Genomic DNA, 144,179 nt, shown 5'->3' with positions numbered 1-144,179 from the left:
CACTTACTGGAATGATTAAAAAAAAAAGATGGATAGCACATTCTTGTTTCTTGGCTCACAAGAGAATAGTATGATAAGGACTAGTGCAGCCTACAAGAAGCTAATGTTGAATTTGTAACAGTAAAATAGCTGCAGCTTCAACCTTGTGAGGATAAGCAACCCTGTAAAAAGATCGTAACAGCTGCAGAACAGCAGAGCTACCCTGACTAGGAACCATCCTGCTCAAACTAAATCCTGCTCATGGAAAATTGAGTGTTGCATTGAATGCAATTAGCTGTCTCTTGATACTGGTTTTAATGAAAAAATGACAGCTGCTAATCCATAGAGTAAATCTTCACGTTTTCAGCTTTCAAAGACACGGGACTTTGTCAAGCTTGAACTCACAGTCTTTCCTCCCCACCTCCACATCACCCCCAGCAGTGACAGATTTGAGAATCTGTCTTTACAACTTTCCTGAATAATAACTAGCAGGGCTGGGTTCAAGAGCAGAGTATGTTTTTGACCAAAGAGCCAAAACAGAGAGAAATAAATAATTTTCTGTGCCTGCACCTTCCAGGGACACATCTTGCTATCATTGCAAGTTGGGTGTGTTCTTATTTTATTCAACATTAAAAGATCCTTTGTTGGTTGTAATTGATACAGTTCTCAAGATACTGCACAAACCCTGTCAGGTTAAAATTGTTTAAAAAATCCCACCATAAAATAAGAGTAGATATCCAGTCCAACCTCTGTTAAAGTCAGGGAAAGTCCCCTGCTCACATCAATAATTTTAGAAATAGTTCCTACTGTGAAGAGAGCAAGGAGATTAAGCAGAGTACAGTGAGGGAGTGTTCAAGTGTAGGATCTAAGTTCAACAGATTTTGAACACAAGTTTAAACGAGTTTACTTGTCATAAACACCACACATCAAACCCTTTGCTAAAGAACCTCTGCCTGGATTTGCAGCTCTGCGATGCTGGAGCCCTGCTCTGCTCTGTGCAGCCCCGTGGTCTGTGGCCCTGTGCTTCCAGCTACGTGCTCCCAGGCAGCTTTCCTGAGCACAGCTCACTGCTGCTGTCCTGCATAATGCACTCCTGGGAGGGAATACTGCTGCAGCTTGATGTTGTTTTTTATTGACACACAGATCTCAACTGAGAATTGAGTGACACAGGACTAACTCGTTACTGATTAAAAGTTAGGAAACAAATTATGAGATCAAAGTAAGTTATTAAGAAATAAAACCTCACTAAACCTGATATCACATCCTAGAGTGTTAGAAACTCTTAGCTGGAGATGCTGAAAAGTATCCGACGTTGAGAAAACAAACAAAGCATTTTCCACCTTCAAAGCCCTTATGTCATTAGTGAAGAGACTTTTCAGCTGCTCAAGCAGATAAGATGCTAGATAAACTTGTATTTTAGGAAATTGAAATTTTTTTACTCCAGGATTTTTCACAGTACTGGACTAAAAGAGGAAATTAGTTCCCTTATGCTTTCTATTTTTCTTAGCATATCCAAGGCCTAAGGTTGTGTATTTAATCAGACATTATGAGACCTGCACCCTCCTAGAACAGAAGCTAGAGACAAAGCAGAAATCACTGGAGTGCCTTATGGTGTTTGAATTATCTTATGTCATCAGGCAAATGAATTGAGGACTTTCTGTCAAGATTATCTAATGAGGCAAAAAAAATCCACAACAAAACTTTATTTCTGTAGGAGCTCCACAGCTATCTGAAATGGATTCCTACAAAAGGGACTATTTCCTGCTGTACAGACTATTCTTACACAGCTGCTTTCAAGGATGTAGTCAGGATTTCCAGGTTTATCAAGGCAATGCTCAAAAATCTGATGGGTACCAGATGCAGAGGATACACTACAGTACATATGGACTCCTCGTGGTGAATTATTGGTACCTAAAGGTTTTATCTCACTGATTCCCATAGCCTCAGCCATTTTTAAAATACATCCTGTGTTGCTAGAGCTGGCCTGCAGTTTGGCATTGGTGAAAAAACAATACACACCCTCTGACAAACACGTACTAAATTAGTTAATATCATGACTGTTTATACAAGCCTGTATTTGTGCTGGTGTATGTGCTAGCACTCAGACTGTGAATAACCCTAATCTGTTTCAAATTCAATTACTTAGAGACTTGCAAAATGCTGCTTATCAGGCATTAATACTTCCCTATTCTTGCTTTACCACCTGCGTCACAGCTCAGAAAAGAGCAAGCTGAGCCAGAGAAAGTGAGGGTCACGTGGGCTTGCAAAAGTCCCACGGGACTGCCTCGCAAGTCTTCAGTCTCCATCCCAAATCCTGGTTTGTTCAGCCTTAGGAGATCCCTCAAACATTTGAAATACCACAGGGGCTTTCCTAATTAACCCTTGGTTATATGATTATACATAATAAGCACCTGAAGGCTGCATTTCTCTTAATTCAGACACCTTCAGGGAGACCCAAATTCCATTTCTCTCTTCCAGAAGTTGCTGGCAGATACTAGATAATGACTCCTCTCTCTCATCTAGCTCTTGCAGGACCTGCCAAGAGCAAACTGCTGCTTTGCAATCCAAACAGGTCTCTCACAAGGGCAGAACAGGCCCATGAGAGGAAAGAAAAAAGATCTAGAAAGAACTATATATGAAGTCCTTTTGTTTGGGTGTTTGGTTGGGGCTTGGGGTTTTTTTGGAAGAAGTAAGATCTCCTTACCACTCCTGTGACTTTACCTTTCTGAGAAAGGAATGCATAGGAAATAAGAAGTCCTAGAGCTAGCTGTGCTGTGGACTAAACCAGCTAATTAAACCTTATAAACACTTAGAACTGCTCTAAACACACTATCTGATAGGATTTTACCTATTGTACTTGCAGCAACCTTTCCTGACCAAAAAAGAAAACAAAGCCATTTTTAAAAGGAGCATCAGAGGTACTTTGGAGACGCTACTGATGGATCAATGGCCTCCAGAACAAGTTGGTATCCCCACATTCAGTGAGCTGAGTCTCAATGAGACAATGCCAGCAGAAAAAGAAACCTGATTCTTTCAGATAAAAATAGCTCTGCTCCTTGCTAAGAAAACTTCCTAACTAAAGACAAAGTCTTGGGTAGTCAATCAAACATATTCAGAATCAACTGTCAGAAGCAAAAGTTACTTTTCTTGTCAGGATTAGGAAAAGCATTGGTAAAATCAAGGTCATTCATTAGGGTAGTAAAACAGCAGCAGTATCATGAACATGGGATATGACTGCTTGAAGAGCAGTGAAAACTCATTCTTCCCCACTGGAGTAATCCCTGAGAGGAAAAGAATTGGGTTGTATGTCAGCAGCATGAGCAGCTGGAAATTATGAGGTACATCCCTAACAGTTACATTTTACATCAATTAAACACCTTTCATCCAAACCATTTACAAAAGGATGAAAGAATTATCATCATTTTACAGAGAAGAACTGAGGAATGCAGGCTTGGTGTATAACTCACTTGGATGGCAGACAGGCATCTGTTTGCACTGTATACTGCAGGCTTCTGCCAAGCAGATGAGAGTTTCTTCAGTTCATGTGCCATGCTGGAGAAGAAGTGCCTGCATGAGCATGTCAGGACAGCACCAAGCCCAGCCCAGCAGAGAAAGCCTCTCACCATGACTTTGTAGCCTCAGGCATGGCCCTACCTCAGCTAACATGGTCACCTGGCCTCAAACCAGAAAGTTTGTGCTCATATGTGCCTTTGTGTCAGATGCTGGAGGAGGAAGGGAACAAGAGATTTACAAGCCTGACTCTATAGAAATTAGAAATTAATGAGAGCATGACTACTAAGTCAGTAAAAGCCAGATGTTCACCACAGAGCTGTGACTCACATCAACAGCACCCAAAGTGACTTTGTGCTGTAACATGCAATGGGCAGAGACAAATCTTGCATTGCACAACCTCAGCCACACCAGAGCCCAAGAACAGCTTAGGTGTGAGTCCTCTAGCATAAAAAACTGCAAGTGGCAAGGGTTCTTCTCAGTTTTGTTCCAGTGCACCTGCACTGTTATACCAGCAAGGCTATTTTAATTTAGAAAGTCAACCGGTGCTCAAATAGACTGACCCACTTAGAATGCAAAAGGCAGATCAAATTTATTGAGTAAAGAATGTGCTGTAAGAAAAAAAAAGCAAGCTTTCTAGAGCCTTCTGAGAGAAACTCCTGGGTAAAAACTCAAGGGAGGTAGATGTTCTGCTGCTCAGGAAGCTGAGCCCATTATAAAGGAAAAAAAGTCCACTAAACATAATAAAAGGCTATTGTTAAAAGTCTCTGTGTAAAAACAAAATGAAAGCATCAGGTCACAGGGTAAGAGGAGTGGCTCAAGCACCTGGTCCCTACTAGGAATGCTATTTCCTAAGAATTTGCAACTATATACTCAAAATGAAGGCACTCTGATGAACTATCCTTTTTAGATAATGTTCTATTATAGCCTGGATAATTCCAATTAATTTTTCCCTACAACTCCCTTCACATCATTAGCTTAATTTTTTTTTTGTTACATTGAATTGTGTCACTAAAATATCTAATTTTTAAAAAACCCCCCACCACTGGTCAAAGAATAGATGTGAGATTTTGGCATCAGTGCTCAACCTTGATTTGCACAGACACCAGGAAAGAGTTCAAAGCTGCTCTAATGCAATTTACAAACAAGAACTCCGTTGTGGTTAACCCACTGTGGGAAAAGAGGCTGCTGTCCTCAAAAGAATAATGTTATCTGAGAGAGGTATGGTGACACAGCCAAAAACTAACACAGACAAACATTGTTAATTGTATCAACTTTCAGCTAGACTGCAACAATCTGGAAAATATGTCCCCACTGGCCCAAATATTTTTGAGCCATACTAAACTTCCCCCACTATGAACATGAGCAAAAGATATTTCTATCCCAATAAAGGGGGGAATTAGATTATTATTTGCTGACAGAATCTTTCATATCCCAAACTAGTTGCAGACCATAAAAACAAGCCCACATTTTCAGAAGGCAAAGACAAAACACATCACTGCTGCCATGTACCCCTGCCAGGGAGAAGAGTGTTTGTGATTCTGAGGGCAACAAAGGCTTTTTGTCTGGGCACCCTGTGCATTTTGCCACGTGTGCTATTGGGAACGACACATTTCAGAGCAGTTCAGAGATGCCACGGTCCATCACATCATCCTGAGTCACCTTGACATTTCTGATTATGCATTGAGATGATAGCCTCAGGGCTATAAACCTGCTTTTGAATACATTATTAATGATAATGGCTGTTAGAGACTGCAGTGTCCTAATGCCTTGCTTTCCTCTCTGAAATCTAACCAAAGTATTGTGCACACATAACACAATTATATCCTTTATATTAGGTGCGTCAGAGACTCGAGTGTCTCAGCACTACCTGGTGCCTGCACAGCAAAGTGTGCTTCAGGTTCCCAATTCCCCTTGCTCTATGAACCAAAGGACAAGGCAACTACAAAGACACCAGAACTACATCATTAATACACATCTTGGCTGTGTTTGTTGCTTCAGTTAGCCCTGCAGTTGCAGAAATAATCTAGGCAATGTACCTATCAATCACCTAGAAAAATATGTTTGCCCATCTCTCAAATTGTACACAGAATGGAAAAGACATATTAATAGACAACAAGGAAGTTTAGTTATGTTAAAAAGAAAATCAAAATCAAAAATGCTCAGTCTGAAGATTGCCACCATTCATGGGTGGTTTGCAAAGACAGCAGACTGTGCTGGAGCTTCATTGTCTTTGCATGAACAGCAAGCTCTGAACATATCCTCTGATCTTTCCACTAACCTTAAAAAGATGTCCTTCTCAAGGGCTGCATCCACCCAAAGAGCAGAAGGCTGTGTAGTTAATCCTAAAATTTTAGGGCACTGTTCCTACTCCCACCTGACATCCTGACATTGTGCCCACACACCTCACCCTAATTCTATTGATGAAAAAAAGCTTGAAAATAACCTCTTCCCTGTAAGAAAATCAACAGTATTGCTGTTTATCCTTCTGAGTCTTTTCTAGCCCACCACGTTTTCCTCAGCTCCCCTGCTCATGAGGTGGAGCAGGGAGGCAGTCCTGGGCGTGCTTTGCTGAGCTGAGGACAGTGATACGCATCTGTCTGATGTGGAACTTCCTCTAATTACCTGCCTAATTACGTACAGAAGCCTACATACAGCTGAGTTTGGGTTGGTTCTGGCTGTCTTAAGGACTACACTAAATCAAGGTCAGAAATTTCATATCCATCCCTTTTTCTCAGCACGTTAGTCCAGCCTACTTGTTACAGGCTGAAAGTCTGAAAGTCTTCCATGATCTCCTGGAAGGCGGTGCTATGTGAATATGAACAGCGTTACACGGACATTCATCTCAGGCTCCGATAACATTGTTATCTCCCGAGCTCCTCGCTGCAGAAACAGGCGCTGCCCTCCCGCTCAGCTTTGCACATCAAAGGCGAAGCGACAATAGCGCAGCTTTGAAGGAATGCCCGAGCTGGCCGAGGTTCAGAGCTGTGAGCAGGCAGACAGACAGAGCGTTCTGTTGTTCTGTTTATCCGTGCGGGGCCGCTCTGACTCAGCGCGGTGGGAAAGGAAACGCGCTCCCACCTCCGAACCCCACCGAGGCCACGCTTGGAGCCTGCCCTGCTCCATGCTGTCACAGCACAGGAGGAAAGGGGCACTGCCAGGATGAGAAAAAAATAATAAAAATTTAGACAAGGTCAGGGAGGAGGAAGGAAAAAAAAAAAAAACCAAACCACTTGGAAGAAAAACATTATATAGCATCTTTCTTTGACCTCATGCTGACGCTCGTCTTGCACAATTCAGAGGAGCGAACGGAGGCACACACCGTCCCTCCTCCTGCAGGGAGCTCGGCAGAGCCACAGGAGCACAGCCAGCCCCGGGACCCGCCCTGCCCTGAGCAGCTCTGCAGGCAAGGATCGAGGGAAGGGCAGCCTCAGGACACCGCACATTCCCCCAAATACTCGTGTGTGAGTGAGTGAGTGTGTGTGTGTGTGTGTGCGTGCATATGCAGGTGGGCCAAACAACCGACACCACGAGTTCATTCCTTCAGTGTGCTTTAAACAGATGCCAGAGGTCAGGAATATGAAGTTGAAATATGAAGTTCTCCCATGCTATTTCAGAAAGTCTCATTTCACTTTTAGACAGGTTTTCAGATATTCAGCTATGTTTTCTTCACACTGAAGTACAGTATTTTTTTACATATGTTATGCAAGCAGACACAGAGACATGACTTTGAAAGCAAGAAAAAGAAATCCAAAACAAAATGGAAACATTAAATGAGAGCATAACCACACATTTCCTGCTGCCTGCATGTGTTTTACTGAGAACACCACTTCTCAGGTCCGGCTAATCAGCATTCATCAGTAAAACAAGATATCTGGGAGCAGTGAGAGCCCTAGAGGTGTTTATCTTCCTCTTCTCTGAACCATGAAGCTTTTCAGAGAGTGTTTTGACAAGACAAGAGAATTGTTCATGAGTATCTTGTAGATCAGCAGTGTGATTTGGGAGCGACTGCCAAAAAGCACAAAGGACAACAGAAATGCTGCATCTCTCAGGATTCTCTAGCCTTTCCCTATCTGTCCACTTGAGATCATTGTGACTTTTTATTTTGTCCCATATCAAAAAAGAACGGCCTGTTAATAGGTAACAAGAATCTGGAAAGATTTTTGCAGTGCTATAAATAGCCAGAGCCCTTCTCCGGCCAGCAAAAGCAGTCCTGTGTTTATCCCCAGAGAATGTAGACAGAGGAAGATAATGGTTTGTTTTGTTTAAGGTGGAATGGCTTTGGCAGTGAGCAGTTGCATTGTTACTAATTTTATACACTTAAATATGACAATAAAATCTTCAGAGTACATTTCAAGGGAGTTACAACACAGACTTGAACACATCTGAAATAGAGCTTGTATATGCAATCATCAACAAGCACACGTATAGCCACAGTGGCTAACACTGACAGGGTGCTTCTTTTATTTGCTTGGTTCTGCTGGGGCACACCACGGAATGGCAATGCTCTGAACCTTGTGTTCGTACAAGAATCTCACAGAGCTGGGTTGGATTAGCACGTTGCACATATTTACACTGGAGTAACGTTACCTGCTTGTAAGTCTGCTTCTGCATAAGGCCCAGCTTCCTCTACTTCAAACAACTCTTGTTCTAGTCCATTCACCCCTCCATAAATGCTTGGCACAGTTTCAGTTCTCCTCCCTCTCCCCCCCTTTTTTTTTTTTTTTAATAGGCTTTGTCAAGTCTGCTCCTAAATCTTCCTGATTCACTTTGTTTCAGGGTCATAGCTGAGGTGGTTTAAATTAAACAAAAGAAAACCCAGCAGTTACAGGCCAGTTGCTTTTAGGTAAGACTCATGAGCTCAGAAACAAGGAGCTGCAGCTCAGATAACAGCACACTTCACCATGTAAACTGTGCTGGCTTCCTGAAAGGAAGGGGACACACAGTACTCTCCCTGCAGCTCCAGCACTTCTTGCCATAGTCCCAGCTTTGACAAGCTTTCTCTCTCTCCCCAGAGATCCAAACTGGCCAGCTCTGCAGCGTGCAGCATGCCTAAGGCCTGTAAAAATGATTATATAATACTGCAGTACAATACTCTAGAGAAGGCAAGAAAAACACCACCAGCCACACCAGAAGTCTGTTGCCAGAAACAGCCCATAGTGAAATACCACTCAGTAATTTGCCGCCAAACTGCTGCTGTTGGGAGACAGCCCCTGAGTGCCTTGCCTGCCCCAGAGGGGCTGTGTGAGCCTCCTGCTTCCCAGCCCAATCCAGGCACATACTGTGAATCCAGACCTGGACATCATCTATCCCGTCCTCACTTCCATCTGCCAAGCCACACACACTAATCTCCTACACAACCAGAGTACAGTGGCATCAGACCAACATCATTTGGGGGCTAATCTAAAGCAATGTTACAACAATTTAACATATAAATTCAATTATCTTAATCCATTTTATACACGAACATAAGCTATACCCTTGTCCTGATACGTTTGTGTACACTCACTCATCAGTGTGTGCAGCTCTTGAAATGTACATTCAGGAAGGTATACCCTGATTACTTAGAGTACCCCTAGTTAGAAACCTCACTGGCTAACTCTGCAGGAAGACATGCACGTTAGTTGAGGAGCAGCATTGGGTCAATGCTGCTACACGGTTTCTCCCCAGAGCTGACGTGACCTGTACTGCACCATGTGGACATCAGCCACCACACAGCTGAACAGAAACTCTGAGCTTCACTCCCAAGACTGGGCACACCCATGTGTTGGCAGGTTGATGAGGGCAAAGTACATGCAGATAAATTCTCCATAAAAAGGCTCTCCTACTGGGGGGTGTAAACTTCAAGGGCACTTGGCAAAAATCAGTAAAATAAAGTCACAGAACTAAAAAAAAATCTTTAACTTCATAAAGAGTAGTGTTCATTAAATCTTACTCTGGAACAGTTTAAGGCAGCTATTGCTTGTACACATGGCACCACATATTCAAATCCATTTCCCACAACTCAGAAGTACAGTGGTCAGAAGTACAATAGATAAAAAGCATCTTTTGCTTTTGTTACTCTGGCTGAGATGCCACTATGAAAATAAAAAGATAGGAAAAAGAAAAATCAAAAATCACAGTTGGTGACAAAAATTTAATTTATATTTCCAAATGGAGGTCCAGAATATTACCTAGGTTTGAAGAAAAAAAATTAAAAAGAAGGTGGGAAAAAAAGCTCTGGACAATACATTTCCTTTTTGAGGAATCCTTGATCAAGCATTTTTCTTTGGTTTTGACTGCTCACAGTGTTGAGCCCGAAATTACTCCTTCACTAAGCATTACACCATCAGCAATTTGTACTCTTACTCTACGATTTCTAGTTTGTTACCCTACTAGGGATGACAAAGCAGGTCAGCAGGCATGACTAAGGGCAGCAGATACTAGGCATAATACACTCCTGGCTAGAAACTGCCATAAATGTAACAGGCACACACCAATGTTTAATAAAAAAGTTGCTTCAACATTGGAAAGTGCAACACTAAGCTAACATGACTCCAATAACAAAGCCATACGCTGCAGACGCTGCCACTGCAGCTCATATGACATGGGTAAAGTTCTCATGAACTTTTTCAGTGGTTTCATCCATTCTGTGTTGAAGTAACATCTCTTTGAAAGCAGGTTAATTATAGCAGGATTTGACAAGATTTTAAAAAGGACAGAAGAAAACTGTGTGGGCATAAAGCAATTTAAACCAAACACCACCCACCTACACACTGCAGGGAGACCTGTGCAGACAAGAACTCATGGAACCAGATCTCAAGTACCAGTCCAGGGCAATAGGCCAGTTTAAAACAAATCTGACTCCATCCACTTATTTTAGCTCCAAACTAACATTGTGTGTGACCAGTTAATTACTGCATGCTGGTTTTATTTCACTGTTTTTCAGAATTAATGTGAAATGGAAAGATTCTCCCACAAGCCCAGTAGCCATCTGGTGCTATTGCTGTACTTCATGAAAAATTCATTGCCTTTTTATCATAGTCAGCTATTTCAGCAATTGTAGAGATTTATGTTTTTAAGCAGAATATTTTATTCACTATTGATGTTTGCAAATCTGCTTCAGCATCACAGTTCAACAGATTATGTTCTTTCTGGCTTCATCCTGGGGATTTCTAGCAGCCTTGAAGGCAGCAGAAGCTGTAAAAAAAGTCAGTTTTAGTAATAGATTTATAAAATGGACGTCACCGTGTTGTCTGTTTTCCCAGGCTAAATAAAGCTAAACTCAGTGCCAGTGAAACATGCTCAAGCACTAAGAGCCTCATTACATCTCCAAGCTCTCATTCAGCCATTCATCTCCAACAGAGCTATCTGTCAAGTAACACACAGCTGAGTTTGATACTCATTCTAGCTCAGAGAAATTTTATTTTTTCTTCCTTCATGCTCTACTTGCAGGAGATTCTGCAGCCAGAAGTGTTTCAGCAGGCTGTACAGAGACCAAAACCAAGGCAGTGGGTTAAGGAGTGCACAGGCTAAACCTCTCCTCCCGAGTGCTGAGAGGAGTCAGCAGGGCAGTCATTGCTTCCTGGGCTTGGAACCAGTCGTGGGGAGCTTGGCTGTAACACCCTACCATGATCCTGCCCTGCACCACACCAGCAGGAGCTGCCTGTGCTGTGGCTTCTGAGGCCCTTAAAATTGGGCTTTTTCTTCCCTCCTCCTTCAGGCTGACAGGAATAAGGCCAAAAGAATTCAGATAATGTAGCCCAACAATTCCTTTAATCAGAACAAATCCTTGTGAGAGTTGGCAACACCTGAAGAGTGGGCGTAGAATACACCCCCAGCAATTCAATGCACAACAGGCTGCAATAGGAAATAGCTACTAAAACTGAAAAGGAAGTGAGTGAATATTCATAAGTTCTCATCAAAAATAAGATTACCTTTAGCAGTCCCTTTACATACCCACAAATCCCACACAATACTTCTGTCTCCAGCACTGCAAGTTACCTCACCCCTGGGTATTCATATATGCTGTCAGGGTATTATTTCTGAGTTTTAATCTTAAAAACATTTCTTTTACTGAAGCAAAGTCCCAAGCAGGTATTTTACTTTGTTAGCTTTGAAAAAAACTAAACTCATTCCTGAATGAGTCAATGAGATGTCACAAAAGCACACCAAAAGCAGAAGGTTTAAGGAAACATGAACAATGCCAGAGTACATGGAGGGTCCTAGAGAAGCTGCCTCAGAGCCAAAATTAATAAAAAAGTGTAAGAGGAAGCAACAAGGTGTTCCCCTGGCACAGAGTCATAAAAAGCAATTTTATAGAAAATGTGGGTCTGTTGCTGAGTGGGCTGGGGGAACTTAGTGCTAACAGAAGCAGAAAAGGCCTTTGCTGGTGAGGTTTGATTTCTGGCCTTTCTGGTTCCTCTGCCCAATGCAAGTGCCTGGGAGAGGCTCATTTGTCACACGAGGCCAGTGAGACTGCTGGCCAGCACCACTGAGATGCCATCCTCAATTGCCTTTAAAGGCCATGGCACTTTCAGGAGGGCCCAATTACTTTAGAAATGCAAAAAGGTCAGATTCCTCTTCAAGAAGGGTTATATTGGGAAATCACAGACTTCATCACAGTCCCTGAAAGACTGTGGAGCAAGTCTTCAAAGCCATTTCTAAGCACAATAAAAATGAGAAGATCACAGAGAACTGGCAACTGGGGAGCTACCAGAAGGAAATAGTGCTCAACCGATATGATCTCTTTCTGTGAGGAAAAAGGTGCCTTTGAACAAGGAGTAGTAGATATCATTTAGCTTGGCTCTCCCAAAGCTTTCTCAACAGTATCCCTCAGTATCTACACCAGCCAGGTCAGACCTATGGGATGAATGGTTGGCAAATAAGGGAACTAGAGAACTGCAGGACCCATTAATTGGGCTGAAAGAGTCATCAGAAGCCCTTGAGTCTCATGGGGAGGGGGCAAAGCAAAGATGACCAAATACCAGCCCAGGCTGCCCTTTGTATTATCTCAACCCTTGGGATTACAAAATAGTTGGGATTACAAAATAGTTGGGATTAGAAGGGATGTCTGGAGATCATTTGTCCAAACCCCCTGCCAAGGCATGGTCATCTGGAAAAGGTTAAAAGGGAATGTATCCAGGTGAGGTATGAATATCTCCAGAAAGGGAGACTCCATAACCCCCCTGGGCAGCCTTTTCTAGGGCTCTGCCATCCTCTATGTAATGCAGCTCTTTCTCATGTTATGGTGGAACTTCTTGTGTTTTATTGGTTTTGTATTTTAGAGGTATTCACAACTTGACTGGGTAAGGCTCTGAGCAGCTGTACCCAACTTCAGAGCTGGCTATGCTTTTGGGAGCTGGACCATGCATCCTGCAAGAGTTTGATTCAAGGATCATGAATGCCAAGATCTTGGCCTTTTTTGTCCAAAGATCAAGAAGATACCCCAGCACAACCTCACGTGAAGTTTCTTTCACCTAAAGAAGGGAAGAAATAACTTGAAGTAACTTTCAGAGACACTCTGTTCTCCCTACTTCTCATTTACTTTTTGAGATAAACTCCAGTGTGTTGGAGCATTTAAGCAGAATCCACAAACATGCAGAAGAGATTATACTGCCAAGTTCAAAAGAGTAAACTATGCAAACTGCAGAACAGCTTGAACTTTTAGCTTTCCTGCACTACAGATGATTGCACAGCCAGGCCCTAGCTGCTCTGTTGAGCTGGCTTTGCAGGAAATACCTACACGCCTAAACAAAGTGTAATAGTAGAGACGTAAGAGCTCTCCTGCCTGTCATTCCAATAAGATCACCTGACAATGCACTTACAGGCAAGCCAGCCAGCCAAACAAATCATTAACTTGAAGTTTCGAGTAGCATGGAAGAGACTTTCTGCTTTCAGCACAGTTCTTTCCTGGTCAGGGCAGAAAGAGACCATGGCCTCTCTACACACACAGCAACCTTCACACAATAACATTACTGCCAACTGCAATGGCATAAGGCAGGTGGCTGCTTTAGTTATTGCTTTAGGCTGCTGATAAATCATTTCCCAGGGGAGGGACTGCAGACACTGCACCTGCATGAATTCTCACAGACTACTAACACCTCTTTCCAAAGTCAAAAGCATTAGCACGGAAGTGAACATCAACAGAAGTGAATAAAATCTCTTATTTTCTTCCTGTACATCCTCTGAAACTGCCTTACCCACTCCAGTCTCCAAGAAAAAACCTAAGAGTAAAGAGGCTTCAGCATGGTTGTCTAAGGCAGTTTAATTTTATGGCAAAAAAAAAAAAAAAAAACAACCCCAAAAAAACAATATAATATTCAAATCACTTTATTCCCATTAGGATGGGTCTCATTTAGATGTCAGCAGTAGGAAACCTCAGAGGCAGAGTAGCCCCCACATTTTGTTCCATTACCAGTATGGTGCAGTTCCATCCCACTCCTGAAGGATGGGTGTCTTACATGAGTCCATACAGCACACCAGCATCTGCTCACTGCTCTCTTCTTCCCATTTTCTATCGTCCTGTATTCCTCTAATTCCTACTCACCTTATTGAAATTACAAGGCTGAGTATTGACATTTTGGTCTGTGTTTGCATAGCCCATGCACAATTATGTGCAGATCCCTAAATAGGTTTTAAGTACAATGTTTATACAAATTAGACCATTTACATCAACTAACAGGGAAAACACTGGTCCTGTTTCAAGCTCTAATATCCTTGCAGTCTCAATTCTAAGAACAAAGACACTGGTGAATAAATGAATTACAATAAAATCATATTCCAACACTCTGCACCTGAACTTCTGTCTCATAAAAAGGCAAATAGTCTAGCTTCAAAAAGTGAAACTAAATACAGTCAGTGGCCAACCAAGGACAAGCGATTTCAGTCAAAAACTCCTCCAAAGGAAAACTACCCCTAGCTCTCATGAGCCTGAGTGTGCTGTCTCCATCAGTGCCAACCATGGTTGCTCATTAGTATTCCCAGTGCTCAACAAGTTTGGTTAATGGCCTAAAGCTCCATCTGTGATAGGCAGTATTTACTTAACGAGGAGATAGCCCACAGGCTTCAGTGGATTGCTTATTTCTGCTCATGCTGTAGCAGGCCCACAGACTTAATACAGATGGAAGGAAGGAGATAGGATGTGGTTCTCCTTAGCTTACACAAGAGATTCTTTCTGCTAAGAGGGCATAGAATAAGAATCTGAGTCAACATTTGCTGAAAGGGGTGGAAAGGCTCCCATCCTTTTCTGCTCACTGTTTTTCTCCTTGTCTCCATTTCTAATTCAAGGCTTAGTGCAAGCATATGCAAGTGAGCAAAATACATATTTTTGGCCACTTACATTAAATCAGACCAGAAGTTCAGTTTTAGCTTCTTCAGTTTAGTTCAATCTGTTACCATATTGCTCTGGTTGGGAAAATCAGTTAAATAGTTTTTTGCTTGCTGTAGGTAGATATTTCAAGCATCTAGCTCATTTTTAAAAAGAACATTTTTTAGAAAACACCCCCTCTGCACACACAATTTGCTCGTAATATATTTTTAAGTTTGTCACAAGAAAGCATCTTCCAGTGCAATAAATTTAAACTTTCACTTTGAAAGGGTCTTAGCTAAATTGAGACTGTTCACAAAAAGATAAATATAGGTTTTAAGATAAACACTTTCCTACTAGAACATTCAGTCACAGTGTTACTGTAGTAACAGTCATACATACTTGCACCTCCTCACAGCTAAGGAAAAATAAGAGATGGATGACTGTCAGGCAAGTGCTGAAGCAGAGATCTCGGATCACATCCAAAAAGTGGTCACATCAGCTGAGGTGGCACTAAGAAGTGTGACTGATATTTCAATAACTCACTTTGGTTTTCATTAAGCAAGGAATGCTGATTAACATAATTCAGCTGCCAGGTTTAGTGAGCTAAGCTACTCCAGAATCATTTCCTCAACCTAGAGCTGCCCCTGCACACAGTGCTGGACACCATTCGTAGTCATTTGCACCAGACAGAGCAATTAGGAGCCCAAGACTCCTGCTACAAGGAATCCCAAGCTTACTGCACTTTCAGATATAAAGACAGATTTCCTCAGAATTCAATTTAATTTCAGCAACAAAGGCTATATACTATTACCTGTCTGTCTAGAGCAAAATAACCAGAATTAACTATTTCAAGTACACTGACCAAGGAAGAGTGCAAAGGCCACAATTTTGCTAGAAGTCCAGCTTCATTATTGAGGTTTGTTCAGGCTCCTTACAGGCGCCATTTGCCTTTACATGCAGTGCTTGGCCTGTGTAAAGCAGACCTGGGCTGTTAGAGCTGCCTGACCTAGTGCTGCGATGCTGATGAAAGGACTTTGCCTCTGCTGTACCCTGGCGTGTGCCATAACATACACTTTATGGGGGCAAAGTGTCCATCATTTCCTCCCAGGTGTGCCAGAGTCACCCCAAGCACAATCCAGAGGGTGATAACAGACTTGGGCAACAAGTGAGTCCTGAGGCAAGCCCCAAGCCCACTGCACACAGCCAGGAAGGCCTGTGGTGATGGTAGAGCAGTGACAGCAAGGCAGTAACACATCAAGGGAGCAAGTCTTTGTAGTCACCATGGCAGATGACAGGCTAAGGATGTTGGAAGGAAAGAGATAACTTTTAAGGCACTGACAAAGGCTCCTCCATACATGCAAGTGGCTATAGCAGTGCTAACAGATGCATCAGCATTGGCCCCATATGCCTTCACAAACCTTGGAAGGAAAGAGACTTCCAGATAAACATCTAGTTTCAAGCATAAGTGACAATCTTCCCTTTGAAATTAATCTTTTCTAACTGATCATCCCCATTAGTTTATATGATCACATTCAGATTAGGTAGGATGAGAAAGACCCACTAAGATCACAGACATACATCCCCAAGATAGACTAGTAAAACTGGAAGATCCTTCCTTATCTGCAACTTCATGTTATGAGTAAAGGTTTTTTTATTGTGGTATAATGCTTTAACTTCACTTACCTCCCCAGCAAAATTATACCAGCACAAGCATTTTTGTCTGTTGTGATCACATCCACAACCCAGCACACGTAAAAACAACGCCAAAGTGTCATTCTGCATCAATGCTTTGCCAGCTGGAATTTCAAAGATGGAAGCACAAAGTCCAGCACGTAAGAGATATAACTACATCCTTGTTGGATCTTCCTTTTTAATACCCATTACCCCCATCAGAGAATCATTGCTGGAGAAAAGATTACAAAAAGAACAGGTGTATGAAATACTAACAGTGCAACGATAAGACTACAGCTGGGGACAGCAAGCAGGCAAGTCTCCCACGAGAAGGAGAGAGGGAGATGTTCCCAAAGGCACTACTGATCCCTTACATTTGATCTTATCCCCCACATCACAATCTACGCATTGTTTTTGGCAAGATGACAGGTAGATGGGGAACAATTTAACTTCTCTATCAGTGGGATGGTTTGGCATGGTACAAGAGGCACGTATCCTCACAAGTACAAAGCTGGAGGGCTTAGCAGAACCATCCTGTTTGCTTAACAAAGTGACGTAAGCCACACAACCACGCAAGCACAGCCTTTGTTCTTTCCTCCAGCTATCCCTGTTTTGCCTCAATGCCCTCCTACTAATTTCAAGTCTAGCCCAGTAGTCTGCAAACCTTAAAGCAAGTACTGCATCTTTTTAATGCCCAGGTGTGTTCTGACTAGGCACCAAGGGTAGCTAATCATAATAAACCTGAATTTAATTGCTGACAGCTAGAATGTCCCTAGAAATGCCATGTGTAACATATATATGGTTTTCCATTAATAAATTCTGCTTTAGGAGGCTGAGCATATTAAAGAAATGATCATGCCCTACAAAGTATATATGAACATCTATTTATACCAAACCATTAACAGATGGTATTGTACTACCATAAGTTCAATTCCTAATGGAGATGGTTTATAGATAAAAATGATGAAGCCTCCTATTGAAGTGCTGAGGACATGCTACTCTTGTAACAGGATTATGGCATCTATTAGTCAATTCCATTGAGGATAAATTCCTGATTTCTGAAGTGTGACAGAAAAAACAATTACCTCATACAAAACAGACTAAGCAGAACATAACAGATATTTACCTGTACATCACAAAACACACAATTAAGGTAAGGAAAATCATACCAGTTCTTTTTTTTATTATTATATATCTCAGCAGGCTTGTTTTCAGAAATTTCAAGATCTTTTGTCATTCTGCTATGCAAACAGACACAGAAATCACAGCAAAGTCAGCCAGATATAAAGGCAATCCACATTCCTCAGCTAAGACTGTTTTCTCTTTAGATAATACAGCAGAACATCACTATTTTTTTTTTTTTGGTCTAAATAAATTTAGAAAAGGCAAGACTAGGTGAAAGTCTATGAGGGACCAAATATGAGTTGTGATTGTTTGTATTTATAAGACAATGAATACATCACTACTGTTTTCTTTTATTAGTCCAGGTCTGGCCTGATACAGGCAGCACCACAGAAGGCAAGTGGGTGAGCCCCAAGCTGACTGGGCAGGACACAGAGGGATGCTATGGGTGGTAGAAAATTTCCCAGGGAATTCCTTAGCCAGGGGAGGCTAAGGAACATGCAGCATCCGATGGGGACAGCCCAAGCTCCTAGTGCTGTCACAACAAGTTGTTAATTTAGAAGGGAATGAAGAAGCTGAAACTTCCTGAAGTACACACCCACACATCTTTAAACCCTAATAAATCCACACACAGGAAGCGAGCCGATGGTTTACCGCAACAGAGGGAGCGCCTCTGCGTCAGGCCCAGTTTACACCGTCACCAGAGATAGAGAGGCCTCAACAGTGAGTCACCAGTTCCCATGGGTCAGATGTGACCAGCAGGACACACAGACGCTCTCTGCCAGCCAGAGCACCTCCTCATGCTGGAGTGAGAGCACCCAAGGCGCTCAAAGCAGTTGGAGGTGGCATCTCACAGGCCAGACCTGCCCAGATGCAGCAGCCTTGCAGCACACGGCTCTTTTCCAGCCCCAAGGAGCAGCCCCTGGCTCATGGGCTGCCCCTCTGCTGGGGAAGGAAGAGATGGCAAAGCTCTGGTGCCAGGGGAGATCAATTGCACCCTCCTCTCCTGGATTACTAGGTGATCTAATTACTAATCAATAAATTTGACAGAGGAACAGTAGCCAACACTGTCATTAGTGCATCTTTTAAAGAGTTATTTATATCCATCTCAAAAGAAGGTACAGCTCACCTCCATCTGAAAGGAAAATAAACACCATCTGAGCCAAACAAATAATGTCTCACTTCAAACATTCAATTCAAAAACTTTAGGAAACTGGAAGTAAAAGTGACATTTTGCTTTGTTATCACCATAAGCATTCATACACATCTAAAATTCTCTAGCCAAGACCTGAGTTGAAGCTGCCAGTAGACAATATCTACCAGATTCTATAAATATCACTTCAGAAACTGAATGTGAAACTTGAAGAAAAATAATTTCACATCAGAATTTAAATTGCAACATTACTTAATTTTTCCAGAAACTTAGAGTATTTACTTTGAGAATGAAAAAATGCCACCAGTAACTGCAGTGATATAACAGAAAAAAAATCTCAAAACAATATTTATAAGAAACTTTTTTAGATTAAGGCAGACACTGTTAAGAACTAAGGTTCGTCTCTTACTTCTGCCTAAAACAATTCCAGCTCATTACTTCCATGATGGCAGCCAGTGAGACCAATGATACCTGTCTAGGAATACTTTCAAATCAGTAACATTTTTTTTCAGTTTTTACAAAAAAACAAAGTACCATTTCATAGAATTATGTTTTGTGCACATTGTTACTGCTTAGCAAACATCAAGGCCCTGATTTCATGACCCAGAATTCTTCAGCAGTGCTAGTTTAAGGTACTCCCACTATTCAGCCCTATCTTCTCCACATGACTCCCTCCCTCCCTCCAGTTGTGCTGGCATGGAGTCCAGCCAGCTGCAGTCTGAATTGAGAAACTGGAAGATAACCCAGGAATTTCACTGAAGCCAGATCAGCTCACTGTGAGGGCCACAATACAGCTGCACAGGTAACTGTGCCAGCATGCAAATCAACATTTTTATTGAATGCTTCACACCAAAGAGCCAAAGAATCTAGTTGTTTACATTTCTGAAAAACTTTTAAACTCCTCTGCTTCATCCTACACATATTCACAAGTCAGAAATTCCATTTACAAAACAAAATCTAGCCTTAGTACTGAGCTTAAGAAATAAATACACCATAATCTAAAGACTGAATAAACCTCCCTAGTTACTTTTTAAGACCATTAAAACCATTGATAAGGAAATGCTAATACTGGAAATAACACCCTTAAAAGACAGCAAACTTTGGTTACAGGAAGGCCTTGATCCAGACACTATTTCCTAGGAGAAGCAGCACTCCATTGGATTATATCCCTTTTTCTTTATCAGGGAGAAGAAATTTAGAGATTGTTAATACTTGGAAGCCACAGACAAGTTTGTAAGAAGAGACACTGAAGTAGATTGCCACAAAAGGACCATGCACACGTGACAAACTACAGAATGGGCACTGTGTTGTGTTGAAGCACTAGGAAAAGGTGTCAAGTCCACACTGCCCAGACCGGACCTCTCCACATGCCTCGGATAAGCAGTGGGTAAGAACAGATCCATCTCCTGCTCTTACAGAGAATGCGGAGCTCGCAGATAAGATCTGTAAATGTTTCAGCCAGAAGCTGCAACAGGACCCACTGTTCAGGGCAAGGCTTGGCACTGCTTTTCCAAAGGAAGTGCTTTGCTCCCGATTGATTATCAGAAGGGCAAAGGGACGGGGAGGGGGAAGGGAAGGCTGGCTTGTCCCTGCCAGATATCTCTATCTGAACACCTTCCAAAGTGAGAAAAGCTTATTGTCAGTTGCAAATACGCCCCAAACAACAGAGTAAGATCCTCAGGGAGCTGGTCTCCAGCCCTGCCTGCTGAGGAACTGGGCAGAAGCATCACACCAAATACCCCATCCCAGCTCCTTGTAGCACCTCGAACACCTCAGACTCCTGAGTTCTCTCAAGGTGTGGCTGTTCCACGGGAGCAGAGGACTCTGGACCGCCGGGTTTCCTGCAGCACGGGCTGCGGCCGCACATGGAGCGCTGCACTCCAGGCTCACACGGGGCTGCCAGGAGAAAGGGCCATGCTGGGGAAAGGCAGGACAGCCTGGTGTTACCTGGTGTCGGAGCCCAGGACATTCCTCTGACTGCCCTGGAGGACTCGAGACCCTGGCAGGGGGCTGAGAGACCTTGGCACGGAGTCACAGACACCTATGCCTTCGATTTTAACCCATGGAAGCAATTACCAACTTTGTGCGAGGAGTTACAAGCCACAAGGGTTTGAGTAGAATGATAGTGAATTTATCACAGGGTGAAAAAGTAGAATTTTGGGGTTTTAGAATGGTGGTTCAGGAGGCAAGATGGAGGGATTTGGGCATGTCCTGTCCTCCTCCTGCTTCTTCTTAGCCTCCATCTTCTGCTGTGATGGTGGCGCTTTTGGATTGTTTTAGAGTAGAGACAAACTGTCTAACATAGGTGATAGGTACTGGAAAACTATTGTAAATAAAGCACACGTGGGTTTTAGTATAACATAACACCACCCTGAGGGTGGTTAGTGTGCCACAAACTGACCTGCTGGACAGACCTCAGCAGGTCTGAAAAAGAATGTTATAGATAAGGAAAAATAAACAACCTTGAAAAGCTGAACAGACACATCTCAGCTTCTTCTTCTTCAGTCACTAGGCTGGGAAAAGAGAGACTTTCTAACACCTCGGGGTCATCTCAACCTCAGAGACCCCACCAACCTGGGTTTACCCTGGGAAAGGGCAGCACTGCCAGCCCAGAGGGACTTCCTGAGGATCCCTACTCCCCCCATTTTCCCTGGAGGAAAGCACACATCTTTTTGTAACCAAAGCCTGCCCAAACACCTACCAGCCAAAGAGTCACCAGTGAAAGTATCCAAAAGGGAATCACAAGGAATAGCCACTGCTTTTTTCCATATAAACTTCAGCAAAAAATAGATCATTTCACCAAACCAGCACAAACAGAAAGCGAGCACCATGGTGCCCGGAAAAGCCCTAATCAGCTCAAATCACCAGCAGTGATGCCACCCTACCAATAGTTCATGCCAGAGTGGCTCTAATCCCTTTGCCCAGGAGAGACTGTGAGCAGCACGGCACATTTTGGAGCTCACAGGTCGGATGAAGCCTCTGTGTGCTCAGTCAGAGGGGAGCATTGCTCTGCAGGCCAGAGACACCCACACTGACAGCCTCTAGCTCTAGACTCCCCGACAGCTGACCAAAGAAATGCAGCAAAAGGCTCTTTAAACACAGTAACAACAAATTAATCACTAAACTCCCCACCAAAATATTTCTCAAGAGATCCCACCCTGGTTTTCCATTCCTTATGGAAGAGTAGCAAGGTCACTGCAATACTCTCAGTGTTCTCTTTGAGCTTTAAAAGGCAAGAAAGAAGGAGAAAATTCAGGGTTCTGCTTGGATATGGCATTAGGGTTTAAATCAAGCTTTTCACAGTCGCAGTACAGTACATGGATGGAAATGCATTAGAGGCCAACACCATCCCTGCAGGGGACAGGACTCTGAGACACAAGGGGGAATACAGAATTGGACCCTCACTCACAGGTGACCTGCTGCTGGCACTGCAAGGGCTTTTAATTGCTCAGAACACACTGTCTGGGGCAGTCCCCAGAGAGGGGTAAGGCAGGCTCACAGAACTCAAGCCATGCCAGAGTTTGTTACAAGGAGGGGTTCTGGCTGCCAGAAAGGAGCTCTGGCTTTGCAACAAAAGTAACCTAACAGCTCCATCAGCTCAGCAGGCTGGAATAAAGCAGCTCTCCTGAGCTTGCCACCAAGCTCACCACCAGCCCTGCTCCAGACGGCATCCACGGAGCTTCACTGCTGAACTAAAGGGCTTGATGGAACGGGTGCAATTGTAGTTCACTTTGAGCAATGAACAAACCCCCACAAAAACAAAAAAAACACCACACAAAAAACCCCAAAAACAAACCAAACCACAGACCAAAAAAAAAACCAAAACCCAAAAAAAAAAAAAAAAAAACAATGTCCCATCACAACCCACACCCCTCACTCTACAAAATATTACTATTACCAAACAAAACTTAGTCACTTGTTAGGTGAAGGGTTTTTCAGGCTTTTAGGGTGGTTTTTTTTGGTGGGGGTTTATTTTTTTTTTTTGGTTGCTTGGCTTTGGATTTTTAAAATTTTTTTTTTATTTCTTTTTCTTTTTTTTTGGGGGGGGGGAGGAGGAAAGGTTGTTGTTTTTTTGTTTTAACAATAACTCCGAAAAATTGTCACATCTTTTTGCAGACTGTATTTTTTTGAACTGGGTTAAGTCTTTGCTCCCATATCTCTACTTTCATTTTGCAACAATTAAAACATGCCCCAAAAAAACCCAAAAAAACCAATGGCCCAACAATCTCTATTTTATGAAATGGGATGAACGCTTGCTGGGTTCAAGTCCTAAGAAAAAAACAGCTCCTAACCACTCTATTCAAAACATCCAAGTGCAGCCTTGTTGATCCTCTAGTTCTCTGCAGGGGTGTAACCCCTGCACCACTCTTCTTCAGAACTGAAAACTCTTTGAATGCCGGTGCAAACACTTACTAGTGCTGAATTTGCTATGCTATGCATTATTAATTCACTGCCCCAGGCCTGAGAAGCAATAGATAAAGGTTTTCTAAGCACATCTGCAGTGGAAGAGAGAAGGAGAGCTAAGAGGAACAATGCAGGTTTCCAGCAGGAGTCTCAGTTCAGTTTCGATGTCTTCACAACCCAGTTTAATGCACACAATACACAGAGTGAACAGGATGTTTAGGGAAGCAGATAATATCTGCTTTGGAGACTATGTACAGTTATTTTCTCACTAGAGATAACTGATAGGGTGTCATAGCACCTGGTCTCACATCAGAGATAAGCCCCGGGAGGTACACCCTCACTGTGCTTTCGCATGATGATAGGATGATTTAGGGGAGGCAGAAATCCCCACAAGCCTGCACAACAGCTTTCTTTTGAGATCAAGCAATCACTTCAACAAAACAAAGTCTCACGCTTTCCCCAAGCCTACAGGAATACACAATATGCTCCATTTAGTCCTTTGCTAAACCTCATAACACTATACCCTAAAATCTCTACTTTCAAGGCATCCTTGTCCCTCTACCCCAGCTTCCAGCATTCTAGCTGAGTTTCCTAAAGAAATGAATTGTATGTAATTCCAGAGTATTATGTGTAGTGGATTTTGAACCTCATAGGCAACAAGAAGTTTGACCATTATGGATACATTAGAAAATATTAAACCAGCACAACTTTCACAACACAGGGACAAGGAAACCCCCTTTTCACACCCCCTCCAAAGTTAGGGGTTTCTCATCAGAAAGGTTTTCAGTTACTCATACCTTATTAGACAGAAGAAAACCTGGAGGCACCACAGCAGGCTATGGAGCTCATAGAGCTCTCTACTCAAATCCTGTTTCTCTGCTCAGGTCAGCCCTAAAGACCAGCTAACAAACTTTAATGATTTCGGGCTGATTGCCAGTGGCCTTTCTGTGGTCACAGCAGAGCAATTGCAACTCCCAACACGTGCAGAAGCAGGTGCAGATGCTGCTAGACTCAATTACAGTATCAATGAGTAGGTGGGGATCCACTTGCATTTGCAAAAAAAAAAAAAAAAAAAAAAAAAAGAAGAAAGTTTAATACTTAAATTTTTTCTAGATGATTTTCCAGACAACAGTTTTGTTGCACAATTATTCAGCCTTCCCACTGAATTTGATGGAAAATCTACCTTTGCATGTACAAGTAGCTTTACAGAGACACTGTAAGAGGAAGTAATTTGGTTTATAATTTCTCTAACAAGGATATCTGGACTGTGAAATGTAGTGTTCATGGTAAATAAAACGTTTCACTGCACTTTGTAAAATAGATATTATTTCATATCCTGGTCTTTGTATTTTCCTCTACAAAGAGTGTTGCCATTGTCCAACACCTAGAAGCACTGGGGTGGGTTTGCTAAGCTCAGCTGCCCTAGATTGACACAGATTTCAAATGGCAGACACCTGCATTTTCCAGCAGAGGAGCTGGCCCAGATTTGGGGCCATCATTTCAGATATAAATATAGACAGTTGGTGTAAAAGGCAGGTGTCTATATTTGAGTTAATCAGTTTATGCTCTCTGTAGAGCAGAGAGAGAAACAAGCCACAGCACAGGGTGATTTATCTGACCTCCCTCAGCACTCCTGAACTAATATGAATCACACCCTAGATAAACATGTTTCTTTCCATTAATTGTAAAAAGACCTAGAGATGCCTCAACTGAAAAAGAATGCCTCATTTTTATAGCTCTAATATTAAGTATTTTGCATCCTGACTGCTGTGCCTGTGTTACACAAAAAACACATAGCATTTCTTCAGCAAGGATATTATAGATGTGGTAAGCTTCCCATAGGTAAATAAGAGAAAGAAATCAAGTTGAGTGGAACAATACTGTAAAACTGACCCTAAATGCTTGAAGTGAGCAAGGATTTTCCAACACAAAGTAGATAATTACAGCCATCCCACTGAAAATGGGATTTGAATGGAAGGACTAAAAAAAAGTGGCTTTTTTTTTTTTTTTTCAACACTGGAGGTTTTGTACCCTTTATAAAATTGGCTGGGCAAAGAAAGGCTGAAGAGTGTGTCTAGTCTTCTGAGCAGATCAAGGCTCCTTGGTGAGGAAGAGTGCTCTGTGCAGGCATGCACGTGCAGATGAAATGGATGCAGAGGAGGAATAAAGCATTGCAGATTCAAACACTTGGATCCTTCACCCCCTGTGCAGAGGCTTAAGTGAATCCATAAGGAAAGAGCCAGAAGTGATTTAGGTCAGACTAAAGCTATCATTAATACAGGATTTCTGTACTAGCTCTGCCTTCAAGAAAAAATAGACATCTATGCTAGGTACCATACCCAGGCAAGCTATGCCCTTAGTAACCCTCAGGATAATTCTAGAAGGAGTGAGCAAACATCAAAAGATTCAATACTTCTATTGAGACTAGAGCCTGCTCCAATTTTTTTTAATTGTTTAGAAAACAGCCTGGAAATTTTACAATCATGGGGGGTTTTTTTCCACAAGATGGAGAAAAACCTGCATTTGATTTACTTCAACATCACCACTGTAAATGTCCTTTGTAAAGGAGAGGGCTTGAAATAATTAATTAAAAAAAAACTAAGGAAAAGCGTGTTCATCTTTTTGTTCTCTGTACATGTTCAGTTTTACAACTGCACAGAAATAGCTCTGCTGACACTGATGAGAGAATTTCACTTGCTGTGAGTGAGCTCTGCAAGTTTGTATGATGTGTGTAGGCCTGATTTGCAAATGCTAACTATTGTGACTTAAAAAAAAATTTCAAAGGTTTCCATTTGGAGCTGCAAGTTCAAACCATTTCATTTCATAAACAAAACTAACTTTGAGATAGAAGAAGTAGCAAAACACAAACTTCTTTTTTGTTTATTTACATTCCTCTCTAATATATATATTATTTTTTTTATTTAATGTGGTAAAAGGCAAAATGAGTACTCTGTGCCAAGTTTCAGACACGTATGAAATTTCAAGGCTTATTATCTTATTAAGCGTCTGAAATAAGGACTTGTATTTTTAAAAAATAAAAATTTTTGCTGACACAACCTGCACTCTGAGCAGTGGTAATGCCACCACCAAGAGCACGGCTCCCATGCAATGTGAACAGCCCCAGATCTCCTTAGCCTAATACAATGAAAGATTTAAAACAGAGGAAATAATTTCCAAGAATCATATTTCTGCTGTCATGTTTGCAGTCACATTTGGGTTTAAAAGATGGGAAAACACTAATCTATTTATATGTTCTCAAGTTACACCCACAAAACAGGATCCCAGAGAAATTCTCACAAACAGGGTTTGCAAGAATACAGCAGAAGTGTGTGTAGGTAGATGTGGGTGACTGGATGGATTATGTATGTAATCAACATGTGAAGCTCTGTAATACTGGAAATAATAAATTGTTGTGAAGGGGTAAGGGTGGAAAGTGCATTTTACATGGATTATCTGCCCTAGTTCCTGTTCTTATTTTTGGAAAGCAATCAGCTCTTCGTGAGAACTCAGCACCACGCTGAGCCACCCTGGGGCTTTTCATGGCCCAGCCCTTCACTTTGCATTATCATCTGTTAGCAGCCACATCCTGTGCAGACTGATTCATTACAGCCAAGAAGGCTGAGAGAACAGGAGACCCTCTGAACCCTGAGGTCTGAAATCACACTATCACACTTCTCTCAGTGCACTATATAAAATAAAGCTGCTTTTTCAAAGGCATTGCCACTCATTTTGGTAATTATTCCAAAGAAAAGCTTATTTTAAGACAATATGTTATTTTAACTCAAGATCCTTGCAAATCACTGTTAACTCATATGCCTGATTTGGAAGACCATATGTTCATCCCAATTTAATTTAGGCATAAAACCAAATAATTCTGACCACTTTTGCTTAATAGCTATGGTCAAACTGAAATAAAAATGAGGTAATCATAAACTGATCATAAACTGAACTCATATACTGATACTGATAGCACATTCATACTGCTTATGAATATTTATTCATTGATGTATATGAAGTACATTATTTTTTTCAACTATGGTAATATTTTTGTTTTCTGTGAAGCTGAAGTGCATGCAGTCAGAGATAATACAGTATGTTGAATTGTATTTTTAAACTCTAAAATGCATTACTTTTGAAACTGTATGATTTCCTGATGCATAACTATTGAACACAAATATGTTGCAAGTCAATTGAAAAATCTGAATTAGCGTCACAGTTTATTACTTTCCATTTCACTGTATTTCTAAATATCCTAATATCTCACAGCAGTTTTAAGCATGAATTTAAATGTAAGAGCAACTACAAGATTCTTGTTTTACACATAGATGAAGAAACTTCAGAGATAAAATGACCAACAGATAGTGCCTGGGCTGGATGTACTAATCTTCAGGCTTAAACTTCCAGTTTCCTGCATTAACTCTGGGACTTTAAATTACATTCTTTGATATATTTGTTTTAAAGTTGCAATGTACACCTGAGTCTTTGTACAGAATTTTTTCTGCCTCCTCTCATGATTACAGCAATAGCAGGACATGAGCAAACTGTACATAAACCAGTTCTGTGACAGAGTGGCAGAAACACAATTGCTGAACCATGTAGAAACACAGTTTGCTGGTACCAGTGCTACCATAGCAAGCAGTGAGGGATGTGTATTGATGTGGCAATAGGAGAGCTGTCAGAAAGCATCAGTGTGGGCACAGTCCATGAATCCCATTTGTCTCCTGTGTAACATGACTGATTACAGCTAAATTACAGTGACTTTAAATGTACAAGTCAATTTTCTAAGCTAATTAAAATCAGGGAGGCTAGCACTTCTAAGGTTAGCAAAATTCAGCTCCTATACAGCATACTCAAGAAGAATGGAATATATATATATATATATATATATATATATATATCTCTGATTTTAAAAAAATTTCATTGGCTGGAGTTCAAGGGAACAGTGCTACTAATAATGCATAGATTGCCATTTTACTGTATCCCTTATAACAGGAACCAAATAGGCATAAACCGTGTTTGCAGAGACATGGATATGTTTCCCAAAGAATCAAGGTTCTATTAGAAACGAAATTGAAACACCCATAGAAACACCTCAAAACAGCTGAAAACATACATCATAGATTTATATATATTCAGAAATACTGTGGAGACTTTACACCTTTTGTCTGCAATCTGTTGAAGGCATCTTAGATGTCATCATGCACCTGGTGTCAAGAGAACAACAGCAGCCCATGCTTCAACAGCATACAATAATTCTAAGATCAGCATAGTTCAGCTAATGCTAGAAACAAGAGGATATTTTTAGAAAATTTCCCTCTTAAAGGTCATCTACATCCCGTTGAGCCTGCTTTACAAAAAGACTGGTTTTACCCAACCAAGTCACTAAAGCATGGGTGAGCACTCTTTCTTGATCCTCTCCATTCACAAACTCATCCTTTTGACACCCAATTCATTCATGTTCTAATATCAAAACAACCTGTTAAAGCTTTCAAGGCAAATGACACTGAAACAGGAAAGGGATGAAGATGTTATGCTCCAAAGGAAATCATCCTAAATTACCATTCATAAACTGGTAACAGAAGATAAGTGATTACAGGGTTGGTGGTACCTTTGGACTACATGTAGGGTCTGAGGTATCAGGCCTCCCACCTTTACTTTGTCTGACCTAAATTCTACCATTCTGCTATTTTTAGAAAGAACCTTGAAATACAGCAGCTTGTGAGCCAGCCAGGAGCCCTCAGCACATTTAACAAGGCTCAACAGCCCTGCTAACTTTCTCTTTTGTCAATTGAGATTAATGCAGTGATTAGGTGACTTTCTTAAATGAGGTATTGTTTCATTTCAGCAATAGGAAAGCTACAGTGTATAAAATAATAAAGACTTTGAACCAATTAAGTAGTCTAAAATCATATCTATTTCCCTAGGGCTCAATGTGTCTTGAAAAGCTGGGAAAACACAACAGTTTCAAATCCTCTCTCCCTCCACACACCCCACAGCCAACAACTGTACTTGACCTTCTCCTTTCTAACTATTCTGTCATCTTTAGCTCTTAATTCTAGTGGAGCAGCTGTGTAAATATAGCCAGAACTAAGAAACCGTAATCTTCAAAGCTCAGGGATTATTCTCTCTTACTTTCCTGAGCTTTTTGCAAGCAGGTATTTAGCCTGAAAGTACTGTTGAGCCTCCCTGCCTACTTTTTCGCCTTAGATTTTGGGTTTGCCTTTGAGTAAAATCAGTGTGTGACTACTCAGGGCCATGGGGAGCAGGCAGACAGCATCACCCACCCACCCAGAGGCTCTGGGCTCATTCCCAGCCAGCACCAACAGGACACTGGTTTGGAGGAATCTGAAGTCCTTCATGTGCTGTGTGGGTCTTTGGTCAGCCAGGTCTACAAAACTGCAATTTTTCTCTTTTACAGATGGTTTAAGAGACTGACTAATGGTTCAAAGAAGGTTAGGGCACCAGCTATGTATTGGCCTTTTATTTTGTTCTCAGACAGGCAGGATGGCTGTGGGAGCCCACATGACAGCCCCCAGCACCAGCCTGCTGTGAAGCCAGGCTGTGTATTTCCCTTCAGTTTATTCACACAGCTCTGCAGTCTCATACTGCTCCTAAAAATAATCACAGCCTGCAGAGCAGCATGAGGGGCAGGCCTTCACATATACCTATGTCAGTCAGGATTTAAAAAAAAAGAATGAGCTTTCCTCAACCCCCAGACTAAACAAACAGCACCCTACACATCCCTCCCAGCAGCAACAAGGGTTGTTTTGGCTTGGGGACACAAATCTATCAGAGCAGGCTGTAAACTGTGACCCTCTCAAAAGATGAGTCACCCAGCAGTAAAGTGAAAACACTGATCCTAAAAGCACTGATTCATGCCTAGATTTCTGTCTCAGAAGTTAGGCAGCATTATGAGCACACATTTGCCAGCCTTCATGCACTGCAATCTGACAGCTGACTCACGACTGCATGTCAGGACTAGTGCCCTATGTATGGGGGATGCAGGTCGAGTATGTTTTACACACTCTGCCTTACCAAGTCCTTTCTAGCATCAATTTGTAGTATATAAATCCTCCCCCCATGTCAAGAATGACACTCACCTCTCAACAAGTTTCAGCTAGACACTAATTAACACTCTGCTATTAGTAAACAAATGATCCAAGATGGAGATAACAACCCCTCAAGGAAACAAAACTGCTCCACTCAGATCTGCTGAGGTCCAGAGGGGCTTAGCTATCCCCCACCTGAGTGCTTCCAGCTCCTTGCTGGTCTGTGACCAAAGTCCTGGGCAATGAACTCCTGCAGGCCCAGAGAGTTCAGTCAAAGACTAAAGAAGCACCCAAGTCAGGCTGGGAAGCATGGGCTGGCTGTGGGTATTGCTTTCCACACAAAGGATCAATTGGTCTCACTAAAACATGAAAATTTGAAGAGCAAAATGTTTCACTTTTTGTTTTTTTTTTCCAAATATAAATGCACATTCAGTGCAATGCAACTTAAAAGTGATCTGAGAACCTGGAGCCTCATCATCCCACGGTATTTTTCCTAGTTGAAACAGTCTGATGCTCACACACAGCTATGCAGCTAGAAATAGCTAGATTCTGAAGGCTGGTTAACTGTGATTGTGTGTAAATAGCTGAGGCAATGCTGTGCAAACTTTCATGAGCTAAGACAAGTGATAAGGTGACAAGACCTTAAAGCTTGTTCAATAGCACCAATTCAGATGCAATTCCTTACCTCCTTAGAGAAGCAGGTTAAGATAGTCACCTGAAATCTTGCAGAACACAGCGTTCATCTGTAGCCCTTTGAGCAAAAAGTATTTTCAATTTAAGATTTGTAACTCCAGCATTGTAACAAAATGACACCTGCTTATTCAGCTCTGAAGATTGTCCTACAGGTATCAGTATTTAGGCCAGAACTGACAATTCATCATATGGAAAAACGTGATCCACATCTGGCAGGACCGTGCCAGCAGGAAATCAGTTCAGATGCTGAATGCTCTCCTGCAATCATTGTTTTGTTCATAGTTGGAAGACTGCCATAGTAATACAGAACACTTTCAGAGGTAAAGCTACTGCATTTGTATACTGTACTCTCAGGACTGTCACTATAAAATTCCAGCAAAACAGTTCTAACGCAGATAAAGGCATAGCTTAAATTTAAAAACCATCCCCTGGAGTCTTCTACTTCCAAGTCAGTATTAACACAGTAAGAGCCATGACATTTTAGAAACAGTACTCTCCACCTTCGCTCACTTTTCCCTCCAGAGTGCTAGAGTACAGATCTGTCAAGTCTTTGTAATTAAAATCATTCACTGCTGTTTTTATGCATAGAAGAGTTGAGGGAGACAGCCACCAGATAAAACACTAGCATATTTAATATGCAAAACAAAACACAGTTGTTTTTTTCAAGCAGTATGCCTTTTCAACTATTCCCAATAGAAGCCTAATGAGTACTGAAAATGGAGCAATTAGAATTTGGTATCAGTTTGTTTACCTGGCACAAAGAGCCAGCCTGCCATCTCACCTTCCTTAGCGCAGGAGCACAGTGCATCCAATAGGAAGGAAAGTATTAGCCAGATTATACCAGTTATACACCAAATTCACAGGACTCAGCATCACTAATATAGCTTTTTCCTCAGGACTAAGAATAACCTACATTTTGATGTGCCATCAGTTACATAAACAAAAATGAAAATATCAGGGTTTTGAGAGAGAGTATTCTGGTATTTTGGATATTCTGGTTCAAACTTAGCCATTTTCATTTGCAGGCTAAACAAAGTTTTTCTTGTGTATGCTTGGGTCCTGAAAATAATTAGAAGCTTGCCACATCAACACATTCTACTCGTTGCTGTAACTTCTCAGAAGAAAATTCACCCAAGGTTTAACTGCAGATTAATCCCTCAGACAGATTCAGATACACATGGCTAAAGACATTCAATCAAGTACCACCTGAGAGTACATGTGATATATGCCCAACATTGCCTATTAAGTGTTGCACATAACACAAAATAGGCTCAGCTAAATACAAGATGTTTCAAATTGTGCAAGAGCCATCACTTTGGAAAAGAGTCAAGGCAGCAGGTATTTCTTCCATGAATATAAAGACATACCATTGACCCAAAGTCTTCAATGAGATACCTCCAATTTCTAACACTGTGACATTTATAAGCCTCACCATATTTTAAGACTTTGGTTATTCAACAGAAATACTGATTTGAGTAACAGCAGAACTATGTGCATGGAGGTTGCTAAGAAAGTACCACTGCAGCACAAGAAGTCAGACACCTTCTCTCTGCAGGCTTGTTTTCAATTGTTTATTGAGGTTTAAGAAGTCATCCACATTTCTATAAATATAGACATTACTTGAGTAAGTGACTTACAATGTCACCAGTGCAGGTACATATATAACCAACATACAAAAGCTCCACTGGAAGCTACTTCAGTTTATTCAAAAAGGACCAAGATGTCATAAAAAAAAACACAAACAGCTGTCACTTTCAGTTATCGAAGACACTAAAGTGCATTTTTGGTTATCTCCTGGTCGAACAGCTGCTGGTTAAAAAGCTTGATTTTTTTTCAACACAGCTAAATTACATTGATTGACATTCGGTTTGTAGCTGTCATCCTCCTGATACATGGCAGCAGGTAAGAAAAATGCATTACTTCGCTGGTTGAGAGGAGGAAATTGATTTTGCTAGTTTCTACTTTTTTTTTTAGTCTGGTATTACCAACAAAAGTTTAAAGATAATCTAACATTCTGATGAATTTCTACAGCACCACTAAAGTTAGTCTTAAAAATCCAGGCTCTGCTTTAGCCCTTTTAATTGCTAACCAAGTATCTAAAGAGTCACTTGAAGCTCTGTACCAGTAAGAAAAACTACCCTCCCTTTTCTGTCAAGCACTATCCTGCCCAGTTAACACTGTTTGCACACTCTGTAAACAAGAACAGCTTAAAGCATAATTAAAGCAGAACACAGGCCCATCTTGAAAATCTTCTTCCCCCTTTCCCTCCCCCCCGCCCCCGGTAGTGTCTAATGTTTGAGTGTATAAAGCATTATTACATTCCTAACCACAAAATACTGTAAGAGTCACAACAAAAAAGCATACATTGCAAGTGACATAGCAATACTGCTTTAATAAAATGGGATATTTTGGGGAGATACAAGATGTGCTCTGCTAATTTTAATTCCATCTTTACCTCATTATAAGTATGTTATATTGCCAGGAAAGTCACCAATAGGGCAAAGAATGCTGCAGTGGTTAGAACCACAGCAGCCAGAGTTGTTCTTTATAGCTCCTTTACTGCAATTCATTGACTTTTGATGCTAGGAGGACATAAAACTCACCATTCAGAAATAAATTACTAATTTTGAGTAACAGTTTAAACCTGATTAGCACTGTATAATGATGAATGGCTACTTCTAAAAAAAATAAGAACCTTATATACCAAAAAACATGCTATATGTTGAGAAACCACTTTTTCATGCTCCATCGTGTTGTTTACAGTTTTTACTTGTCAAAGTCTTTCTTTTACCAGTTGAAGAATCCACAGCACTTAAAATTTCAAGTGTTTGAACTTAACATGAATCAAGTTCAAAAAGAGCCAAATTAAAACAAAAACCTACACATGTAGCCAAGCTTTCATAAAAATCCTCAAACAAGGTAAAAAACCAGTCTCAACGAAATTATGGGTTACTAGCTTCATACATGTTTTTAAAGCTGTATAATGTTCACCTAAGCACTCCACTTACGAGCATTAGAAGTTTAAAAACACAGAACACCTTCAATGCAAATTGCTTGCAGAGGGCACCCTCAAACATATGACTACAACACTAAGCAGAAAACCCTCGTTTTATTTGGCTATTTAGACATCCATGTCACATATACCCACCCATCCATTTCCTGATAGCATTACATCATCTATTAGGGCTTCTGAAATAATACAGAGCCAAAAAACTCAGAAGAGACTAGTTAAAAAAAAATAAAAAAATCCACAACTGCACAGCCTTCCTGTACACAGCAAGGTTGTGCAACTGATTGTTCAACGTAACTAAGCTTAACGGCATCCAAACAGGCAGGCCTGGCTTTGGAAGCTGTCTCACGTCAAATTTTGACCATGTAACTACCCTAAAAAACAAAGGTCAAAAAAGAACTCATCTCTTCTTTTTCTGCTGCCTCAACATTTTCCTTCGCTTAATTATCATATCATGTAGTTTCTCCAGTCCCTCTTTAAGTCCGTCTCCAATGATTGCACAGGTAGGCTGCAAATGCCAGGGCGTTGAAGAACTCAGCTCGCTCATTGCTAACATTTTCTCTATTTCAGAGAGGGAGAGAGAGTTCCTCAGGTCCTGCTTGTTAGCAATGATAAGGACAGGCACTCCTTGATTCTCAGATATCCTAGTAATCTTATGTAGTTCTGTTTTGGCCTCCTCCATCCTCTCAACGTCGACGGAGTCCACCACAAACACGATGCCATCGGTGCACCTTGTGTACGACTTCCACAGCGGCCTCAGCTTCTCCTGGCCGCCCACATCCCAGAAGTGGAAAGTGACCGTCTTCGAGTTGCCCAGCGTCACTTTGATTTTCTCCGTATTAAATCCTTTAGTGGGGACAGTGTTGACGAACTCATTGAACTGCAGTCTGTAGAGCACCGTCGTCTTCCCAGCGCAGTCCAGCCCCAGGATGACGATGTGAAAGCTCTGGAAGGAAGGCAGGCTGGAGAGGATCGGCGTCTGGTCCGAGAGTCCATTCCCCATTGCCAGAAGGGAAGGTGACAGCAGGCTGCCACGAGCAGAGGCGGCTCCCGCGGCTGCGCTCGGATCCTGCCAACGACACAAGCGGCCTCAGAGCCCGCTCCGCCGGCGCCGGGGCTGCGCGGCCGCAACGCGCCGGCCACGGCGCCGCCGCCCCAACTGCGGGGGCGGCCGCGGGCAGCGCGACGCGGAACGCCACACGTCCCCCGCCCCGCCCGGCGGCTGCGGCCGCTCCCGGCACTGCGGCTCGCCCGGCACCTGCGCCCCCGCCGCCCTCGCCGCGCCCCAAGCCTACCGCGGCTCCCTCAGCGCGGGGAGGGGCGCGCTGCCCGCCACCCCATGGCCACGCGCCGCTGCTGCTCCGCGGCCACTTCTGCTGCGGCTCTCACTGCTGCTCCCGCAGACGCTCCCGCTACTGCTGCGGCTCCCGCTGCTTCTCCCGCAGTCGTTGCTGCTGCCGCTACTGCTGCGGCTCCGGCTCCCGCAGTCGCTGCTGGTGCTGTTCCCGCTCCGCTCCTGCCGCTGCTGCCGCCGCCGCCCCTGTGATTCTCCGCTGCATCTGGTGGCGGGGCGCCTCCCAGCGCGCGCCTAGCCCCGCGCGCCCCTCCCCGCGCCCTCCCATTGGCCTGACCGCGCGCGGGGGGCGGGGAGCGAGCCGCGCTCCGCCTCGCCCATTGGCCGGCGGCGCCGGCCGCTCATGGGGAGCCCGAGTATCGTACCGTCCGCAGCCGAGCGCTTCGGCCCGCAGGAAGGGGCCGCTCCCCGCCCTGCCTTGAACAGTCTCCGCTCCCTCCCGAGAGGCGGAACCGCTGCCTCACGCGGCCCGTTCGGGGCAGGCCGGCACGGCCGCACCCTCCGCCTACGGCAGCCCCCGCCCCGCGGGAGAGCGGCAGTGCCCCTCCGGCTACCCAGAGCCCCGCCCCTTCTCGGGAGAGCGCGCGTTCATTGGGCGCGGGTGCCGTCACTCCACCGCGGTCCCGGCCGCCCTGGGGCCGCCTCTGCTGTGCCCCGCCCCCTCCCCACACCCATTGGGTGTAGGTGCTTTCACTCTAGCGCGCCCCCTGCCGGCCCCGGGCGGTGTATCCCCGCGCACCTGCGCCACTGCCCGGGGCACGCGGCCCGGCTGGGGCGGGAGCGCACGGGCGGGCTCGGAGCTGCTTCTGAAATAAAAGTGCCAGCCTAGCTCTGTGCTCCCATGGTACGTGCTGTATGTGCCTTTGACTTGTCCCCGCGAAACCGGAGAGACTGGCCGGGAGGGGCCGGGAATAACGTAGTGTGTGACACGGTTGTGATGGACGCGTGGCGCACAGGGATGGCAGCAGTGCTCGGGTCTGAGTGAGCACGCACTGGTGCCTGGCTAAGAAAGGTTGCAAGAAAGGTTTCCCACAGCACAGAGACATGTTAAGTAATCCTGCATTTCGATGTCTCAGGCAGATTGGAGCAGTGAAACGTTTCCCAGAACTAATTACGAGTGTCTGATAACACATTGAGTACATTCACTGTTTCCAGAGCATACAGGTGTTAGAGGAGGCCGGCAGGAGGAGTGTTTTGTCTCAGCTCTTCTTGCTGCCGAACATGGTTCTGTTCCCTCCCATGTTCCCTCTGCTCCTTCTGCTCCATGCTCTAAGGTTCTCTTAGCCCTTTGCCAGTGCACTTTGCACGGCTGTGCCAATGCAGGTGGTCACTGCTGCCTGTGCCGGGTGTACCCGGACCAGTGTCAAACAGCACTCAGGAGGATCAGAGCAGAGCATGCTGCAAAAGTTTTCATCTACAGTCTGTAGATAAAAATTTAATGAATCAATCTTTACAATAAAATCATATGTTTAATGGCTAGCTAAAGCTATTGTGCTACTCTACCAGTCCAAGTGTATGTTTTTCTGTAGTCAGTATCACAATCATAGAATCATAGAGTGGTTTGTGCTGGAAGATCATTTAAAGATCATCTAGTTACAGCCCTGGTGAGCAAGACACAGTTCTTCCCAAGGATTTCTGAGATTCACATTCTCTGAACCTCAGAGAAAGGGAAAACACAATTCTTATCGCTTGCTGTGCCTGTGTTGTGCCAAAGTGGAATGCAATATGGAGATTGTTTATCCAAAGTGAGGATGTTTTGTTTCCTTGGCCTGTCAGGGCCAAGTGTGTGTGTGTTTGTGTGTGTGTGTGTGTGTGTGGACTGTGCAGTTGTGCACAGGGTTGAGTGCTCGGCAGGTTCAGTTTTAGATGTATAGAATAATATAGTATAATTAAGTAATGAATCAGCCTTCTGCTATCAGTGGAGTCAGATGCATCATTCTCTCCCCTTTGTCGGACTCACCTTTGATTTGCGATACCCACTGCTGTGGGCAGGGACACATCTCATTAGAGCAGGTGGCTCAGAGCTCCATCCAGCCTGGCCTTGGACACTTCCAGGGATGGGGCATCCACCTTCTCTGGGCAACCACCCAAATCTTTGACCAGCTGAGCTTCACTAAAAGAGAAGGGTCATTTTCAATATTAGTCTTGCCTTTTTGTCTAGAGGACTTTAGGGTTTCTTGATGGGGCTGCTGAAAAGGGTTAATTTACAAGAATATTCAGACAATCATATTTCTTTTTTTTCCCTTTGAAAGCATGGTAGTCCATATTTTAAATCACAGATAATTTTATGTAAAAGAGAAGTAATTGAATAGTAAAGGGACATATAATAGTAAAAAAAAATTCCATCGTGTGCTGTAGGCAAAGCTTCACGTTATTAAAGTGTTAAGATACCTATTCTAGTCCTACTAAAAATAGCAAAATTCTAATTTGCTTACATTTGAGATAAATATTTCACTGCTTTTATCTTTGTTCATTATTTACATCCTGATCTTGCAGCTGATTCTCTTTTGAGGAAGTGGCCTGTTTGTATAGGAAGGTGATTTTACATCTATGAAAAGGAGGGGTAGGTTACCCCTAAGGCCAGCTGGTAAGGTTTTTGATTTGGCAGTATTTTACAGTACTTTTGCATAATATAAAGAACTGCATAGCATACAATGTAATAGAAAAGCATCTATAGTGAGAGGAAAATTGGCCCTTAATTATTCAATGGATGGTTTTCAGTAATTCCAAATTGGGAGGAAACCAGCTAGAAATCCCTTGTTAAGGAATATTACTGCAGATAATATATTTATTCATGAAGCTTGACAAGCTGAAATAAATCAAATTGACCTTTACCTCCACCTACAAAATTAACTATCCCCTATTTTTACTGGAAAAATAACCCTATTAGATATTATGGTATCCTAAACCTGCATGTGTGACTGTTACCAAGATGCATTCAAACTTTAACATGGCTTCCTAATAATACATTTTACAATTAATCCTATGAGAATGGATCTTGGCTAGCTCCTACCCTCATGGCAGGTATTTTGATTTTAAACATAAGATGCATAAGGCTTGTTTTTATCTCTTGTTCTGCTGAAAAGCAGTCAATACATAATATTTTATTGGAAAGGGAGGGATAAAGAACTGGTGTTTTTTTCTAAGATATAGTGTATCCAACACAGTGGGTATGAGAAGGAGTCTCATAAATCTTGTAAAAAGAGTTTTATGCCATCAGGGAGGTCATTTTAAGATTAGACAGAAATTAGTATCTTCAACAACATGAGCATACCTGTATTTGTAAATATATACATGGAAATAATCTATGCTCTCCAGAAAATGCCTGGACACTCCCTACAGTTAATTTATCACATTTACCTGTTGTAACTTGCTATGAAGTGAATTATGATCTCTCTGGGGCTGAGACTATTTTTCACTGTAAGTCTTCTTTGCACCTTGATCTTAATTAATGCCTGTAGGCACTTCTGCAAAACAGCTATTAAATAACAATCCAAGTGGATCAGCTCCTCCCAGACACTTCATGCTGCTTTAGAAGTCAAACGAGCAGACTGGGCAGGTGCTGTGGAGTAATGGTATCTAAATTAGTGGGACTGTAGAAGAGTTGGCACATTCAACCTCTGATAATTGAAGGTAAGGGTAAAGCAAGGCTCTGATTATCCTGTAGATGTCCTGAATGAAGGAGCTCTACAGAAAGCACCTTTCACTCTTCCAAGTGTGTAGCTGTATGGGGGAGTGGGCTGTTCCTAGATGACAGCTGAAAATAACTGCAAGATACATGTAAGAGGAAACAATGGTGAAAGCCTCGAGCCACATGCAGAATTTTAAATGCAAAATAAGGAGGTGCCTAATTTCTGTGTATGGGTAATTTCACATACTGATACTTTTCTCATTTCCTATCTAATCTCTACAGATCTGAGTTCGTTCTAAGCATTCCTTAGCTCATGAAAACAAGTGCAGCTTCAGCTTCTATGGGCTAAAAGCCTTCTCCCCTTTCCTGTTTACACAGTGCACCAGTGTAAATAGTAATATATTATTTTCTACATAGGTTTCTTACATATATGCTATAAATATTTTCCACTTAGAAGAGGGCAGGGCTGGGGACAAGTCATTGTGTTTCAAGAAAAAGAAGCAGTACCTGTATAGCATGCAGCTTCTTCACTATGATAAAGTAGTTTGGTTTTTGGTTTTTTGTTTTTTTGGTGGTTTTTTAATTCCTTAATGGCCTGGACATAATTTTGGTTCAAGGCAGGTTTGAGGGGCCAGGCTTCCAATGCTGCAATTATTAACTGCTTCTGAGAAACTTAGATAGTCCTTATTAGGGATATGGACCATGAAATTGGTTGAAGTGTTGCCAAGAAAGAATTGGCTTACAGTGGAAAGATAAGATTATTGGAAATTTTAATATTATTACCCAGCAGAGATTTAGGTTACCTTTTAATACATATCACCTCCTTCACTGCAGGAGCTGTCTCACAGTGCCCAGATAATAAAAATGCAAAGGATCATCAAACATCTACTTGCAAGGTTGCGTGTATTCTTCACAAGAAATCGTCTTTCATATGGAAATAGCAATTCTTGGAAATTAAATCTAGCATTCATGAGAGGTTTACCGTAGCAGGACATTAAATCAGAGATTTCATTAGTGCTGGTCATTTTAAAGTTAAATTCCACTCAGGTAAGTATGACTGTTGTTATACAACCACATCTAGTGATGCAGGAGATGAGAAATTCCTTCTGAAGCAATGATAGTGGGCTTGAATTTCCATGGCTAGATATGCACCATATTCCTTTTGTTTTCATTAAATATCTTCATTCTGAAGAACAGGCTAATGGCATTTATTATCCTATACCATTAGCTAATCTCCTTAGAGTTATTTTTTAATAGCACCACATACTGTGTGTAGCAAATTTGATTCAAGTCAAATGAAAAATGAAACATCAGACAAATGATCCTGATGCCATGTACTGCAGATGCAGAGGAGCATGGCCAGAACTAAAGAACAGCAAAAGACAGAAGCAAATATGAGCAAATGCTGAAGGAGGGATAGGAAGGAACCAGCTGCATCACAGAGCTGAATTAGTTGTCAGACACAAAGGAATGAAGTCCTAGGAAGAATGGAATTATTGCAAGGGCTCTACAGGTAGCTGATCTACAGCAATGGGATCCCTACCCCCATCTTCATGAGAGAGATGTGTGAGCAGCCTCACACCACCAGTTATTGCTGCTCTGTGTGGAAATCAAGCAGATTTCTCAATGTGTATGAAAGAGAAAATCAGTTGCATTTCAGTACAATGACATGGCAGACCTTATGTATTAATGTTTGTGTAATAGCAATAATGTTCATTATTACAGTAACCAACTGTAGCTCACTTGTACATTCAAAAATTGAAGTTACTTCTCTTCAACTATACTCTAGATCTCAGAGCTAAAAAAGTACTGCTTTGAATTGTCACATGGTTCTGAAAGTATTGCTTTGAGTTGTTGCATGGTACATAAAATATTACAGCAGTTTCACCATGAATTTTGAGAACCTCCTTGAATATGAGCAGTTAGAATGAAATAACTGACAAATTGCAACACATGACTTTTTGCTCTTAAGACTATCTCTTAAATTGATGTACAAATTTTTTTGCACAAAGAAGCCTTTTATCATCTTTGCTACATCTGCTGAATTCTTTTATGATAACTTACATGCTGCATTAACTACTTTGCTTTGATTATTAAAAAGTAGTTGATGGTAGAAAATCTAATTTATTTCCTCACAATAAGCTTAGAGCAGTAGGAGATGGAGTTGCTGTGTGTAGACCAGTTAATTAAACTTACTGTCATTTCTTACTTACCTTCACATGAAGTCTAACATCTATATTTTGCTACTTTCATTTTAATAAATAAACATAATGCCATACAGCAGACTAATAAACAAAAAGCCTCTTCTGATACTGACAGTCAGAGTTTGTTGCATTTTCAACTCTATTCAGGTGTGTTAGCTGAAAGAAAGCTGTGCTAGCTCATAAATGTTCTTAGTCACACTGAGCAAGTGTTGGCTCAGGGTAACTGAGGATTTAACCTCCACCTTCCAAGCTCTGTGAATTTCGGTTGTTTCATCCTCTGATGGGATGGCTGTAATGGTGGTGACTCCATGTTTGTGGAACATGGGGAGCAGCCTGACCACTTTGTGTACAAGAAATGCACCTTCTGTGACAGGGTGGGACAGCAGAAGGGTTGTCCCCAACAGCATCTTTGTGTTTAGGACTTGTATGACAAAACTCTCAGCCACACTGACTGTTCATTTAATAGCAGAGTGTAATTAATAAGAGTTCTACATAGATCCCCTCTTCATATGATACAAAGTTTATAGTCAAAAATCCAAACCTGGACATAGGACTTGTTATGGGGCGGTTTAAAGAATATAAATAAGCTTTTTTTTTACAGGAACCCCTGGTTTCTACCGCTATTTCACTAAGAAGCTGGTGCTAAAAAACCCCAACAAATATGTTTATTTAATAAATGGACAGAATACCTCCTGCTTTAATCCTTCATTACATGAGGCAAGACTTCATCATGAGCAATTCCAGTGTTTAGTGTGCGATACTACACATGAGCAAGCCTTGGCTTGCATGTTTTCTTTAATGGTTGTATACTGATCAAAGACTTGTGTTCACCTCAGCAACAGGTTCCCCACCTCCTACCCCAGGTTTGTGACAGCACTTTTGCACTTATAGGGTTTTTTCCCCCCTCTTGAACTAGTGACTTGAGTCATCACACTCTTTTGATGAGAATGTAGTGCTAACTCAATGCTACTCTGAAAATCTTGCCAATTAAGACAATGGCTTCCAATATCTTTTTTATTCCCCAATACTTTCCCCCCAGAAAAGCTATGGGCACTTTAGGGTTGTGTTTTGGTTTTTTTGTTTTTTCTTTGTTTGTTTTGGTTTTTTTTTTTTTTCTATGCCAGAATAATTCTAAACAGTGTAAAATTCTATCAAGCTAACATTTCAGTATCAGCTGCAATCTTCTCACATTGCTTCCTTTGAAAAGTGTAGCAGAGTTTTTAAATATAATGCTTTAATATGATGGGAGCAGTTTGCATGCAGATTACAAGTACTAAAATTACAAAATGTAAGAGCAGCATATTTTATTTTGCCCCTGTATAGATGGATTTAATATGTGAAGGGATTTTCCCAGCTCCAGAATAATAATGGAAATGTTGGTAGTATAACTACTGCTGTTTGAAATATTGCTAGCACAGAGCAACAATGAAGGAAAGAAAAAACTGCTATTAAATATTTTTCTTTACTAAAGAACTACATAAATACTGTATAACTATTTAACATGTATAAAACTGCTGACATTTGCTGGAATTGTAATAGATAGGAAAAAAACAAACAGACCTTGGACATCAGCACAAAGAAGGCTTTTCTTTGATAAATTTGTATCTCAGTTGATTTTCTGTAGTGGAAAAAAAAGTTACAAGTTCTGACTGAAGCTTCTGACTAAGTGTTTATGGGATGAAACATTCATTTAAGCCAGTTCTTTCCTAACAATCCATCTGCTTGCAACAGTTACTTATTTAAAAGCTATGCTTTGTTCTTCAGGTGCTGCATATATCCAAGAGGAAGTACCAGGACAGGAAGAAGCACACAGCACTCAGTTCACAGAGTCAGAGTTAGCATATGGTTAATGAAATGCTTAAATGACAAATATACTGCACTCAAACCTGCCATGAGAGCATTTCAAAGACAGTCACAAAACACAAAGCAGTGAAGCTCCACTGATTTGCAGAGACTGGCCTGTTCCTGTGGCTGGCTGGAGCAGGGAGCCTGTGCCTGTGTGGTGTGCACAGCTGGGTCTTGGATGTGTTCCCACCATTTTTGGCAACAACTGAGAGGTGATGCCCATCCAATATACAGGGTTCTCTGTGAGAATGAGCAGGCTGTTGATCTGTAATAACTTTGTGTAAATCAAGTTAAGTGCACACCTTGAAGAGGAAATTCAGTTGCTCATCTCTCCTAAAAAGGCACAGCAGCAATAGAAACAGATTTCACAGAGATTGCACTGTGTGGAAGTAAAATTTTATGGGAGATATGCCTAAGCTCCCAGGAGGGTTGTGAAAAGTCTAAAGTTTCTGCTTTAGTGTATAATAATGTAGGTAGTACAGTGATAATGTCACAGCTCCTTGAGCCTGGTGCTGAGAGGCAACAGCAAAGAGAAGTCCCCACTGGGACAATGAAATAGACCACAAACAATTTGCTTGATGTTCTCCAACCACTGTTTGGTAATTTATCAGTGCTCCTAATAACAGGAGTTTGTGAGTGCTGCTTATAACTCCTGGTCACATGCAGAACAAACAGTGTGGAATGTAACTACTCTCTGGCTTTCTGAAAGCATCTTTCTTACATGAGTGAAAAGAGAGACCTGCTGGCTCCCTAGATAGAGAGGAGGGGTTTATTTTTATTTTTTAAAGAAAGAAAGAATTCATTATTCATTTTAGTAAGATAACTGAGCTCAAATGTAGTTGTAATATCTTCAGTGAGGTAATTAATTGATTAACAATGTTCCTGAAGAAAAACAACAAATACCTGTTTTAACAGATAAATTAACTTGGTCTTTTTAAACCACAGAAGACTGATAAAACCTACTGAGCATCTGTGCAGTCCACTGGTCTCATTCTCTGCAATGCTTGCTTCACTTCCTACCAGAAATCTTTCCCAAGCACTTCATTCTGGCCCTATAGTTGTGAGGCATTTGTGAGTTTTCAAAAACTATGTCACTGGCTGGATCTTTAACCTGTCCTTTTTAATCAACAGGCATCTGAACTGCACAGTGAAATGTTTAATATGGCCCAGCAAAATAAAACATAAATTTGCACTCAGAATTATATATGACCCAATTCTTTGCTTGCAAAGAACGTCATAGTTCTGAGTGGCTTTTCATTCGGAGGCTTCCCAGGCAGTAGGAGTTTTGAGCTAAGACTTGCCTGTGTTTGTCCCTGTTCCAACACAACAGCACTCCCAAGTGTAGTACATGCAAACCCCGATATGGCAGGTCCTGCAGCTTTGCCAGCTCTGTGGCAACTGCATCCAGTCCCTGTGCATGTTTGGATGTTGACCAATCTATTAAATTTTGTTTTGAAGCAAGAGGGTGTTAAAAATCAGCTTTCCAGGAGGGAATGGCAAGAGCAAATACTCCTTTGCTTTGATTTCTGGTATGAAAAGTAAACTTCAGTCAGCAGAATATGAATGAGAGCTAAGCATTCTAGATTAGATTTTTCTCAGGCCCAAACAGAGTTGTTTGGCTGCCAGTGATAAGAACTACAGAGTTTCAGTGCCTGCAAAGGAGCTCTTTCCCCCCAGGGCCATGGATAGTTTCACCAGCTAGCCTTAACTGTGGAATAAAGGTTTCAGTCTCTTCCACTGAGAAATGATGGGCACCTTATGCTTAAGTAGTGGATATTTATTGTAGTTTCTAAAACTTGAGCCAAATTAAAAAAAAAAAAAAAGATAATTCTTCTCAGTTGCAAGAGCTTCAATGTGAAATCTGAGCTTATTACAGTGTGCAATAGCAAAAAGAAAACCAACCCTTATCCTAGGGAGCTCCCAGGTTTGTATTTATGATTAGATGAAAAAGAGAAGAAGAAACAAACCAAAGAGAGGACGATGAAAGAATGGTTTCAGGGAAGACAAACACTGTGTGGGTGGGGAGGAGTAATTTCATCTCCTTGCTCAGCTGCAGTCTACATGTTTTTAAATCTTATCAGCTCACCGTGTCTTCTTTTTAAGTTAACAGCAAATCTAAAACTTACTTCAGTGAATGCAAGATTAGGCCTACTGCTTGCTAAATGTTAAAAGCTAAGTCACTTGAAAATTGATTTGAAAGCTAAACCCGGGGGTGTTAGGCAGAAAGCTTTCTTTCACATCCTAGGTTTCAGTTCTTGGAGGGAAACAACAGTAAACTCACTTTGAAAACCTTATAAAACCTGTCCCTGCAAAATCCTTTTTGCTTTCCTCTCCCAGGGAATATGATTCAAACAAACCACATCATACATTCCAATTCCATAATATTGAAAAAGAGAAGCCTTTCAGAGAATTCAGCACAGCTTCTGCCACTAGAATTGTAAACTCTCATAAAACCCTGCCGAAATACTAATTTTTAAATGCAAACTTTTTTAAGCCTTTTGCTGACATCACAGCATTTTATCAGAATGTAGGTTTCCCGTTCTCTGGCTCTCATGGCCACACCACACTACTTAGCAGGCTTTAAACAAAGTAAGGAAGGCAAATAAACAAACTTGTGGAGGAACAGATTGTTTAGCTGAGATTTTAATTGAACTCCAGTGAATGGAGGCAACACTGCAAGAGGCAATAGTTGAAATGCTGCAAGGGTAAGCTCTGCAGTTTTCATCTCTCTGAAGCCTTCCTCTTCACCTCTGCCAGGACTGATTATAGAAGATTAAGTGTCCAAGCAGGACTTCTAGGGAGCAGAAACAGCAGTGGGATATTATGAACATAATCACTTTTTTTTCTAATTGAATTATTTTATTCAAGGCCTTTCCACTACTGGAAAAGAAAAATCAAACAAACAATACCTCCTTATGTAAGGAAAAAATAAGCATGGAGATATCATAAACAGAAAGAATCTATTCAAGCAAGTCTTCATGCTTTGAACATTTTGTATTTCAGACGGTATATGATAAATATATGATACATTCAGCACATGAGTAGATGCAATCCCAGACTGAATCTTCAGAGGAAGCATGAGAAAGCTTTAAAGAGGACAAATGGTTATATCCCTTCCTCCTGGTTTACTGATGGAAGGCCTCTGGCCATAGGTCATTGTGTGAAAGGCTGTTACTCAATCTGAGAGATTCTGCCTGCTGAGGGTCACTTAAAGAGCCCTGCCCTTCTGCTTAGGGACACCAATATCTGCACAACCTTTCATCTCAGCACAACTGTAGAAACAGGGATTTTCAAGTTAGCATCACTGCACTCCCTGCAAATCATTCATCTTTCAGTCCTTGCTGAGGACTGACTGAAGGCACAGCAGTCTGGCACATAAAGCATGTATGTGTTTCTGTGGTTTTCAGACCTGTGAGAAGTCAGAGTTGAGATAAAACAATAGCCATCAGCTGTCACCACAGAGGGCCTAACTCCAAGCTTTCACTGGGCCAGAGTGATGAAATTGTGTGAAACCAATAGCAGCAGCTAGCAGACATTTGTTGGAGAACAGAAACAACATTTAAATGCAAAACCAAAGCTCCAAAATGAACAAGAAATGTGGTAATCTTCATCCCTCCATCTGTAGTCAGTGAGCACTTTTTGTTTCTCTCAGTTCATACCCTTGACTGTGGACAGGACTTGTCGTGCTCAGTCTCTGGGTTGAAGCCATGTCTGTTACCCAGTATAATTCAATAATAATGAAAGAAAGATCCAGTACATTATCAACACTCACAGTCCTTAAGTCAACCACAAAACACCACTTGCCAGAAACAAAATGAGCTGTACTGCAGAGAGGCCTCATGTTTTAACAACAGCAGCAGAAAAGTTTCAGGACATGGGAGATCAGACAAGATGCCATCCCTTTTAAAAACAAATCTTTTCTTTTTCCAAGTTGGAGTAAGAAGCATCTGAGGATTTTGCTATTCCTTTGTAAACACAGCAGAGCCTTGTCTTTGCTTCATACTTACAATCCCCAGAGCAGTTGCTCCCATTCTGGAGAGGAATTTTTATGGACCTGATGCAAATACACCCATAGTTACATCTTTCATGGAGTGTCAAGGCTGCAGAGGCGAGGATCTATTATAGTTTTATTGTGTTATACCATAAAAGCTTAAATTCTCAGTTGAGCTGGCCTCTGCCTTTCCCCTGCTGCCCTAATGCCACAGCTGGTGGAGCTGCAGCCATTCTTCAGCAGGTCTCTGAGGCTTCACACTCGTCTCATCTAATCCTGCTCTGAGCAACTCTCTGCAGCCTGGCACCAATAACCCAGGCCCTGTCTGGATTATGAGCAGCACCTACAAGATGACAGTGTGAGAAGTGACTTGACTAGGTCAGGCATTGTACAAACACATGGTAAGAGACAGAGCAGCTTAAATAAACAGGGAAAGGATTGAGGAAATCCTCGTTTAATAGGTAGAGAATAGGACAGTAAATTCAGTGATTCACTTCACAAAGACAACAGGAAATTCAGGTACCAGAATCCCTGTCTGCTGCTTTGAATATCAGACAAGTTTTCATCACCTTTCCTCACACAATCTTAAAAAAAGATCACTTTGAGCTCTGGGAATTCACATATGGGATTATTTGGATGCTGAAGTGCATCTGCAGATGCTAGGATGGGACCCAGAGTCTGGCAGCAGAAGGCTGCCTGGGCCTGTCCAGAAAGAGAGGAGGGGATTGTTAGAGTGGGCTTCTTGCCTGTTCTTGGTGGTAGGACATTCACTGCCACTTCTTACCCAAGTATAGTAGGAGAGTAGCTGGTTAGTGTTGGGAAGGACAGCAATCTTTGGTGCTGTCAGAGATCTGTGCAGCCCACTCAGCTGGTTACATGGGGGCTCTGATGTGCTGCAAGGCCCACTACAGGAGACCTGTGACCTTTCTGAGAAACCTCTGTGAAAATCTAAGCCTCCAGGGAAATCTGTAATCTTCCAATCAGCAGTCTGTTTTAATCACAGTTGTTTCTGTAGCTGCTTGTTCTGTAGCAAGGGTATCAGACAACACAAAGCACGGTGAACTGTTGGGCAAGTGACACTAAAATCACCTGATTGCATCCAGCCTTGATGTTAGTATTGCTAAATGCTGGGAAATCACCCTGAGTCACCTCTGTGATATCTGCTGAGGAGCAGCAAGGAGAGCTGTGCTCTTCTAGCACCGTTAAGAGGCTTTTTTAAAGTAATCAAAGCATTGCTGCTGCGTGTGCCTCTGGGCCTTTCAGTGGGATACTGTTCAGATTGTTCCAGTCTCCCCTGCTTGCTTCATGCAGCAGATTTTTGAGGCAATGATCTGCAGTCTAACAAACAATAAAAATCAATGCTTCCACTTGATGCTTTCATTTCATGTGCACGGAAGCCCAAACTTCACTGCTGGCTGATTAAATGTGCTGGTAAAATGTACAGTGTTGTGGTTCTCAGTACACCCTTAAAAACCCTTTGAGGAGAGAACACACAGGGTGGAAGTGTGCATGTCTTTAAGAAGCCTGATACAGACTGTTTCACCTTCTGCTTGCTCCCCTGGAATAACTCTGCTATTATTAAAGAAAAAACCAGCTTACATATTCTGTTCTGTAGGGACAATTTTTCCCCCCTGAAAAGGCAAATATGCTTTAATGTCAAGAGGAAAATGACAAGCAGAGGGAGAAAGGCCAAAATAATCATCTGTTAATTTTATGCTGTGGTGGGCCTCCTAGTTCCCACTGGTCAGCCTTCTCCTCCTTGCACCTTGGAAGCTTTCACTGAAGTGAGAGCAGTAAATTCATTTTCAGCATAAGGTAATGGGCTAACAGGAAGAGAAGGTGAAAGTAACTTTAGGCCAGTCAAGAGAGGATGTAACTAGGCATCAAGGACATGAAGTAGATTAAAGATCTGATTGTATTTTCAGAAGTTCCTTTCATTTTAGCATCTGAACTCCTAGCCATAAGGGAAAAGTGTATTACTTCTTTATCTAAAGACAACATTATTGTCTTTAAAAAAGAAAATGCAGGGATTTGTAGAGTCATCACAGCAAAGTAGTATCTAGCTCTGGTTTTATTAGATAATAATTTTTTGGCATTTGGCATATACTTGCATTCGGCTCAATTAAGCCATAAAGGCAGAACTTCAGTGAGATGCTGCTGAAGCAGTTGTATCCTAAAGCAAAGTTTGAAGGTTTTTTCTGAAACTTTCCTATAGAGAAGTCAATTCTGAAGAAGAATTTCAGTCCATGGAAAAGAATAGCCTTGTTTGGGCTAATTTTTTTTCTTTTAAATTCTTTTACATTCAGTAAAAATGAAGACTACAAGAAGATTACAAGATTAATAACAAGAAGTGTTCCTGTAGCCTATGAAGATGTCTAAAGATGTCTTAGAGCACCTCCTGCTATAGTTTAGTAAGCAAAACATTTTCTCTATGATTCCTCAGTTATCCTGTGAGAGGGAACCATAATCTTACTGTCTACCACCTCCCATCACCAGCATTTTCTTGCTGCAGTTGAAGGCTGTGTGAGTCTGCACTGGCAAGAAATCAAACCATTCAATTGAATTTAGCTGCATTTAACACAGTAATTGACAGCAGATCTAATTCAATATAGCACTATGGTCAGAATGGGTATTTAGAACAATGATTCCAGAAGCTGACTCCTGTCCTGTGCATAATCTGTAGTTATACTCTAAGATTATGGTATTTTATGTAATATGAATACTACATAGGACTATAATGTCCTGATAGTTCTAAGGATTCCTAATACCTTTCTGCTGCAATGAAATAAAGATGAAAAATGATGCTGTGTTTACAACCAATAGAACATGAATGCTTTCTGTTTGGTAGTAGCATAATGAAACTCCTAAATCAGGGTCTAATTTGGCCATTGCAAGTAGAGTGAACATACTATTACTGTGTGAAATACTGCAAGACATAGCTTATTCTTGACTGAACTTGTCTGTATACAGATCTGCAAAATTTTTTCTATTATGAAAACAAGGCAGATAGGTTTGATATGTGTATTCATTAAGTTAGGTGCTTAAATATTTTCTTGGAAACAGCTTAATCTTTAACACTTCCAAGCACTCATAGTCCATCCTGTCTGTCCTCCCTCATTCACTTCTTCTTCTCAAGGGAAAGAAATACATCTTTGTGTGTACTGCACATATATTATGAAAAATAAACTTCCTCACTGGCAAGCAAACCCAAGAACAATGTTGCAAGCAGCTGTTGTGCTTAAAGCCCAATGGAGAACACTGTTCCCTTATGAGCTCTCAATGCTCTTCTCAACATCAGCAATCAACATGCCAGAACAATGTATTACAAACTCAAAAGCCCAGGCCAGGAGGCCACAAAAGCTCCTCTGTCTTGTGTGAGGGAACTGAAAAGAGGCTTTCACAGTGCTGGAGAATATGCTGGCAGACTGTGCCAGTTCAGAGCCCTCAGTGTCCCGGAAGATGTGTATGTGCAAGAAGGACAAATCTTGTCTAATCCTTGGTTCAGAAGCTACTGTAACTGTTATTTTTTGAAAATGAGAAGAATCATATGTATGTGTTGAAGACAACAATCAGATAATTACAGGCTGCTCAGTGGCTGAGGCAATGAAAGGTCTTTGTGCTCCTTCCAGCAGAAGGACATCTTATCTACTCTCACAAATAAGAAGCAACATGTATCCTTTAAAAACAAACATAAACCTATTTCCTCTTATTTTATTAAGTAGTTATTTCTGTAATTAATCATTTTTGCAAGCAAAAAGTTATAAAACCAGGGAGTTTGATTAACAACAATGGTGTTTTTTCTTAAAGATGAAAATAACAACCTAATAACCACCCAGTTCTTTGATTTTCACTTAGGTTTGTAATTGTCAAGCTGGTGAGAAGAGTTAATCTTCCAATGGGTAAAATTACACCAAAGTCAAAACAAGTAACTTCTCACTGCACTTTTCATTTAAAAGGTTTTCAGGAAATCTTGCTAGATGCAGTGGAAGCACTCCCTACAATACGTCAGAGAGAGGAAGATCAGTTTGGCATATAGAATACTGGTTTTTGTAACTTTATTTTAAATGAAATTACATTCAGATACAGCCCAGCTATATTAGCAGACGTTTAAATAAATGTTTAAAGCTAACTCCTATAATTAATCTCTTAGCTTCACAATTCTTTTGGCATTGATATTATGAGCTCAGACTAAATTAGCTCTTTTGCATTACCCTGATTTAAAATCCCAAGCATATTAAAAATAAAAAAATGTCTAAAATTTCACTTTCCAAACTAACTTATATAATAAAAAAAGAATAATAAAACTGCTGAAATGCTGTCATTAAAAAGCCACACCAGTATGATTTACAGCTGTACAAATTGTTGTTTAAAACAAGCATTACTGGATAAGTGATCAAAGCAGCACTAAAGATCTGAAGAAGTTTTCCCACTGCCCTTAAACAGATTTTCTTCTGGCTAAGTTACAAATAAAAGCCACTTTGAAAACATACTTTTAAATTCACCAGAATAAAAAAAAGCTCCAGTAAGTGTGCCTGAGAGAAAAGAGAAGGCCATATTCTATGGTTCATACTCACATTCCATATTCCCAGAAATGCTACCGACACCAGGGGTTTCCCTGCTTTTGACATGCTTGATATTTGTCTAACACCTGCAGATAAAATTAGAAAGACATCCTGCACCTGGCAAGGTGAACAGTCTGCATGCTGAAGAAGAACTGAGCACTGCTGAGTAAGGCAACGGAGGTGAAGAATGGCTTAAGAGCTATCTGGTTAAGGCAGAGGATGTGCTTTCAAAGCTGTTACTTCTGCTTCCACTTCAAAGCACTAGTGCACTACACCGTGGTTAAGAGCTTTAGTTAAAAAGACCTGGTGGAGCTGGAGCTGGTTCAGAGATAAATCTAAAGGAATTCATTACAATACTCTAGACTGCCCCTCAAAAATAACTTTGTCAATTTTGTATTCTGACAGTATTCAGTCTAAAGCTCCACACATATATGTATTAACAGGGTAAACAAACATGTTAAGCACAGCTTTCTCCAAATATCCATCCATTATTTGGCCCCTGTGAGCTACAACTCCCACTGTGGATCAGGCATTATCTGGAACTTTCAATGAGTGCAGCAATATGTGGGCCTAATAATTAAATCAGGTGCAGTCTTTGTTTGAAATGGATAGTTTTATTTCTCTCTCAAGCCAAATTCTGCACACTATTATTTTGACCTTAATGTAAAGGAATTTCTGTGGCATTAGTTTGGATTTTTAAGTGAAGACAGAATTTGGTCCATTTTAGCACATTAAAATAAACTGATCCACAGCTTCTCTTTAAAAGAATCAGGAGATTAAAGAAAATGTATTTCTTTCTTTTATGATTAAAGATTGGTAGCATTTTCTGTATTTACTACTAGAAGAGCCCCACTCACCCCATTTGGCCAGTTTACAATTATCATTTATCCTTCCCAGTGCTAAGAATTTCTAGGTTATTCACAGAAATACATCAAAGCTCAGGAAAGTGTAACAACAGATGCATCATGTTGTTGCATAAGCTTATGCTTAAAAATACTAGAAAGTAGCTGGGCTCTGGTCATTCTTTGGCTTGAAGCTGGAGTCTCCTTGGAGAGATCAGTTCTTCCATCTGTTAGAGTCCCAGGCCAGGAACCAGCCTGTGAATGTGGGGGGTTCATGCCCTTGCTTCACAATGACAATGGGGGTGCCCTTATCTCTGCCAGAAGGATCTGTTTCAATATAGCGTTTGGCTAAAAACAGAGAGGAAATAACACATGGAATGATTAGTTAATTCCTTTGGTATAAAAAATACATTAAAAGCCACAGTGAAAGAACACAGGGCTGCTATAATACAGTATTTGATTAATTATTTCAAAGGCAACGAGATGATCAGGTAAAGGCTGATTTTTCCCAGCTGGCACTGAAGGAATTTTCCATGAAGTTGAAACAGAGGGATTGCTTTTCTGAACAGTTTGCTGCCATACAGCTGGGCTTTGGCTCTTAAACAGGAGAAAGCATTTGCTGGTGCTGTAAGGATGCACAAGCTTCGTTCCCAATTTGTCCCTGTAAAGCCAGTGAGTGGAGTTTCCCTTGATGACATCTCAACATGACACCAATACATATGGAAACGCAGCCAGGTAACCCCAGCTGCTCCAGGGAAACACATGCAAGGGTTTTCAGCATGAACTTTGTCAGAATAGCTCAGCAATATTAAGTCACACCAGGGATGACGTGATTTTGCAAGGAGGTGTGTGCCATGTGTTGTCTTGATTTGTTCTGTTTGTTCTGTAATTGGAATTTCCTCCTACAAATGTAACTGAGCGAAGGGTGGCACTGTAAGGACTTGCTGGCTATCCTTTCTCTAGATACATTATTGAGGGTGCAGGTCAGTAGGGACCTCCTTTTAAATTCCTTCTTCTTCAGTGCAGTTACTTTTCATAGAGCTCTCCTACATATAATTTAAAAAGCTCTGCAGCCCAATAATGCTATCTTGATTTATTTTATCCTTCATAAACTTACAGAGTTTTAAATGGTCATTTAAAGGTGAAAGTAGTCATCTTGTGTATTAAATTCTAATAAGCTCAGCAACACTTTGAGACACTGTAAACATAACTAGATTTCTTCTACATCGTATTTTCCTCTTCGTTAAGTAATATTTATGCTACTTCACTCAGAAATCTGCCAAATTGATTTGATTTACCTGATTTCACAGATTCCTGTCGCTCAGTTTCATTAGCATCCTTCCCAATCCAGATGAAAACCTGCAAATAGAGGAAAAAGATAACTCCCCAGGCACTATAAGGATGTTATGTACAGCTGGTAAAGTACAAAATAGTTGATTCCTCTAGGAGAAAGAATATATGCTATGAAAAGACCACAAAGGTACAGAACTCTCACAAACCACACTGATGGTTTTTTTCTCCCTTGTGAGCAAGTGTAGTTATGCCCTCTGAAATCTCTCTGCTCTCCAAGACACTGGAAGGCCAGACCTTTATTCAGTCTGATGAAAGGATCTCTAATTACCTTTAAAATGAAATTTCTCTTTGGGTGTAGGTAGCAATACTGTCTCTGGTTTGAGCTCTGTGTGCATATAAACATTTGTGCCCTGTGACATGTGCTACCCTAGGTGACTGCTAGATAGCCAGCTGAAAAACCCAGCAACCAGAGCCTTGATCTGCAATCCCCCACACACTTTTTTATTTCTCTCCAGGATTTGCTTGGAAACCAGCTACACATCCCAAGACTTCTTATCTGAGTTGGTGCGTCCCAACTACTTTCCATCCAGCTCTTCCCCACCACCCCCCATTACTCCTTTTCACATGAACCATGGACATTCCTTCTTATTTCCAAAAACTTCAGCCTTTTGTTCCTTAAGGGTTAGACTGAAGAAGACAAATAGGGTGTGGGCCTTCTCCTCTTTCCTTCCAAGAGGAGAGGAAGGGTAGAGAGAATATACTGTGAGAAACAGATGTGTTCTCTAAATCTGCAGTGAGTTTTCCTGTCATTCACAAAGGTTTCTCCATTTTCAGTTTTCAGTGAACTGAGTAATGATGGAGATTGTTTCTGTCATCCTCCATTCACTTTCTAGTATAAAGAAATTTTTGTAAGGATCTATCTAGTGCTGGTCTATTTCTCTACTAGGACTTTTTGTAGGTGGCTTCTGCTACAAGGACGTAGTGGATTATAAATACATTTAATTAAATATTTTTTTTTAATTAATAAATTTTTGTGATGATGTCAAGAACACTAGTGAGAACCTTTCCAGAACGCAGCTGGGGCTTATACTCTTGCAGCCTCCATTGGTTTAAATAAGAAGTGCCTGCTGTGGTCTCACATGCTTGAAAATTCACTGGCATGTGTGAACACCAGCACATCATACAGCACATCATACAGCTCCTCTTGGTATAATTTAAAGAAAACAAAACAGCTTCCATTCAGTCAAGATGATTGTTCCTTCCATCTTACAAACTAAGTGATTAAGAATAAATTATCCTTGCTATCACAAAAAGCAGTCTTACACAACTCACCTGATCCCAAACATCCAGCAACATGACATCATCTTCAGCCAAATCATCCTGAGTGAATTCTCCTGGGACCTCTTCAATCTAAAAAGGATTATATGTTTTGAGGGTGTTTTTTTTTTGTTTTTAATGATTCATTAAGGCATACAATTTTGTAAAGACCTAACCTATTTTTACAATCTTAAGAGCAGAGGCTGATGAACAGTTCTTTTGGCTCCTAAAGGATCAAACCCTAAACTGATTTGATGACTGCATTAAGGGTGTTTCTCTGAAACAAAACAAATCACATAATGGCATGTCCTATAAAATCAGCTCTTGGATTTTCAGAATTGGTAAGATTTCCTCAGGAGAGGCAAAGATCTACATTATAATTGTCTACTATTGTTATGTTGGGACTGAGGTCTGCCAGAAGAAGGACACAGGGAAATTTGAACCTTGAGCCAACCAAGCTGATACATTCATGCAGCTTATATTCATTAATTAGGAAAAAATACTGCTTTGGCTTGCAGTGGGTGAGCTCAGAGATGAAATACACACCCAACCAAGCTTCCCAGTCACTTGACAATGGGACATTACAGTTGACTAAGCCATTAGTCCCCAGAGAAAAGGCAGACTGCTTGCTTCTTCCAAGGACATGCAGGAAGACAGAAAGCAGTTTAATATTATTCTGTACGAGAAGGAGAGATAATAATGTAGCTAATGGCTCCTACTTTTAAAGGATTGTCAAGGGTTTGGCTATGTGTGGTCATGCGGGAGTGCTAAAGGGATGATAACCAGATGGTGAAAAAGACATTCCTTTTCCCCACCCTGTGTTATGGGGGCCAGAAGGTCAGAGTCGTCCCACCTGCCTCTTCTGGGACCTCTAATGGTGGTGATTCAGTTACTAGAGAAAAGCTACAGGAAAGAGAGGATTTCACAGAATTTGGAGGGAATTTAAAATAAAAAGCAAATCCATAGCTCCCAGCAGACTACTGCAGAGAGTTTGGTTCCTATTACTGTATTTCCCAGAAGTATTTTAGAAACTTGTTAGAAGAATACACTTTCCTAGTCTCATAAGATTTTGAAGTCCTTATTAAAGGATCCTATTTGTTTTATCCCTCTCCAAATGACTGGGCTGTGCCTTAAGGAGACTGCCAGCTATGTCCCCTACCTAAAAATGAGTGTGTCCTTGCCAACTGGTGACACAGCATTGCCCTCCAGAATAGGGTAAGTAATTAAGCCTGAATCACAGACTTAATACCCAGCACATAGCTCTGGGCACTTCTGCCAGGGAAGTAGGTCTTCCTACCTCCTTGAACACAGGCCAATACCTTAAAGGCATAATTACACATCTTAAATCTCTATGGAAAATATCAGATAGCTAGGGATTTTTGGCAAGCAGCATTTTTTTTTCCTTGCCACCACTGTCAAACACGTAAGGGGCAAGGCACTGACCTGCTCTTTCTCAGCAAATTGATAGCAATCTGGTGATGCTCTGCAAGAATTAAATTGCTTTTGACTGGGGAAATTTTGCATCTGCACATCTCTGTTTCCAGGCTGGAGCAGGCTCTGGATGCAAACTTCTGCAGTAATAATTATTCTGTTCATCCATTGCATTTGGATGGCTTAAAGCATCAAATGTCCACTCTCTAGTGCTTGCCAATCCTGGCTAACTAAGCCAGAACCCCAAATTCATTCAATGACCCCTGATTTCCAAGGCAAAATATACCAGAAACTATATAATTAAACAGAAAGTATCCAAAATATACTCACAATAAATCTGCCTGTCTTATTAGAACAACCATACAAGCGAGGGGGATGATCTTCAGCCTTTGTCAAGAGTTGTGATGAAGTCTGGTATTTTTTTTTACCTCCAAGTGCTTTCCAGAATTCCTCTAAAATACATAATATACAATTTATCCATCAGCTGATTTAACATTTGGTATTTTAGTTTGCTAGATAGTATTTCAGAAATCCCTGAACAATCCCTTTTCTGTCTCAAAGATGAATGACTTTTCTTACAGTATTTCCTGCAGTTTGTCAAAATACCAGTATCAGTTGCATACCTAGGAAGAATCACAGAGTTATAGAATGGCCTGAGTTGGAAGGGACCTTAAAAATCATCTAGCTCCAATGCCCCTGCCATGGGCAGGGACATCTTTCAGTACATCAGGCTGCACCAAACTCCATCCAAACCCTCCTTAAACAGTTCCAGGGATGAGGCATCCGCCATTTCTCTGGGCAACCTGTTCCAGTGCCTCCCCACCCTCACAGTAAAGATTTTTTTCCCTAATATCTAATCTAAACCTACTGTATCCATGCGCTGTGTATTCTCAGCTGTCTATTAGCAGCCATGTGGCCTCATACAAACCTGGTTCCTGGCCTTCATTAATCTTTGCAGTCTGGCATTTGAGAACATTGGCAATGTACTGAGCTCCTTGTTCCTCTTCTTTATTTGCTCCTTTTCCTACCCACGTGTAGCCAGAGTTGTTTGGCAGTTTCAGAACAAAGACATCATTAGAGTTTAGTGATGCTGCGTCAACATCAACCTAGATAAAAAAAGAAATTGCTTTATTCTTCAAATCTTCAGATAATGTAATTACTATTTTGCATATTTATATAAAATGTGTAGACATGTTAATCTGCTATGCTTTTGGTCTTCAGTTCTTCCCTAGTTTTATACTGATACAAATTAGATTTAAGACAGGGAGCTGACTTGCAGGGCAGAACTTAGGACTGTTTGCAGTAGGAAAGACCATCTCAAAGGAGTTGCTGACGTCTTGCCTGTTCTTTGTGAGCTGACTGTTCACTGTGTGTATTCTTATGGCTCCTCTGAGCGATGCAGACTGATTCCAGCCAGCTACAGCATACTCTCTTTGGTTTATTGGATGGGTTCATCAAATAGAGCAGTGGGCTGGATCTGGAGTTCTGTGTTCCTATCAGATATGACTACCCAACAAGATTAGTCAGAGAAGCTCATGGCAGCTCTTTTATTTCCCACTGGGAATGGCTGCTTTACTTAGCAGGTGACCTTACCTCTGCAATCCTAGTAATGGATGCCAGGTTCCTGCGGATTTGGAAGAGTCGTGTTGGTGGAGCAGGTTTCTGACCTTCCCTCCTGGATGTCCCATCCTTGTAGACTATAAGTGGTTTGTTTTTGAACAAGCTCAGTAAATGTGCAGGCTCTTTACCTTGACTGACTCGGATCTGTAGATATGTAAAGAAATGCAATAAAAGAAACAAAAGGACACATGTCGTTATTTTTGGTCTTTGCTGAACAGCTATGGAGATCCTAGCCAACAATGCTAAGTATGTTAGCAAAAACGAGAAATGGCAAGCTGAAAAGATCTAAAAATATAGCTCCAGACATACAGAGTAGAGCATTTGTGAGATTTTTCTTTTTGTTAATCACAGTGACACAAAGATAAAATTCAAACTTCCAACATAATATTTAGCTGATTAAAATGGCTGCTATAAAAATCATTCATTTTCAAAAGAACTGTCATTTCATAGTGTTTTATAGAATGACTTAATTCTCCTGAAAAACTATCTTGGAAGTTTAGGTACCCTGTATTTAAGCAGAAGAGAATGGTTATTCATTTTATTCATTTCTATATGTATTTTATCTGCCAAGAGGATGAAAAAAGTATCATGAATTTCTCATCCAGAGTGTAACATGGATGATGAAAATGAACTTCCATTACAGATGTGAAAGATGCTACTGCGATCTAAAATAAAACACATTGAGCTATGAAGAATGATTATTTATAAGTTAATGTATGATTAAAGTTATTTGTATGCAACCATTTCGTTTTCCTTTATAACAGTACCACTGGCCAAGGTAGAGGGCTACAAATCCCTGTCTTCATTCCCAGAAAGAAAGGGAAAAAAGGGAACGAGACATGCTGTGTAGTCAGCAGAGGAGGAGAAATGGAGAGCCCCCAGTGAGGCCTGGGGCAGCTGAGAGCCGGGGTGCCCAGAGGAACAGCTGCAGCTGGGCAGAAACAAGTGCTTTTACTTATTTCACAGGTACACAGACTGCTGCAGTTGTCTGGTAAGGATAACCTAGGACACATATACACCTGTAACGGCCAAACTGCAGCAGGATTTTACAAAAGGGAAAACAAAAACCTCAAACCACAAAAAAACCCCCAAAAAACCAAAAACCAATCCAAATAAAAAACCCCGAATAACCCAAACAGCACAGAGAAACACATTCTTGCATGCCCAACGTTTTAACAGTCCCTTGTACTGTGGTGCCATCTAGTGACCACAGAAAATAGCACACTGAAAGCTTCCAAATAATGCTGATAGACATGTAAAACACTGTGTGATACACAGGTAATATATTGTGTCTGTTTGCATAAAAATGCACACATATACATACACATGTGCATATATATACACATATGGATATGTACACATATACATTCCTAAACCCATTGCAGGCTGAAAGTACTTTTAAGTATCATGTCTACTGCAGTGAAATGGATCTTCTTCAGCTTTAATAAAAACCCTTTTTAAGCACCTTATGATTGCAGCAGTAATATTGTTAACAATGGTAGAAATATTGTTATTACTTTAAGATTAACATTAGCCTTAGGTATGAGGCAGGACCACATTGGGCTGGACAAGGTCCAAATATAGAGCACTTGTTAGGAATAGTTCAAGCAGTAATTATCCAAAAGTGTTCTAATCCTTCCTTAGTATAATTCCAGTCAGAATCATAATTGATTAGTGGATAAAAGTTTGGGCTGCCAACTGAATTAACTCTACCTTGGTGGGTGGGGAAAGCCTTTTGCTTTTGTAATTAAGAAATGGGAATCACAGAATTATCTCCTGCTGCCTAGAAAATCTCTGCTTGTCCCTTGTCATCTCACAGCCCAAGCTTTTCTGTGAAAAGAGACCCCTCAGGTCTTCATCTATCTACCCCTTCTCAGTAGTGATAAAACAGAACACACCCAGTCAAGCTAAGGACTAGCTCATCAACTCAAACCCTTTAGTTGCCAGTGCCCTGTGCCTTGCTTTGCACACCCCATTTCTGCACATGAGGATGTGTATCCTGCTTTCATGGAGCTGCAAGCACTATGGGACAGAAAAACCCAAGTTGTGTTTCTCAACGAGGCAAGGAACAGCCAGACCCTGCTGCACAATTCCATCAGGATTTCCTCTTCTGTCTTTCATGTGGCTTTCAGTTCTCTCAGTTTCACGCCTCTAAAAGTCAGGTGTCTTGTCTGAGCTAAATATCACAACTTCCTCCACAATCAGAAGGAGACAGGGGAGGTCTCCCATGGCTATTGACTTGTCACACTCCATTTGGAGTGAGTTGCCCTGGACAGTCTTATCATTCAGTCTGCACTGAGATATGCACAGGGTCTGTGAGTCTTGGCAGGACTGGAACCTAATTTTAAAACAGTGCAAATCAAAGGAAAGCAAAGGCAGTTTTAGGTTCTGGCATATCTGTGTTCTTTTGGACAACTGCATACAGAAAGGACGATTCAAACGGGCAATCTCTGGCAACTTTAACAGGATCCCATGGTACTTTGCTTGATACAGACCTGAACAATTGGCATTTCCAGTCTTTAAATGCTAGCTCCTCCTTTCAATTCTCATCAAAATTTGCATGTATCACATGTTCTGCTGGGTTTTATCCACAAGAGACTAACCTGCACAGCCTCATCATTTAATGACCGATCCAGCTGAACAGTCAGAAATGCAGAAGCAGTCAGTTCATCTTTTGTAGCATGGGCTCCTTGCCTGAGGAAGACAAGGAGAAAGACAATGGTTAAATTTAGCTTCAAAGTAACCCAGAGCTTGTGCTGTAAGACAAACTCACAGTGAACAATCTTACATTTACATGTGTTCTACTCAAAAGGACATAAAGTCAACATAAAGTAATATCCACACACTGCAGGTCTGTGCAGAGGCAGCCAAACATACCACGTGTAGATGATCGTCCCTCTGGGGTAAGTGTAGAGGATAATGTAACAGTCACCCCCATAGAACTGCCCATATGTCTCAGGTCCCACAGGAACTCGGCCACTGCTTTCCACACGCCAGATCTGGGGAAACAGGGAAAGCACTGCAGATTGCTGAACTGCATCCTGAGACTCTTCACGAAGTGTGTTACTATCTTATCCCTTCAGCGTCCTTCCTGTTCCCAAGTGTTATTGAACACATACAGGGAGGATTATTCATGAAGTAGGTAAATACATCCTGAATTAATAAGGACCATCCACAAGGGGCTGCAACACACTTCTCTTTGTCGTGATGCTTTTTTCACACATGATCACTTCACAATGCCATGCTGAACTTTCTTAATATCTTACAGTGACAATATGACATGGCACAACATTATGATCCATCATAAAACTAACATATCATTTTGGAGAGGCACACTGCAGTCAGGCAACATGGTGTTTTGTAGATTTCTTCCTATTCCATTCACTACAGCCCAGTTCAGCTAACAACTGGCTGCTCAAGCCTATGGACCATCCCAAGTGGGAGCGTTTTCTAGATAATACACTGATGAGAGTGTAGGTATTCATCCCTTCTTTTTCTTCCAGAAGCCCAACATGTTATTTGCATGCATCAGGCAATGTTGATACAATGCTATGCCAGCCCTGTGTAGTCCAAAGATAGTCCTGAAGTGGGATATGAAAAGGTCTAGAAAGACTGTACAGTCATCTTTTTCTGTCTCTACCTTAGAGACACTCTAGGGACAAAGAAGGTTCTTCTAGAAACCAGACTGGATACCGACATACAGACATGGAATGGATTTCTGATTCCAAGCACAAGTCTTCCCATTCCAGATTTCAAGCTGATATAAGCCTGAAGTTTCTCCTTTAGACTAAGAATCTATTTAAAGTAAATATTTACAAGGTATTGTGTAAGGGGTAATATTTCTGGTGTTTGATTTGTCTTGATCACTTTCATAAGCACCAAAAGAACATTCCACTAATAGAGTGCTAATCTAAACAACAGAAAAAAAATTAAAACACAGAGTAGCAGTTTTGCCCATTACAAGTAGCAGAATACATTAGATAAGATAAAATTTATTACAACATGAAAATTACCTCTACTTTCCCTGAACCATCATCTACCATGTTATGCTGGGCAGCCATTTGTGGAGACTCATGTAACTTGGTAGCATCAAATTCAATCTGCTCAATTTTAGCCACTCTCTCTGTGACATAGACTTTGCCAAAGCCATTGCTTTGATCTTTATCCTTCCAGTCTTTGAAAAACTGTTTGAACATTGGTGTTTCACCTCCTTCGGGAAGGACTTGAATCTGAAATGAAGGAAGACACGTGAAACAGAAGGAAAACAGAGCTGACACAATTACCCAAACAGAAATTTTTCTAGATTATATGTGAAATATTGCCCTTATGTTTTATAAGGCACTAAAATTATTTTTTCTGATGACTTAAAAACAATGTGTTTAACAGAGCTCAAGCTCTCCTGGTATCACATCCACAAATAGATCGCACCTGTGTGTTGGCAGGATAATTCATCTGCTGTATGAATTGTTCAGCATTCTTCATGGCAGCTCTTCTCTCCTGAGGGTTAGCATTTTTGCCTGATTAAAACAGAAGGATAACAGTACATGGGAAAGGGCAATAAGCACACAGAACCTTTAAAAACAAGCAATCCTCAAGCCAGGTTCTCTTTGACATTGCTCTTCCCTCAGTCTTGAATGAACACAAATGCTGGACATAGCATGAGCAAGAAGATCCTTGTGAAGTTGAATGGCCAAAACAGTACTTTGATAGCTTTGGAAACAGTTAATTTAAAGGGAAAAAAACAGAAAGAGAGAAAAAGGGGGCATTTTGTTTTACTTAGTGTTTCTACAAAAATAAAAACTGGTTAATAATATCTGCTTGGCTTAAGGTACCCTGGGTCTTTTCTCTGACTTCCTTTGCTGGGCTGCAATATGGTCAATAAAGCTGAACTGCCTCCACTTCTTCAGGCAGTGCAAAAGAGTAAAAGAAACTCCTGTTTTGTCTGGCTGGGTTTTGCAATTTACCCATTTCCCTATCCACTGCTCCTAACACTGTTCAGCCTAGCTCAGTGTTAGATGAAGCCTCTGTGGGATTGACACTGTCCACAGGGTCTGTGTCCCAGCAGGCTGCAGGGGCTGCATTCCAAAGACTCACAGTCTAATCAGGTGCTCTGATCAGGTATTCAGTTGTATCCCATTTTGAAGGAGACCATTACCGAGGTAATTCACACTTCTCAGCTTAGGCCTGAAGGTTTCCTGCAGAGATGATAGCTGCAGCCTCCCGTGCAAGGGGGAGACTCACAGCCTAATGGGGGTTTTCCACACATTATTTTTACCAGCAATAGCAAAGTGAGGATACCTAAATAATATTTTATTTATTTTATGCCTGACCCTGTTGGCTTGGTTCTTCTAGGAGCTGTCATATAGAACGACAATTGGGCATCGGGCAGACAGACAGACAGAAGCCATCTGAGCAAAATGCTCCCCAATGTTTTCAAACAAAATGCTTACAATGCCTCCTGGACTGACTTGAGAGACTTGAAAAACGCCTCAAGTAATTATTTAGTGTTGCACATGGTAAAACAAAATAAAAATTCCAAAGAATAATTAATAAGCTGCCTCAGACAAAAAAAAATAAATACTCAACACTGGATTGAAGGGCAGCACTACAGCAATCCAGGTGTCAAGACCTAATTCCACAATAGCAGTATTCTTCCCCAGGGAAACATTCAGACAAAGCAATTGCCAACTGATGATACCTCAGAGAAATATTTGCAAGAAAAAAAGAGATATTAAATTATTTGCAAGCTTATGCTTTTAGTTTATGCCCTGGACACGCACCTTTCAATTTCACAGCTCTGTGGAGTGACCTATCCAAATGGAATGTTCAGTGTCCAGATTTTGTCCCAGAAGATAGAGATTTGATGACAGTATACAGAACTCATAGAATTATTTATATTTGCTTTGTACTTGTTATTTAGATAAGCATTTCATCACCCAATCTTACAAATATTTCAAAAATAGGGTTCTTAGACAAGACTCGGTCTTGAGGTCCTTACACAAGTGAGCAATCCTTGTCCACAGCCCATAGCAGGGAAGGGCTGTGTGCAGGGTACAGTGTCCAGCCAGTATTAAATTCTTGCTAGTGTCCCAAGGGTGTTGTGCCAGCTCCTTAGGGATCTCTGCATAGCTTCTGCATGTGCAGTACAAGTGACCTCTCACCTTTCCACACAAAGATCTTCCTGGCAGCACCGTTGTCCAAAATGAAGCACTCCTCAGACAAAAGCATAGCCATAGAGAAGGGGTTTTCCTCTGCTACCAAGGACACCTTCATGGATCCACTCGCATCTGACACCTAAGAAAACAGTAATTTCAAATTTAGATCAACTCTGGCTTTTATAGACAAATTAATTTCTGAAATTAGTATAAAAATCAGCTGCCATTCCTATATAACTGGCAATATGGAATTTGTGTACTGCTGGGAAGTAGGCTAATGATTATTATTTTTTGTTTCAGTTCATTTTACATCCAATAGAGGGAGATGTAGTGCTAATTTTAGGGAGTTAGATCCTTGCCTCGCAGTTTCTTAAAATGAATCCTTTTTTCTCATCCACTGGAATAGTCTCTGCTGCCAAGCAACTCACACTGAAGCCAAAGGTACATGCACATGCTGAACAACAGCATTTGGAACCATAATAAAATAGTCCTACACTGACACTAACAGGTGAATTACCTACATTTATAATCTGCTGTTCTTTAATTGGAAACTAATGTATGACCTGTTTCAGAATCTGCTTTGTAACCTCTACCACCACTGTAAGTTCATGTAGACCTTTAAAACTTTTTAAAAATCACTCCTGTATAGCTGAAAAGACCAGTTATTACTAGTGAAAATAGATTATTACTATTGTAATTACTTTTCTATCCGTCTTTATTTCCTTTCATAATTAAATATGAATTTTAAACACATCATTGTATCTTGCGTTTTATATTATGGAAGTACAAAGAGGAAATTACCACTGCACACAACAAGTAAAAATCAATCATCGTACCAACTTTGAGGGCTCACCACAGACCTGTCTCCTGCCTTTGACACTCACTGTTGTACTGCAACACATTTAAATCCAGCTAACAGAGCTCTGTTAGCAGAACCTGTGTACTTACACTAATTTATCAGATATCCATAGAAATTTCAGAGAGTTTTCAGGATTCAAAAAATCACTTTCCCTTCTCTAGTTATGTTTGACTTCAATGCTCCTGATCATATATATATATATATGCAGGCCTTCTTCTTTTGTTCTCCATTTTTGTTCCCTTAAACCTCTGCTATGAAGAGAAACATACACCAGACTTTTGGCATGAAAGGAATAATTAATGTGAACTAAACACAGCACACAGACAAGTATGACTACAAGAGGCTTTGTAACAATGATCACCTTGTACAGGCTTCCTGTAAACCCCACATACACCTGTGGGAAGTGGAAAAATCATGTGAGAGGCAGGGAGAGAGGTGGCTCTGTCCTGTGGTCTGTGTGGTGGTGCAGAGCTGCAGAGGGAATGACATGTCAGTGTGCCACTTGCTAGCCAAATCCTCCTCAAGTGATGATGGGGAAAGGAATAAGGTTATAGATATACAGAATGTAAAGAAACTTTTAATCTCTGCTAAGAATAACTTAAGTTATATATGACTACTGAAAGTCTCCCTGTTAAAATTAAGAAGAGAGGATGATTTAAGAGCAGTTAACTCTTCTTTGACCTGCACTGCGTGGTTCATAGGCCATGCTTCACTTCTTTCTTGAGTATAAAGAAATGTAATCCATTTTTTCCCCTCAAATTACCTGGACTATCTTAATTGACATCCTTTGAGAAACTTGTCCATTGGCTGCAAATAAACTGAAACAAGAGCAGTTCTGTAAATGAAGCCAGAACTCCATTTATGAGGAAGGAATGAATAAAAGCATGACTACTGTTGAGCATACCTAATTTTAAGTAAATAAATACACAACTTACCATATATAGTTTAGCACTTTTCCTGTTTGTGACATCAGCCAGCTCATCATCATCATCACCACACTCAGGAAGCTCTGGCTTGTTCCCTAAAACCTGGATAAGAGAATAACAAATTCAATGCAGAGAGAGAGTAGGTGCTAGAGCATAAATATCTGTACACTAATGTATTGTTGCAGAAATCAAATAATTGGGACCACTTTTATATATAAGGCAATCTAAAACCAAACTCATAACTAACACAAACATAGAGATAGTTTTTAAAATCTGTGTCAGATCTCCAGTAACTTTATACCTACATGATGTCTTTTCCTCAGGTCAATTTGCTGGTTGTCTATGCACTACAAAATACACACAGAAAGGTGTATGTGATCCAATTCTATGTGTGTGTTTACTTGTCTGTCTTCCTTTTTTCTTCCCAGTAACTTCTGAACTGTTGTTAAGCACATCTTATAATTTTTGGAATGACATACCTCTTAAAATGTTTAACAATACTAAAATTAAAACTGACAGGACAAAATATATTAGCTGAAATTTTAAAGTAATTCAATTAGCAATATAAAATATCATATGATGAGTTCATTAATCTTAAAAGTTACAGATTCTTAATCCCATTTTAAGGCAAAAATTTAGCTAGGATCTTAAAAATAATTTATGGTGTAAGAAAAACATTTTCTTGCTCTACCACTAGAAAATCAATTTTAACTACTGGGGCAGTTTTACACTATGGGCAATATTATAACAACTATCACTATAAGAAATTTACAGAGGTTTATCAAGAATATTGTAGGTCAGGTAGTCATTATTAAGTCCTAGTTACCCTTTCTTGATGATCTTTCCCTAATGACCCATATATGTGGGACAGATCCAAAGGTTACATACAGAATATTATGGATTCCTATGAAATTATGTCCCAGAGTGAAGGTAGTAATTGATATGTCTGAGAGACTAAATATTAACATAAAGTACAAGGGCAGTGCCAGCCTCCCTGTGAACTTGTGCAGTATCTGTATAAAATGCTGTGCAATATAATGTGGAGCCACGGGAAAAAGCCTTGTAAATATTTGATAACAGGGAAGCCCAATAAAGCATACAGCTGCAAACAATTTGGAAAGAAAAACAATACAGAATAAATATTTAATATAAATCTGCCATCTGTGGAGTTTTCTTACCTGGTACAGTCAGTAAAATAAAATAAAATGAAAATAGCCTTTTCATATGTGCTTGTTGCAGTTTAAGCTAGAAAATTTTATCTGCAACTCACTGAAGACAAGAAAGCAATGTCCTGTTTAAGAAAGATGTTGCCCATAGCTCTTCAGTAGCTCTCAGTCAGCATTTCCTGAATTTATACTACATGGCTGCAGATTTACTGCTCTATAGGCCAAGCTGGCCTCCATGTCCACAACAGAGTGCCTCTGTGCTGGTGAACAGCTAGAACAGAAGGGCATATGCAGTTTACTGGCACTAGGTTTTTAAAAATGTTTCCCTCCCTGTCTTTGTAATGCCAGGGTCACAAAACTGCCAAATAACAAGCATACATCTTTACCTGAACAGACACTGAACAAGTTCAAGGGTTCTGTAACATTTGACTTTCAGTAACCAGTAAGAAGGTAAAAGAATCCTGTTAAGAAAACTCTCAGAAGTTTGCACTCACTAGTACTGTTTAATTAGGCATTTACAGCAAAAGAAAAAAAAAACCCCAAACCCCCAAAAAACCTCCAAAACAAACAAACAAAAGACACAAAAATCCCCACAAAAATGTTGGCTTCTGACACAGTGAAAGTCAGTGTTTTCCCTTGCTGTGCCTATACAATACCTGGGGCACCACAATTATTTTGCAGCATCTTTTTAAGTCATGCATGTTGAATACAAAATCCCTTTTTTTCTTTTAACTGTGCAAGTGTCATTCTGAATATTCCAAAGCAAATAGTGCCTGTTGGTGTTTGTGAAGGCACCTTGACAGAAGCAGCTTCCATTTACAGCAAGGTCTGGGTGCTGCATTCTGGCGGCAATTAAAGTAAGCAGTTATATTTTATTTAAAAATTGGGTTTTAAATTTGGGCCCAGCACAGGTTAGATTGCTGGCCTGACCTGTTGCTGTCTTAAAACCAAATGCAGAAATGTTTTTCTGAAGTAGATAGAGAATTGTAGTCAAACTCTGATCTTAGGAAATCTCAATTCATGCGTACTACCACAAGGAGAGGGGTTAGAATCCCCTTTGTGCAGGTGCAGTTATAGACAGGAAACATTCTGGTTCCAGGGAAACCCCTCCACAACTCATTACACAGCAGCTTCTCCGGCCAAAGACAGCTTCTCTGCCTAACTTCTCTAGCCTTGTACTTCAGCACAGGCAAACAGAAAACACAAATTATTAATTTCTGTAATTCTTTTTCTCAGAAGAGCCCAAAAACAAATGGAGAAGGGCCTTGAGAGCATCCCCTTCCCCTGCATTTTAAGTCACAGTTGCTTGTAGATCCTGGCATTGTGGTGACGCTTGTTAAGAAGGACACGACGTGCTTCTCCTACCACCAGGTAAGAAAAGGTAGGACTTGTGAGGAGGGCTGTGCAGCCAACACAGCTGTCAGAAAATGCCTTGAGCTGAATCACTGGTGGTATCTGCATGTGTTGGTATCAGAACCAGAAGATGATACAGGGTTAAATGACCTAAGACCTGTGAAGGCATCAATTATGAAGACATGTAGCATACATACATATAAATATATACTCACTATATGAAGTGGTATTGTATGAAATACATATAGTCAGTACACATCTGTATTGCTAGGAACAGTTTATGCAGCTTCCAACATGTATTTGCTGCCGGTTTGACTTACAGGCTGGAGGATGAGACAGATCATGAAAGGAAAAATTCTATACTTAAACACAAAGCATGAAAAAATGTCAAAATAATGCTCTTTCCCAAAGAAATGCCTTCCAGAGAAGTTGTCTTTACTCCTCCTAAGGCACACTGCCATGCTATGGCTCCATATGTCTGCATGTTACGAAAATTAATATTTTTATCAGTAAGATTACAACAGTATTGAAACAACAGCTAACTGCCATGCTGAAACTGGGTTGTATCCTTACATAAGGACCTGCTGGCTGAGTTGTAGCTCTCTGGGGCACCTCCCTTTTTACAGATAATTCTCATGTGATGGATCAAAAAGAAAACAAATCACTCCAGCTGAGACTGCAGTCATAGGCTCCCAAAACTTTGCAGCAAGGTACCCCAATGAAATTATTTATACCAACAGACCATTTGAAGGACACTGGGTCTTCTGATGCTTATATACATACACTCTTAGTTTCACACAAATCCTATGGCAGTGATTTACACAGGACTGTGTTCATAGAATCCCTTCTGCACAGCCAGGCTGTGACACTGTATGGCCCAGTGCACTGACAGACCCAGGCTGGCTCTCCTGCATGATTTGAGGTGTAAGACCCTGACTCACAAACATGCCAAGGACTCAGACCCAAAAATCCACCCTACACACCTGGAAACAGCAATGCTCTCTTGGGTACACACAAGACAGCCTAGGCACACTGCTCCCCAGATGTCCAACCATCCTGGCAAACTTCCAACCTTAAATCTCATAAATGCACAGTTGGACACAAAGACATTGAAACCACTTTTTAAGTCATCATTATTATTATGTTTATCATACTATCAGCAACAACAATATAAAGAGTAATCAGGAGCCCTGAAAGCATATCCATGCCCCACCTTCTTCATTCTTTGGGCTTAGCATTGTTTTAGCAGAAGTATTCATTAACTCCATAGCTTTAGATCTTGTCTGAAGGCATATAACAGGAAGTCAGTCTGCATTAATCTTAAAATGTTGGGGTTTTTAAGGTCTGTTAGACTTCTGTGTTGACACTCTTAGGTTAATACAAGACTACCATTATGCAAACCAACAGAACATCAGTTCCTCTACAATTGCCCAAGTTCACTTGTGGTAAATGCAATGCAGCTTATCCTGCCTGCAAAACCTGTTCCATATTTGCATGTGCACAAGCTCTTCTCTGTAAATATCTGCACCCCCTGAGATAAGGGCAAAATACTGAGCCAATGCTTCTACTCAGAAGTGAAACTCCACCCTTAAAAAAAGAACAGAAGAAATACAGACAACAAGTTTTTAATTTGAAGGAACGTGACAAGGTAAATAATTAAAGTCATTAAAAGAAATTTGGCAGGTATTTATAACTGGAGAAGCCAGCTCTGCATCATAAAATAGTTGATATTGATTTAATGGGAGCAAGAAGTTTAAGGAGTTCAGTGAGGCTGAAAATCCACCTAGGAAAACAATACCTGAACTGCATGTCAAGCGAAGGTCAATTAAGAAAGAAAACCAGTTTTATACAGTTTAACCTGTGCACACTAGCATTATGTTTGATTTTCTTCTTCATATACACACTTTGGGTTAGGTTTCTGGGCCTGAAACTGAACTGTTTGTTGTGATTGTGATCCCGAAGATCAAATCTAAAAACCACTCAAACTCCCACCTTTATATGCTAAGACCAATAGAAAGAAAAGCAAGAAATTGACACAGCTTAGAGCTGCCTAAAAGACATTTTATTACTTAATACTTTTGGAAAAGAGTCAGGGTAATAGCTCATCATTTACTTTTCTGTATGCTTTGACACAAGCAAAGTATATCCTGCTCCCCAAATTCAAGGTACACGTGTAGGTTGTGACAGAGAATAAAGCCACTGTGCAGGACTACAGGTCTGAAAAACAGACACAGAATGAACTGATTAGTAGATAAAGGTTTAGATTTTTATTAACCTTCAAAGCAGAGAAGAATATTACAAGGAATATCTCTCTGAAATAAGTATTCTCTCAAATATGTACTTGAGCAGGAAAAAAATCAGAGAAAGGAAGGGATGAACATGATGCAGGCTGGTAACCACCTGGCCGACCCTGGGTACCAGCACAGGGGATCATCAGGCAAAGGTGGCTTCAGGGCTTCTCTGCTAAAGTGAACAGCCACACCTTAACTTCTAATTGTTTCGCATTACTGGTTCGTCTGACAGAGCACAACCACTGCTGAGGATATTCTGGACCAGACAAAAATTACTTTTGATATTTGTCAGATAATGAATAACCAAATAGGATTATTTTACTGGTTATTGTAACCTGGAACTCTTCCCATCAATTTGAACAAATACTCATTGTCTTACAAAATTTCCAACAGGAAAAACTTATCCCTTCACTGAACTGCTCACAGGGTTTCTGCCTCAAATGGCCTCTCAGTAGCAATTCCAGCAACAGATCTCATTACATGCTCACCTTGAGCAGGCAACCTCCCATCCTCCTGAACACAGATTGCAAGTAAGATGGAAACAGCCATAATGCACTGAGAAGTGGACAAAAGGATGGCTTATGTTAACAAATAGTTCTGGCATGCTGTTAGTTTCTGGGCATTTACCATGAAATTTATCAAAAGGACTTTCTGGCATTAAGGTCTAAATCTGATCTGTGGGACTTCAGATTGATATTAAACAGCAAAACACATCAGCTGCTCATGGCACTTTTGATGCATAAATTATGGCCTTCATTTTTAGCCAGTTTTTGTTGTCTCAGGAATTTCAAATGCAAATCATAATTTTTTCACAGCTCTGTGCTTAACTGTCTAAAAATAGAGCATTAGGCTTTGGCAGCTTTTAATAAAATATTTGCAACTTTGCATATCTGTCTGGGATAATTTGAATATAAAGTCTTTATTCACATGATAAGAATATTCTAACATTAATTGTCTGTTCTGTGAAACTGGCCATGGATAACATGTTCACAAAAAGGTGTCTAGATCAGTCTTGAGAGTAAAAATTTGATTTTTTTTTTTTTTTTGATAGTTTGACTGCAAGGTAAAACAGGCTGCTTTCTGTCCTGCTGGGACTGCACAGCTGGCAGTACCTAAGCTAGTTATTTATCTGAAGAATGGGCGTGCATGAAATGAGGAAACCCCCAGCCTACATTATCTTCAAATATCTGGCTTTTAGGATGCCTCCAAGATGAACAGTGATCCCATGCCAAAAGAAACCAGGAGGGTGAAAGGCAGTAACTGTGAAATGCAGCAGTCTTTTTCCAAGCATCACTGCTGCTGAATGAACACAGAAAATTGAGCTGTTCAGCACCTGCCTACCTGCAGCATAATTAAAAATAATCTAGTCAATCACTTCTACATCTTTTTGCATTTATACTAATTCTTTCTACCTAAATTTTTAATCTCACTGCTTTGTTAACATCATCCTGATACCATAAGTAGCATTAAATATGGGACCCAAAGCCTGCAGACACTCACACGTGTACTTGAGCTGCCCATTTTTTCTGCTTTATTTACCTCATAAATTGAGGTACACACTGAAGCCTTTGCAGCTTTGCAGATCTCTTTGAAGGCCTTGTGGATAAAATATCTTATGTGCTACGTGACAGTGCATGCTTATGTGTTGGGTAATAATGAAATAAATCAGTAACTAATGCCAACAGGGAGTCTCAGCCATAAAGAACATTTATCTGACAAAATCCACAACACTCCCAGCTTTTCATTCTTTAAGTGCCTCCAGTTTTGCAGCTGGTCCCAAGGCTGTGGCTGGACCATACCAATATGGGAGTGAAAAAGGAGTGTGGCAAGCACTCCATGAAGCTGGAGCTGGAGGCAGCAGCCCACGACTGGCAGGCAGAGACCCTGCATGGAAATCAGTGTTCCCAGGGGATGCACAGCAGCTGTGACACATCAGGGTGAGCAGAGGAGCTGCAGAAAGGCATTTCAGCACTTACACCATGAGAGGGGAAGGTGGGAAAAGCCACTCAGGGCATTGGAATATTGGAGTGCAATGCTGGTTGTATTCACAAGCTCAGCATTTCCAGCCCTATGCAGCAAGCAGACCAGATATGCCAGGGCATCCTCCCTGGTATGACACCAAACTCTTTGGTCCAAGACAGAGCACAGACTGGACTCAAATGTTTAAGAAAGCAATTCAGAGAGTATTTTGACAGATATTCTCTAATGACTCCTGCTGATGCTTGAAATAAATTAAATATTTATTAGCACAGAGAGAGCAAGAATGTTCCTTTCACCTGGTTGTCTAGGAGATATATCCTGCTTAGCTCTTTGAAAATAATTTCCTCCTGCTAGTTCAGGAGCCCTTCACTAACTGATTTATGTCTTTAAGTTCCTACACATCCTAAAATTCTGTGTAAAGGAGCCAAAATGTTCAGCTATGATTTACAGTTCTTCAGCACTAGAAGCTGCAGCACTCATTACTGCAGTATTTAAATCTTAATTTACCTACCTTTTATTTTTAAAGGTAAAGCCAGACTGTATCACAGCCATAAGCAGTTGTGTAAGCAGAAGACCTGGCCCTAACAGCTTGTTCTGTGGTACCTGCAATAATTATATTTACAGATTTCCTCAGCATCACACACTGTGGTGGTGAAAATAATGAACTGATCCCCCAACACATGGGATGCTTTCTTCCATACAGCTGTGCTTCACTTTGGCCCAAAGAGAGAATTCTTATTCCAGTTTTACGTGGCCTGGGCAGGAAACAGCAATCTGTGCACATGTGGAGCTCTTTTAAAAAAACCCAACAAAACAACCTGCAAAGTTTTTCTCCCTAAGCCCTTCCTGCACTACAGAACTTTCACTAAGGAAAATTCAAAGGCAGCCTTGCACACAGATCCCAGCTGCTCTGCAAGGGGCTGGGAGGAGACCAAAAAATAAATTAAAAAAAAAAATACCCCTTCAAGTGCATTTCTGTTAGGGAGATGCAGGATCCCAGGAAGAAACTATCTCAGAGCTTTTTATACAGCAAAGGAAATCTACCAATCTACTCTTTCAGGTCTTCTCCATGAAATTCCCCTGTTGCAAGGAAGTCCCTTGAAATAAGAGCTAACAATCCCATGTGGAGATAAGTGCTAACATCTCTTGTCTTTGGCCTTCTCTTAATTATGCTCATTTAATAAGTGAAAATTATAGTACTTTTTCACCAAGAGATTTCTTGATAGTATAGCACAGAAAGGAAAAAAAGCCATTACAAACTCTATTCATATTCTAACATGTAATTATAAGATTATAATTGATTTATGTGGTAGGCCTGCGAGCTACAGCTGCTAAAGAAGGAAACATAACAAAGATGAGTGGTTTTCTCACCCACAAGAATGCAAATGAGACACATTTGATCATAAGCACTTCCAGGAAATCATTAGGATTTTAGGAATTCCCTAGAATACCTAGTTTGGAAGCAACTTTCCTAGTGTAAAAAATTAGGTTTTCAACTACCTGCTAGTAGAGCTGTTCATAAAGAATTTAGCTCATGCCATGCAGTATGATACACCTGAATATTTTCTTTTCTGAAATTAAACTTCTAATGCAGGCACTGAAATCCGTATTTAGAGACTTAGAAGCCTGGCTTACAGATGTGTTTGCCATCTGCAGCTCCTATTCAGTTCTCTGTCATTTAAGTACCTGGCTTCAGGCAGCCAAGACTGAAAACTGCAGCTTGAGGAATATTATGGGCAACTCCCAACATTTAGGAAGATTCTCCTTACCAGCCTCTGCCATTCTCTGGCCAAACCCCTCTTGATATTCTACATGGATCTGGGAAAAACGCTGGGCCAAATGCTCAGCTGGTCCAAAGCAGCTAAGCTGTACTGGAATCCAGGCCATGCAAGTTTTGTCTGAGTATGAGTCATGTGATTTAGTCATTTAAATGCAAATTTGTATCAAGGAAAGGGACTGTCCTTAATGAAGGAGACAGGCTCCATTGCTGTAAAGAACACAGAACTCCTGGTTCTGACAGTTTGAAACTGGCACCCTGAAGGGCAAGGGGTTTGCACTTCGTACCCACTTTCACAGCCCATCATAAAGCTTAATTAAACACTGGAATGCTTGGTAAACTGCCACTCCTCACACTGAGCAGGTGTTGCTATGAGAGGTGCACAGTCATGTGTAAGATTTTTACCCCTGCAGGTTTATTCCCCTGGACTATTTTGGGTTGTATCCAACAAACTGATCAAACTGACAGGACCCAAATTCTTGCTGGCACCTACCTATGCCCAAAATCACTCCAGTGAAGCAGCATATTTGTGTTCCTGAGGGGTAAATTTGACCCATAGTTTCAAAGCAGCCTGAGAAAGCTGTCTGTTCATTTGAGTAGCCAATGCAACTACTAATAGGAACTACAGCTAGTAGTTCTGCTATTTCCTGTGCATTAGCTTTCTTAAGTCTTTGTATTCTCAGGAAAATGTAGTTGGACTTGCCTCTGTTACTGAGCCTTGGCACTGGGGTCTGGTACAACTTCCACTGTCCTCACCCCTCTCTCAGTGCATTCATTTTCCTTTGTACATGACTGTTCAATACTGCCTCTACCCTGGGACTGAAATTCATTTCTTGTATTTATTTCACAAAATTCCTTAGAATAATGTCTATTTTTTTCCAGCTGTCTCAATTTAGATGATAACAGGCAACTTTGCTTTACCTATTTCCAAAGCCATAGATGGGGCTTCATTACTTTTCATATTGGGCATTTTTTTTTGGTTGTGAACAGGTCAGGCTGGGCCCTGACAGTTACATGCATTCAGAGCTCATGAGCATTTGATTAAAACTGTGTACAAGCTACACAATGAAACAATTGTTTAATCCCTAACAAATGCCTGGAGTTTGTAGTCCACAAAAAGTTAGAATAGAATATTATTCTAAAAAGTTATCCCTCTTCCTCCTCTTGCACCATCCATCCCACTGCTCCTTCACTCCTCTGTATACAAAACAAACAAACCTCCCCTTAGCATGACTCAAGTCCACCAAATACAACCAAAAGCAAGGGAACAAGAAGGAACACAAATGTTGAGAGTGGCAAGAGCAGTTTTTGCTTTTGCAGAGCTGTGATGACAGATCCTGCTCCTGCTGGCTCTGGGGAAGGAGCAGGCACCAAAGCAGTACCTTCCCCAGTGGGGCACATGCTGCTCTTCCAGCCTTACGTAAAGATCCATGTGCCAGGGCCAGGGACTGCAGGAACCTGCACAGCTCCTTCAGAGCAACAGGTCCTGGCACTCTCACACCCACCACATGTCAAGGCAAGCATCACTTTTTTCCCCAGCGCTACCTCACTGTGCTCCATGCTGTCCTTAGAAATGATCTTTGGTTTATAAAAAATAATTTTTAGGGGCTTGAATTTAATAAGAAAGGAAGAAGTGATCCTGCTTTTCTCCCTATATGGGCAGACATCTATCCAATTAATTTAAGGGTTACTGGAACTTCAGGTTTTCAACATGTTTGCATTATTTGGGTCTTTAGAGTCTAGAGCCTCTGTAACTTGCATTTGCAATGCAATCTCTTTATTGTCTGGGCTCTTGGGATTCTCTCCACAGGGCTGAGTTAGCACTGAATAGTGCTGCCAGTCCCTTCCCAGCTACAAAGGTAGGAAGGTGTGACTGGCTGTAACATGATCACATCATTCACCTGTAGTATTTATTCACACCACAGGCAAAAACAATCGTCACTGGATACAATTGCACTCAGCAATTCTCACGATTAATCATTGCTTAGGGGCTTTAAAGAAAGAGCAGGGAGGAGAAAGGCTGCTTTCCCAGCAAGGAGGAAGAGCTTCTCCCTGTTGCTCGGTATTTACACCAGCTGAATCTTTACACAAGTATTTTACGAGAGGTTTGGACCCACCTGTTGTGAGGGCTCTAGAATGCTCACAAAAACAGGCACGTGACAACTGCAAATGCTGAGTAAATAAAAGTGGCAGACCTTCATGTTTAAAGGCAGAGGAGTGATTCCAAAGATGCATACTAACAAGATGATTCATTTTCTTGTGGTTTTGAACCTCAGCTGTCATATTTTTCAGGTTTCATTTTTTTCAATCATGAAAATCAACAACCTTTACAAAACCACAACAAAACATCTCAGCAGCAAAACCCACAGCAATCATATAGTACCAAGAGTTGCAGTTTTAAGGGAGTCATGTGTAAGGGAACAGTAAATTCTATGAATCAGACAGGCTCAGAGAAAACAGAAGCATCTTGAAAAGTGTTAGCTGAACATGACATATTAAGTAGAGGGGGCAGATGCAGGCTTGACACTTAGTTTAGGTAGAACTCAGTCTATCCTACTTTTTCATTGGCTCTCATACCCTGCAGGCTGACACAGCTGCCCAACACACTTGAAATGAACCACAGGGAGATGAGTCCATGTAGACAGAAAGTACGATCAACATAAACATATTTTAGGGTGCCTAATATTTCAAATTACACAAATAGAGGAAAACTGATATATTAATACTTTCTCCTCCCTTCTACTTCATCTCTAGAGTTATGGTACCAGATCGAGGGATTGCTGCACAACAAATGGAGGATTGGATGCTTTGCATCTTTCCCTTGAGTGACTCAGAACTGAATGTTTCTATGCTTCCTGCATTACTGCAAGCACCTTCAGCTTGCTGGCTGATTAGACATCTTCACAAATACACTAATTTCTGATTCCTTGTTTTCTAGTTTGCCATTACACCACAATATTAAATAACAAGATTATGGGAAACTTTAAAATACAGCTTCTCCAATTTTCTCCTCTCTTCAAAATTAGAGCAGAGATTCCAACTAGAAGAAGAAAATTGCCTGTCCTGAGCATGGCTGCCAATTACTTTGGCCGCTCTCAGTCCTCAGTGACCTCTTGGGCAACTAAAAGCAGTGCTGTGAGACCTCTGCTTACCACTGCAAGCAGTGAGAAGGATAAATATTAGTGTCAGCACAGGCAGCAGCTACCAAATTGTGTCATGCATTGCTAAGATCTGTTTTTGGACTGGTTCCATGAAGGTCAAAAAAATTCCTGAAACACTATTCAAACATTCAAGCGTAAGATTCAGCAGAACGGGTAACTATTCAGCTGTTTACATGTGAAAATCAGAGCAGAGTTGGCATCTGGTGATTTTTTTTAATCTTCTGTTGAGACTGGTGACCAATCACAGTAACAGCAGCAATTTGTCTAAGGTGGTCTCTTTCTCTTTTAATTTTCCAGGGTAGCAACCCAATACAACACTGCTTCTTTAAACCTGCCAGTCACTACCTCACCTAAACCCAGCACCTAAAGCCAGATTTATGTATCTGGCTTCACCCTCCAAACATGGAGGTGAAGCCAGATAACAAATATCTCTGATGTGCACAGAAATCTTCGGCCTTGTCTCCACAGTCAGAGTTCCAGTGATCCCTGAAGCATCTTCTGAGAAGTTCTGCACATCCACTGCAAGTCTGAGCTTCCCAGACCTGCTGTGTTTCTAGAGTGCAAGCACAGGATGGTCACTGTGTGGCCTGTGGTGGCAGATGAATAGGGGCTTGCTGCTGTCAAAACTACTCACATGCCCAGCTTCTAGCAATGCCCCTTTCCCAGGGTGAACGAGCTGTGTCTTGCTGGTCTGCCACAGCAATTCATCCAGTCCCGCAGCAGCTCCAGACAGTTCTCTCCCATGAGCAAATTCGAGCAGTGCAGCCTCTTCCCATTGCTCAAAATGGTAGCTGGGAGCAGTACTTGCCCTCATCAGACAAGTTCATCTCACTCACAGCACCACAGCGCCCAGCAGGACAGTGGGCAGGCCAGGAAACACCTCCTCATCACAGCACTGCTGCCTCTGCTAATCCTAGAGCAGGACAGAAGCGTGACAGGGTCAGTTCAGCCAGCCTGTGTCATGCCTCTGAGGTGGGGTGCAGGCACAGAAGTTTTGCATTTCTGTAGGGAGTCACAACTCTGTGCTTATGGAGCAGGAATGGGATCAGAATTGGCTCTTTCTGCTGGTACTCGTGGTGGGTATGTCAGCCCCTGCCTGAAGCATCTAGTGCCACTGCATGAGCAAGTTTGGCCACTGATATGGAAGCAGATTTCTAGCTCACAGGAAGGAGACTCATTCTGACATTTGTCAGAGGAGATAATTTTAGGAAATCTTCTGATTTCAGTGGCATACTGGATGACAAAACAAATATTTAAAGTATGTAATTCTTTTCCCTAGAAAATAAATCAAGCTTTTCTAAGAAAGCTGGAGATGCCAAAAATCCACCCTTCCTGATGTGGAGGGAAGAAACAAACACAATGTTAGCTCAACAGCAGTTAGCCTGGGAAAGTGTAACAGCAAGTTAAGAGACAATTTTGTGGAAGGAAGGAGAAATCCAAACAAAGAGTACCAGAAAATGGAAACAGTTTGAGCAGAAACAAGGATTGATACATTTTAGATGTTTGTGAGGTTAACTACCCTCCTGATTTATTAGTAGCACATTTCAGAGTGGATTGGGACAGCCACAGCTGAGCTGCAGACCCCATTATGGAAGCAGCACTTACAAAAGCAAGGATAGCACGACGCAGAACAGAAAATAAGCCCTGACTGCAGACACACTCACTCAAACTGGACTCATCACAGGGGCAGCAATAAAAGCAGTTAATCTAATTGCCTTGAACTACCCATTTCTGTGCCCTCCATATTCAGAATCCTAAAACAAAAGCAGAAACTTCTTTCATACACTGCTGTGCAAGTGAAGAAAGAATTTATGCCCTGATACAGTAACAGTGCACTACAGGATCAAAACGCCACCTTGGTGTTTTCCTGCTCTCAATCATGTGTTGAGGTTGCTACAAAACAACAGTGCCACACAAATGGAAGCCTGGCAAAGAGATGAGGGGCAAGGGGCAGCATTCCCCTCAGAGCCTATGGAGGGGGAGGGCAGGGAGGCAGCCTGCAGCTGGCCCATGTCCTCACTGGGGTAGCACAAAAGTCCAACTTCTCTGCACCTGCCCCATGCAAGGATCAAGGGGAGCTGCTCTGATCAGTGCTCCCACTCACATGAGCATACCAGAAGCTCCATTCAGAGCCTCCAGAGGCAACCCCAGGATGGGCCTGGCAGCAGCAGCTGTGGCCAGGGGCAGGGTCCCAGAGCCACCCAGCCACAGCTGCAGCAGGATGCAACCCAATGCTGTGACTCAAATCAGGAGCAGGAGGTTGCTCTCTAATTGTCAATCTGTGCTCTTTTCAAAAGAGTTTTACATGTAAAATATGTGCCACATCAGAGCCAGTGTGGAAAGTCTGTACAAGGAAGTAAACCAGAGCATTGTTTGCTTGGGTTTTTTCCCTCTTCAAAAATCTCCACTACACTGGGTGCCACCTCTCCTTCTTCTGAACACAGCCACAGCAGAAAAGGTCTTTGCAAGGATATGGACAGCCCACCCAAAGGTGTCCCCACAGCAAGCACGGCCACGGGCTGGTGGCTCAGCAGCTGCTTTGCTCTCAGGCAGTGACTAGTCATGCTGCATATGACCACAGTGAATGAAAGCACCACAAAAAATAATTGCACTCCTGCATGCACCATTAGCTTTACTTCCTGAACTTAGTATGGAGTACAAGTCAATATCCTAGCTGTACATATTCCATTTTATTGAAGTACTGCTTTGTGACCCTGCTTCCCTCTTCCTCCTCTTTAGAGAATGAATGGGAGAAGCTTAATTTAGGACACAAATGCCAAGTGCCACTGCTTTAATTAGTAGGCCACCTGTAGCAACACATGAGTGTTTGTTAACTTTTAGAGATCTGAAAAATCCATATATTGGGAATTTTTCTTCCACTCTGCTTTGATCAGTTCAGTTATGACATCTGGAATCTGGGTATTTTAAGTAAATTGTTAGACTCCCTTAACTTATGAAGAAGGGGCTCGCTGGGGTTACTAGAGACTAGGTGCATATGGTCTTGAAATAGAAGCAGAAGTATGCAAAGCAGTGTGCTTGGCCCCCAGCCAAATCAATATGCAATTTGCCACATTCTTTTACTTTCTACACACAGTAATTCTGTGTCTTTCTTTGTTTGGTGCTGTCCCAGATGGATGCTCCTTCCTCACACAGAGCTGATGGCATGCTCTGGTATGAGGCATGGTGTTAATTCAGTCACTGTACAGCTAACTCAATAAAGCAAACATTTATTCTTGCAAAAGTGTTCTCAGATGATTAATTATCTTAGACTGTAATGCCCAATTAACTTAATACTGCCTGGGTAATGAAGGAAGGAAAAGGTATAGACTGGCCTACTCTACTGTTTATCTGTCTTCCTAGCATCAGCCTGATCTGATTTAGTTCCTGAGGTGCAAAACTTTTTATTCACAGCTACGTCATCAACAAGTTTGCACATTACAGTACCTCTATGAGGTGCTCTGGCTCACTCCCTTCTTCCACAGTAATTAATTTGGACCTTCCATTCCGCTCGTTGTCCCGAATGCCAACAGCAACCTGTGTGGCCTTCAGCCTCTCATACTTATTGCATGATGAGCCACACCACTGATAGATCTCCTGAAATAATGAAAAGAACACACACTTTAGCAATAGGATTCAACACAGCAAAATTATGGAATAAATTTCATTAATAATTATCCTACTGGATCTAAATCACCAGAACATCAGTGAATCTACATCTTTCAGAAGCACTTTCTAGAAGAGAGCTGCTCAATCACATAGATATTTGTAGTATCTATGACATAGTCTTCAAGTGCACCAGGAGAGACTGAGGTTGGATATTAGAAGAAATTTCTTCACGGCAAGGGTGAATAAACACTGAAATGGGTTGCCCAGGGAGGTGGTGGAGTCACACCCCTGGAGGTGTTTAAGAAAAGACAGGATGTGGCATTTAGTGCTGTGGTGGTGTTCAGTCAAAGGTTGTACACACTGATCTCAGAGGTCTTTTCCAACCTATTTTATTCTGTGATTCTGTAATATGCAAGATATTTACACAATATAATTCAGCTTCCACATAACTAGGAGATCACTAGAGCTCAGAATAGTCAGAGTTTTGGTTTGACAGAGTTTTATCCCAATTACATATAGAGCTTTAGCTAATTAAAGAACCAGGAACTCCTAAATTTGTGACTACAAATTTTATACATGTCAGTTCCTCTTCTATGGTACTTCAGCAGTGCTGGTACTCACCTGTGTCAAGAAACAAATTCATTTCAAAATCTCAAGGAAGATCCAGATTGTAAAAATAACATAAAAAACAATGTATTACTAAAGTACAGTTAGATCTTTCAATCCAGATTTTATTTGCTGACCTTTTGCAGAATGCAGCATGTTCCCAGGGCACCTCTCAGGAAAGTGAGACACCAGAACCAGCCTAAGACAGGTCACCTGATTCAGCCAGAATCTAAAATCAGAAATCTAAATTCTTTATTCTGAAATGCTCCAAGTTCTGGATGAATAATAGGGATTGCCAAAACTTGAAGCATTTCAGAATAAAGAATTCAGATTTTGGTCTTGATGAAAATTACTAATGAAAGGCATAACATAAGCTGCAGGGAGGCTAGAGGCTGGGCTGAAAGGAGCAAGTCCAAGGAAATTACTCATTTTGGCTAGTTAGTTCCCACACCTTCTCCTGGAAGGTAATTTGATTCTTCACATGATTCTGGCAAATAGTTCAAATAGTACAGCAATAAAGGTACACAGTCTTTTTCAGTTTTAATTAGGTTCAACTGGTTTGTGTTCATCTGCAATGCAAATTTTAATCAGAGCTCTCACTGAATAAATTACTTGGGCTTAGTTCTATGTTGCATACACAACTGTATAAAACTTAAGATTTCAGATGAAAATCTACTTAATAAAAAAAAAAATCAAGTTATTTCTGCTGACCACTGTTGGTCTTTAACAGTACCTGAAAGGGTGGACTGAGACAAATGAGGGATGAAGCACAGGTTCTCAGTACTAGCAGATGCAAATTTTTATAAGGCAGCTGACATTCATGGCATCTGCATACAAAACAGAGCTAGTGACTTCCAACAGTTACTTCTCACCAGTATGGACACAAAAATCCCCCACAGTGAGATCTCAGTGATCTCACTGTTCCCTTCCAACCCCTCTTCCCCCCTTGAAAACCATCTCTTCAAAGACAAAGATTTAAGCTTTGTCAGGATTGCACCACAGAACTCTATCCCTTTCAACTTGCAGATGTTATGCAATGAAAGCTGTGAGGTTTTCAACTTGCCTTTAACAACCTCACTGTAGGCTTTAATTAAAAAACTGCTTCTATGTTCTCATTTAAATGCTGTCAGTTTACCAAGCATCCAGAATGTGGTGACCTAGGTCTGTCAGATCTGGACCTGATATTAAATCCAACTTTCTACATTTCCCCAGGAAAACAAAATCTCTGTTCATACTCAGGGAAATAATTTTCTAAAGAACTGAATGTGCAGAAAGTAAAATGTGTCAATCTGAGCAGATTTTTAATACATTTGTTATTTCCAGGCACTGCTTCAGCCCTTTCCTACCAAATTCATGGAGACTTTCCACAACACAGACTCCTCAGCATCATTCTCATCTTGGCCTATATCCCACTAATTGAGCTTATTTGAAATAGGAATTCTTTATTTCCCATAGGAAATAGGGAAAGAGGCAAGGCAGCTATTGCCTTATCTCAGTGCTGATGTGGCAATTGGTGGAGATTGCTCATTCAGAGAGGTTGGAAGTGCAGCTTCAGTTGTACCCATTGGCCTTCTCTTGGTTTTTTGGTAACTGGCGATGGAACCTAAAACAAGTAGTTGCATCTACAAAATGAGTATTTTTGCTGCACTGACCACAAAGGATGTTGTGAGACTTGAACTGCCACTGCAAATTACAAAGACCTTGACTTCTTGGACAATAAATTCACATTTTCTTTTCTTAGCCTCTCCTAAAGGCCACACTGCACCCAAGTTACTCCACAATCACAGTTTATTCTCCCTGTCTGCCTTCAGCCAGCAAGTGACCAAAATGAGCTCTCCTACAGTCCACAGGCTCTAGGCTTCAAATAAACCTGAGGAAGTAGAAGGACCTTTAAAAATCTACAGTTATGGATTTCAGATTTTTAAATTTGCAGGCTTCATTATTTTCCTTAAAAATAATGTTCCGTGTTCCAGGTTTTCTTCTAGTGCATAAACCACCACTTGAATCAACAAGCAGTGTCTGAAAACATTCTTGATCTGGAGATTCACAAGCTCCATTTTACATGGTTATTTGAAAAATACTGATTTTAAAAGCTAAAGAAAAAATAATCTGCTTCTTTTTAGCACTAGAGAATAAAGACACTATTTTTTATGAAAAGCCTGAAAGTTAAACTTCATGTACTGTATAATCAAATAGAAGGACATGAGCAGCCACAGGCCATGAAAATGTCCCAAAATACATAATATGGAATGTATTTACTATGATCACTAAAATATCTTAAGCATTCAGTGCTAGAAGCTTTCAGGAGCTTGGATTTAATTAATTTTCTCTTCTGAACTCAAACAATCTCATTTTCAATGTATCTAATTTTGAGGCCTCTCAGCAGAGAGGCTGAATATCTACAAGTTTGCCTTCCTGATGTAACTTACCCATTTCAACCTCTAGGCAGATTCAGTTTTTCAACAATTTAAAACCAGGAGAAGGGTTTTAGAAGTTAAAGCCACTTCTTGAGAAGGCTAATATTTAGATCTGAATTTACCTGAAATACAATCAATTAGTAATCTAACCATGTTCAACAAATCATCGAGCATTTGGGTTGTATTTAGTTATTCATGAATTTATTTTTTAGACATATAAAATGCTCAGCCAGGGGCAAAATATGGTATTAAGCTTCAGCTCACTCACTACTTTCAGAATTTCCTAGCTGTACTACACCTTCACTATTTTTAGGTTTGTTTTGCTAACTTTATTTGGCATTGGCAGGTTGACAAAAAATGTTTCCATTAAAATGAAAACAGACTTCAAGTGTTCACTCCCCTCAAAATAAAAGAGCTTCATTCATCACTAATTCCTGTGCCAAACCCAGTTTATTTTCAGAAGTTTGCACTAGTAGTATTTACTTTTTTAAACCTCTTAAACAGAATTCTGAGAGAGACACACTATATTAATGTATGTTGATATCAAAAGTTATCATGGTGAGACAATTAAGAGCTGAGGATGAGAAAACATCATAATGTATAATTTTGTAATGAAACTAACATTTTAATGAATATAATACATTGAGTAACATTGAATAAATATAACATAATGAGCAACATTTTAATGAATATAACCTTATAATGAAATATGTTACAAAGAACAGCAGTGACCACCCTAGAGCTCCTGAGTGAGGTTGGGAAGGCAAGCTGGGTCTGTGCCATGCACACTGTGGTCAGAATGAGCCCTCCCCTCAACTGCACATTTTGGGGAAACAGTTTGGTCTCCCACCCACAGAGTGCCACAATTCACTGCTCTTACTCCAAATAGCTTCTGGCCTGCAGAGTGACCTTGTGCAAGTCACATGAGGTTTCTACAGCACATTAAAACATTTAGCTTCTACACAGAGGCTGTGCGTCAGGATGACTGTGCATGGCTCATGTGGAACCCTGAGCAAGAGCACTTGGCACTTTTCCCTGCATGGAGGGGGACTGTGAAAGTACATCTGTTTCCCGCTCCAGCCCCAAATGGCATGCAGAGTAAGAGAAGGAAAAACAAACAAACAAAAAAATTACTTATTTCAGAAGTGACATAAAAACCAATTTTTTCCATTCCAACACATAGCCGCCTCTGTATTCAACAGCAGCCTCCTTAGTCTGGAGGGACATGAAAATACACTTTCTTTTCTAGATCTCTTGTGGCCATTTCTGTGGATCTTAGCCAGGACAATGACAGGAAAAGCAAAGAATCTTAAAGTTCATCATACTCTATGGACTGGAAAGTTTCCCCTCACCCCCACCCGTACACAGAAAAGGAGCTGAACCAGAGATCAGTGTTTAGGCTTCAGGTGGGCTGGACACACATGTATCCACAAGGATTCAGTTAAGTTAGTTTCCTCCCTGATGTTGTAGGAAATCCAGATGTTTTGCTGCTTGAGCTGCTGTTGTTAAGAATTAAGATTATCCTGGTATTGACCCCTTAATCCATCGTGGTATAGCAAAAGCTATTCCTAGTGCATGCTAGCAAAACAGGTTGGAGAGGAGAAATGAATGTACCAAGTGCATGACTCGGCTATATCTGACTTATTTTTAGTCTGAAAATTTGTTCCATTTGAGTCAAATGGGACACTCCAAAGACTGGTTACAAAGACACTATTGTAATTTTACTAGTAATTTTAATTTTTTAAAAAATCCATAAAGTTTTTCTCTAGTCAAGCATGCCCTAAACATGCATTTCAAACCTGTATGTCTCTTGAAAGATCCTAATTTACAAGCCTCTACTGTAATTGCTGATTTGCATTCTCTTACATGAAGAGATAATAAAAAGCTAAACAAATTAAACTGGTTTCAAAACTCTAATTAGAAATAATTTGTGGTGAAACCTTCATTTAGGTAGAAAATAACAGTGAAATGTTAAAGTCTCGTAAACCTTAAAATATTGAAATAAACTTTAAATTTTCATTAGAAAAGAACTTAAGCAAAGCATCACAAGCTGGCATGCCTCTATTCTTTTTTTGGAGGCCCTGAAACACCTTAAACCCATCCACCTTTGCCCACATGGGAAGAAAGGCTGATGAGGCTTGTAAGGATGGGTGGGTCAGGAGGAGAAGAGCTGTGATGTAGGAATCCCCAAAAGAGCCAGCACTCTGAAGTACTCACCTCCTGAAGGAAGCAGAAAAAAAAAGCCCAGCAATGCTAGAGGCAGATGAAACACACATGAATATTGGCAAAGCTTTGGACACATCTTATCATGCTACTGTCAGAATAATGGGCAGGCACTCAGCTGAGACTCTCCACAGTCATTAGTGAACAGCTGCTCTGATAAGGCATGAGTTCCTTTCAGCTTGTTAAAACTCCAGTTCTGTAATTAAACTTAATATGTTCAAAGAAGAAATGCCAATACAAAACATAAATAAAGTGGGGAAAAAAGTAAATATATGAACTGCAAGCAACAGAAATACATCTAATGCCTTTAATTCTAAGAATCTGTAAAACACTGGCATATTACGTTGGTATTTGTATTTCAAACACCAAGGTTTTGGAAATAAAACAGAGAGCCCTAAAGAAAGAGTGTGAAGCTTTTTGTTTATGTTTTTGGTTTTTTTTTTTTTTTTTTTTTTTTAAGTACAGAAAAGTCCTAAATCAAGAAAACAAAATCTACATGGTGGGGAAAATAACTGAACAAAAATAACTGTAATGCAGTGTTTTTGTCAGTTTACTGACATCAGGATTTTTAAGGAACTAACAATATGTACGTATTAAGAATGTTTGGATTCAACTAGATTAATATAGGCTGCTGAATGCATTTTTCTCCTTAAATTCTTCCTTTTTATACTTCTTTCTTGACTGTTGAATTCTTGACACAGGCAAGGAAAAAAAATCCTCACATTTCACTTATCCATAAAATCTAACTTTGTTGAAACTGCAATACAGTGAACCATTGAAAGTTGTGAAGTTTTGATAATCCAAAACAAACTGCAAATTCATTCAGCCAGAACACCTCTGAGGCCACCATGAGCTAAAAAAAAATTAAAATTACTACTAAAATTACAATAATGTCTTTGTAACCAGTCTTTGGAGTGTCCCATTTGACTCAAATGGAACAAATTTTCAGACTAAAAATAAGTCAGATATAGCAGAGTCATGCACTTGGTACGTTCATTTTTCCTCTCCAACCTGTTTTGCTAGCATGCACTAGGAATAGCTTTTGCTATATACCACGATGGATTAAGGGGTCAATACCAGGATAATCTTAATTCTAAACAACAGCAGCTCAAGCAGCAAAACAACTGGATTTCCTACAACATCAGGAAGAAAAAACTAACTTAACTGAATCCTTGTGGATACATGTGTGTCCAGTCCACCTGAAACCTAAACACTGATCTCTGGTTCAGCTCCTTTTCTGTGTACGGGTGGGGGTGAAGGGAAACTTTCCAGTCCATAAAGTATGAAGAAAAATCCATACTCTGAATACTTGAACTGAAGTAGGGGGCATTTCCTCCATCTGATGACTGAGGCTACAGCAACTTCCAGAATGCTGGCATTTACACTGCTCAGTAACTGGTTCACAAAATTACAGAAAAATTAAGATGCTTGCTTACCAAGATACACATTTTATAGATAGAACAACATTTTAATGCTGCTAATAAGTTAATAAAGAACCTAATCACTTTAGTTCTTCAAGCTCAGCTACTTGTTTGGCAGCTCCCTGCTGCAGCATGAGCAATAGTTTAACTCTCAGCTGGGGGAAACTGGAGAAGAGGTTAGTTGTGGGAGGAAACATGTGAATGGAAAACCTACATGAGCCAGTTGTTAAAGCAAGGGAAAGCAACTAAAATGTACAGTGATGAATGGAAAAATGCAAGAACCTGCTCTTCCAGCCCTGTTTATACCTTAACAGAGACTTTGCTTATTAAAGCAATTAATATGCCTGTTGTGAGCTGCTTGGAAGAAGATCACAGAAACCACCAAGACAACTGTGCTTAAGGCTGCAATGTGATGCTGAATCACACTCCATGGTCATAACCATAAAGCAAGCATCTGTTATCTTGCTCTTTAAAAAGCAGAAGTTACTTTTCTTTTCGTAAACATAATTTAATCTACACCAAATTAACAGCTGATATGAAAAGCAGCTGTCATAAAAAGCCAGCCTTTTTGCCTGATGTATTTCTTCAAGTGTCTTCTTTTCTTCTTCTGACATACTTATTATGTGTTCTGTTAGGAACATACTGACAGAGAGATCATGATAAAAACTCTAGTCTCATACTTTTGAGTTCTAACTTCATAATTTTCATTTGAATTCACAAAGCCCTTGAGAAATGCATACACTGATTGCTATATAGCACAATCTGTTTCTAAGAATATTGTGGGTTCTTAGATTTCAAACCAGCAACCTCTTGGCTGTTTATAGATCAGGACCACTACAGGAATAGGAAGAATGGACAACTGAGTACAATATACCTTCAAACTTCATTTAGCTTGAGCTGTGGTTATCACCTCTGCACTCTTCTTTTGGGAGAAGGATGATGTTCTGCCTGGAGAACTTTTATTGTACTGACAAAACTTTCCAGCTGCTATCAGGCCCAAGCTGAAACCTCAGTGGTAGTTATCACACACTGCCCTTCACCCCCTTATTTTTACAACTGCCTCTTCATTTCTCTGAGAGGGCTGAGCAGTGCATAGCTCTCTGCCTGCCCTTTGCAGCTCGTGGCACTGCTGCTGCCCCCCTATCAAGAGATTAATCAGAGAGAGTCAAGTCTTACATTTCACAGAGCTCTATCCAAATACACACAGAAAGAATATTTTTGCTGGTCAGTAAGGATACAACTTCAGACAGCCTTCATATAGCAGGGCTTCCCATACTGAGTTGGGAAGCATTCAATAAAACAGTTGATCAATTAATGTTGCTTTATTTTATTGTTACTCCCGTTATTTCTGCTCCATATTTTGATAATCACCCAAATTACTGATACATCTCAACATTCCAGTTCCATGAACAACCAGCATACATCAATATACACAGGGTTAATCTCACAATACTGACAAGTTTCCTTCCCTCTTTAAACCAGGAAAATTGACAAAAGATGTGAAATTCTTTAGCACATCTTATCAGAAATATACAAATATACAGTATGTTTACATATGCATCTAGATAGATACTAAAAAACAGCCTCAAAAACTGTATGTGTGTTATTAACTAAATGGCACAGTGATTCATCTTTCTCCCTGCCTTCTGTGACCATTTTCCATGTCTGCCTGCTCCTTGGTGTTTTGAGAATTGTCTGGTGATGAAGGAAGAAAAAGGACAGTGTCTAAGGGGAGGTGGCTGGAGGATGGGGTGAAGCAGGGAGAGCTGCACCTGGAGGTAAAGGGCAGCACAGAGCAAGGCCAGGCAGTTCAAGGCCACCAAGAACTGTCAAACCCACCCTGGTGCCTTTCAGGTGGGACATCAGCAATAGTTCAGGACAGGATTGGAAGGGCCTTGAGGAAAAGCTGTATGAGGATCAGCTGAGGTTACTTTCTCTGTTCAGCCTGGAGGAGATGGAGGGAAGATCTCATTGCAGTTACAGCTTCCTCCTGAGGGGAAGAGGAGGGGCAGACCCTGATCTCTTCTCTCTGGTGTCCAGTTACAGGACCTGAGAGAGTGGCTTGAAGTTTTATCAGAGGAGTTTAGGTTGGATATTAGAAAAAGGTTCTTCATCCAGATGGTGGCTGGATGCTGGAATGGGCTCCTCAGGGACATGGTGGCAGCACCAAACCTGATAGAGCTCAAGTGTGTGTGGGCGTTTCAATGCTCCCAGGCACATAGTTTGACTCTTGGGGACTGTGTGGGAGTAAGAGTTTGACTTTATGATCCTTGCAGGTCCCTTCCAACCTAGCATATTCTGTGATTGTGTGGCAGAAAAGAGCAGCTCCTGGGAGGCCTCAAGCAGAGCTACACCTGGACAAGATGCTCTAAGCAGCACCTGACCAAGGAAGGTGTTCTCCACTCCAGGCCCTCTCAGCAACCACCCTGCACTTGTCTTGCCTGCCCAAACGCTCCCTCACAGGGTCACCAAAGAGATGCCATGGAAATCCCATGTAGAAAAAAGCACCCCAACTTAAATCAGGGTCTGGCATCCCAGCACTCTCCTGGGTCACTTCCTCTAAGGAAGATCAGCACAGTCACAGCTCATGGTGTTAAAGAAGCCTGCTTGACTGAAAGGTCTTCCTGCATTTCCCACAGACAACAATTCCCCTCATAGCACAGACAGTGCTTTCTCTGCCTCCTGCAGCTATTTTCTCTGCCAGCCAAGAGAGTTCTAAGGAGGCAAGATGAGACCTGGGCAGGGTATTTGAAGCACTGTAAATGTGGTTTACTAAAACATCGGCCAAGGCTCTCTGTGGGTTGTGCACATGGGACATGGCCCCAGGGGATCCTGACCACTTTTAAGAGAGAGAGGGACTGTCAGGAGGCAGGCAGTTAGAACACTATTTTTTGATCTTATTTCCAGCCAAGGTTTGACTCCAACAACTTAGAAGGCTGGATCAAGATAGGATAACCTTCATTCAAGGTGAGGCTGAACAGGGCTCAGAGCAACCTCAGCTTGTTGAAGATGCCCCTGCCCATTTCAGAGGGAGTTGATCTAGATGACCTTTAAAGGTCACTTCCAACCAAAACTATTCTATGATCTAGATATGAGATAAACATCAGAACTTGAACTGTAAATATGTGAACCTGGCTTGAACTGCCCACACACACTTTTTGCTTAAAGCATTATCACTGTAAAGAAAATCCTAGTGGTAAATAATGATTTTATTCCTATTCATTATGATCTTTCATAACTTTCCCTTATCTGTTCAAACCGTGAGTTTAAAATACTGCAGTAATTGAGAATTAACAGGAAAACTGAAATAATTTTTTATTATATTAGATAAGCAGCTTGATAAAATATAACAGGAAATGGACAGCACAAGCAATTTTTCAGCTCCATGGAGACCATCCTTCTGGTTAGCTAAGAGACTGGGGAAAGTAAATCTTGGAAATTTATCTCATTTGACACACTACAATAATTTGATATTAAAAGCACTGACCATAAGCTCATTATTTTATGCAATTACTGCCCATTAGACAATGAGTCTGCAATAAATATCAAAACTCAAAAGCAACCCTACTTAAGATTGTTTCAACTGTTAAGTAATGGAGTCTACTTTAGTGAAAATACTTTTGTTTTTTCAAAGGAACCTTAAATTCAATTAAGAGCTCCTGTAAGGACTCATAAAGCCTCCCTCATTTACAATGGGCCTTTAGTCACGGAAAATGTCGACCTGAAGTACAATTATTTCAGCTTGAAATATAGTTCTTATAAAACTTGAGCAAAGTTTCTCCTGTGACACTATTTTCTACCACACTCCTTTATTTAGAGGCCCTTCACTAGACTTGTATATCATCATCCTGAACTATGTCAGCTGTTTTCATCTCCTACAAGCATGGTCTGGTTTATGCAATAACTATGTAATAACATGTGACTATGAATATCTTGATGCAAAAACACTCTTTTCCTTAACTTGTCAGTACATTCAGAAAAACCCATTTCTCTTTCACAACTGACATGACAAGACCAAGAACTGTATTAGACATGTGATTTGACTAACATTTCCCATTGAATGGCAAAAAAAAAAAAAGGGTTCTAGATATTGTTCACATCCAATCTTTCTTCCTGCAGTGTTGCATTGCTGCTTGACCTCTGTCTTGTCAAACAGTGAATCAGAAACCAGTGATGTTACACGGTAAAAAAGTAAAAGGCTCCCAATGTACATTCAGTATCAGGTTAAGACTCTAACTCTATATTACATTTAAATTGCTTAGTGAGAGCACTGTCCTCTCACCAAAAGGGATGAGCTCCAAGCTAAACATGTAACATTGAAACACATCCATAGTGCATTTCATGTGGCCTGACTAATTACTCAACGTCATCTGGGTAACTGCAGCACAATAGGGTCAGAACAAGTTGAATTCATGGAGTACACTCAGTTCTACACCATGTCCATGGAAGGCTGACTCCAGAAAACTCAAGCCCAATTACAGCCTTACTGCAAAAGCAGCATTATCTAGCAATGTTTAGTTCCAAACCTTCCATCTCCCATGCATTAACTCTCACAGGGAACAGATGATTTGGGTCTTCTATGCAAAGTGACATTGAGAGATTACTTTGGATACTGATCACCATCTGAAGGCTGTGAAGCATAATAAAAATCAAAGATATATTGGTATCAAGTAGCTACATTGATTATCTTCAACTGTCACACTAGGGGACACTTTCAGAGAAAAAAGGAACCACGAATTTTCTTATTTCAGAGAAAATGCACACCATGAATTCAGAAGAGTCCATTTTTCAATAGGTCAGGGGAACTCTTGAGATCTTGAAGCAGCTGACCACTTCCTTGTGAAACACTACAGATAAAATCAACTGCAGATAAACTATTTCCTTTCACATGCTTTCCATTTTATACTTGTGAGTATAATTTCAAATTGGTAACTAGCGCCCAATTAGTGTGGGACTACATCCCAGCTGCTACTCTTAGAATCAGGAAGTCTCATATATTCTGAGGTGACAGCACTACACTGTAAGCCATTTGAAGCAAGCAGAATTATCTTCTCTTATGTGTTGATATTCTTCTGTGCTGTCTCTACTTGTTTTCAGCAGAAAGCCTTGAAGCACAGGATTGCTTCTCAAGTGATCTCTTGAAATATTCAAGTAGTTTTATAATCACTTTTGCAGCCATTCCTCTAGGGTCTACTGTCACTATCAAAGTTTGATGACTATGAAAAAATGCTCTTAAGAGAATGGTTGAATCTGTGCTCTGCTCTGAACTAGCACTGATCCCATTCATCTGGTAGAGAGTGCCAAAGTCAGGCTGGACTTACAGTGAACTGTTCAAGCTGCTCAAACACCAGTACTGAAAAACCCCAATGCCTTTCCTCTCTGGGAAAGAGAACTGTTTCTTGACTGATAATCTGTGCACACTTCAGGAAACATTTAGGGCAGCTTGAAACCTTTCAAGTGGTGTGACACTAAAACCAATTTTCTAAAGCAGATTCTTTCTGCTGGTTCACATGAGTGACCAAAGTCAGTTTTGCATTTTAGGGGATGACTCAGACCTTGGAAGGGATACAGCTCTTGCCTTTCAGTGTTTCGCTCTACAAAATACTTACATTTCCCAGGTCAATGATGAAACAATCTCCTTTGTTGAAGCTGGTCCAAGCCAGGGGGACTTCTGTGGCTCTTACAACTCTCCTGCCCTTGATATGCAGCAGCCTCTGGGCACTCAGATCATTAGTAACAACATGATTAAATCCAGAGGCAACACCACCTGCCTGAATGAAACAAAACAAAGCAGTCAGCTTTATTTCAGCTTCATTTCTGCAAAGTTACTTTTTTTTTTGCTACAGTTGAGGAGCTAGCAGAGGGAAAAAATAGCTTATGTAGTCAGAAGCAAGCCAAAGTAATGTCCTGTCTAAGAGTGCTGACCACAGACCAGACAGACAGCACTGCTGCTGAACTCTCAGGTGTGAACCTTTAGCCAAGGAAGCCGATATCACCCTCCTTCAAAGGGTTTTCAGATCAACAGCAAAAGTGAAAGCACAGAATTTACAGCACTTTCCAGCCTCCTTCAGAGGATGAGATAATATTGAACCCCATTGTTAGGACAAAAGTCAAGGACTAAGGAAAAGCAGATAATATATGCAGCTCCTTTCGAAGTTTTTCAAGTTTGAATCTCAGAGGTCTGGGTGGTTTTAGTCCCTGGTTACATGTAGATGGATGGATAATTCCACAGCAGCTTGCAATTTTATGAAAGGAATATTTGCAGCTTAAGAGTCAACCTGGCAAGGAGTACCAAACTAGGGAAGTGAGAGCAAACTGTTGATTCACAATCAGTGAGTGTAAACATAACCATAATCCTGTAGACTGGCTTGGATGTCTGCCTCTGTGAGGCAGCATTCTCCACTCCTCTGGGAGACCCACACCTTGTGCTGGAACAGAGAGTGGCTCTTGAAATTACAAAAAAAAACCCAATTAAAATGTAAAAGTTAGGGTGCATCACTGACAACCTTACTTATACAGAGTTAAAAGCTTGATTGTGTAGACAGAGAGAAATTAGAAACCTTCATAATGGGGGTAAAAAGGCTGAATGAGCCATGGCTCCCAGAGCTGCTACTGTGGAGGTATTCTCAGGAGATATATTACTTTATTCTTAAAAAAACTCCACTGATGTTGATGCAAAAAAAAAAAAAAAAAAAAAGAGTAAATTTTCAGCTATTCACCTTCTGGAAGTGACACAAGGACACTGATACTACACCTTTCCAAAAACTAAATTTTTTTAAAAAAAATTGGGAGATTGTTTTATCTACTTCAGAAAAAACCTGCAGTAGCACTGCAAAAGCATCATTTCTAGATTCAAATGAAGTTCTGGTCTTTTCCATTCTATTAATATTTCTAACCTCTTGAGCAAACTGGGTTCTGCATTTGAACAGAAATACTTGGCCTGCAAGACAAATTACTTCTGTGAGATTTAACACCACCCAGACACAGAGTCCCTACTGTGAACTCTCTTCGACACTTAAGTATGAAATTTTAGGACAGCTTTATTTTGGGAAAAAACAATTGGGAAAGGTTTTCACATATCAGGAGAGGCACTGACAAACAAGCTGCTGCTTTCTGTACAAACACTGGACTCCTACAGTTAAAGATGGGGGTTCAGATCTAAATCCACAAAGCTATTTTTAATAAATAATAAACTATTTTTAAAATCTCCATTTACAAAGAAAAACATTTTATTTTTATGTAGGGAAAATGTTACAATTTCAGAAGGTATTTTGACAGACTCTTTACCTTGTATTTAATTCCTCCTTTGAAGTAACCCACAAACTCAGTAGATTCATATCCTTGAATTTCTCTACTCTGCACAGGCTTTCCTCCTAGATAGTCATCCATTTGAACAGCAAAGATAGCTGCAGCTGTGCTTTCATCCTGGGTGCATTCTTTCCCTGAAATAAGGGGAAATATGTCAATAAAACATTAATATAATTTTGAATTCTGTTGGAGAGATTATTTCTGCAACAACTGGACACTGCCTCCAGCAGGCTGTACAACCCATGTTTATGTGGAAACAAAGCACTGAATCACAACCTTGCTCACCACCAAGTAACAAGATCTTCCAGACCATTTCTTGACTACTTGCAGAACTGCATTCATAAGGGAAAAAAATAGTGAAAAATAGTGAAGTTCACCTTCTCTTAGAATATTCAAACAAAAGAATAATTTAATTGAGCTTAGCATGGCAACCATCAGCTGTAATGGTTTTTGGAATTTTAGCTGAAGCTCAAAGAAAGAAAGGTCATGTGAAAGGACTGTCTGGATGGTAAAACACATATTTATTCTAAGAACAACTCACCAAACCATAAAGCTAAAATAATTCAAAAGCAGTTCTCTTGACACTACAATGCAAGCAAGATATTTGCCTGGTACAGCTGGGAGAAAGAAAAGCAGCTTTGGGGCTCAGATATTTGCTTCATGAGGTCACACATTGTTTTGTACCTTACAGAGAGCAGCCTATTTCCAAGACTGTGGCAGAACAGCCTCCTGACCTGGTGTGCTGATGCCTGTACTTGCTGAAAACAGGCTGTATATTAAACCAAAGATTTTGATGTGAGCCTATACATTTCGGATTAACATTTTCAGCAGTTTTAATTGTTTCAAGAAAAGCACAAACAGAATCAAGTCTAAAAACCCATGCTTCTCAGTAACTACAGAAGAAAAAGGAAAGGTGAGGCCTTCCATTTGTTTCCCAGTCACTCCATGACAGAACTTGCTATGCTCCCTAATGCTTTCTCAGAACTGGGTACCACCTTAAAGTTGGTGGTAAAGTTTTGGAGGTTTTAGGGGTGTTTTTTGTTCTTTTTCTAAACAGGGGTAATCACATCCATTAAGACTAAATCTTTCTAAATTATTACCTGCAATTACATAACAGGGTTCAGGGTTAAAGAAAAATGTTTTTTGAACAGAGTCAGAGATAAGAACTACTATCAGACTTGGTCTCACAGCTGTTATGCAATAAAATACTCAGCAAAATCCAATTAAAATAAAAAATCAAGTGAGCATCAATCCAAGCATAAGTTACTCAGGCTTGTAGGAAAACCAGATTTACCTTACAGTCTAAGGCACAAACAGCTATAAATAAGCCAAAGCATAAAAAGAAAAGAGAACAAGTTTTTACCAAACAGATCCTGGGTCACATGGACAGAGTTTATGACTTCACCTCTGGGAACAAGGATTACAAAATAGTTAAAAAACACCATCCATGATTTTATTAAAGATACAAAGTGGGGTATAGCCAGTCTCACTTGCACAAGTATTTTCATACTGGCACAGTGCATGCTGTTTCCATTAAGGATGGTTTCAAGTCCAGACAGCTCCCTCAGGATTAGTACAGCTACTAAGGCATCCCTCAAGTGCCAGTAGAGACAACTGAGTCAGGATGTCTGAGCAATGTTAAAAGTGCATAAACCTGCAGCAAAACAGATCCACATCGATTGCTTGGCCATGCCAACAATGTTGATACACCCAGGTTAGCTGGCTCAGAAATTATCCAACCTCAGCAGCACCTCAGTGCCTGTCTGTGAGATACTTGGTCAAACAGTGGCTTTTCCATAGGAAGCTTCAGCGTGGCAGAACAACTGTGGGGTCACTTTACCCCACTGATGCCAGTCACAGCTGAAGACTGTCAGGACAGTGAGGTCACAGTCCCATGGTCCAGACCTTCTTTTAACCCCTTGGGTGTGCCTAAGCAAGGAATGAGGAGGAGCTTTATCACTGTGTATTAGGAAAATTTGATGTTGGGGGTCTTTTTTGCAGGTCAGAAACTGTGCACACTCACAGCCACCGTGTGTGGCTGCCACAGTAACATACCACAGGTGACAAGCAGGAGTAGGACTGCATCACCAAATGGCAAGGCCCTTGTCAGTACCTAAGACCAAAGTCTGCACTGTTTCCCTCATCACAAGAATTCTGTCTTTACATCCTAAAGAGTGATAGTGACTGCTGCAGCTGTCCAGAGACACTTTTGGGAAGTCTTCAGAAAGCCCCTATTGTGATCTTCCTCCCCACAGATGATACAGTCTTTGCTTACAAGGGAAAAATTTGGTGTACATATCAGCAGTGTGAATGAGTTAAAAATACCAACCTGATTCTACAGTTTTTGCCCTGAGTGTGACTGACCCTCCCAATACACCTTATTTGAAGTCCTGGTCTCCTGTTGTCATTAATGTGCAGCAGTGTTTGAGATTACTCCACCCCACTGCTGAAGTATCTGGTGAGCAGGAAGGGATTTGCCAGCTCTGAGCCTCCCTGCTGCCACCTTGCCAGCTGCACATCAACAGTGGGAGCCCAGATCACCTGAAGCCATTTAGACTATCCAGGTAGCACCACATCAGCACAACATGTGCATCAATGTGTACAACTAAAGCTCTTCAGCCACCAGCAATGAGGTTTTAATTGCTGCAAATGTCAGTCACCTTCCCTTCCCAAGAGCTGCAAACAGCCCTTACATCACTCCCTGTGATGTGTCTACTATACCTTCACTAAAACATGAGTAATTCCAGCTTCATTTACAAAGATCCACAAAACCAAACCCTGCTACTAATTAGCAGCACTACTGACAGAAAAATCTCTGCCAGAGATTCATTCACACTGCCATCTATGATTATACTCTTACCAGACACAGACACTAACATGCTTGCCAGCTGGAAAACTCTGAAGACATGCAAAATTCAATGCTCAAACATTTATGCAGAAACAATCCAAGCTTTATCTGCAATTATTTTTCAATGCATACAAAATGAGAACTGCAGCAACTCAAGCACATTAATGTTAATACACCTATCTTTATGTGCATTCATTGAGATTACTGCCTACAAACACAAACTTGTTGGTGAAACAAGAAAAACGTAGTAAGTTTCAGGCAGCTAAACAGCAATCACTGTGGCAAGATGACTCTGTCACCAGATGGAGAAGTCACATGAAACTTCCAGGAGATGGGGAAGTCACGTAAAACAGAACTTTGATGTAAAGTCAAGGTGGAGGGCACAAGACCGGTTCCAATCCCAATAGGCTGTCAGACTGATATTAACGAGATTTTAAAGGAAACCTGGTGTCTTTGCACTTGATCTCTGTACCATCGGAAAGCAAAGTTAGTCGATCTGGAAAAGGCACACCCAGACGCTAACCAGGGCAACAACACCACAGGGAGATGGCCAAGAGGACTTTTTATCCAAATGGAAATAAAGGCAGGAAAACTACTCATGTGAGTGAAGGCAGGATTTCACTCCAGAACCTCTGCCGGGCGCAGCCAAGATTTGCCTTTAACACTTCAGTACTTTCCCAAACTACCACAGCAAAGTGAGCAAGCTTTCACCTTTTTGCCACACCCCACTATTCCACCCCTCAGTCCCTCAGCCTCGGAGGGGATGACGCTCGGCACCACCGCCATCCTTGGTGGCAGCCCCACTTCTGCCTCCACCTCGAGTGCCCCTCGGGGAAGCCTCGCACCGCAGCCTCACTGAGCAGGGCGGGGAAAGCCCTGTCCCGGCTGCCCTGGAGCCCCTCAGCGGCCGGCCGGGCCCCGCGGGCTGTCCCGCTCCTACCGAGCCAGAAGTGCAGGCGGTAGGCCACGTTGTCCCCGCGGCGCTCCGTGCGCAGCACCAGGTACGCGTCCCCAACGAAGAAGTCGCCGTGGCGGCTCGGGGGCACCGGCACCAGCTCCAGCCGCTCGACGCGCCACACCTGCAGCCCGCTCTGCTGCCCGGCATCGGCGAACGCCGGAGGGAACCGGTCCGGAGCCATGGCTGGAAGGGGAAAAGCCGCGGAGGTTCCGCGCCGCCCGTTTATAGCGCCGGGCGGCGGGCGGGGCCGGGGCGGGGCGGGGCGGGTGCGGGGGATGCGCCTGTCCCAGCCCTTCCAGGGTGCGGGGGATGCGCCTGTCCCAGCCCTTCCAGCAGCGAGGGGATGCGCCTGTCCCAGCCCTTCCAGCGGCTCCTGGGGCGAGTGCCGGGGTATGTGCCTGTCCCACTCCTTCCAGCTGTCCTGTAGTTACTCGTTTTTAACACGCCTGTAAAACAAACACACCCGGAATCCCTTTCGCGTCTGTGCCCAGCGCCGTAGCAGGAATGTTATAAAAAAAGCATCTACCCTCACTGCAAAAGAGAACGTTTCTCTATTCTAAAATAACAGGAGAAAACCCCAGAAAAGACAAGAAAAAAAAGTACAAGTGGGCTAATACAGTGTCTGCGGATGTTGTAGCATTGTGCTATTTGTTTCTATAATTATCACATCTGCCTTGTATGAGTTGCTCATGCCAGAGCACAAAGAGTTTCTATAGCTTGCACTTGCGGCAGAGCGCTTTTCCATCCGCGGCTGGAATGGCAGAGCACAGCTCTCATTCACCCAGTAATCTCATTTCTTTTGTTCAATACTGATAGGAATCTTTCCGGGGCCGGGGGGGGGGGGGGAATTTTCATCTGGGATTCCAGATGAAGCTCAGAATTTATATCAATTTCCCTTTCTCAGAAAATTAAAAGAGTTCTGCTGGTGTTTTTCCAAAACTGTGCAGCAGCCCAAAAGGTTTTAAATCCACTTCCTACTTGTCTGTCTCCTTTATAAATCGTTGGTACATCAACATGGGAACTGCAGTTTTCATTGCAATATGAAAATTGTAGCAAATCCTATAGCAAATCCCTGTTTTCCATCCACTATTGACAGGCAGATCAGCCTGGGTACAATACAAGCAGATGCAGCACAAGCTGTCAGTACATCAAAAGATACATTTCAGAAACGGGCTTGTTTAGCTTCATCATCTTATCCACCTGGATGAGTTTTGAAGCTCCTAATTCCCCCACTGGGTTGCTTTATCAAGTTAATACATGAAGAGTGCAAGTATCCACCCACAGGCAGATCAGGGCTCCCTCAGCAAGTGGGAGAGGCACTGCTAAATGCAACAAAGCAGGTGGAGAGCATCTTTGTTGGGGAAAAAAAAAAGGAGTTAAAAAAAGAACACCACAACCAAGAAATTTGTGTAACTACCTTCCCATCTTCTCTTTATACCCTCTTGAGGCAACAGAGGACCTTGCATTGTGTGTACCCACTGTCATCTCCCATTTTGGTGGGCACCCTGTCATCAGTTTGCCAGACAGAGGTGCACAGGCATCCCCAGCTTTATCCCCACTGTTTAAAAGGGTAAACTCTGTGTGTTCTGTTTTGTCTAAGGTCCAGCTGAACATGGTGCAGCTCACCTTCACTAGTTCACAGCCAAGCATTTTATCCCTCATTCTGCCAGGGCTGCAGCAAGCCTGCTTGATAACACTGTAATTCCCAAATGAAATACCTTTCTCAAGGTGCTCATCATGTGAAGAAGAAAAAAAAATAGATGAGGAAGAGTGGCCAAAAAATTCCAGCAGTTCTAGTTTCAATATGGTATCAGAAATGTTCTGAAATATTCAAAAGTGAATTCTCAAATTTGGACTCACATTTATGCCAATTGTTCTTCTGTTCACTTTTACTCAATTACACTAAGCAGTTTTTTTTAATTGCATGCCTTTTTGCGTTGTTGTGCATTAGTTTGCTTCAGTCAGCAAAGGTAGAATTTACCACATACTCTATAATTGTATGGGGTTACTGTTTCTTCTGAAGTTGTCCAGGTGAACTCGCTTTGCAGTTGTGCTGTTTTGCCAACACAGGAGCTCAAACCAGCCCAGTGTTACAAAGGTTCATGTCTCCTTGTTCTGCTGTTCTACTTGTCTTGCCAAGATAAAGTTGTTCATGCACAGATTGTACAGAATAGGTTGGTTAAATTTATATCTCCTTATTACAGCTTTAAATTTTAAATCTACAGACTAAATACTGCTCTGAGCAAATGCCTCTTGCTGGCCTGAGATGCACGCTGTTTGTTTAGCATTGACCATTCCCAGTATCACACACCAGTGGACAAAGGTTAAAGTCACAAGAACAGCTTAATTGCTTTGTCTCAGTGTCTGTGGCACAATTCAGACAGAAAGGATGTTAGTAGTGACAGCAGAGTTTTCTCATGCCTGAGTTAGTCTCACCAGGATTATGTAATCACTTACTGGCTGCTGGCAAAGAAAAACTTGGATTGAAGTTTGTGTCCTGAGTGCCAGGATACTTGTTTATACTCTTCAGTGTTAATTTTTGACTGTTTGCAAATCTTGCTTTTGCAATCTCACTTCGAATGAAAGTTGTACTGTCTCCTGATGTGATCCATCCTTTTTTGGTAGCAAAAGTAAGGACTAACATTGTTAACACGATGGATTTTCATAATTTTTTAAATAATCAGGAACTTTCTAACATGGTTAATCAAAATTTAAGTGAAATTTTAGTGAAATTTTAGTGAAATTTTAGTGAAATTTTAGTGAAATTTTGGAGTATCTTAAAAGTTGCACATTCAGAAAGAATATTTATAATTACTTTTTATGTGCTTTTACATGTCCTTTGACATAGTAATTGAAGTGGAGAGGACTAAAAATAAAATTGTTTTTGTGACTCAGAAGTCCTTGGTCAATCAGTAATTACTACACTCATTAGGAAATTGCACTATAATGGAATTTTAGACTACCTTAAGATTTCAAAGAACTTTCTTCTAATTTACTAAAGATTGTAACTTTCTGATAAACTTTGGCTTTCTGAGAAGGATGGCAAAGGCCTAGCACTGTTTTAGCTTTGTAGTAGCAAAGAGAAATAATTTTGTGTTACACCATTTCCTCGGGGGAAGGCCGGATGTAGCTTTGACTCAGAGAATTCAAGGATTTGTGAAAAACTTTGCCATTTAATTTTGCTCACTTATTTCCTAAGTATTTTGTTATATTGAATAAGGCATCTTTTCCTCTCCAAGTACTGTTGTTACATACTGCCTATATGCAGAGTGTATGTGCAGACACCAGAATACCAGAATGCAATGTCCTGGGTTCTGTTTTTTCCCCCAGTAAGGGGAAAGGTTCAAAAAAACCCAAGGTGGTGTTTCCAGGTGACAAACACAAGGAACCTAAAAGGGTTCCCAGAAGTAAAGCCCCAGCATCTTTCCCAGCAGAAATAACTTTCAGTTTACACGAACACAAAGGTTTAAGTCCTTCTACAAAGCCTGACTTACAGTTCCAGGAGCTAACAATGGAAGGAATGCAAATGAATGAAAGCGGAGAGAATATTTTGAAATGTCTCATGTGTTTCCTTCAACAAAACTTATTTCTTCTTCACTTCCTGACCTCTATAACCCTACCTAAACAAGGGGATTACAGATGTTTGGTTTTGCCTCTAGTTTCACATAACAAAGTTTGCTGAACGTGGAGTATGTGTCAAAAGCACACTCTTGTCCAAACAGTCACAGAAGTCAACCTCTCTTCTCATCTGTTCTGTTGCTGAATTACAAATCAATGGTTATTTCAGATTTACCCTAAATACAGTAAGTCAGTTCAAAAATTTGAGCTAATTTTTTATTACAATATTCATGTAAAAAATAGTGATTACTGATAATGTAAGAGCTGAAGAGGAATTTGTCTGTACACCTTTAAAAGCAATGTTATCAAAACAAGCTGTAGAATTATGTTACCACTTGCTAATTCTCTCCATTCTCTCATCATCCTTCCATCCTGTGTGGTAACTCAGCTTCAGCTGGAGAGAACATGTGAAGAAAGACTGAAACCTAACTTTCCTCCTTATTGGCAGGGTTTGAGTTATGAGGCTGCCAGATGAGAGGTATGAAAAACCTGGCATAGAGAAATGAAGTCCTTTGCCTTCAAGACAGGAATCTTGTTTTAATCCTTCAAGTCCAGAGCAAATAAAGGGCCTTAGTGTGTAGCTTTGAGGCAGGTGTTTGAGGCATGGAGAGGGCAGGATCACAGCTACACCGTGTGCCCCACTTGGCTCCTACCTGCTTAGTGAGAGCTGTCACTAAAGAAGTGGCCCGTCATGGACAGGACATGAGGGGCTCTTCAGTGGCACCCACCTCTCACCTGAGCAGGCAAGGACGCCACGTGCCCAGCAGCTGAGCAGCTCTGACTCTCCAAATCCATCCTCCAGCAATGGGAATAAGTGGGGCATGTAGGGAAAGCGATCTGAGTGTTGGCTTCAGTCAGAGAATCAAGGCAAACATTTTTGTCACAGGGATAGTGAGAAGTGAAGTGTTATTATAAAGTATGTTACAGCTCCCTGAATTTTTCTAATGTTCTTCCCTTGAAACATTCAATGAACAGCATAAATGTTTAACCAATAAATTCTGATCTTATGTTCATCTCAAGCCACAGAATTATAGCCTTATTTATTGTATTTCAAGAAGTCAGAGAGAGGGAATTGAAGCACTCCTTAACAAATCACCTATCTTCCAAAAGACAGGTCTCCTTTATGTTCCTGTGACATGACATTTCATGTGATGATCGTGAGATTAGGTAAGATTTAGAAAAATATATTCTCAGGTTCATAATTTTATTTTGACTATCTAGATAATATTGCCATGGTTCCCATAAATTATTAATCATCCTGTCTACATTGCATGCTCATTTGGGCTACCAAACAAATAAATCATGCTGTTCTCTATGGGGCTCAGTAAATTTCACCAAGACCATCCCACTGATCTTAAGTTTTCTTTCTTATATTGAGATATAGTGGTCTCAAGTTCCATGGGGAAAAAGTTCCAGCCCTTTTCAAAAAGTTCAAATTTTAGTGAATCAGTGTACATTTATTTAAACTAGAAAAATGGAAAGGCCATTCTTTATTCAGAAAAAGTCAGAAGTACTGATCAGAAGATATTAGTCAGAAAGTTCAATTAAAATAAGGCTATTTTGTATCAGATTATACCTTTGATTATTACTACAAAGCCTCTTTCATATGCTTTTATAAATTTCCACAGTATTGCTGGGACTCAGGTGCACACTGCTTTGTGAAAAAAATATTGCAAAGGATGGATGGGAATCAAATCGAGATTTCTATATTTATGTATTTAATTATTTACAAAAGTTCAAATACATAACATAAAGAGGGCTACTAGAAGGTAGTTACAGAATTTGTCTGTATAGACTGATGTTCTCTAAATGTCAAAGTGTATGATTATCCATTTTGAATTTGAAAATACTGTAAATTTGGTCTGACTATGATTTCCTAATGATATTTTGTGTGTTAAGAAGTGATAATGGACACTTCTTATTTCTATATTGTAGCTTAAGGTTTGGATGGCTAAAGTTATTTTTGAACACTTGGAAAAGAGGTACGAGGAAACAGGCACACTTCCATTGACCATCAGTGCAGTAATTAAAGTTAAAAGCATCTAAGTAGAATTGAGGAAGAGAGAAGAGGAAGAGAGTTTTACTCAGAAACAAGAATTCAAGAACAATTTGAAGAGAGCACATCATCTTCTGGACTCATTTATTAAAAATGCAAAATCCACTAAAGTCAAACTCTCCAACAAGAGGTCTTTAAATCTGTTGAAGGAGTGCCTGAAATATTGGATATGGCAGTATGGAGAGTGCAGAGAACCCAGGGAAAAGAATCTTCTCCATCTGTATAAATCAGTGGCTCTTCTAGAAGGCTACTCACAAAGAGGGAAGGGGTAACAATCAAATCTATAGAAAAGTGGTAATAAGCAAAACTGATGGTAGTTATCTAATTTGAGGGAAGATTTCAGTTTCATTTACTTAATTGCACTCTTAAATAGTAGAATAGTGTTTCCCTCATTATTTCCTTGATATGAACTTGTCTGAAGAAGTTTATTGAAATTAATATAGAAAGGAACAACCATTGTGCAATGTTAAACTAAGATCTTCAGGAAAGGTTATATTTTTATAAGTTTCTAGTTTCAAGTGTGTTTTGAAATAACGTCATTCTGAGATCGCTTTTTCTCTTGCATGAAGACTATGTCAATGCATTTATGCATTTAAAGGTGCTGGGAGTGAAAAGCAGAGTACTCACAGCATGTGCATCTTCTACCCCCATTTAGCAAGTAGTGCCTCTGAATTCTCACAGAAGGAGAATTCATTGTAGCTGATTTCAGTGATAGATATCCATGGAATAGGCCAGATCCTCTATTCCAGGCAAAACAGTTGTAAGATTATTTAACTTGTTAACTTATTTAAAAGCTTAACTTCTTTAAGCTTTTAAAAATTTTCAAAATAACACAGTTCACTGCAGTGGTATGGCTGTTTTCTAAATACAGAGTAGCTCCTCAGTTTCATCAAATCTCACACATAAACTTATCCTGGATTTGGAAACCCTGTATTGAAATTAATTTTTTAAAAAACATTCATTAACATTCACATAAAATTTGAAACAGCTTCTAAAAGCTTGCATCAGTTTTTAATTCACTGACCATGAACACTTACCTACGTCACTGGATTATCTGAAGCAGAAAAGAAGGGGAGGAAAAGAGGAAGGATTTATCTTTTCTGACTTTGTGAAAAAAGTCTGCTTGAAGGTTTCTTGGATTTAGTACACCAGCTTGAAAAAAATAAAGATTTTCTGGAGTGTTCAAAACACCCAGTTCTTACCAAGTTCATATAGGAAAGTGGTTATGCCTCACATTTATTTTTTTAAGCACAAGTGTACTGTTATACTTTCATTAATGAAAGTGGTTTTAAACTCTCCAAGAATAACACGTTTGAAAATTATGGACTTTGTTACTGTGTGTCAGCACTTATGTATTAGCCAAGCTGCCAACACAACACCAAGATCACTAACAAAATCCTGTCGCAGCATTTTAGAGTTAATAGTCTCAGCACTACTTCAGTTTCAACAGGGCAGCAAAGCTTCCCTGATCAGCCTTCCCCAGTCAAATGATTTATTTCTCAGATCACTTACATTTATTGGTGAATCTAACAGATCTGAAAGCAGAGTTCTCTGAAGAACAAAGGCATCCAAACATCCGTTTCTACATCAGGAGCACCAGGTTTATAAAATTAACTTCTTCCATTACTCTGAGGTATTGAAAGTATCCTAATTTCCCCAAAAGCTGCTGACATTTGCAATCCTGCTGAAGGCAGCTTCTAAAATAATTATCTCATGGTAGCCCATGTTCAAGATGAGATCTTGATATTGCTCAAGAGGTCTACAGAAAGAGATCTATTTTAAATCAAATTCCTGTTTCAAGAGTCTGAGACATACTTACTGGAAACAAACCCAACCTCTTTGTTTTCTGATTAGCTCTATAGCAAGAAAGCATGGAGGTACCTTGACATTAAATGTTGACCTACCAACACAACATTTATTTTAAAGTTGTTTTCATAAGTCTAAGTGACAAGGAAAGGCATGGAGGAATATATTGTTAGGCATTTTTGCCACTCATCAGGAACAAGAACAAGAGAGAGAATCTGAAGAGCACACATTTCCCATCATGTGAAGTCTGATCAGTAAATCATACATGTTCCTCAGCCTTAGTGCCAATGCAAAAGTTAATCTTATAGGAATCAATACACTTTCTCAGTGTCTTGTTTTAAGGAGCCTATTATCCTAGAGAAGGCATCTCCTCAGGGACACACTGCATTATCTTTGTGGACCTAGTTCTCCTGATTCCTCTTCCTATTTGATTGTCCACTGACAAAGGGTAGATACCTAATAAAATAAAACAGAGTAAAATGCATAAGTGATTTTAAACAGTGAAATGTGCAGTTCATTTGCACACTGTCAATCCCAGCTAGCATTAGGCATGACTCCCAGAATAAATTAATTTTCTCTCTAAAAACAGGCTTAAAACCTAATGTTTCTGATATTTGTCATCCCCTTATTTCCTTCATGTTAATAATGCGTGAGAGACCGGAATGTTAATGGCAATGACTCAAAACAATTGGCCATTTGCAAAAGCCACAGAGTGCTCTGCTGAGCAGGGGCAAAGTAACACCCACATACAGAGGGGCTGCACCTCCACCACAGGGGCTACAAGCTGGGGTTTGAGCCAGCTAAAGGAAGAGGCCAATAACAAGCAGATCCTGCATGGTGAGATAGTGCTTTTTATCACTCCAGGGCTCTTTCTTGGAAAATTGGCTCAGATGTGAAAACTCCTCTCTGGGGAAGTACGGGAACATTCACCCACAGGCCACAATTCACTCAACTGTGCTGATGAGAGGCAGCTGTAATGTCTCAGAAGGGGCCATAAATCATCAAAGACCCCCAAAATGTTACATCATACAGTGTAAAACTCCTCACCCCAAGAGGAGAGTATGTTAACCCGTTCAACTTTGTGTTTTGTGGGCTTTCCCCATTCCCAATGGATCAGGAGTGCCACCATCACTCATCAAAATTGCAACCAAGTCTTCCTGCTGGACCCACAGATGTTAACTGTATATCTTTCTACTCTTATCCTTTCTTTCTTTTTCCTTAGACATTTTCTTAAGTGTTATCTTTATGCTTTTTTATTATTATAGATAATAACAAAAATGTCTACGTAGTCCTTTCCATTGTAACCAAACTGTTCTAAAATAAACTCTACAGATATATATATATATATTTATAAACATTGATCATTCAGTGTTATTTCACTCTAATACACCCCAAGGGATCTATTAGCAATTACCTGGCTTACCCTCCCCTTCTGGGGCAGGTTATAACAAATATTGTATATACACATGCTCCCAAACAGATCTACAGCATTCTCTACTTCCAGAATAAAGTTGTTGAACAGATACCAAGCAGCCTTTAGCTTTTCTTCCAGATCAGTACTTTAGGTCTTTTCCCTGGGTCTTCAGTTTAACCTGCTAACTTAAATCCCATCCCACCCCCTCTGTGCAATGCTCTGAGGTCTCTGACACTTTCCTGTTCCATGTTCCCAAGCCTCCTTGACTAGACCTACTAGAGGCCCAACAAAAATGTTATCTGTATCCCAACCATATACCCCTTCCTATATGACTTCTGAGAGTACATTTCTCAAATTTCTATTTCTAAAAATAAAATCCTAAACAGTACCGCAAAAGAATGGGTGATACATTGTAGGTCTCACAAGACCTACAATGATGTGAAACTGTGATATATTGTGTGATACTAGGAAAAAAGAAATCAAAACAAACAAAACCCCCCCAAATCCCATCACAATTAAGTTAATAAATAAGTTTATAAATTTTGGACTCTTTTTTTTTGAATGGCATTCCAACAGAAAACTAGGTACATGGACAGTGTGCTTGAAATTGCAGATATGGAAGGCACTTAAGGCTTTGCCCTTCCTGGATTCGAGAGAAGGATTTCATTTGGTCAGGCCAAGGTAGCCAACATGACACATTTACACAGCTCCTGCATGTTAGGGTTCACATTTTGCATAGGCCATGCCAGCCAGTTTTAAAGGCATAATCAGAGGGACATAATCAGAAGGACGGGTGCATATTTTAACATTTGTTCCAGTACAGGGCATTATATCCCCTTTCCTTCCTTGCCTTCTCCACAAGGTCAGAAAATTTCCTCTGCTTGGAACAGAAAAATTCCTTTGTTATCCTTTGATTTTCTCTGTTTTTAGTTATTTTCACTGGTAACGTTTTGTTATTTACTTTCAAAAGTACATAATTATCAACAAGAACAATTATACTCACAGGAAAAACACGCAGGAACACAGCTTGTTATGGCTCCCGTGTTTTGACATTCCACTGGCTGTCAGGTGATTGCTGTTTTTTTATCCATCTCTTGAGATGAACATTCAAGAAATAACCATCACTGCTTGACTACCATTTTCTTCAAATAAGCAAGTAAGAAACAAGTGAAAATGACCTGTTTCTCTTTATAAAATAAAAAATGCCAGGCAGAGTCAGTTGAAGAACACGTTGTTACGGATAAGTTTATTTTCCAAAGCATAATTTTAGTACAACCTGCATGACAGACACTTCCTTGATTTACTTTTTCCAGCTAAGAAAAGGCCTCTGTGGAGGAAAAGTAGCACTCCAATGTTATAAAGCTTGATGTTTTAAGCAGTTATAGAATAGAGTTTCTGTGTTTCACACACTGTCTGCTGGTTTGTAACTTGAGGAAATCCCAGGGCACTGAAACTAAACAAACTCTTTATGAAAGAACCATGTACAGGCAGCCTGCAGCCACAGCTGCCTTTCCAGCTATGCACATGCCACTGCCTCTTCCAAAGCCCTCTCCCCACGACTCCACAGCTCTCTCTTCTTTTCCAGTCTCACCCCTACTTGTTGTCCTTCACCATGTGCACAAAATTCAGCCAGAACAGTGCCAGCACTTCCTGAGCTGTTGCAGTGGTTGGTGACAAAGGAAAAGAGGGCATTATTCTCATCTAAGTGAAAAGAGGAATCCCATAATATTTTTCATTTGGCTTCACCCCTTTATTTAGCATTGCACAGGTCTCTATGTGTCTTTTGGGATGCAGTTAGTGGCTTATTAAAGACAGACTCTTATTTAAAACAAATTAATATTTTTCTTCCTCACATGAACTAAATAGTGCAGTGTTAGCTAACTGCAGTTGTGTTATTAAGGTAATAAAATTACCCCACTGCTATCAGCACAACATGATAAGGTATAATTGCTCAAAGCAATACTCAATGGAGCAGAGAAGTGTCTGTCTAGCAGAAAATTATTTTTCTGTTTTTTCCAGGATATTAATTTTAACTGCAGTCAATACAAGATTTATTTTATTGCAAACCAACCTGCTATCTTTACTATCTTTTGTAAATCAGGTCTCAGAAAGATTTTAATAAATAATTCTTTAAAAGTTAGATTTTTAGTACATTGTTAAGTCGATTATTTAGTGTCTTTTTATGATTTTGTTCCACAGGAAAGGCATAAAACTTGGTATTTCAAAGGCTCAGTATCACTTTCAACAGTACTTAAAATTTGATGACCACCTGAATACTCTGGGTGTACATGCTAACATTTTCAAATGCATGGGTTTGTCATGGAGGAAGAATGTAGAAAAGTGTATTTCAGTTGAACTTGGGCATAAATTCATGGCAAAGAACATAATCAAAGTTACACAAGTATTGAAAAATCTTAGATTAGAATTAGGAGTCGCAGGAACACAGAATCAACTAGGCTGGAAAAGAACTTTGAGATCATCAAGTCCAACCTATGACCTAACATCACCTTGGAAACTAGACCACGGCCCGAAGTGCCACGTCCAGTCTTTCCTTAAAGTCCTGTGTGTAATTCAAACCTGATTTTAACCTGCATGGTAATCATTCATGAGTTCCAGAAATCACAGTGGACACAGCTAAATCTAACCCAAAGTACAACAGTTTTAGAGATAATATTGAGTTTGAAGTATATGGGGGATGGCAGAGGATGTCCTGAGCAGACACCTTGAAATGTGTTTTATTATAAAGTTTGTTTTATGATAAAGATATATAGGATAAGTTCTATACATATGCAAAATACTAGCATTAATAACTTACAGAATCTGCTGTTTTGCCTTTATAGAGTCAGTATGTGTGGGTGACAGATCTGAACATACTTTTGTGTAACACTTGGTCCTTCTGGTCATTTATGAAATCACAGTATTTACAGTTAACTTGTAAACCTGCTTCTTCCTTTCAGGATTTCAGAAAGTATCCACATTCTTTCTGCATCTGTATGAGCTGCAGTGGTTTTCATAAAGCAGTTTCTAAAGGAACAATCTCATAGTGCTGCCTAAAACAAAGTAATTCACCTCCATTAAGCCTGTTTCAAAGTACACTGAAGGTAATGGAAAAATAGATCAGTGACATTTTTGGTAATGGCCACTGTGCATTACTCGTATGCTGGGCTAAGAGGTGCTCACACTGAAGTTGACTGTGTGCCCAAAGGCTGACATAGCTGTCAGCAGCACTTACAGTGCATTTTCAACCCCACAATGAGCATGCAAAAGTAAAAAGAATGAAGAGATTTTGCCTGTAGCTCTAACTGCTGAGGCATGAGAACATCACTTTAGCCAGCCCTTGATACAAAAACCACACTCTGCTTCCTCTGAAGCCTCAGAGCTTTGCAAAATGTGTCAGAGGAGATTGAGATCAGCCTGAATAGCAAACATGTCTGCAGGGCAGTCTCAGGCCCCCTTGGACTCTGAGTTTGAGTGGGTAACAGGGGCACAGGTTGATGCTAATCTGAGGCCAACATGAAGAGCTGTCAGAGCACTCTGCTCGGGTGCTGCACCTCTTGCACATGTACCTATAAAAGGGCACAATGGGCAGTGATGCAGGGACACAGCAGAATGCCAGTGACACTGCTCTCCTGCTGGGCTCTGCTGGATGCTGCTGCCAGGCACCAAGCCAACACTGCAGTGCAAGCAGAACTGCTCTCTGGAGAGCCTCTCAATCTCCATGTTGCAAAGCAGCATTATCAGCATTTTCAGATCCAGCCACTACACTGTGTTGGTAGGCCTGGGTGGGTAATAGGGGCTTCTGTCTGCACAGCTGGATAACTGCACTGCAGCTGCCCTTCACTCCTGCAGGAATTTGGAAGCAAGGTATCTGTCCTGCCAGTAGCAGTAATGCTCTTAAAGATGCTTTCTTGCAAGGATGTGCTGTTGGAAGAAAAGAAAACTTTATACTTCTTCACAGTGCTCTTAACAGAAATCGTTGGGTTTGTCTTATATATATGAGACATATACATATAAGACCTATATATATATAACATATCATAAACAAAGTAGGTAAACAAAACAAGCCAGCATTTAAAAAAAAACTCTCAGTTTATATTCTTACAGTATTTCTTATTGTATATTTGGGAGTAAAAAGGATTATCCATGCATAGATTTATAGTAGGCACCTTTGTTTCCTTAATAACCTTTGTACTCCAGGGTCTCCAGCAATTGCACTCACCTCACTGCAGAGCAACTCTGTGGTTTTTTCCTGACTCTTCTAAGTGAAAGAGTAAAGTTGCCTAAGGCAGGAAATGAGTGTCTGTAACATGTCTGTGTGTCTCACTCTCCAGGGCAGACTAGGACAAGGGGCTACCTCCATCTTGTTGCTCACAATGAAGACACATTTTTAAAGATGAGGTGTCATGCACAGAGGTTAAAGAAAAGTTCATTCCTCTTTTCCTCAGGAGCATTAGAAATGCCTTCACATGTGTTACAAGAGACCAAAAGTACTTGCAGGAGTTTGTCTGAAATTGACTCTTCCCTCAGGCTTTTGGGACAATTAATTTACCTGCTCTGTATGTAAATGCTCTGCGTTTACCTCCTTTTCTCCATCTGTCAAAAGACCAAGTCAATATCATTCCTTTGAAGGCCTTCCATGTGTGTCATTAGATTATACTGCCACTCCTATCACTATGGGGAGGTCCAGCTAAAACTTGATCATAATCCATGATTAGTATAGATACAATACTATTATCTTATGATTAGGTCTAGCTCTAACAAGAGCTCCAGATCCTAACAACTTCTGAATTTCAATTTGTCCAGAGCCTTTCATTTGCCATGCACAGAGAAATCACCTCTAACTAGCTGGGTTTGTGTGGCACTCAGGAAATGAGTCATTTACAAGCAGACTGGGGACTTTATCCTTTCCAAACTGAAAATTGGGGAACTGCAAATTTCAAACAATGTCTGGAGATTCATTGCAATTGACAGGAAGCTCTCTTGAACAACAAATATGCACTTTTTTATTGTCAATATCTTGCATAATTTTTATTTTCAAGTGCTGGTTTTGGAAAAACCTGGAGAAATGCCAACCTCCACAACAGTGCACGCAGGGCCAGGAGATCCTCACATAAAGGATTCTTACTAGTGTCCCCAGCTATCCACAGTGTCTTTAGAAAAGGCAAAATGATCCAATATGCAATTTTCTGTGCTAAATCACTTCCTGGGGTGCATTTACCATGCAGCTTACACACAGTTTAAGTCTAGAGATTTGTGTCCAAGTATGGCACTGGATATACCTCCAAAGCCCTCAGCAATGCAGACTATGACTAAAAAGTGCTTCCCCCTGTTGCACACAACATCCACACACACTGCTTAGAAAAGGAATTGAAACCTGACTGTGTGGGGGCTTTCAGCAGTCCATTCCCAGTAATCAGAGTCAAGAGAAAAGCAGATGTGTCTATTGAAGGAACAGGGAATGTAGGAGGGTTTATTTTGGCACAGCCTGCTGATTCCCAACTCCTGGGTGCAGAGGACAGGCACTTTCCAAAGCAAGCTCATGATGGCACTCAGCACCTGTAGTTACCTGGAGCTTGATGGGCTGTGCCTTTATCTCCAGATAATTGAGGGGCTGATTATAAAAAGAATTAGTGATTTGGACCTGTTGGTAAGTAATTTTTAGCAATAGTGAGGAGAATTTGTTAAGTAGAAAAATATAATAATATTGATTTCCATGCTATTTCAGAAACTGGGGCCTAAGGGAAAGAGGTCAAATACTCACTAATATACCAGACAAAGTGCATTAGTGTGTTTCTGCTCCATGCTGGTATTTACAGTTATATAAATATGTGTTATTTTCTCCTCAATGCTGTATTTGTTAGTCTGCAGTGATGCAAACTGGAGCTGTTTTATAAGCAAAGGTATTCTGGTTTGTAGACTTCTACATTTAAGAGTTTGGTGTGAATATATAAAACATAAAAACATCCATCCAGCATCTGCTTATTCTGAAATAGTCAGTGTCTTTGAACAGTCTGATATGGACATCTTGATTCCTAAAAATAAATTACCACGTGCAATACTGTGTAATTTTCTGCAAAAGGCTGAAATAAGAAAATGTTCTACAACAGACTATCTTTCCAACTCCATCAAAGCTCTCAACAAGAGCTAGAGAATGACTCACGCTCTTGAAAAGCTAGAGGAAATGAATGGTCCCTGTCCCCACATCTCCAGTACAGTGACGTTTCCCTTAGGATATGCCAGATATCCTCTCAAGACTGGGTGATTCAAAATATTCTGAAATTATTATAACTATTATTTTGTTATTTCAAAATATTTTGATGCAGAGAAAAACAAAAAGTTTTCTTTCAATTTGACTAACCAGTAATGAAGCAGATTTAGGTGGCCAGGGACTACTTGGCAGTAGCAGCTGTGGATCCACTTGCTTTCATGAGGCTTGTAGGTAAGAAATCTCCTGTCAGAGTCCTTTTGCCCTCCTTTCAGTGGTTCAAGTTCAGGATCTGAAAATATTAAGCAAACAGTTTATTCATAAGCTATAGGAAAAACTGTCTGGATTCTATGATTTGAAAAGCTATGCTTATTGTTAATCAGCTAGGATACAGAAAAAGGAGAACTCAGACACATATAGCAAACATCATAAGCAAAAAATATTCTGTCCATGGCATTGCTGTGAACAAATCCTTGCCTTTGCCTTTGCATACAAAGAAAGTAGTGTTTTATGCTACATGGTATGTATGTGTGTGTACTTTAATTTATGTGTAGTTAATTATTTTCAAAGCTGTCCTTACAGGAGGTGAAGCTATAGAAACACTAGAGGGCAGGCACCCATTCTGGACCATCCACCACAGCAGGAATGCAGATATGGACTATTGTATCTACAGTGAGTACAGCAGACATTGGACTTGAATCAGTTGCCTGGGAACAACCCCCATTAGAAGGCTAAAATTGCAGTCTTATCAGAAAAATCAACATTAACAAGCAGTTTTCAGCTAGTAATGCTGCTTGTATCAGGTGTCCTTGGATCAAAGGGTCCATGAGTGAACGACTGTATTTTCTGTGATCTGACTCTTATTTACAGCTTGGAAGTGAAATTTCTCTAATACTGAAACTTGGGGGGAAAATTACTCTTTGGTCTTCAAGTTTCACCTAAGGTCACTTAAGACAGGTTTGATGGTGCTGTGCTCTTATTCCTGCTCCCTACTGTTGAAGTAGTGTTCCTAAATTCTCTAACACAATAAATGTGCTCATTGTGAAAGACGCATTTGCTATGTCAAATGCTGTGGTTTTAACTTCAGATTGCAGGGACCTCTGGCGTAACCTGTCACAGAATTTGGTAAATTAGCTTCATACTGCATTTGGAAAGGAAAATGCATTTTAACATCAGAAAAGCCACCATGCCTAGAACCAAGACAATTGAAGTTAGCTGTAGAATAAACTTTACACATTGCTTTTAGGTAAGGTAAAAATAACACCAGCCCTAACAACATCTGGGCACCACCACAATGGATGCCATTTTAGGGTTAGGGTTAGGGGGTAGGTTTCTGTCTGTGGAGAATTTCCATTCTTGAAAGGAAATAAAATCTTGAAATAAGAGCAGGAAGTCAAACAAACAGTCTGGAAACGACATATGATAAAATCAAATGCAATTGAAAAAAAATATGGAAAAGGAGTCACTACAACCAAATTGGGCGGGATGAAATCAGGTGGAGTGAAATGGACTGAAATTTGCCAAAATTGTACACAATGAAATCTCGAAATTAGGAACCCAAGTGAAGTGAAGACAAAAAAGAAACCAAAGAAATGAAACACCATTAAAAATTTGAAACAAAGTGAAAACAATGCAATGGAAAGGAATGACATGAAGTGCAGGGAAATGGACCAACCTTGTCAAATTCACACTCATTGAAATTGCAAGGTTTCATTTCCTTTCATGAAATGAAAGGAAATTAAATCTTGAAATCAGAGAACAAAGTGTAACAAACACTCTGAAATGGAGAGACAATAAAATAATGTGCAATTTAAAAAAAGGAAATTTGGAAATGGAATGAATACAATGAAATGGTTTGGGATAACATGGAGTGCAGTGAGATGGACCAAACCTTGCCAAATTAATCCTCATTGAAATCACAAGATTGAAATTCTTCATTTCATCAAAGGAAATAAAATCTTGAAATCACAGAACAAAGAGTAACAGCTTTCTGGAAAGGCGATATGATAAAATCAAATGCAATTAAGAAAAAAAAAAGCAAATTTGCAAATGGAGTGAGTACGAGGAAATGGACTGGGATGATATCAGGTCCAGTTCCAAGTACTGAAACTTGCCAAAATGATACTCACTGAAATCTCAGTTCCCCCTTTCCCTTTCCTTGTGGCTTCTGAGGAAGGTTGGATGGCTTACGGAGCTGGTATCTAAAATCAGGAGATTGTTTCTGCCATAAATCTTATTGGCTTTGGATTGCTTCACTACAGTTTGTTCTTATGAGAAAGGGCAGTCAAGGCTTCCAGAAAATTTTCCTTGAGTTTCAAAGAAAAATTTTCTCTCTTCTTGCTGGAGGATGAACATAATGGCCTGATGATTAATTTTTTCTTCTCAAATATTGCAGTCCCTGGCAAAAAGAAAAAGAAAAACCCAACACACACACACACACACACACATACACACACACACACACACACACACAAGAGTACATTTATTACTGATTGCTACTTTCACCCTGACTATACTTGTCTGCACAACCCAGCACTTTCACTGAAGATAAAGCACAACCATACATGGTTGTACTTTAATATTATTTTGTACCTGTGCTTAGATGAAGAAATACTGCTTTTTGGTTCTGTCTTTCACTTCTGCAAAGTAACCTGATGAAGGAAGCTCCTGAACCTAGAGAAAGCCCATTTGAAGTCAAAAGCATGGATGTTAGGAATTTACACATTCATACCAGCCTATAGGAACAGGAGCTCTGAATTTCATTTTACCTGAAGTACTCATCACTATGTAACAACACTAATACACCCCATTTTCATATTTTAATTCTTGTCTCATTAAGTAGTACATCCCTCACAGGAGACTAAACCAGTGCACATGCAGGGCAGCACAGCAGGGTTTGGGGCACAGCTGGGAGCACACCGGTCTCACTTTGCACAAGCAGTAGTGACAAAAAGAACCTCAGGAGAGGGAAATGTTGAAGCTCTGCTCTCCATTAATCCTGATGCATTTTCATCTTTCTCTGCATTCCTGGGCACACCCAGGACACAATGTTAATTAGAGCTACCCCATTGCTGTACCCCATCCTAATATGTGCCCAGATGTTATGTCCTGCCATGGGCTTTCTGGTCAGCCAGCGCCATGAACTTCTTCCTTTTTGCCCAGAGGTAGAAGATGGTCCTTTCCTACACCCAAGGATGCCTCTGGGCAGGATGAAGGACCATTGGAGCAGCATTATCACCTTAAACAGGCAGTAAAGTATTTAGTTTTGTGCACAAACTGGATGTAGGTACTACCTTATCCATATTTTCTGTTTTATCTCCATGACTAAGAGCCACTCACAGACTGTTATCTTTCTTACACAGAGCTCCTTTTGTGCCCTGAAAATCTGAAAGAAAGACATGGATCATAAGGGTATTGCAGCAGGCCCAAACAAAATAAAAACAATTTTTTCCTAATCTAATACTCAATGCTCAGGAAACCCGAAGGAAAGCTCTAACATTACAAGTTTCTTTTCTTTGTACTTATTCATTCTGAGAAAATAAAGTTTTTGGTTTTTTTTCTAAAAGAAGGTCATGGTCCATTGAAGGATAAGGGCATATGGAAATATGTCCTTACCAACAAAGCTGTGTTTCTGAACAATTATTTGAGTGGGCAGCTTACTGGAGATAAATCAAGTACCCACAAATTACTTCTGGAAGGTCACATTTCTGTGCCCTTTTTTTTCAGGTGATTTTGGTTCCCAGGCCATGCTCAGCTGTGCTGTGCTGCCAGGACAGGTTCCTTCCAGCCCAGGACCACACAGCTGGAGCACTTCCAGCTGCAGCAGATCCCGGATGCAGGACAGCCTTTGGGAAGGGTCCAAAACTCATTCTCTACTTCACAGATCATACTCAGGCTATCCAAACACTGAAGCACAACCTGGCCCCGTTGCAGCTTAGGAGGAGGTGAGTAGGGACTTCGAGTGGGCACTTTGTGTTCTGAGGTGGCCCAGGCTTCCCATCAAGTGTGTGTGGGCAGTCTACAGGCAAACCAGCTGCCCCACCATAGCCAGCTGCTGTGTTTACCTCATCATATAATAAATTTTGGGAAGAATTTGACTGTTGATTCTTTCTACATGTAAAGCAGCCTTTTCTTGTTTTGTAACTAAACTGAGATATTGGCAGACTGACTAGGCCAGCTTAAGGTCCAGGTAAAGCAGGTACGTCCCAAGGTTAGTGGGATGAAGACCACAAGTGCATCTGTTCTTCTACTCTGTGCTAAAATTCTACTGTCTGAAGCTTTGCATTGCTGCTGTTGCCATCATGAAAAGATGATGTATGCACCTGCCCCTCCACAGGCAGCAGGAGCAGAAATGTTCAGCTCTGCAGAGCTGTGTGTCCTTCTCTTCCGCCATTCCTCTCCCTTGTACTCCTCTCCCTCCATGGTAATGTTAGTCCCACAATCTGTAGGCAGCAAAATTCAGAATTTGCCTGTATTCCCAAAAAGACTCAAAACTGCCTAACACTCAAAACTGCCTAAAACTGCAGAGATTGTGTTAAAAGGATAACTTTTCTCCATTTCAAACACAGGTAACAGACTACTAACATGTTCATTGCATGAATGCACATTTCCTCCTTACCTCTTAATCACTGCCTATTTCCTCTAGCCCTAATTTTCTTCCTAAAACCAAGGGTTTGCATCCAGAGTTTCTAAAGCTATGCCATTCTATGACTCTCCATTAATTTCACCAGAGCAAAAAGTCTGTGTACTTCTACACATCCCACCTCTGCCAGCTTTGTTACCATTGATTTTTGATGTCTCTATTTGTATCTTAGAAACTGGAATTCACTGATGCGAAGTACCTACAGATTCATATGCATAGTGGTGAATAAAGACCCCCAGAGAGATGCAGAGAACAGAAAAAATAGAGATATGACTCACCACTCTGCAGAGACAGGGACTTCCAGACAAACTTCATCTGCTGTACCACAGAAAGCTTTCCTTTCCTCTTTTCTCCAGGAAATTAAGTGAAGTAATGGACTTGCAGCGCACACTTACTCAGGGAATTGTTTATTCTTCCATTGTACAAAAGAGATGGAATATACAGTCTACCCATCTGTGTTGCTAAGAAACAGGGCACTGTTGCCTTGGGACCTGATTCAGAATTCAAAAAAGAAAAGAATGTCTTAGTAGACTGCATAAATGCAGCTTGAAACCTAGCAACAAGGCCAGAAGTTCAATATGCTGCTCTTATATGCTAGAAAACAAGGGTATTAGAAGGAAAAGATATGATTGAGGAAAAGAAAACAGTAATTTGAAAACAAAACAGTGGTGTTCTATCACCAATTATCCTAATGGATGAAACGATGTTTTACTAAACATATTTTTATGACCTGTAAAATCTGATGGTGGCCTGTGCTTTGTGCATGCTCGTATTGACTAAAACAACTGAATAGAAAGGAGCAGCAGTATTTACCCCAGTATTTCCTAAATATTCATCTTGTTTAGTATAAGTGACAACACAAGAGTCAGGATTGCAGAATTAATTTCCATTTGTATTTCAGTTTTCAAGCATTCTGCCAACAGAACAGTTTAATAGTTGCTACACACACCTTGAAATGGTCACTTGAAATGGGATTGTATAATTGGGTGTGATTACTTACTCACATACACATAGACTGTTTTCTCTATTTGCTTATGAGCAAGTGAAGTATAAATTATAAGTCAAAAATACATTATTTACCCTTTCACCTTAACAAATGGTCATTGTATGCTATTGGAAATTACTTTGGTTCAACCAGATATTTCATTGTAAAACCTGTTCTCTCAGGTTGCAGAATGTCACTACGCCACTGGAACTTTGGCCAGCACTCCAGCAGGGAAGGCCAAGTTTGAACTGAGTTGTGGTTCTCAGCTGATTAAACAGAGCTCACTTGGGGGTTTTTTTCCCTTTCTGATATTCCATCTTGAAATTATAGAGAGATATTCTTCAGATTATATGACTGTGTACACAATCAATTTAACTGGAGATGAAGAAGGAAGCAAAATTCAGGAGTACAAATAACCTAGAGCCACCCAACAGTTATCACATTTGTTCTCTTGTTTTTCTTCTTAAAAAATATACTACTTTGAAAACAAAGAAAAGAACAAAAGCTTTCATCCTTAAATATTTATAAGTTTACTGCACTTCCATGCAGGTCCTTCAATGTTTATATTTTTAAATTTTTCAAAGTCAGGACCAAGAGACTATCTGGGAAAATACATTTTTTGTTTGTTTTGGTTTTAAAGAACATTAAAAATCCTTTGAGAGGGTACACCTTTTTCTCTGTCTTTAAGAAAATTTACATTTTTTCAGGCTTTTAGCTAAAAAGGAGTTTGGAGGTTGTAGTTGACTTTTTAATAAGACTTTGTATCTGTTCAAGTAAGAAGGATTTCCCAGGGATCCTGAGGTAAATTATAAGATATAATTAAATGGTCCTTTGCACGGTTGTGCTTCTTAGACACCTACAGTTTTACTGACGAAAAAATAACATCAAACAAACTTCCTTAATACTTTGAAGACTTGTACTCCTTAAGTCATTTGAAGAAATAAAATAATTCCTCATGGCCAGCAGATGGCAGCATGTTACTTACTTTGCAAAATAAAGGCGTTTTAAAACCCAGGAAAGCCAAAGAGTAAGCCGTTTTGCTCTGCCATGGAATAGCAGGAGGGCTTGACATTTTCCTATACAAACCCACCTCATCTTTTCAGCTAAATATAAGCTGTTTGTAGACTTAAATAAGATTTAGGAGATCTTAAGAGTTCAAGCTGGAAAAAGCAGTAAAGCTAGTCAGGATCCCAGTCTGAGCTGCAGAATCGTCTTAGGGACAAGCAAGCACAGATGGAATATCATACCCAGATTTAACCTTGAAAACTGGAGCTGCAGCCAACAGTATCTAGACTTTTTACCTTGAGAGAAGGTATTTCAGGGGGAAAAAAAAAAGTTATCAAAAATCCAGAGAGAGCAAAAAAGAAAGTAAAATCTTCCCATTCATTATTTCTAAAAGGTGAAGGAAAAAGTGGTAAAGTATATTTTTTTCAATCAAGTTATCAGTCAAACCAAGGCTATGAGAAAAACTCATCCCTTGACAGGACCATAAGCATGACCTTTGGAGGATGTTGTGTTCTTTGATTTCTTAGGGTTTTTTAAACTTTAATTGTTCTATGCTGTATTGATTCCAAAGAATCAGCAACAACAACAAAAAGAGAAAAGAAATAAGGAAAAAAGGAAGTTTACTTTTGATTTTGAAAAGAGATAATTCTTATCACCACTTTCCAGCCTCTGTTAGAAATGGAATATTTTCTTTCCTTCTGGAAAGCTTCTCATCTTCTTGGGGTAATGACCTACTTTTTTCCTGTATTTCTGTGTCAGCTAAGAAAAAAGATTTCAGGGCACTTCTTAGGGACACATCCTAGCAATAGTAAAAAAAAATCAGAAGGAAGACACTGGGTGTTTCTGATTAAGGCCTTGCACTCATGCAGAATCAGAGTATGTCCACTGAAGTCAGTGTAAAGGTAATGTGAATCAGAATTAATTATTGAAAACCACTGCTGGAGCAACAGGAAGAAAGATTACATTACAGCAGTTTGGATTCTGTATAAAATGCTGATCAGTATGTGATAACAGGGTAATATTTCATTGTTCCTTAACTAGGATATGCAGTGGTGTTTGAGGTTAAATGGGGGCTTAGTGTTCCCTTGCTATAACTCATTTAAGTAAGGAACAAGCCTACAGATTTCATAAATCCACTTCTTACTTCTCAAATCTTATTAGAGACTGAGTAGAATAAATCCTGGTTTACACTAAAATAACTGCTTCATTTCCCTCGCTCTGAGTAGTTGTTCATCAAACCAGGGAATGCAAGACTGAAATATCCCAGCTGACTCCAGCATCAATGCCTACAGGTCCAGGCCAAGGTGACACATCCATTGTTGCTAATTAGTCTTCTTATTCAGTGTCATGCAAACATAGCTCTTTTGCATTTCAGTGATGGAGTTGAGAAATGCAGGCAGCTCAGAGCTATTTTAGGCTCTTCTGCACTGCACAAGGAGTTGTGAGGATAATTCCTTATCATCATTCCTTTCACAGAGATGAAGGAAAAATAAAACAGCCTCAAAGTCTTGGCAGGGGCAATTCCTATTTCTTGCAAATGTAATAAACATGAGAAACAGCTAGGATACCTAGAATAACAAACCAAACAATAACAAACCCGAAACCTTAAACAAACCCGAAACCAGCGCTTGTCCAATTTGAGTCCTTATAAATTTCTCCTTTTATCTGGGTATGCCTTCAAACATCTCAGTTATAGTTGATACATTGTAAGATATTGTATGACACAAAAATAAAAGTCTCATCAAGTTTGACTGTGAGAATTACCACAAAATTATTTTTAATGGAAAATTTAGAAAGTGGAATTAAAGTCATAAGAAAAATTGTTTCAGTTTTCACAGTTTGCCATTGTGATAGCAATCTTTAATTCTGTTGTTTCCAAGTAACAAAGAACTGAAACAATAAACACCAAATAAGTCAGCAGTAGAAACAGCAAAAAAATAGCAAAAAATTCTCTTGTGATTTGTAATGCCCTTCTACAGCTAAATTAAACCAGACAGTAATTTTCTTCCCTTTACACTTCTCCTCTCCAGTAAGAGCAGCAAATATAATATCTATATGTGTATAAAATCAGATTATATGTATTTGCTATTCTTACACTTTAAAATAGTTATCACCTATATATACTTAGTGTTCTTACACCTTGAAACAATTATTATCCCATAATCTCAGTCTAAGACAAGTTATGGCCTTAGCCTTCATCACTAAGTTCTAAATCCCTCACAAATAGGATTTTATTTAAATTTGCTGACCAAACCAAAACAGCAAATCTACAGTGCTGTGGTTTTGAGTCATTGAATTAGTTGCTGATGAAATGTTCTCTTTTCTGAGTTGGAGTTCAGTGGGACTGTATTCTCTGAATTTTGAATTAATAAAAAGCTAGACACTATAACAGATAGGCACAGTGATTCAGAATTTATAGTCTATATTTATTTGGTTAAATAATTTGGCAGATAGGACATCCACAGCTACTCTGGACTGCCTATTCAAATGCCTCACATTCATATGCAACAGAGAGTTTAATGAGTTTAAGCACAAGATATGAACTATGTATACAATATAATAAATGTTCTGAAAAGCTACTAGTCTGTGAGTCTTTTATAGTTGTCAAAATTACAATATCGTTCCTACATGCCGAAATAAGTAGGCAGGAGTGGGAAATATCTGTAAATACCCAGGAAAACAAGGGTTTAACTTCTCTTTCCAGACCTTTTCTTCTTTAATCCTCACAGAAGTGCCTGTCTGTATCAGATATTTATGACAGACCAACTTCTACAAATTAAGAGCAATGCATAACAAAATAATCTCATAGAAATGTAGCCAAGAACAATATTTCTTTTTAAAACAAGAAACAGGATACCAGAAGAAGCCCTGTTTCTTGATTGAGGTGCTCCTACAGCCAACTGGATTATTGTAAATTGAATCCTTGGAATGCAACTGTCTCTATTAAATATGCTCTGTCTCAGTCATATGAATCACTTCTATAGCCAGGCTCCTAACCTGAAGGTATTGCAGCACTATGCAGTATAGCTCCTAAAATATTCTGTTGGATACATCCTGGTGATTCTTCACACACCACTGTCTTTAACAGGCTGCAAACTGGGCAGAGGAGAGAGTGAGCTGCCAGAAAAGCAAGAGGGAGTGGCCAAGTCCCAGAGAGCATCACAGGCACGGACATGATATGGGAGGAGGAACTGAGACAAGTCTTGATTAGCTCTACCTTCAGACTTGCAGGCAGTGAACAAGAGAATACCTACTGGTTCTGTCCACTGTGAATAAGTAGGGACCTAATAAATGTTCTGTGCAATTGTCTTTGAAAGACAGTTTCAGTCGTTACTTTGTTGTCATTTGCTAAATACAAATAGTTTTCTGCAGGATGTTTTTACTATTGGAAACTAATTTCTTAAACAGCAGACAACATTTTGTTTTACTAGAATTCAATATTTTCTTAATGAAGTTACTTCTTTAATTATATAAGTTATTTCCTCTTACAAATTATTTTTCCAGTAAGCCGCGTATTTTTGTAATAGATGAAAATAATTATATTGGCTCTGCTGAATAACTTTAAGTCATTAAAGTCCCTTAGCTAAGCATAGTTTTATGAAACAGCCAAATGAACACTGTCTTTGTAATGAAGATCTGCAGTCTCGAATGCTTTATAGTATAAACACAAAACTCTGCCATTTGAGGTTAGATATATCAGCCAGGACTCTTCCAGGTAAATTGACTAATGATTTTCCAACACACTAAATTTTAAACTGCACAATAAGGAGTTAAGAGTACTGAATAATAAGGAGTTAAGAGTATTGAATAATAAGGAGTTAAGAGGACTGAAGTCACAAGAGTCTTTGTTCAGTGTTTCAGAAGTCAAATCAAGTATAATTTGCATTACTACAAAGGTGTTAATAAATATACACTGCTTCCAAAGGCTGAATATAAACTTAAATAGATTGTGTATATGCACAGCTCTAAATCAGATTAATTTATAAATGGAAATCATTTATTCAACCACTGTATTATGTTAATGTCACATTGTCTGACCTGCAATATATTCACATCAAGGTGGATGGAGTTTGTTTTCATTATTCAAAATGCTTACCTTCCAAAAATAAATGGAAAACAATAATGAGTCAGATTGATGCAAGCAGATCAGTGCATTAAAAAGCCAGGCTTTTATTTATTTGGCAATAAAATAAATTTCAAAAGAAAATACTTATCTAACAACACCCAGATGTTACTTTCGATCTCTCAAAATATCTCTCTGCCAAGCTTTTCTTGTCGTAGCGTGTTGGTGAAAGCACCCTCTCACTTATGAACTAAACTTTTGTATTAGAGTTCCCTTGTGACAGAACCATGAAAACACAGAGCCTTCACCACCCTTTGCTGAAATGCCAACTTGTTATTCTATTAATTCTTTACATATTTATTTCTCCTTCTATCTCTATTTTAGTCTCTTGCTTTATGTCTTTCCTTTTTCTGTCCCACTGCAGGGATGGTATAACATCTGTTGGTGGCTCTGCAGAGGTTGGACACCTTTTCTCTTAACTCAGCTGAATGCTGAGATATTAGAGGTACAGCATTTTTTAGTGAACTGCTCCAGAATTCATGTCTTTGTGGCCCATTATACAGGGACTGTTGCAGATGTGGGAAGGGAAAGCAAGAAGCTGTTCTTTGTAACACATTTGTACTTTGTCCTATCAAATGCAGGTTTTCTCAGAGCAAATACCAGATTCTACAAATCTTCCAAGTGAACATTTTCTCTGTCTGAAGCTGTTCAATTCCAGTATTTCCTTGTATCATCTCAAAGATGTTGATGTCACATGGAGCTGGTACACACTACTTCATACATGAAACTGAGCATCTACTAGAGCTTCACCTTGTGTCCTCCTGACTTTTCTCTATCAAGTGTCTCACATTAACTGCATGGTTCCCACTGAAAGGAGGTACCACTTGTTAGAGAGATCTGCAATTTGATTATAACAGCAACACTCTCAAAAATTTTTGGTACTAATTTGAGAATGCCAACCCCATTGCTTGGTGAAATGCATCCATGTACTTAAGAGATTCTCTGAATAAATATAAGTTTAATTACACAGGTAAGGGTCTTATTGAATTGAGATGCTTGTCCTAAAGCATGAACCTGTGTGACACGATTAAAACCTGCCAGTGCCCAGTACTTGCTGTGCCAAATCTGATAACAGTGTTCTGTACTTGGTATCTGTGTACATGCTCGGGTTCCAAATGCAGCTCTTGTAATGCAAGTGCAACACCATGTAATGGAGTTTGACTCCCAGTTGTCTTGGCAAAAAGGTAGTGAAAAATTCAGAAGGAAGAGCTGTCCACTGAGTATCTTTATTTTTATGACTTTATGAATGCTATCTGTATAAAAATGAAGCAGGGCAGCATCTTTGACACTCACAATATTTACAGTCAAAAAAGTAAAGTTAAAATTTTCCACTTCACACCAAATTATGATACATGCTCACATTAATAGAGATCAAATAAAAAATAAATTTCTATTATAACAAGAAGGTATCGATCTTGTACGGTTGGCTGACAGACAAACTCCCTTTGGTAAGGGCTGACACAGACAATTAGACAGTAAAATCCAGGGCAGTGAAGCAAAGTTCAGTGGAAGCTTATGAGTGAAGCTACAAGGAATAACCCCTAAATCCAGATTGGGATGTGTCATCTGTCAGGCAAGGCTTATCCGGGTGTGTGTCCCTCACTAGGCACAATTTGAGCTGCTGTGCTTTAAGCAAGAGATCAGCTCCAAATATCCCTCACTTTTAAAAGACAAGCAGTTCGTCTTCTGAGAGGCTTCAAATATGCCCCTCAGTCAGAGATATTCTGGAATATTTCCCCAGAGCTGCGTCTCAAAAAAATAGGTGGTACCAATGAATGCTAGCAATGAATCTTAGCAGTCAATGAAACTACTACCAATGAGTGAAGTTACTACATAATTAAAATCACCTGGAAATTCATAATAGGCTTTATGCAGAGCTTCTGTAACAGTGATTGATGCAGCAGAAAATCAAAAGCATCAAAAGCCTCTCTGAGTTCAAATTGCTTTGAATCTGGACAATTGAATGTACAGATGAATAAGCTATTAACAGAGCTTTGAAGAAAAACAGCTAGACACTTCCATCTTGAAATGGAGTGGAAACACCATCATTGTCATAAAGTAAAAGGGAAAATAGAAGTTAGCAAAGGTGAAAGTGCTCTTTCACATGCTTCTGTGCTGAGGTCTCTTCACCTGCATGACCTACATATGCACAGTATGCCTACAGGGACACCTGGCTAAAAAGAGCTGTGAGTATAGCCATGTAGATGAGTGTTGTTGCTGGAATAAATATTAATACCTGAAAACCTCATTTTTATTGTTAGTTCACTTTCCCAAAGTGTTTGGCTTCTGGGAGGAAAAATGCATTTCATAATGAAGGGGAATTGACACAGAAGTAGAGACACCAGAGAGTTAGAAATTAGCAGTGTTTATAGAAGACAATACATGGATCACAGAACTGAAGGATGCAGAAAGGTCCAAAGTTCTTTTGGATTATAAATTTGGAGGGCATTAGGTATAATATAAACATTCATAAAAAATACTCTGCCTAAATTGTCTGCCATGATGAGGTCATGGGGGGAAAATTACAATACCTCAGGAAAGCCAGGATAAAGTAACAGGAAAATCTCTTTTGTCTCCTAATCTCACTCATAATGACAATCATAACTCATAATGACAATAAATTAATTTGCTGACAGACTGATATTGACTTAATTTAAGGATGTTGAGATTGATTATATTTCCACCTCAGAAAATGCCTTTTATTTTTTGGTCAGTGTAGTATTCCGGAGGATCTGCTTCAGACTGAGAGAGACTTGGAGCTGAATGGTGTCACTCTGTCTCCAGCTGCCACCTAGGCTTACTGCTGGCATTACAGGGAATAATAGAAATGTTTTTCCTAATCTGTAAATACTGAAAAACAAACTAGAGATGGACTGAGTTTCTAAATCAGCTGTTACCATTTCAAAAGTGACACAAGAAAAGCCTTGTAATGACTTCTCATTTCAGTCTGTTGATAGTAAAATACCTGTTTTCTGCCCAATTTCCAGCTTTGATCTCTAGGTCTCACAATGTAATTCTGACCTCTAACAAAACTGAAAAAAGTCAACATATTCAAAAAAGTTATACTTCCTTTTTGGGGTAGGGGTATTCTCTCACTTCCCCACCTCACGTTTGTTGCAGGATGCCCATGTCTGGAGACCTATTTTCTTGATATGATGAGATTTGTGAAGAGGATTGTAACTGTGTAGTTAAGCCTCTGGAAAGGTCAGAACCTTTGTTTCCTTAATTCATACCTGGCTCTGTGCCAGGTCCTGCTGATGACACAAGTGCAGTTGCAGATGTGATGTTGACTTAGACATACAGAGCAGAGGCAGAATCCACTAAAGAACTTGTGCATCCTCATCCTGTGGAAGGGAGGAAAGAAGAGTGGAGCTGAAGCCATGGTTCCTAATTCTTAGAGTAGTTCTGCAAAGGAAAGCAGCAGAAGAGCTCTTTGTTACTTCTCGTGAAGCACAACCACCAAGAAATCCTTCCTGGAAGAACCAGGAATAAGAGAATGAAAAATTAATGGGCTGACTCCATCACTCCGCAAAGGTCATTGTCCTGGAAGATGGAATTTTGGATTCTCTTACAGAGGCTGTGTCTCCATATGAGTCATTGTAGTGATTTGTTTCCTGTGCCCATTACTCACCTCACCAGAGGCCACAACTTCCCTGTGCTCTTCCTGTCATGCCTGCCCCAACCAGGCATGCAAGAGCAGCAACAAGAACATGGGCTAGGTCTGAAGACTGAAAGGTCATTTTAGATTTGTGCTTAAGCAGAATCAGTGTATTCCCAGTCCACATCTTCAGAATTTGTGTTACATCAAAGTCAAATATGCTTCCCATGTGTTTACTCAGTGATAGGAATCAAACAAGATAGTCTTGGAGATCCCACAAACATCTGTCTCAACACAGCTGAGTAGACAATAGCTTCTTAAGCCAACCTATCATAAAATTATGGTTTCCCATGTCAGGAATTAATAGGCTTACTAAAAAAAAATAAAATAAAAAGCACAGCTTGTTTCCTATCACACAGGCCCTGCAGCTTCCTTTCTATTGACTAATAAATCCAGAATTTCACACAATGTATTTCTGTTGAACACTCTTAAGGACAAGTTGCATACATAGAGCTGGTATGATCATGGTTTTCAGTTCTGTGGCAAAACACAGGTCCTGAAAGATATCAGGAATCACAATAGAAGCTTTATGTTCCTTTAAAATGCACCACATTCTTTACATTATGTGAATTGCAAAATTTTGAAATAGATAACTGTCTGTTCCTTTCAAAGTCAGAAAGTTTTCTTGTATCATGATCATTGGAATAGTCAGAGCCTCCCTATGTTGAAGACCTTAAAATCAATTAATTCTGTTGAAAGATTTATGACAGGTTAGTGGTTCAAGACTAAATTCAGTTCACAGCTGAATAATTCCTGTTCTTGCCTATCTGTGAATGCAGCTGAAATCCACATAAGTAAGCCTTGTGAACATCAGAAAAAGCTTTTTACTCCTCCATGGCAAAGGGCACTTCAAAAATTAGTCCTCAGTAACCAACAGCAATGCTTAGTCTGATGTCAGACACCTGTTACAAGAAAACTTAATTTGTGACAATAATGATGTATCCAAGATTTGCTTTTTCAACTTCCAGAGGCCACTTTTTGACTTGTTAGCAAAGTTACAGGCATATAGTACACCAAGAAAAATACTGTTCAGTACATAAACCAGCAATATTTAGTTTTGTATAGAAGAATTTGTGATATACTGAATCACCAATTCAGTATATGTATTATATTCTGAATAAGGATATAAAATAATTAGTTTAATTATGTAGTGTAACAATATAGTTTGCTTTTTCTAATGATTATTTTTCCAACTTGGTTTACCAAATTTAACTGTGCAGGTATTTTAATGCAAGGAAAAGCCATTCTGATTTGACCTCTTACATAAATAGGTCTCAAGAACATTTTTTTTTCTTGCGATCTATTTGAGATAAGGTTTAATAAAATTAATTTATACTGCTTGTAATTTTCTTTTTGAGAATTTTTGGGTTTGCTATATGGTGAGCTGTCTTAAGAGAAAGAAGTATCCTCCTTTACAAATGGAGTAGATACAATAAATAAAATACATATAGGATTAAAACAATATTGTATTGCAAGTCTGTGACAAAAATGGGAATGTTAAATTTTGTTTCCAAATTGAAAGCAGCTGTTTTTTTTTTTTTTTTTATGAGGAAACACAGAGGGACCACAATTTGACATAGAGCAGAAACAATTTAGATTGAGCAGAGCATCATACTAATGCCATTACAGGGTTTCCAGAACTAGACTCACTGGATTTCAGTTGTCTCTGATATTTCAACACATGGGCATTTCTAATGTCTCAGTAAGACATTTACTATCAAATATCACTGAAGTTAAAATCTGCACTTTTTCACCAAAGCTTATCTCAAAAAAAGTCTGCATCCCTGTTAGCATAAAACTGTAACAGCAGCCTTGTGGGGTTGCTCATTCACTTTGGTGTTTTTACCTGTAGTATCTGACTGCCTTACATCTTATTTTACTTAGGCACCCCAAAGTCAGGGTGTAGCTGCCTGCATTTTATTGAAAGGTATTTGTGACACAGAATGTCTTGGTCAGGTAATCTAAGTGGAAGCATACATTTAGGTGAGGTCTAAAGCTTTCAGCAAAATAAGGAATATATGCAGAAAAGCCTTGTTTCTAGCAGGAGTAGTATGCTGCATTAAGAAAAAATGAGATGAGTTTAAACTGACACTTTCTTTGGTATATCCTCCTAGTATTGTCAGTCCTAACATGGGATGCAGCACCTGACTTTCAAGTCTATCTCTCTAATTGTGCTCAGATAGCTTTCTTTACTGAATTTCTAGAATTCCTTTTTTGAACTATTTAGAAGTCTGATAGGCCAAATATTTGTTTTAATTACACAGCTTAAAAAAAAGTGGTTTATTTTTTTTTAACTGGAAACTTGATTTTTTGAGCAAATGCCCTCTAGTCCTTGTTTTCTGAGAATATTTTCCTATTTATTTTCTTTACCACACTCAAGTTTGATAAATCCCTAGCAGGTTCCTCACCTGAGTTACTTCATTTCCAAGCAGTAGAGTCCTGCTGTGGGACAAAAAGTAATGTAAAGTCCGGGCCAAGGGCCAGGTGCTTTCAAGTGAGCACTCCCATAAGTATCAGCTGGACCAGGCTTATACCTAATCCCTAGAACCAGAGGGTTTTCAGGCAAAGTCTTGTTCTCAGTGTTTCTCAGGGCCTCCAAGCTCGGTGCATGTCTCCTATGCAGAAGACTCCGCACACGTTTTTTGCTTTTAGACACGTCAGGCACAGTGCCACAGCCAGCACTGTACCAGCATTCAGCAGCACCCCAGGGTTACTCCCTGGGGTTATCTGTTGATTTCCAGCATTAAGCCCATACCTTCTACCTGTATTCCATTAAGAAAGGGAAATATTTTTGATGGCAGCAGAGGTATTTCTGCTCTCCTGCTGGCTTCATACTAACTGAAACACGAAACCAATACCGAAATGATGAGGAATAGAGATTGTCAGAGTTTCAAGAGGCTGTTTTTTATTAAATGTTCCCAAAAATATTTTAAAAATCTAATTTCCATTTCAAATGTTTACATTTTGCATTGGATGAGCCTGATTCAGTGAAACAAACACTGTTTGTCTTACAGGATGTAGACACTTGCAAAGTGTCCTGGTAAAACAAACCCATTATCTGAGAACCATGGGGTCCATTTGTTAATCCCTCAGTCTTTCATCTTCAACCAAAGACAATGACTCTGTCCCAGCAAACACTACTCATTCAATGAGTCTTTTCTTTGGGAAAGAAGCTATACAAAAGGAAAAAAGCAACACCTTAATCCAAACCAAACATTCTTACTCTATCAAGGTCCTTCCTGCCATTGGTGTCAATGTCTGTTTTCACTAAATAAAGATTAGATATTACTTTACTTATATAGGGTAAATGCAGAATTGTAGAGACATTTTCAATAAAGCCAGTGTATTTTGCATCTCAGGAGAGAAACTTATTCTGCATTCCATTTCAGCACAACTCTTCCAACTACATTGGTGCAGTTAGGGAGCCAAGATGTGCTATATACCTGAGGCACTATCAAAACTTTTCAACCTGTACATAATACATACAATTTGTGGATCAGCTTTTCTAACATATGAGAAAAATTACAAATATGGAAGAAGCTCTAGAGAATTTAGTGCTCAGTACCAAAACAACAAAGATTTAAAAATTAGGTGCTGTGAGTCCAGGAGGAAACCAGTGTATGCCTTTTGCCTTCTGTCTTGGTTTCAGGACACCTACCAAGACTTTGGGTCCCAGTGAGAAGAAATGAGCTCCACAAGGTAGCTCATTATTTGTAAAGATGGTGCATAAATGCCATTATAGCTTCTCTGTAATTACAGTTTTGATGACATGTGATTATGATGCATTTCAGGAAGTGTGTATTAGCAAATACAGGAAAACACTTCCTGTTGGAAAAGAAAGCTGGCCAATTACAGTTACAGAAATCTAACCATGAAGGAAATTATTCTAGCTTAGGTGTTCCTGACTCAGACATAACTATTGTGTAACAGGCCAGAATCAGCTGCTATTCTGGAGTCAGAAAACTGGACAGATCAGCTCTGCTTTGATGCACTACTTTGATGGAGTTTCTTTGCATGTCTCTGGCCACCATCCTTACTGCACTACATGCTGACCCCTTGTCCCCTACTGTTTTATTTTTTAACAAAATACAACAGCCCCTCCCTTCCCTGCAGCAGCAGCCTGGCTGCCCCTTTACCCTTTATCTACAGGGGTCACTTGGCTCTGGAGCCTGCCTGTCATGCAGCATGCAGGGACAGAGCTGTGGCTGCCTCCCAGCAGTGCCCGAGCAGCAGAGCGTTCCCTTGCCAGCCATTCCTGCCTCTGTCATCTGCTGAGAGTGCTGAGGGAGAGAAAATGCTCAGCAGCTCACATCAGGCCCATCTGCTGTGTACCCTGCAGATAGATTCTAAAGGAATGTGCAAAGACTGCAAACTGTACATACAAACAAGTAGAATTACCCCTAGGCAGCTCTCCATAGTTCCAAAATCCCTGTGATTTTGGGATTTTGTTTGCATTTTTTTCTACCCTGTCTCTTTGCAAGACAAAACATGTAAAAGTATAAGGATTTCAGAAATAGACTAAAGTGCCCAGAAAACTTTGGAAGCAACTTCTCAGTGGTAACTACAAAGCTGAGGAGTCCTCTTCATAATTTCTTGTTCATACTGTAAATGAAATATAGTATCTTAGGTTTTATTCTCCATATATGAACAGAAGTGTAACCACTGTTTGAACACTAGAATAGGACATTTGAATTAACACCTACTTGGAAAAATCTAAAGGCTGTCATTCAGTTTTTGTTTATAAAAAGTGCCAATATAATACGTATTTCTACATTTTTACATATCCTTCCATTCTTTTTAAAATTAATCTTTTATTTTCTGATTCTTTGTAAAGAGGAAGAAAAATTGGAAGGCATTGCACATACCCAGCAGTACAGAGCCATGCTCAAAGACTTTTACTTAGATTTATTAACATTTTATTCTAGATGAATGTGCATTAAAAATTAGCGGAAACTGGTTCCTCGTGTCTTACCAATCATATACAAGCATCATCTACAATTACAATTACAAAGAAGTATGTGCAAAAGCGTGGAAAAAACGGGCAATGAAAAATTCCCTGGGAAAAATGATAAAATAAGTCCTTGACATCTCCAAAAATAAAATTTCTCTCTTTATGAAAAAATGATGACATGAAGCATAGGCCTTTCACATTACTGTCCTTAAGAATGACAGAATGATAGAATCATAGAATGGTTTGGGTTGGAAGGGACCTTGAAGACTCCAACCCCTCCTGCCATGGGCACCTTCCTTTAGACCAGGTTCTCAAGGTTTGTAACCCACGTGAACACCATAAAATCCAAAAGTCTTGCATGCTCCCTATACATGATCCATACCATTTCCCTAGCAGCTACACACTGTGCACACCTGCTGTAGAACCAACAAAACACAACAACTTCAAAGGTCACCAGGCAGGCACCAACCTCTCTCGTAGCACAGAGCCATTCTTCATCCCCAACCCAAATGACATTTTACTGGCTTTCAGTTTTTCAGTAGCACGCAGACAGTCACCATCTTGCATAATCCAGTGAACTCCACTACTTGTAGGCCTGTGCCAATGCCAGACCTACCATCCATCCGGAACTTTTTTGGTCTTTTACCTCTGAAATGTTCACCTCAGCTAATTAAGGACTTCAGTAGTGTTTTAGTAGGGATGTATGAAGAAAATTTTGCAAAAGGCAAAAATCTTAACAATTTTTAAAAGCAGTCTGTCCTGATACTCACTCTGGTCCCTACTGCAGTCTGTGGTAAAACTTGCTTGAATGTTAATGGACCCAAATTTCTCTTGTCATAATTCGAGAGATGTAAAAGAAAATAGCAGGAAGAGTCTGAAGTGATCCAGTGTTTCAGAAAACTGAAAAATCATACAGAGTAGCTGAGATAAGGACTACTGGAGCTGATGCTCTCCCATAATATGAGCCTGTCACTGCCTGCAACTGGGTACAACTACAAATAGTAACTTCTCCCAATAATTTTGGAAAAGCCTTGCACTGTTTTTACTTCTGTGAGAAACTGCCTAATCAACAAAAGAGATTGTGACAGAAATCTCATGCTTAAAGAGATAATAGATGAGGTATTTAACATGCACAGTATTTGGGATCAAGTTAAATGAGGAATGTAGGCTGCAAATGCTCAAGGGGATCTATTAGCAACAATGTCCTGCAGTGAGAGTACCCAGCCAGGTAACAAAATCATTTGTAATTAGGGTATTCCCCAGAAAAAATAAATCACTAATGTGTTCCCACTGTGCTGGGAGTATTCGTGTCTTATGGAGAGACAGCACTGGGAACTGGGCTGGAGGAGTAAAACAAGGAGTCCTTTTCACAAGATTGATGGTGTTATTTTATACCAACCAGGTATGAGGGCGGAGTAAAACCAATATGTCTAATGACAGCTCACTAGAGGGGTTATTTATGCTGTGCCAGAAGATTTCAGATGCTGAACCCACCAAGGAAGTGTGGAGAAAGAGCAGTAAGATATGAGACTTAGTTCAGTTTCCAGGCTAAAAAGAAATGGATTTATTTATTTTATACAAACAGTGAGATTTGATAGGTGTTTGATCTTTGAGTTTCTCTTAATCAATGTCTCATCATACTGTAAAGATTAGAGTTCATCAGAGGCTTGGCACATGACCCAGAAATCTCAAAATTTTGGAAGGGTTCTGCCTTAGTCACAGCTCCACTGTACATGACCAAGGGTAAGAATTCATTTCTGGACTCAAAAACTGCCACGACTTCAGATGCTTTTTTCATCTTTTTCAGGCTGTATTTCAGAAATCTTTCTGGGTATGGGAGTCAAGTCCCTTGAAAATGAATGGGAGAACTCTTACCAACATTAATGAGCATTTAATCAGAAGCTAAAAGGAAAGAAACTAACTGCATACCTCAGCTCCTTCTCAAGTTATACTCTTTGGACCGTAAGAGTCTGTGTAATCTGTGACTGACTTTCTTCTAACACACTCAGTTTTTCATTGGCTTAGTGAGGGATGATGCTCTTTGATAACAGAGAGTTAATGGATTTCCTGGCACTTAGAGACTTGTGAAAATTCTGACTATCTCCTTTGCAGAGAATTACTTAAACTTGTTAATGTTTACTGAATGCTTTGAATCCTCTGAAGGAAAGTTTTAGATAAGGTCTTGGTTTTTGTCTCTGATAGCTTAACTTGGGATTTGCCTTGATGTTGAACAGAGCATTCAGGGGAAAGCTAGAAATCTTCTGGACTTTGGAAAATTCAATCTTGTTCTTAAGCAAGAGAGAGAAAAAAACCTTGGTATTCAATATTTTTACTTTCCTGATGAGATATGCAGTTATAAAGAGTTTAATTTGCAAATTCTGGGAAAGCAAACAAAAATTTGACAGCATCTCTCACTAGTGTCCTTTGAAAATGGCCCTGGAAGAAAAAAAATATTTTGATTTACTCCAGAAGCTCAGAATTTACATGAACAGGAAATATATCCCATGAAGGTCTATCACATGCAACAACTGAAAGCCAGGAAATGTAATGTATTACTTTTTACTTTTCAACATGGGCTTTAAGAATTTAGAGAGTGACTCTATGAAAAACATGAAAATTTCTCTTTTCCAGTACCTCTTCAGATTTGGGTTTCCTTTTTGCCAATGCAATAGTCTTGTGTTTTTCCTATTCCATTAATTCATTATTCATTCAATCAGTCAGTTTTATAAAAATAAATTAGTACCTTTTTGAAAAATTACAAACATAATGAAGAGATGGTCACTTTCAACATATTCATTAACTAGTCTAATAACTCCATTTTATTATTCTCTCAGGTTTTTTACTTAATGGCGTACAGTAGATTATTTATTGTCTTCACAACTCGACCACGGCATGTAGAAAAGGAAAATTACTGAGCTAAAAATTGACTAAAATCATTTTTTGCATCACCAAAACAGCATAGTAAAATTCCTAAATCTGTCTGCAGCAAAGTATCCAAAATATCCTATTTAAAGTATCTATGCCATGTCTCTTATATTTTCCCCTCCAAGTTTTGTCATCCTCCTTGACTTTTCCCCTGCTTTTGCAACATCTGTGAGCTTAGTTTTGGCAGGTTTTGGTTCTTTTCAATGCAGCTCATTTCCTCACAGCCTATTTTTTGAAATCATGGAACGATTTTTTCTTTTTTTTTTTTTTTTTTTTTTTTAAAGTATCCATGCCATGCCCCTCATATCTTCCCCTACAAGTTTTGTCTTCCACCTTGACTTTTTCCCCTGTTTTGCAACATCTGTGAGATTAGCTTGGGCATATTTTTGTTCTTTACAATGCAGCTCATTTCCTCACAGCCTATTTTATAAATTAGGGAATGATTTTTCCCTTTATCTCTGTCCTTCACTGAAGTAACTTCACTGAGCTTAGGTCTTGCAGTCTGGCTAAGTAACTACAATTTCTAACCACAGACTCAACTCAAAAATGTACATTTCACCTAAATTAAAATGGATTTCTATCCTGGAAAATTTTCACTTTGCTTCACAGAAACACATTAATTTGGTTCTATGATATAGCTAAATTGAAAGGAGTAGAGAGCTGCTTTAATAGATTTATAGCCAATAGATTATTTCTATTACACACAAAACAAAATAGAATCAGTTCTCAGGGTGATTATCTTCTCCTCACCTGAGTCACTATGAGCTTGAATGTGTTTTTTTTAATTACCTAAATCTCTGTGCAGGTTTTCTGATAATATCAACAGCTTATGAACACTTTCCTGTATATGTACATTAAACATGTGCAACAAACTCCTATATTCTATAATTTAAAAAAATACCCCCAAAACTCCAAAGACTATTGGCAAGGAATTATTGAAATATTTCCAAATAGAAGAATTTACAATCTATAATGACATTAACAGATAGGAGAAATGTTTAAACAGTAAGGTTAAAAGCTCCCTAATTCTGCACTCTTTACTTGGTATAGATTTAAAAAAAAAAAAAAAAAAAAATTAGACATTTCTGTGTACTTTAAGTCAAAACCCTTTTTTTACCATCATTTGGTCTGTTCAGACTGGAGAAGAGGAGACTGACTAGAGACCTCATTGCAGTCTGCAACTTCCTCCTGAGGGGAAAAGGAGGGGCAGGCACTGATCTCTGTGGTAAGAAGTGACAGGACCCAAGGAAATGCTGTCAAGTTGCATTCCATTGTAACTCATCATTACTGCCTCTGCTGTTCTTGTGCTTCATTTTGAGGTTGAAGCTGTTTTTCACTTTTTTAAATACTTAAAATCGTCTAATTTAAAACACCAAATTAGAACTCAATATACCCATACTTCTTCTTAGAATAAAAAAAATGTATTCAGAAAACAGTCTTGTATAAACAGAAAACACAGTGTTTTGTAAAAGCTCTATTCCTATAAGAAACAAAAAACAAACCCAAGGTTTCACCCTCTGAGATGGATTTGCTCTTCTATGCCATGATAAAAAAAAAAAAAGTTTCAGAATTCTGTTTACTTAACATCATGATGGGTTTACTTTAATTTCAAAGTCATAACAGAGGGAATTCTCTCTGTAGACTTTAATTGTTACATCTCTGCCCTGTTCTGCAAGGTTTTCTAGGGGATGCATATTACATTTTCAATTTCAGCAGAGGAAAAGGAGAGAACCTAAACCTTACTATAATCATGGACAACCTAGATCACAATAGTATGGAAAAAAATTATAAATCCTTCTCTTTTTACAGAGGTATATAGTCTACATGTATATTATCTTCAATCAATATTGAACATCATGTTAAAACAACATGTTCATCAGAATCCTACTGAACATGAGTCTAAAAATGTTACACTAAAGGAGCCTGAAATAGTGCTATTTTCTCTCAGAAGGAGGTCTGCTAATAACTTGGGTACTTTTATAACAGTGCCAGGAATTCCAGGATAAAATGAATCTACTTGTCACTAGAGCAATAAGCATTTTTAATTCAAATGCACATATGTTGTCATCATATTGCAAAAGCTCCCATATCTTCTTGGTGATTTCTCATCGGCATCTCCTTGCAACACTGATTCCTTCTTCTTCACAGTACAGCCAACAAAGTCCAACTCTCTTCACAGCACAAACAACAGACTCCAACTCTCCCCTGACCCAGCTAACCCACTCTACTGTAGCACTCATCTTCTTATTGGACACAGCTGTGCCCTATTAAGGCAGGGCCGTTCCTAATCTTTGGTGATTAGCACAGCTGCAACTCCTCAGGTGTGAGATTACCTTCTGCACTATTCTCTTACATTCTATCCCTCCACAATCCCCCTTTTCTTGTAATCAAAAGTTGCAGCATCTCTGGAAAGATATGTTTGAGTAAATTGATCTTATAACATATTCACATATCTCACTTAGGACTAACAGTATACAAATGTTCAGGCAAGATGTCACAGCAAAAACATGCATTTCTAAGTTCTGCTTTAGTTTTGCTTTTCACAGTCTAGAACATCAATCTAAGGCTTTTCATAAACTAATGTTGTGTTTTCTATCGTTTGCAGGGCCCTTTGCAAAAGATAGGAATTCCAGTACAAATATTTTTTGTGTAATTTCTATTGAACTCTGGAATGTGTCTCCACACTGACCTTGATTCATTACTCAAACTTACATTACATATTACCAGACACACTTAGACTTACACTTCTAGAATATTGACAATATCAATAGCTGTACAACTTTATAAGGCAACTCACAAGAATAAATTAAAGGCTATATATTAGGATAGTAACAACTTTCTACACTATTCTCTTATATACTAATATATATAGCACACAAATACAGTTACTCAAGTTTGCCTATTTGCTACTAGCAATACAGGATACAAGCATTAAATATATTTGATATTGAAAACTGATATCATGGTGAGATAAACACGTTCATACCCTTCTTTGTAGCTTTCCCCAAGTAGCTCTCTGTCTCTTACCTCTTCCCTACTCGGATACATTTTTAAATATTTGATTTTTTTTTTTTTTTAAGGCACATCACAGGCTGCTGCAACATGTAAGGCAGGGTGACTACAGCTCTAGTTTCCTGTTTAATTCCAACTATGAAAAGAATCAGGAATCACTCAGATGTCATGATGTGACAAGTTAAAGGAATACAGTAGAAATTATGAACAGAATACTTGAAGCTGCAGAATTTTTCTCCTTCCTTTAGACAAACATTCCATACATATTTTCTGGCATGCTGTTATCTCTGTAAACATAAGTTTTATACTTCTATTCAAAGTATCAGTGCCACAGCAAAGTAAGTGAATAGTATCAAAGATAATATGGAATTATTATTTTTTTTTTCTTTCTTACTTAAATAAATTCACAGATCATGACAAAAGTTAAATTCCATCTGGTCTAGATTCAGCTCTGCCCATTAGGAAGGAAAAGAAAAGGAAAAGCATATCCCCAAACCCAAAGTATCTTCTTAGAAATAAAGTTGAATGTGGTCTTTTTCTTTGAAGAAGATAAGAGTAACACTCAAATAATATCCACTCTGATAAGGTTGCAGACTGTAAGAAGAGAGAGTCGTCAGCCTCTTCACCATCTGGAAAAGAATTGACGGGAAAACTCCTTCTCTAAGAATCTGGATGAATGGAGCCAGGAAAGGGGAACAAAACAGGGCAGAACATGTCCTTGCTCTTGAATTTTACAGTAAGGCTCTATTTAAAACTCACTCATTCACAGTATTGTAAATATCATTGCCTGATCATTATGTTTTCAGCTCATAGGCATAAATATAACTGGGGAATTCTGGTTTTGATTGACATGCTACACTGCAGACAAAAGACTCTGCTGAAGTGACATTTAGTAGTTTAAATGACACAATTTTTTTTTGTTTAGTCCAAGGAGAAAATACACAACCATATGAACAAAATAATACATGGTATAAGCTGAAAATATTTATAAGACACTTAAGAAACCTCTTTTCAAGAAGTCATCTAATATAGCTCTGGCAAACAAAAATATGATAAATCATAGAAAATAAAGAAATTCATTGTTTACTAGCGATATATAAAAGTTTTGGTTAGTGTGTATTCAAGTACAAGAATTTTATAAAACTTATTTCTGTACAGTAAGCTGATACAAGGCAAGTTATTTAAACACTTTTAAAGTGCTGAACGCTTCACCTTGTACTCACTCAGAAGGATGCCATAATATATCTATCTAGAAAGAGTAAATGGATAAACATACATATCTTAAAAGAAGTTTTGCCCTTTTTACTTGTATGAGATGAAATAGTTGAGATTACTACTGTATTACATGGGACTGCTGTATTACTACTGTATTACATGTAATACAGAACAGGTGTTATTGTTGTTTGGTTTCTTTTTGTCATTTTGTTTGGTTGGTTTTTTTACTTTTTTTTTTTGAAATAAGTAGCACTAGAATAACTTCATTTATAACACCTGATAGATGTCAACTCTTTAGGTACTTTCGGCCATGACATAGAAATAGGAATTTTAGGGTGAGGCAAATTATTTTTCCCATGCATATTTTCAGTCTGTGTTTCTATAAAATAACATGAAGAATTTTAGTCTAACTTACTGTTGGAAAATTGCTGCTATATCATAACACTCAGGACCTCTTCTAACAATCATTACTAACTATGGCAAATGCCTCTTCAAGGCCACATAATAAAACCTTGAATCCCATATCGGTAGCCATGGAATATTTTCACTCTTTCTAACTGAGTATCATCTGATAGTCCAAAAATGACCAGAAGCAGAGAAACTCCTCTAATTAATTTGTAGAAAAGAAAACAATTTAATATAAGCTCCTGATGCTTAGGTTCTTCGAAAACTATAAGCACAGTAAACTGTTGGTCTAGTGTTATTAAACTAATATTTCATTTTTATTTTACATTCCATACTTTAAAAAACCTTTCTGAGTCTTCCCAAGGCTGGTTACTTAGTAGGATAGATCATACTGCCTCGTTACTGCAAAAAAATTGACAATTGCTGCTAAAGTATTGCTGACAGCAGGTTTGTGTATGTTATTGGGAAACTCAAAAGGAGATATTGAGATTTATGTCTTTCTCAAAAGATTTCTTTATTGCTGTCACCAATGGGCTTTCAGTTGCACAACTAATTAATTGTACTAAAGCCTTCTGCAGTAAGAGTTATTTCTGTTGCAGTGTGAGCTCATTCCCTGTTTTACTTCCCAGTCCCTTCCCACATGTGGCAATACCTCTCTCCCTTCCCCCTCGACCCCTTGCTGAGTGAGTTCTGTCAATCGGGCTTAACATTCCAGCAAGGCCTCATGTGGTTGGTCAAGTTCAAAGGATGCCCTTCAGGCCTGGGGTCATTGGCCTATCTGTGTGTCCCTTATCCCCTGAGACCCTCCTCCTCCCACCTGGTTGGTGCTCAGCTGTCCCTTCTCCTCCCCTTGTCCCTGGGCTTAAATTGAACCAGGACCATGTGCCTAGTATTCTGTTGGAGCTGTTACCAAGATTCAGGTGTCTGTGACCATGGAGTAAAACTCTGGATATTAACCCTCCGGCAGAATCCGTCTCCTTTTCCTCTTCACCCTAGCCTGAAGCCTTTCCACCTAAGGTAAACTGAGGTTCTACAAGCCTGGACTTGTTTCAGCGCCCAGCTGCAACATCCAGCCAGACAAAAGTGTCTCTGAAGTGAAACACCACAGTTGCCACCTTTGGCCCAGCAGCAAGGGTCAGACGGGGCCAGGCACAATCTACCTGCTAATACAGGGATCATATTCCAATATTTTGGCACCCAAGCGTGGGGCAGAGTGACTCTGCAGCCCCAAGAAGGAATCTCAGTACCTCAGAACAAGTTCAGCAGCTGAGCATCCAGCTGAAAGAGCTCTGACTGCATTGCTCTCAGCAGAGACTTTGGGATTAACCCACAAGAAGCTTCATGGACTGTTCAGTGCCTTTGGAAAGTGAAGCTCCTTTCTGGTGAGCTGATTTTCCAGGGGAGAATAGGAGAGCCTTCCCTGGCCTGGGGGGGGGCCTATTCCAGTGAGGCAACCAGCCTGCCTGGACCTGGCCAGCAACAGGTTCAATTTCGGTGAGTATCTCTGCTCCTTGGTGGAATAGAAGCTCAAAAAACCAGGCTCTACCCTGAGTTCTGTTCCATTTTCGCTCTTGGTTTTAGGCTGCGCAGCTCCACGCTTGGACACCAAAATATTGGAATATGATCCCAATATTAGCAGGTAGATTGTGCCTGGCCCCATCTGACCCTTGCTGCTGAGCCAAAGGCAGCAACTGTAGTGTTTCACCTCAGAGACACTTTTGGCTGGCTGGATGTTGCAGCTGGGCGCTGAAACAAGTCCAGGCTTGTAGAACCTGTTTGCCTTCGGTGGAAAGGCTTCAGGCTAGGGTGAAGAGGAAAAGGAGACGGATTCTGCCGGAGGGTTAATATCCAGAGTTTTACTCCATGGTCACAGACACCTGAATCTTGGTAACAGCTCCAACAGAATACTAGGCACATGGTCCTGGTTAAATTTAAGCCCAGGGACAAGGGGAGGAGAAGGGACAGCTGAGCACCAACCAGGTGGGAGGAGGAGGGTCTCAGGGGATGAGGGAAACACAGATAGGCCAATGACCCCAGGCCTGAAGGGCATCCTTTGAACTTGACCAACCACATAAGGCCTTGCTGGAATGCTAAGACTGATTGACAGAACTCACTCAGCAAGGGGTCGAGGGGGAAGGGAGAGAGGTATTGCCACATGTGGGAAGGGACTGGGAAGTAAAACAGGGAATGAGCTCACACTGCAGCAACAACTTTCCTTGTTCAGCACCCACCAGTTACAACTTGTGTTTTCAAACTATGACTGCTCTGGGGCATAGCCTAGCAGACACTGGACGTTTGCGTATCATCTACAACAGTGAGTGACTAACCTGGCTGAGAATTACCTGTAGCAATATTTATTTGAATAATGGCAAATGCAATGCCTATGATAGTTCTTTGAAAGAATATAAAAAGAACAAAAAACAAAAAGACAATTGCACTGGAGCAAAAGATGTAAATATTTTCCTCTGGGTCATTGATGGGATCTATTTAGTCAAATGGCACATAAATTAGCATAGACACCACCGTTTAAGACAGATGTTCCTGCAAGAAATCACAGCATCAAGTTAGAATGTGAAAATGCCAAAGATCCTATAGCTACTTGTGCTTCAAATAGCCAAAATCTTCTATTCCAAATATTGTTTTTCAGGTAGCATCTGAAAAAGATGTGTTATTTTGGAAAGTGCTTTTAATTCTTGCAAATGCCAGCAAACACATTTCCTGCATGTTATATAAATTTAAATGTATGATACAGAAAAGGTAAATTAGCACATTTTCACAGAATCAAGCAGATATAAACCTAGAGTTCCTTGTTCAAAATAAAAAGAAACAGTACTGCTACTTAATGTTCTGACATTTATAAACTTCAAATCAAGTAACATCAAAATCTGAAAATAGGGGAAGAAACAAGATACATCTCCCCTGATTTAACAGCCTGGTGAAATTTATCTAGATGGTTCAAGGGGGGTATAAATTGCAGAATTGCAGAAAATATTTGAACTTTAAGAGCTGTGACTGAATATGAATTTCTACCTGTTGTTTTAAGAGAAAATCTATCTCTTGCTCTAAAAAGGTACTAGAAAGATGGGAAAAGACTGTTCAAAACCCCACTGCCTGCATGTGGTAGAGATGTGCC

At 40.2% G+C, this 144,179-nt stretch overlaps 2 protein-coding genes across 5 annotated transcripts; both read right to left on the bottom strand.

Moving 5' to 3' along the window:
* Positions 1-32,427: 32,427 nt before the first annotated feature.
* ARL4A (ADP ribosylation factor like GTPase 4A) lies at positions 32,428-35,635 on the bottom strand. Of its 2 annotated transcripts, none has more exons than XM_054274114.1 (2): positions 35,601-35,635; positions 32,428-34,950 (listed from the first exon to the last, which is right to left on the bottom strand). In XM_054274114.1, the coding sequence occupies exon 2, from the start codon at positions 34,882-34,884 to the stop codon at positions 34,282-34,284; it is 603 nt and encodes a 200-aa protein (XP_054130089.1). In that variant the 5' UTR covers positions 34,885-34,950; positions 35,601-35,635; the 3' UTR covers positions 32,428-34,281. The 2 variants fall into 2 exon arrangements, with proteins under 2 accessions (XP_054130089.1, XP_054130088.1); XM_054274113.1 differs by lacking the exon at positions 35,601-35,635 and adding an exon at positions 35,177-35,350.
* A 15,243-nt stretch (positions 35,636-50,878) lies between these two features.
* Positions 50,879-119,217, bottom strand: SCIN (scinderin). 3 transcript variants are annotated; one of them, XM_054273350.1, is made up of 17 exons: positions 119,046-119,217; positions 116,255-116,523; positions 95,200-95,354; positions 93,522-93,683; positions 81,084-81,233; positions 65,921-66,013; positions 64,133-64,265; positions 62,400-62,488; positions 61,985-62,200; positions 60,849-60,970; positions 60,575-60,665; positions 57,945-58,115; positions 57,280-57,457; positions 56,682-56,803; positions 54,936-55,013; positions 53,609-53,669; positions 50,879-52,658 (listed from the first exon to the last, which is right to left on the bottom strand). In XM_054273350.1, the coding sequence occupies exons 3-17, from the start codon at positions 95,299-95,301 to the stop codon at positions 52,525-52,527; spliced, it is 1,902 nt and encodes a 633-aa protein (XP_054129325.1). In that variant the 5' UTR covers positions 95,302-95,354; positions 116,255-116,523; positions 119,046-119,217; the 3' UTR covers positions 50,879-52,524. The 3 variants fall into 3 exon arrangements, with proteins under 3 accessions (XP_054129325.1, XP_054129324.1, XP_054129323.1); XM_054273349.1 differs by lacking the exons at positions 116,255-116,523; positions 119,046-119,217 and adding an exon at positions 108,624-108,743; XM_054273348.1 differs by lacking the exons at positions 116,255-116,523; positions 119,046-119,217 and adding an exon at positions 99,009-99,207.
* Positions 119,218-144,179: the final 24,962 nt, after the last annotated feature.

The sequence above is a fragment of the Melozone crissalis genome, unplaced genomic scaffold (genome assembly GCF_028551555.1).
Source record: "Melozone crissalis strain CALT ecotype California unplaced genomic scaffold, PUWL_Pcris_2 ptg000016l_1, whole genome shotgun sequence".
Taxonomy (NCBI): Eukaryota; Metazoa; Chordata; class Aves; order Passeriformes; family Passerellidae; genus Melozone; species Melozone crissalis.
Note: the sequence above shows the minus strand (reverse complement) of the source record. Positions and strands in the feature narration are given on the sequence as shown.

What these genes read in the sequence shown, in the direction of transcription:
- ARL4A (XM_054274114.1), bottom strand. Translation starts at nt 34,884, where the DNA reads ATGGGGAATGGACTCTCGGACCAGACGCCGATCCTCTCCAGCCTGCCT.
- SCIN (XM_054273348.1), bottom strand. Translation starts at nt 99,207, where the DNA reads ATGGCTCCGGACCGGTTCCCTCCGGCGTTCGCCGATGCCGGGCAGCAG. An exon ending in TCATCATTGACCTGGGAAAT is followed by an intron (nt 81,234 to 93,521) that starts GTAAGTATTTTG and finishes TCATTATTTCAG; the next exon opens with GAGATCTATCAGTGGTGTGG. An exon ending in ATTATCCTGCCAACACACAG is followed by an intron (nt 62,201 to 62,399) that starts GTGCGATCTATT and finishes CCTTCATTTCAG; the next exon opens with ATTCAAGTCCTTCCCGAAGG.